General features: G+C 34.1%; 11 protein-coding genes and 2 non-coding genes across 18 annotated transcripts; 5 read left to right on the top strand and 8 right to left on the bottom strand.

The window, feature by feature from the left end:
* Positions 1-12,136: 12,136 nt before the first annotated feature.
* LOC115708138 (tetraspanin-6) lies at positions 12,137-14,621 on the top strand. Its single transcript, XM_030636337.2, has 2 exons — positions 12,137-13,142; positions 14,309-14,621. The coding sequence occupies exons 1-2, from the start codon at positions 12,334-12,336 to the stop codon at positions 14,346-14,348; spliced, it is 849 nt and encodes a 282-aa protein (XP_030492197.2). The 5' UTR covers positions 12,137-12,333; the 3' UTR covers positions 14,349-14,621.
* Positions 14,622-22,738: 8,117 nt separating this feature from the next.
* LOC115705816 (serine carboxypeptidase-like 27) lies at positions 22,739-26,118 on the bottom strand. The gene is made up of 9 exons (XM_030633256.2): positions 25,286-26,118; positions 25,114-25,209; positions 24,872-24,964; positions 24,687-24,772; positions 24,336-24,596; positions 24,034-24,161; positions 23,843-23,938; positions 23,405-23,510; positions 22,739-23,279 (listed from the first exon to the last, which is right to left on the bottom strand). Exons 1-9 carry the CDS (start codon positions 25,650-25,652, stop codon positions 23,139-23,141), a joined length of 1,374 nt encoding a protein of 457 aa, XP_030489116.1. The 5' UTR covers positions 25,653-26,118; the 3' UTR covers positions 22,739-23,138.
* Positions 26,119-56,908: 30,790 nt separating this feature from the next.
* LOC115705698 (protein LONG AFTER FAR-RED 3) lies at positions 56,909-70,709 on the top strand. Of its 2 annotated transcripts, none has more exons than XM_030633101.2 (15): positions 56,909-57,358; positions 57,431-57,532; positions 58,268-58,340; positions 59,016-59,122; positions 59,229-59,352; positions 60,040-60,234; positions 60,763-60,848; positions 61,288-61,395; positions 63,069-63,164; positions 63,234-63,332; positions 63,685-63,759; positions 64,135-64,266; positions 64,366-64,481; positions 69,916-70,143; positions 70,437-70,709. In XM_030633101.2, the coding sequence occupies exons 1-14, from the start codon at positions 57,119-57,121 to the stop codon at positions 70,091-70,093; spliced, it is 1,731 nt and encodes a 576-aa protein (XP_030488961.2). In that variant the 5' UTR covers positions 56,909-57,118; the 3' UTR covers positions 70,094-70,143; positions 70,437-70,709. The 2 variants fall into 2 exon arrangements, with proteins under 2 accessions (XP_030488961.2, XP_060964436.1); XM_061108453.1 differs by having other exon boundaries at positions 56,923-57,358; positions 69,916-70,151.
* Positions 70,710-71,004: 295 nt separating this feature from the next.
* LOC115708485 (U5 spliceosomal RNA) lies at positions 71,005-71,119 on the bottom strand. The gene has a single exon (XR_004009983.2). It is a non-coding gene; the product is annotated as a U5 spliceosomal RNA (small nuclear RNA).
* Positions 71,120-73,532: 2,413 nt separating this feature from the next.
* On the top strand, positions 73,533-74,374 carry LOC133033576 (uncharacterized). The gene is made up of 2 exons (XM_061108450.1): positions 73,533-73,686; positions 73,780-74,374. The coding sequence occupies exons 1-2, from the start codon at positions 73,552-73,554 to the stop codon at positions 74,194-74,196; spliced, it is 552 nt and encodes a 183-aa protein (XP_060964433.1). The 5' UTR covers positions 73,533-73,551; the 3' UTR covers positions 74,197-74,374.
* A 152-nt stretch (positions 74,375-74,526) lies between these two features.
* Positions 74,527-76,427, bottom strand: LOC133033577 (uncharacterized). Of its 2 annotated transcripts, XM_061108451.1 has the most exons (3): positions 75,831-76,427; positions 74,989-75,736; positions 74,527-74,888 (listed from the first exon to the last, which is right to left on the bottom strand). In XM_061108451.1, exons 2-3 carry the CDS (start codon positions 75,282-75,284, stop codon positions 74,693-74,695), a joined length of 492 nt encoding a protein of 163 aa, XP_060964434.1. In that variant the 5' UTR covers positions 75,285-75,736; positions 75,831-76,427; the 3' UTR covers positions 74,527-74,692. The 2 variants fall into 2 exon arrangements, with proteins under 2 accessions (XP_060964434.1, XP_060964435.1); XM_061108452.1 differs by having other exon boundaries at positions 74,527-75,736.
* Positions 76,428-80,845: 4,418 nt separating this feature from the next.
* Positions 80,846-84,572, bottom strand: LOC115706742 (mediator of RNA polymerase II transcription subunit 4). Of its 2 annotated transcripts, XM_030634472.2 has the most exons (3): positions 84,418-84,572; positions 81,751-83,093; positions 80,846-81,178 (listed from the first exon to the last, which is right to left on the bottom strand). In XM_030634472.2, exon 2 carries the CDS (start codon positions 82,992-82,994, stop codon positions 81,762-81,764), a length of 1,233 nt encoding a protein of 410 aa, XP_030490332.2. In that variant the 5' UTR covers positions 82,995-83,093; positions 84,418-84,572; the 3' UTR covers positions 80,846-81,178; positions 81,751-81,761. The 2 variants fall into 2 exon arrangements, with proteins under 2 accessions (XP_030490332.2, XP_030490331.2); XM_030634471.2 differs by lacking the exon at positions 80,846-81,178 and having other exon boundaries at positions 81,414-83,093.
* Positions 84,573-95,368: 10,796 nt separating this feature from the next.
* Positions 95,369-105,149, top strand: LOC115706726 (uncharacterized). 2 transcript variants are annotated; one of them, XM_030634447.2, is made up of 5 exons: positions 95,369-95,731; positions 95,820-96,160; positions 96,501-97,442; positions 99,178-100,362; positions 101,555-105,149. In XM_030634447.2, exons 2-5 carry the CDS (start codon positions 95,998-96,000, stop codon positions 104,803-104,805), a joined length of 5,541 nt encoding a protein of 1,846 aa, XP_030490307.2. In that variant the 5' UTR covers positions 95,369-95,731; positions 95,820-95,997; the 3' UTR covers positions 104,806-105,149. The 2 variants fall into 2 exon arrangements, with proteins under 2 accessions (XP_030490307.2, XP_030490308.2); XM_030634448.2 differs by having other exon boundaries at positions 95,373-95,731; positions 101,558-105,149.
* Positions 105,150-105,466: 317 nt separating this feature from the next.
* Positions 105,467-121,560, bottom strand: LOC115706746 (RNA pseudouridine synthase 5). 2 transcript variants are annotated; one of them, XM_030634480.2, is made up of 14 exons: positions 121,185-121,560; positions 120,995-121,052; positions 120,711-120,738; positions 120,580-120,626; positions 115,976-116,066; positions 115,668-115,833; positions 115,104-115,191; positions 114,903-114,987; positions 107,174-107,249; positions 106,956-107,023; positions 106,789-106,858; positions 106,352-106,430; positions 106,166-106,259; positions 105,467-105,870 (listed from the first exon to the last, which is right to left on the bottom strand). In XM_030634480.2, the coding sequence occupies exons 1-14, from the start codon at positions 121,294-121,296 to the stop codon at positions 105,805-105,807; spliced, it is 1,128 nt and encodes a 375-aa protein (XP_030490340.2). In that variant the 5' UTR covers positions 121,297-121,560; the 3' UTR covers positions 105,467-105,804. The 2 variants fall into 2 exon arrangements, with proteins under 2 accessions (XP_030490340.2, XP_030490341.1); XM_030634481.2 differs by lacking the exons at positions 120,580-120,626; positions 120,711-120,738; positions 120,995-121,052; positions 121,185-121,560 and adding an exon at positions 116,325-120,562.
* A 1,816-nt stretch (positions 121,561-123,376) lies between these two features.
* On the bottom strand, positions 123,377-126,446 carry LOC115706731 (heat shock protein 83). The gene is made up of 4 exons (XM_030634453.2): positions 126,104-126,446; positions 125,582-125,723; positions 125,205-125,485; positions 123,377-125,112 (listed from the first exon to the last, which is right to left on the bottom strand). Exons 1-4 carry the CDS (start codon positions 126,239-126,241, stop codon positions 123,559-123,561), a joined length of 2,115 nt encoding a protein of 704 aa, XP_030490313.1. The 5' UTR covers positions 126,242-126,446; the 3' UTR covers positions 123,377-123,558.
* Positions 126,447-130,211: 3,765 nt separating this feature from the next.
* On the bottom strand, positions 130,212-130,283 carry TRNAP-AGG (transfer RNA proline (anticodon AGG)). The gene has a single exon. It is a non-coding gene; the product is annotated as a tRNA-Pro (tRNA).
* A 44-nt stretch (positions 130,284-130,327) lies between these two features.
* LOC115706758 (uncharacterized) lies at positions 130,328-131,696 on the top strand. Its single transcript, XM_030634490.2, has 2 exons — positions 130,328-130,479; positions 130,771-131,696. The coding sequence occupies exons 1-2, from the start codon at positions 130,410-130,412 to the stop codon at positions 131,412-131,414; spliced, it is 714 nt and encodes a 237-aa protein (XP_030490350.1). The 5' UTR covers positions 130,328-130,409; the 3' UTR covers positions 131,415-131,696.
* A 367-nt stretch (positions 131,697-132,063) lies between these two features.
* LOC115706739 (elongation factor 1-alpha) lies at positions 132,064-135,019 on the bottom strand. The gene is made up of 3 exons (XM_030634467.2): positions 134,794-135,019; positions 133,369-133,843; positions 132,064-133,254 (listed from the first exon to the last, which is right to left on the bottom strand). The coding sequence occupies exons 2-3, from the start codon at positions 133,828-133,830 to the stop codon at positions 132,373-132,375; spliced, it is 1,344 nt and encodes a 447-aa protein (XP_030490327.1). The 5' UTR covers positions 133,831-133,843; positions 134,794-135,019; the 3' UTR covers positions 132,064-132,372.
* Positions 135,020-143,427: the final 8,408 nt, after the last annotated feature.

The following is a 143,427-nucleotide window of genomic DNA, read 5'->3' as shown; positions in this document are numbered from 1 at the left end:
GCCCCTTAAAACACTTAGCTACCTGTAAATGATGTTTAGTGATCTAAGAATTAGTCACTTAAACAAGAGCTCATCCATTTACTTCTATTTAGCTAAGCTCGAAGGGAATCATCACTTGACTTCTATACACCAGTAGAAGTTATAGATTCCATATTTATGTTCAGCACTCCCACTCAATCATACTATCATGTTCCCAAAATATACGTATCACCCTGACCCAAAAGTAGGCTTAACTAATAAATCAAAGAACATGAATAGTACTCCTGAGTTGAGCCTAAGCATATCAGGATTTAGATTCTTTTAATCTTAAGATCAACTACTGATATTGACTAGGAAAGATATGACGGTAAGTTTATAATATCTTAACTAAGTTGCAATATCGGTCCAGTCCAAGGTATACTCCATACATTCGAAACTAGTATACTTTACTAATGTCCTGGAAAGAACATAACACTTACTCTAAGTGTAAGTACACATCATCGCTGATTATCACATTAGTGTAAATCCAAAACACTGATGAAACAGGGACTTAGTCTTTTGATTCATATGATCACAATCACATTCCACTGTATTGACGATATTGTAATTGTGAATAAACATATGATCTGGACTTAACAGATTTTGTGTGTAAATGTAATAAACATATAAAACCATTAGCATGTAAAATTTATGCAAACATAAATCACTTCAAATTTCTTATATTGATAACTAATCAGATTGTAAAGGGTTTTATTTAGGGCACAAAACCCAACAAACTCCCACTTGCACTAACATAAAACAAACTGTTCAAATAAATCAATCTGATGTCTTGATCATCAGATCAAGTGTAGTATATTTGAATCCACCCAAACTTCTGGAAACTAGTTCATAAAATATTTATGAAACATCCTTTACTATATGCTCTACTCATCAAGGGATACTGAAATTCTTACTGTTTTAAAGTACATCTGAATAAACAGAAGACATATCTCTCATATTTTAAAATATGGAATTGAGATAATACAGTGTAGACTTTTCTTCAATAAAATAACTTTTTGGTAATTTCGAATTTACAAAGTTACTAATCTTCTCTGGTAGAGCTTGATTATTATAGAATAAATCCTCCACCCCCAGAGTAACCACCATCTCAAGATTCGAATGAGTTGGGGAAGATACAAGGATAACTGATATACAGTTCCTTAATATCTAACATATAGATCACTTTCATAAATCTTTCTTGAATATCTTCTAACGTTCCTTATTTGATTACATCTTAGATAGCTCCCACTCAATAGCAGATGTCTGGTTAAATAATACTTTTAACCTCTTTATTGTTTGGAGAGTTATCTAGTTGTGACTTATTGTATTAGTCTGAAACTTTAAGTTTCTTTTAAGACTAAATCATCAACATAGCAGACTAGTATTTGAAGTGAAAAATACTTTCCAGAGACTAAGTAATCAAAATTAAGATACCATAAAATGTTATGAGGATTAAGAATTCTTGGCTCAAGTCATTCGAATAGACTGAACTAGAATTCTTTTATCTTATTCTCATAATTCTGATAAGTTATACATATCCACATGAATGGTTAGATTTGCTTTTCAGTAGTGTTCTTAAGTTCCTATCACAAGTGTCAACCTAATGAAGATGGGTAAAGAATTTTAAAATTCTCCCACTCAATTAAGGTAGTGTGATACATTATCAAAGAACTTTTATAGGTATCTTTATTTACTACAATAGTAAAGTTAAATTGGAACATACAATCAAGATCAAGGATTTATACTGATAATAGCTAATTCATTATATTACTTCCATGTTTAAAGAAAATATGTGTTACATAGGGTATTGTGGATAAACTCCACCCCTAAGTATATAGAGATTATGATCCACCCCTAAAGGTTATAAAGATCATGATTCTTTAAGTGTTATAGAGATTATGTGGAGTTGAATACAATCCAGAGTTCATTAGATATAAAAGATAGTTGAACTGCATAGTTTTCTTAACTTTTCTCCACCCCTATCAGATCAAAAGATTCTTTTATTAAACAAATTCTTAATAATTGTATTAGAATTAACAATTATTAATAAACATAGAAATAATTTCTAGTGTTTATTTAATATAACTCTATGAAGAGTAGAATTTGTATCAATAATAAAAACACTTACACATACAAACATATAAATATAATGTGGTAATTGTGGTTTAAGATAAAGTAAATGAAGCTCAATCTCACAAATTGCAATTTGTTTGAAATAGAAAATAAAATATTAATAATAAAAAAAAATGTATTACAACAATATGAGAAAAAACAGGGATAAAAATCCCTAACTAAAATTCGAAATCTAAATTGTCTTTAAACTAAAATAATTAATTCAAAAATAGATAAATGAGCTTCATCTTCATCTTGGACGATCTTCACCCTTTGTCCAGCTTTCCGATCCAACTCATGAAGATAGCATCTGAGTTCAAGTAGCTTGGCCTATAAGAAGAAGAAACAAATAAACAAAGTTAGTCCAGAATCAATAATCCAATTGGATAACAATTCACTAAAACTCTTAAAGTTTATAGAAAGAAATACCTTGTTTCTTTGCAAGAAGTTTAGGACATTGAGGTTTCCAATGACCTTTCTCATTGCAGTAGAAACACTTTCCTTTGAGTGCATCACCAGAAGCAACAGCCTTTTTGTTTTTCATGGCTTTAGTACGCTTCTTGGTGTTTCTCCACTTCTTCTTAGGTTTGGGTTTAGAAGCAGAGGCAACATTTGCCTCAGGTTTGACCGTCCCATTACCATTCCCAGAATTTTGAGGCTTACTCCCTTTCTTCTTGGGGCCTCCAATCAAACTTTCATATGTCTGAAGGTCATTGACTAACTCATGAAAGTCTATGTCCTTTTTATTCATGACATAATTTGATGTATAGGGCAGAAATGATGGAGTCAGACTATTCAAGATAAGGCTTACTTGAGTAGTGTGATCCATTTCAGCACCATGATCCTGGGCTTTTTGGAAATAACTTGCCATGAGGAGAACATGATCACGCACGTTTTGATGGGGTTCTATCCGTGCATTGATGTATTTCTTAGTCGCGTCAAAGCAAGACTAAAGAGATGCCCTACCGAATAGCTCAGTTAACTTCGTCATAACTTCACCAGCCTTTTCGGTTTTAGAAAACCGAGTTTTAAGGGTGTCAACCATGCTGGAAAGCATGAAGTATAGAGCTTTGTCGTTAGCTTTCTGCCAATGCTCATACTTTTCTTTCACAGCTTTGGTTGCATTGTCCCCCGGCACTTCTAGAGACGGCTCAGTTAACACAAACAAGGCACTTTCTCCTATGAGAGCAATATTAATGTTCTCATTCCATTTTAGAAAGTTAGATCCATTTAGCTTATTTTCGGTCAAGAGTGATAACATGGAATTCATCATGGCTGCATTGTTGCATTGTCCCCCGGCACTTCTAGAGACGACTCAGTTAACACAAACAAGGCACTTTCTCCTATGAGAGCAATATTAATGTTCTCATTCCATTTTAGAAAGTTAGATCCATTTAGCTTATTTTCGGTCAAGAGTGATAACATGGAATTCATCATGGTTATATAGGATACTACAAAATAATAAATAGAAATTAATAATGGTTTAACACAAAATCCAATTCAGAAATTATAAGCACATAGGATGTAGGAATGATAAGAGAAAATACTAAAAGAAAAAATTAATCCTAAATAATTACCAAGGTTTTCAATAAACTGATATCAGTGTCCCGTTTAGGCGAGAGTCAAAGCTACCATCCATTGAATAGAGTTGTCAGCTCATCTAAAATGTTAAACATTCTAGCAACCTTTTATTCGATCAAGATTGGAATCCAGCGTTGTCCCGTTTAGGCGAGAGTCAAGGCTATTCTATCTTATGAGCTTCTACCATTGTTTCATATTTTGCAAGTCAAATATGGTCGCCACCATTAGGGTGATCCATACCATATAAAACACTTACAAAGCTACTTATCTTTCGAGATTAAACGGTGCGAACTTGCTAATGAACGTTCCTCCATTAGGGAGGATTACTCACTAAAAAAAACGCTATGTAAAACCAACAATAGAGATCGAATATCTTAATAATAATAAAGCTCATTATTTAAAATGTATTTTCTTTATTATTTATAATAAAATATATTCATTAAATACGAATTTAGAATTAAAACTCTAAATTAGAATTTAATTTAATATTTATAAAATTATACTTAGATGGTGATTGAAATAAATTGAATTATTTCCATCTTAGTAGTAATTTTGATATATAAATATTAAGAAAATTATTTAAGTTGTATTAATTTAAATTAATTTGCAACTTAAAATAAATTTTCATGAGAATATATTTATTGTATTTTGAAAAAGAAAGTATAAAAACTTTACTATTTTGAAATACTAAATAATAAATACTTAGAAAAAAAAAATACTTCAAGCAAAAATATCACCTATCTAGATTTTCCTTTGACTAATTAATTCAATTTCTAATAATATATTTTAATTCATTTATTTTAAATTAATCAATAAATGAAAAAAATCATTGATTTAAGTTGGTCCAAGAATTAATTAAAATAATTAATTAATTTACAACTTAATCTATTTTCCAAGATAAATTCAAAAACATCGAGCATAATTAAATGCAATTTCGAAATTGATTATAATAAACAAATATATATATTTTGAAAATTATTTAAATTTTAAGTTGAAAAAATAAATTTTAACTAAAAATAATTTTCTATTTAATTAAGTGTTATGAAAAAGAAATATTTAAGTATCATGATGAAAATCAACTTAGATATTTAATTTTCAATTTAATTAAATGTATTAAATTCAAGAAATAAATAATTAAGTGTAGAGAAGGCTTAATTATTAATCTCTAGTTTAATACTAGGAAAAAAATATACTTAAATTAAATTGTACCAAAATTAATTATTTAAATAATTAATTTCACAATGTATAATATTTTCCTATTTAATATTAGAAATAATAAGTAGTCTAGAAATAACTATCTAGAAAATATCTTATTTGACTAAGTATCTTTTCAACAAAAATTTGAAAAAGTATCTAATTTAAGTTGTTAGAGAAAAAATCTAGAACTTAAATATTTTCATATTTAAATTTAATTAAATATCAAAAATTAAGTTGTAACCACTTAATTTGAAAAATATTCCATTTTAAGTTTAAAACTAACTTAAAAAATATCTTAAGAATCTTTAATAACTAATGCCTAGAATTCCTCAACTTAATTTTAAATTTAAATAAAATATTCAAATTTAAGTTAGATATGAAAAATCAATTAATATAACTAATTTATAACTTAAATATGAATATTTAATTAAATAAGCTCCAGAAAGAATCTAGTTAGTTAAAATTCTTTATTTAATTAAATACAAGAAAAATACAAATAGTTTGTCTAGAAATAATATCTAAAACTAAGAGTGTTTTTCTTAAAATTAACTTTAAAATATTAAAATGAAAAAAAAAATCATATATTTTAAAAGTTAATTATGTTGCTAATCAATTTTATAAGGTTAAACTAATTTAATTAACCTAGCACAGTTATTCAAATCAGGCAAATGGGCCTTCACAATTAGGGTTGTTCATGTGAGGGGGAGCTGGGTTCAGTATGTCGTACCCACTTCTATTGGCCCCCAACTCTCACACAAGGCCCAAAAGAGAGGAATTTAACCTTAAAATAAATAACTGTTATTAATTGAATAGGTCCAAAAACTAAATGGACCTAAATAAAATCTATCATGGTGTGAGATTTTATTTAGCAACAACCTATATGCATCTATATAATAAAATAAACATATAGGCTCACAGAGGCACACATTTGGATGGATCCTATCATGTTGCTAGGTCATACACAGATGAAAGAAAATTGTAAAATTTACCTGTTACAAATTATTTACTTGACCAATTGAACCATGGGTTAAAATCAGATCATTGGATCTGTCAACAAGTTAACCATGTCTATTTGTAATCAAACAATAATAGGTTTTATAAAACTTACAAACAAGCTAAAACACATACTCTTGCAACAAGGTTAGCTCGATAGTTGGATGTAGGATTTATTTAATTTTATTTAATTTTAAATAATTAAATTTCGAGAAAAAAATAATTAAATAATAAAAAAAAATTATTTTCGAATTAAAAAATAATAAAAAATATATATTTTCGAAATTAATAAAATAATATTTAAAATTAAACCTATAATTTTGAAAAATTAGGTTTCAACTAACCTAAATATCATTTCAAAATTTGCTAACTACTTTTAAAAAATTAATGTTATTTTATAAATTAAATATTCAATAAAAATTAAAAAAGATAAATAAATATCTTTTTTCAGATTTTATGATTTAATTTAAATAAATAAAATAACAAAATTTAAAAGTTAGCAAAAAAATCTTATTTCTATTCAAAATATCATGATTATAGTTATCTTATTTTAAATTTAAATAAGGTCAAATTAAAAAAATATTTAATTTTAAAAAAAAAATAATATCTGACCATAAATTTAAAAATAAGATAAGATATAATCAAATTTAAAAATAAGATAGATAATTAAGCAAAAAAGTTAGATATTTACTATTTTCAAATTCAAATTACACTAATATCATGAATTAATTTTAAAAAAAATAATAATTAATTTAATTATGATATTTAGAATTGAAATAGGAATAGTAAATGTCTAAATACAAAACTACATAAAAAATCGGAAGTTAAATCCTAAAATAGCATGAAAAATCGAAGAAAAACGAAAAAAAAAAATGTGAGCTGTACGAACAGTATGTTGTGCATACTGCCCGCGCGCGCAGGAGGGAGTGCACTGCCGAGAAAACTCGGCGCAGGGGAGGAGCTGCAGCATTTACGCGCGCGGAGAAGGGGTTTCAGACACCCCTGTGCGTGTTGCTCAGACAAGATCTTGTCCGAACACGCGTATGACCGAGGATCACTCGGTTCCGCGCGCGCGTGGGTGAGTGCTTCATCTTGATATTTTTTTGAAACTTCAAAAAATCATAACTAATTCAAATTAAATCGAAATTGAGTTCTGTAAAAAAGTAAATTGCTTACTTTTTTCCATAATATCCAATAAAAATAATTCTAAAAACAGAATTTCAATTATTTTTCACGAAAATTCACAAACATCAATCAATCATCATATAACACACAACACAACATGAAACAATCCAAAACACAAACAATCATTTTAAAGTCCAAATTTCTTGCAAGCAAATCAATTACCATGGCTCTGAGGCCAGTTTTTGGAATATATTTTACTAGGATCTTAGATCTACTCACAAGTATGTTGTTTAACACCCTAAATATGAACTTTCTAAAACGGTAAATAAACACATTGGTTGCAGCGGAATAATGTCTCCTTCCACTCAGATCTCTAACCCTTGTATCCTTTCTGTCGCAGAGTATTATCAAGATCTGAGCCCGAATATCTTTCTCTTTGTGTGTGATCCTTCACAGTCTTCCAATCTATGATTGAGGTACCACTTGCTGTGTGTGGGCACTACTCTATCACTGAGGGTTTCGAAATTTATGAAGAAGAAAAGAGATAGAGGTTGGTTCGGCTATAGAGAGAGAGGGAAGGCTCAGTTTTCTGAAAAAGTAATTTTTCTGACAGAATGCTTAAAAACTTGTTATTTGACTGAGCCATCACTTTCTATTTATAGGCAACTACTAGGTTTAGGTTAGTAATTATTTGGCATTAAAATAATGAAAATATTAATTGGAAAAAGCTATCCAAGTGGCCGGCCATAAGTGTTAATGGGCCTTACTTGGATTTTGCAGTTTTCACAATTTTTATTTCTATTTTCTCAAAAACGCAAATTTTCCAATTCTAACATTTTAAATGCCAAAACTAATTATTTAATAACTAAAATAGATTATTAAATAATATTGTCATTTAATTTAATTATTAATTAGACATATAAAGTCTATTAATAAATAAATAAACCTAGAATCTCTTTTCTTTACAATTTCGCCCCTACTTAGTGAAAATTCACAAATTAGACATAGTCTAACTTTAGAATTATAAATGATTAATCACAAATCAATTATTGAGTCTTACAAGCAGTATAGTCTCAACTAGAATGGGGACCATGGATCTATATGCTGAGCTTTCAATAAGTGAACCGAATTTACTAGGTAAATCCCTACTTATTAATTCTCCGTTGAATCCACTCTTAGAACTTAGAATTGCACTCTCAGACTTATATAGAGCATATTATATGTTCCACGATATAGATATGCTATCTCATTTAACCATTGTTATAATCTTATTGTGATCAAAGATCCTCTATATAGATGATTTACATCGAGATGGGATAATTTTACCGTTCTCACCCCTCAACGTATTTTTCCCCTTAAAACACTTAGCTACCTGTAAATGATGTTTAGTGATCTAAGAATTAGTCACTTAAACAAGAGCTCATCCATTTACTTCTATTTAGCTAAGCTCGAAGGGAATCATCACTTGACTTCTATACACCAGTAGAAGTTATAGATTCCATATTTATGTTCAGCACTCCCACTCAATCATACTATCATGTTCCCAAAATATACGTATCACCCTGACCCAAAAGTAGGCTTAACTAATAAATCAAAGAGCATGAATAGTACTCCTGAGTTGAGCCTAAGCATATCAGGATTTAGATTCTTTTAATCTTAAGATCAACTACTGATATTGACTTGGAAAGATATGACGGTAAATTTATAATATCTTAACTAAGTTGCAATATCGGTCCAGTCCAATGTATACTCCATACATTCAAAACTAGTATACTTTACTAATGTCCTGGAAAGAACATAACACTTACTCTAAGTGTAAGTACACATCATCGCTGATAATCACATTAGTGTAAATCTAAAACACTGATGAAACAGGGACTTAGTCTTTTGATTCATATGATCACAATCACATTCCACTGTGTTGACGATACTGTAATTGTGAATAAACATATGCTCTGGACTTAACAGATTTTGTGTGTAAATGTAATAAACATATTAAACCATTAGCATGTAAAATTCATGCAAACATAAATCACTTCAAATTTCTTATATTGACAACTAATCAGATTGTAAAGGGTTTTATTTAAGGCACAAAACCCAACAAGAATCACATCGGATCATCAACAGGCACATTAAACACGTGCCACCCGTTCAGATACGGACGTGAGATGAGTAAAGTCTACACGCAACTTCAGAAGTCCCGTGCAGACTTGGGGGGGGGCAAATGTTATCCCATTTTTTGCACTAGGACGTTGTAACACATACTGGTGACACGTGGCTCCTATTTCCTACATCTGGCTGAAGAAGTATTCTGAACAGAGCTCAATATACATTTGCACAGATAGAGTCTGCCTGACCGAGCAGGGCAAGGGCAGATGACTCGAACAATGTATCACGACTTAGCAGTTTCAAGACTTACATCGTAAAGCACAAAAACAATCCCTACAATTAAGGGATCGCATCAAAGGGATATGGCAAGCTGTCCAAATCCCTCAATCTATGTATTCTAAATATGTAATGTGTGTTTTTACTAATTATAGATATTGTAAGCAAAAGGAAAACCTTCCCTCCTGTATTTAGCCCTATAAATAGTGATCCATCCTCACTGTAAAAGGGGTCGAAAGAATTACTTCAGAGAGATCTAAGAGTAAACACTCAGAGATTTCATTGTGAGAGCTTCAAGAGAGGAAACATTGTATTCTTTGTTCTTGAGTTAATACAATCTAAAGGGAGTAGGCTATTACTGAATTAAAGGGGCGAACCTCTTTAAAGTCTTTTGCTCTTTATTGTTTACCGGTTCTTACCTTATCTTAATTACATTTTTTATCGCTTATTAAGTGACTCATTGTCGTTGGCTAAAAGTGAGGTCAACAATAGGTTTGTAGTTATAAAATGTGCTTATGGAATAAAATGGATCACATTTAAAAAAAAAAAAAATCGGTTTGGATGTTTGAACCGACCAAACCGAGGTTCAAAACGGTCAGTTTTAAGATAGGTTCTGGATCGGTCAGTCGGTTTTCGGATTACACTAATCCAGACCGAAAACCGAATTCTAGATTTTCATATAGAAAAAAATCGACCAAACTGACCGATGCTCAGCCCTACCCAAAAGAGTATTTAGGGAAAAAAATTGAAGGTAAAAGTAGTGATTAGTGACCAGTCTCAAATCAACCTACTTCTGACTGTCCTTGGCATGTTAAAGTTCTATTTTGGAAAAGAGGGCTCATGTTCAACGACCTAAAGAACAATGCTTTCAGAGAATCTACCACTTTTACCACATTGAAATAGATATTGCTCCTATATATTTTGCTCTTGACAGCTCCATGCCTTTAATTCTCACTGAGGAGTCAAAAACTGTAGTAGTGCGACTGTATGAATAATTCGGAGAAAGAAAGAAAGCTAACAGTAACAGTTTATTGTCTTTTCTAGAAAGTCGTGAACAAATATTTTATAATTGCAGCTTGCTAATTATTTGTTACATTATTATTTATCGATCGAGGATCTGAAATTGATTGGAGAGAAATATAAGGAAAAGTAAGGAGAAATAATCTTGTAGTGGAGCAGTACGTACTAGAGACTATAATAAAGAATCAAAGGCATATATTAAACTAGTATATATATATATGATGGGATAAGGAAGAAGGCAAGACATATATTCTATTCGAGTGCCTAATCCATGGTTGGTCCTCCTAATAATGCTTCAAAAAGAAGCACGTAAAATGGGGTCCATATATAATCCAAAAGTGACTGACCCATCTGAAACGCATTTTGTAGTTCACCAAAAAAATATGCCTCTTGTTCCTTGCTTGCCTTGGACTATGAATAGGCAGCTGATGCTTAACCCTCTTTATTCTTAACTCTTAAGCAGTTTTCTTAATTAGTAGAATCAATAACATAAAACAGTGGGTCAAGGTGGTTAGGGCCTTGATGTATATCAAGTTCAAGTCAAGGTCCATGTTGGGTTTTTTTGTTACTATTTATGTATCTATATATGTGTATTGAATTTCTGTAGTTTATATAACATAAAACTGATCCTATAAGGTTATCATAAAAGCATTCTAATGGGGGTTGCTATTAGGGTGATCTTAGTTTTTTCAAGATTATAAATTTTAAGAATATAAATATTAAAAAAAATATCTTTTAAAATCATAAGTTACTTTCGACAATTATAGATGTTCGTCTCTTATGGAGATGCTCTAGTAAAATAATAGTTTGGCTCTAACTACATATCATACGTGGCATAATATATGATTAGTATATATTCTATAGCTAATTGTATTGGCATGAAGAATGTTATATAGCGTAAAAATCCCTACCAATAAATTTTTTTCAATCTCGTACTTCATTGATCAGTCTACTCAATTTCCACCATTGATAAATTCTTTCCTGATTGGAGCAATTTATTATAGTCCTAAGAAATTCAGACGTGAAGTTTTAACTTTAAGTGAGTATTGTTTTTTCTTACTATAGAATAAATGACATGTACACAGGTCAGGTCAGCTATTTATAAGATGAGAAAAGAAGGAACTCGGTTAATTAGGAGGACTTATCCTCATTGGTCCACGTGTCGTAATATCAGTATAGCTCTTTTTATTGAGCTAGATTTATTTCATGAGGACTAATAATTCAGTTCATCTTTCGCACCCATTTAAGTTCTTTTTAAAATTAAGTGACTAATTTCTGTAATCAATCTTTATCTAAAAATGAAATATAATTACATATGTCCATCAATTACAAAAAAAAAAAAAACAATAAAAATAATTTATTTTATACACGGGCAAAAATGCCTTCAGATTTTAATGGATATATAAAATAGTATTTGAATTCAGAATATGAGCTAATGATGATGAGTAATTTACAACTCTATCCATGAATGATGATCATTGCTTCCAGGTGATCCTATACTTAGCTCTATTACTCAAGTTTCTTTACTTTTACATATAGCTAGCTAGCCCACTCTATATAGTACTCCTTCCCTTTAGATACAAGTCAAAATGTCAAATATCTAATAAGGACATTTTAGTAAATTCCCAAAGTATATAATAAACTAATATTAGCTACCATATTTCCCAATAATAAAGTTCCTTAGCTAGCAAGAAATAATGACATGATACATAAAGTTGTATGGTATCATGATCATGACTAAAATAAAATAAAAAAGCTACCAAAAGGGATCAAGAGACATTTTGAATTTCCAAAGTGAACCCACATATTAATCTATAGAAAGCCTTCACAAGAATAAAAAGAGAGGCTCAAAGCAAAAGAGAAAGAAATTAAGCATCAAAGCAATAAGACTACATTAAAAAAATGTACCGGTTGAGCAACACAGTGATAGGGTTCTTGAACCTCTTCACTCTCTTGGCTTCCATACCTATCATCGGCGGAGGCCTATGGATGGCTCGAAGCAGCACCACCTGCGAGAGCTTCCTCCAAACCCCACTTCTTGTGATTGGCTTTGTTGTCCTCATAGTCTCTTTAGCAGGCTTCATAGGCGCATGTTTTCACGTGGCATGGGCCCTTTGGGTCTACCTAGTTGTCATGCTCTTCCTTATAGCCACACTCATGGGTCTCACCGTTTTCGGGTTTGTCGTCACCGGCCCTGGTGGCGGTGTCGAAGTCCCCGGTAGGGTATACAAAGAATACCATCTTGAAAAATACTCACCATGGTTAACCAACAGGATTAAGAATCCTAATTATTGGAGTACCATAAGGGGTTGTATTTTCAGCTCCAAAACTTGTGCCAAGCTTTCTATTTGGACCCCTTTAGATTATATGGAAAAAGATATGAGTCCTATACAATCGGGTTGTTGTAAACCTCCAACGGCATGTAACTATAACGTGATTGGAAGTAGTGCACAAGACCCAGATTGTTACCGTTGGAACAACGCACAGAATCTGTTGTGTTACGAGTGTGATTCTTGCAAGGCTGGAGTGTTGGAAGATATTAGGATCGACTGGCACAAGCTGTCAGTACTCAACATCGTCATGCTTGTCTTCCTAATCGCTATTTACTCCATTGGTTGCTGTGCTTTTCAGAACACCAAACGTGCTGAGACCGATTACCCTTACGGCGAAAACCACATGAAGAGGGTCCGCCCTCGTTGGGATTACTATTGGTACGTCCTAATAATTATCATCATTAACACTAATCCATCCAATTCTTTTTTTTTTAATGTTTTATCATTATTATATAAGTAATTTTTAATTACCGTATTCATAGGCTGGGTGTCCAAAATAAGATCCTAATAAATTATTTAGGATTTACTGAAAATATTTAAAGGTTGGACATATATTATCATCTAATTAACATATATCTATGTGCTATAAAAAAACATAATATGCCATAGAAACGTGTACAAGCTTAATCATTATTTATCCCCAGCTAATAGCTATAGTGCACTAATAATAGTACTTAAAGTGTGATTATAGTGCGAAACCCACTTATAAGTGACATCAATTTATTAATTAACTACCTTTAATGTACTTATTTTCTTTTCCACATAGTATATAAATATATATTGGGTCGGGCATGCTTTTTTGCCCACCATCATGATACAAAATTCAAATTTTTGCACATTAGGATCATGCTAAAAATTATTTACAACTCCAAACACATTTTTTGTCTTAAAGTTTATTTCATACGCAAGTAGAATAGACTAGTTTATAATATATTTTCAACAACATAAATTATTTAAAAAAAAAATTAAAAAAAAATTAATAGGTATATGTACACTATTATATTTACTTTTTATATTCTTTTTTTTAATTTATTTTCAATAATGCCTAGATTTTTTTAAATAATAAATATAAAATTAAGAAAAAAATACAAAAATATAATGGTAAACACAGAATTTATTTTTCTCTAAACAAAATTAACAAATTTATAATAATAGACTAAAGTTTACAATTTTGTTTACAAAATTATTATAAGCTGCTATACAAAAACAACACTGTAATATATATATATATAAATTTTGTTTTTTCAAGTCATTTGAAGTATATCAAATTTAAAAAAGAAAGCATATATATGTATTTATGATAAACCGAATAGTAATTAACTTTCGTTAATTATAAGGATCTATTTTGTTTTAGAATCTGAGCTGAGTTAAAGTGATCATTTTGAAAAGATAGACACATATATTCATGCTTGGTTGAACTGAAAAGGATCTCTTTTTTTTTTTTTCTCTCTCACATCTCAAAGTTAAATTTTTTTTTTTTTTTATGAAAGTTAAAATATTAGTTGTAATTGGCTAATTTATAATTTTTAAAAATTGGTTGTCAGGTGGAGATGGTGGCATGACAAAAGGCATCAGCTTTATTAGCCAACAGATAAGAATTGAGCTAAAAATATATCTTGAATCAATGTCTTTTTTTCCAGTTTACTTGATTGTCCCTTAGTGCTGTTTGAAAATGGGACAATTTCAGACCTGCTTTTCAGTCCAACCATGTTTATTACTTAGTGCTTAATTAATTAAGTTAAGGTCTGTCTCACACGCCCAACTTTTGTACACTTATTTATTTTCGTTTTTGTATAAAGATGTATTATTAGCTCTAATCAAAGATATTCAATATATACCTTTTTTAAAAAAAGAAAATTATCATTATTATTATTATTATTCTAGTACTTTATACGATCTTCTTTTTCATTTATTGGTTTTTTGTTACAATTGAACATGTGTGGTTAATTTAATTAAGAAAGGTAATTGTATAGGTCAAGTATGTTATGTATACCATATTAGCCACATGATGATGAACCCTATGAAGTTTTAGTATGGATAATATATTGTATTGGATTCGAGTGTAATATTATTGAGATTATATTAGTTTTCTTTTTTTAAATAAAAGACACAAAGATGGAGGTTTCTTCCATTTTAAGAAAATTTATAATCTATCTTAAGGGTATGCTTCAACATTAAAATTGCGACTAATATGAGAGAGAGATGTCCTAAAATATCTAGATAGTAAAATTTTAATATAAAAAAAAAAAATAACTCTCAATTCGTCCATCTGACCCTCAAAAGCTAAGACCAAATAAGATAGTGAATCTAAGAAGACCCATTCAACTGGTAGTCTCACGTCTGGAACCCAACACAAACCTACCAGTAGAGCAACTACTTCTGCGATTGGAGAACTGAAAAAAAATCTACACCAAAATAGTTTAAAATAATAAGTATGTTTTATTTACAACTCTTCAATCATTATAATATAATTTTAATAGAGTCAATAAGGGAAACCCCTTAGTTGGATTATTTACTAACTTTTATTGATAACATTTTGAATAATTTGCGGCAAAATCCTTTATATTTAATTTTTTCACACTTAATTCTCTTTTTTTTTTTTTTTGGCAAAAATTCTCTTATGTTTTAATTTTAATACACTTAACCCCTTAATAGAGTCACTAAGCCATTTAAACACTGCTCATTTTTTAGCATTGTTGGAATCACAATCAATTTCCGATGTAAATGTCTATTAATGTAGATACTGCAGGCTTTTACATTATAAGATGTAATAATAATTAGTAATGAATATTTTTTATATTATTATTATTATTAAAAAATAGCTTTGAAAAATTACTTAAATTAGTTATAAATCACTACCACATTGAATCATATTTCAACATTATATTAAAACCTATCCTTGAGTTATCTAATACAATCATAAAATGAGTAATTTGCGGCATAAATACTTAAGTTTTATGCCGAGTAGCCGATAAATACCTAAGTCCTATTTTTGGCGGTAAAAATACCTTCCGTCACTAGTGTGGAACTTCCGTAGGTACCTGGCCGTTATGTGCCAGGTTAGTGTCCACGTGTTATTCAGTGATTAGTCCACGTCATTTAATTTATATATTTTATTTAAAAAATTAATTTGAAAATTAAAAATAAAACAAAAATAATTTAAAATCAAAATAAAATAATAAATATTTAATATTCATATTTTAATTAAATTAAAATAAAATAAATTATTAATTAAAACCCAAAACCTAAAACTAACACATAAATCCAAAAGAAAATTGAAGGGTCAACCCTTTCATCGTCCTCTTCTTCTTCCTGCCATTCTTCTTCATGCCATTCTTCTTCTTGTCTAAAACTAACACATAAAACCAGTGTAATCTTGTCATCTCTATCCCATTTCTCTATCAAAAGCCCTAATTTATTTTCCCCATTTTGCATAAACATAAACATAAATTAAATACAAACCTAGAATTCACCAAAAAAAAAAAAATACAAACCTAGAAAATCTGAGAAAATCCCGTCCCTCCTTCTCTTCTGCGATTCAAGCCAGTGGTTCCTCATCGTCTTCAAACCAGGAGGTCATCGTCGTCGACCTGCGAACTAGGAGGTCATCGTCGTCGACCTGCTAACCAGGAGGTCATCGTCGTCGACCTGCGAACCAGGGGTGCGAACGAGGAGGTCATCGTCGTCGTCTTCTCTGTCTACTGGGAACAAGGGGTGCGAACCAGGGGTTCCTCGATGGTCTGTTGAGGACGGAGACGCTTGATTCAGTACATTAGTTTGACTAGGACGGAGCAATCGCACAAGAGGACAACATCGCTTGACAATTGCTTGAGTTCTCTCCACTCTCTCAGTCCCTCTCTTTCTCGATCGCACAAGGCTTTTAGGTATTTTTTTTTTACCTTTTTTATTTTCTTTTTCAAGATATGATAGATGAGGATTTTTGTGGGAGAAATTTATTGGGTTTTTTTTTCTTTTCAGTTTTGGGATATTTGAGTAGAGTTTTGTTTGTTGAATTTGTTAAATCAGTTTTCTTTTAGTGAGAATGTTTATGAGCTTTAATTGGGTGAATGATTTTGGGTGAGAATTTTTTTTGAGATTTTTGGTTGAAGACGATGGTGAGGGAGATGAAGAACACGATGGAGAAGACTATTTGAGGTTCTGGGTTTTGTTCTTTCCCGTGTTTCAATTTCTCATTTGAGTTTATTTTCTAATTCAAAGAAAAACAAATGGAAAAGAAATAAATGTTAAAAAATAAAAATGAATTATATTTAGTTTTTTTATTAATTTTTATAATTTTTAAACATTTAAATAATTATTTAAATAATAAATAAAAAAAATTAATGACATGGACCAATTAACGAGTGACACGTGGATCCTGACCTGACACTTAACGTCCAGGTACCTACGGAAGTTCCAGGACTCTAACAGAAGGTATTTTTACCGCCAAAAATAGGACTTAGGTATTTATCTGCTACTCGGCATAAAACTTAGGTATTTATGCCGCAAATTACTCTCATAAAATTAACATCACGTTAATTATTTTTTAAAACTATATAAAATCGTAAAATATGCTATATAAATCAAAAAAAAGTTCGTAAAATATTTATCCAGTTATATCAATATTTAAATTTATCGTCGTCAGAAAAGTCACTGGAGTTAGATGTCTCAGATATAAATTAAAATAGAACTGATTCTATAACATGATGAATAAAAAAATAACAGAGAATAACTCAAACAAATTATAATTAAGATAGAACTGGTTCTATAACATAATGAATAAAAATAAATAACACATAATAACTCAAACTAATTATAATTAAAAGCAAATAGGAATTCAATTCCTAAAATACTAGAACATAAATTAAAAAAAAAAAAAAAATCACAACAAAATACCTCATAACACATAATACCTCATAATTAAACAGGTTATATTTTAAAAAAAAAAATGTGGGGATCAATTCCAAAAAATACTAAGGCATAAGTATGAACATAACTGATTCCATAACAAAATTAAAAAAAACAAGTAATAACACATAATAACTCAAATATATATAAAGAAACCGGTTATATTTATCAACTAGTGAAAAGTTTGAGACAAAAAAAAATAAAGTAACCAAGATAACAACTTACACACACAAATCAGTTAAATAAAATAAATAAATCAAAAATTGGTTCCTTGAATTAACTAAATCAAAAATCTTTTCTCGAAATAACTAAATTAAAAACAAATTCCTTGAATTAATTAAATCAAAAACAAGTTTCTGAGATAAATAATTCAAGAACCATTTTTTAAAATGACTAAATTAAAAACCAGTTGAGATATAAATTAAAATAGAACCGGATCCACAATAAAATAACTAAAAAAAAAAACACACAATAACTCAAAAACTGATTGTAATTAAAAAAAAAAATGAGGGAATCCATTCCAACAACATTGAGTCATAAATTAAAGAGGGAATTCATATTTCCAACAACATTGAGTCATAAATCCATTCCACGAATAAAATTGTTTCTACTTGTAGGATTTCACTACTTTAACCCTACACCAACAAAGGATTAATATCAGTGTCAAAGGTCAGAAACGACCTTTACCTGTCTAATTTAATCTTAGACTAAAACGGCACCGTTTAGAGCACACGACACCAAATCTTGTGTCGTTCAAAGCTTTGGTTTTAAGACTCAGTAGAAGAGTCTAGAAACCCTAAACACCAAACACAACACACACACACAGCCTCTCTGATTCGAAACCCTAGCAGAGCAAGTTCTCTTTGAGAACTTGCTCGATTCCAAGCCAGAAACCCAGAATCAAACCCACACACACATAGATTTAGATTTAGTAAAATGAAAAAACAAGAGTGAGGGAGAGAAAACACTAGATTTGTTTCAGAGTTCACCCAAAAATTAGGGCTACGTCTCTGTCAAGCTCGTCTCAGAGATTAGCTTGATATCCACTATCGACAATGATGCAATACAATGATTTTGGAGCTTCCTGTCACAAAATCGATCAGGTAAGACTCGATTTTGGTGCTTTTACAAGTTTTTGTTTTCTCTCTTTCTGTTCTTTTTAATCTGAATCTAACTTTGTGTTCTTCTTGTGCATGTACTTCTCCTTGCTCGATAATCCTCACCACGAGAGTTTTACTCTCAGATCTGGACCAGTTCTCTCTGGATCTTGGATTTGGGAGCTCGAGGCTAGGGTATAACCTCCATCACTTCTCTCTTACTCTCTGTTCTGTGTTCTGAAGTAGATCTTAGTTTCTTCTCTTTGATTCATGTATTTATATTGTTGTAGAGTCGGTTGATCAAGGTCTTAGGAGTTAGTTACAATATCAGTTGTAACTAACTACTAAGTCTTGATCCACTAGAGGCGAAGCCACCCTAGGATTGAGTCCATTTACTTGAAACTGTTTTTGTATTTTGCTGATGTGGATATTTGTGTATAAGGGACTGGTTATAAGTGGAATTTACTCAACACTACTCCTAGAAGAAGCCTTAGAGTGAAAATATTTAGTGATTTTATCTCTAGCTTTAACCCAATTCACCCTGGACCGCTGCTTCCAAAAAACCTCCTCCTTATATAAAAGGGTATCTATCTGAGACTGAATTTCTTTAACCTTATTATTATTATTAACTGAGAAAGGAAAATTAGAGTAAATACTATCAAGTCTAGCCTGAAGCAAATTGATCTTATGCTTAAAATTATTTTATTATTACTCTAACTCCTAATAACATTGATACAAGAGGATTGTTTAGACAGAAAAGAGAGAAGAAAATCTTGAGAGCTATTAGAAGATCTTTTAGTCCAAGCTTTCCTAGCAACTGTAAAAAAAAATTAGGTTCAGCAAACCAAAATTTTCACACATAAATCTCTTTTTAGCAGCAGCCTTATGAAAACCATCTTTAAAAACCACTTTTAAAGTCCTATGATCCGAGCCAAAAAAAACCAAGGTGGAAAAGAGAAGCATCAGGAAAAACATGAAGCCAACTCTTATTAACAATGCACTCGTCAAGGCGCTCAAAAAGAGAGTTGTGCTTCTAAGTAAACTTATTTCCGATATAAGGTAAAGGAGTAAGATCATACTTAGCAATAAAACTTTAAAAATGAGTCATAGCATGCAAGGGAGGGTTAGTAGAACTAGATTTGTCATTTAGAGCAAGATAATCATTGAAATCACTAAAAATAAACCAAGGCATTAAAGGAGCAATATCAAAAATTCGGTTCAAAAGAGTCCAAGTATGAACTTTATCCGAAACATAAGAAGATCCATAATATGAAGAAATATGTCATTTTATATTATCATCCATAGTTACATAACACTCAATATGATTGGAGGAGTGATTATTAATATGTACATCCACAGCAGCAGACCAAAAAAGCAACAACCCCCCCCCCCCCCCCTAAACCACTTTTAGGTACTTCAAAAGCATTCTCAAAAGATAGCCTAGACTTAAAACTAAAACTAGAACCAGCTCCTAGCTTAGTTTCCATAACAAAAAGAAGACATAATTTATGCTGCTTCACAAAAAGGGAGAGATTTTGAAATGTCTGAGGACTCCACAAACCTCGAGCATTCTAGCTAATAAAACTCATTTTTCCAGGCGGGATTGCTCTACAACACTCACCGGTACAATTTGATCAAAATCATCAGTGGAGACCACCACTTCACTACCATTTGCACAAGCCTACTTAAGCATACTTTGAATTAAATTACCAATAGTGCCATCTTGTCAAGTGTAGGCTCTCTTAGTTCCAAAGACACCCTAAGAGGCCAAGGCCTACAAGGAAGGCCAGATGGGGAGGAAACGGGGAGCTGCACCCCTTTTCCTTTATCAACATGGACGATGACCGGAGGCTCATTCATGGTGACATGAGAAACGACACAAAGAATGCTTTAAAAACCACTAACAAGAGAGCGAGAACTAGCCATAACCTCCTGGGACACAACAGAGACTATACTAGAAGGTTGTCCTTCATCCCGAGTATGAGTCACCATAACTTCCTAAGAACTAACCAAGCCAGTAGTAGGAAGAAACTGGTTTACAACATCAGTAAGATCGTGATTTTGATGGTATGACCTCAGGTTCATCTCTTCAAAGGGGATGGAATTGGCCATATCAAACGGGTCTCGTTTGAAGAAAGACTTAGGAGGGGCCCTAATGTTATCCTTAAAAGGCAGCACAGGAGGAACACGACCCTCATCACAGTGTTTAAGGAAACGACCACAGTTAGAAAAAATATGATCAAATCTCCCGCAGAAATAACAATAATTTTGGAGACCCTCAAACTTAAAATTAAGCCACTTAGTCCTACCCAGCTTCCTAAAGAAAACATGCATGCCTCTACGAATAGGCTAGGTAATGTCGAATAACACACGAATTCGAAGGAAGGGACCCAAAATTTCAAGCAGAGTAACTTTATGAATTTCAACACCAACATCTTCAACAACAAACTCAGCAAGGTCAAAGGATCTAAAACCGAAAGGGATAGAATGCACTTGCATCCAAAAGGCAACAAACCTAAGTTGGTCAGGCTGAAGGATATCAAGACCTTCAGGATTAGCAAAGACCATTAAGCAGTGATCGAAATGCAAAGGTTGGCCCTCAATAACCCTACGCCTATCCCTGTCACACCCAAAATGTGCAAGAAAGAGCCTAGAATGATACTCAGAAAAGTTGATAGGGAATCGAACATTACAAGAAATGTCACTTTTACCAACACAGTTCGCTACTGCGCTGGTAAAAGTAATTTTACCAACGCATTTCGCAAACTGCGCTGGTAAAAGTTACTTTTACCAGTGCATTTCGCAAACTGCGCTGGCAAAGAGGTCAAAGTTTTACCAGCGTACATTTGCAGTGGCTAAAATCTAACTTTTACCAGCGCATTTACGTGCTGGGAAAAGTCATCTTTGCCAGCGCTTTTCATTTTATGCTGGCAAAAGTTCTAATACCAACATTGATTTGCCAACCCCCTTTTGCCAACACAGCACAAGTAAATTCTATTTTACCAGCGCAATACTAACTTTTGCCAGCACGAAAATGTACTGGCAAAAGTGACATTTCTTGTAGTGGAAGTGTCCAAGCTTCCCTCATGGCCTTATCTAACCAGTCGGGTTTAAGGACTTTCTGGGTAAAGATCTTAACAACTAGGTAGTAAGATTCAGAAGAGAGATTAGGCCCCGGAGAAACCCCATCAAAGTCATGAACCAAAACTTCCTCGTCATTGAGAGCTAAATGATGAGAAAGACTTTGGCTAGAACTCGCCATTAAAACAAGAGAAAAACTTTGAAAAACACACAAAGAAGAGCAAATAACAAAGAAAATAGGGGAAGAGAGAGCTACCAAACTAGGAAAATAATACACATATATATAGAAAAAAAACAGGGTACCTTCGTGAGGAGATCTTTTACGTACTATAAGAAGATACAAAGTCCATCACACTATCAACGCAAATCTGACATGAACCCTCGAGAGAAGTGATAATGATCACAAAAAACCCCCAAATTTCGCTATCGACGACGTGCACTAAAGAAGAAGATGGAAAGGGGGCAAACGTGAACCAAGCATTTTTTGAAGCATTAATAAATAGCCGCCAACTTCTTAAAGGAGGCATTAAAAACCTGGAGTTGTTAGTAATAATAACAAGAAAACAGTTAATAGATGAAAAAAAACTAAAATTTAAAATTCATGAAAAACATCACTAAGGATGAGAATAGCTTGAAGAAACCAAAAGAAAGGAAAAAACCTTAATAGAGCATCCTAGAGCATTCCAATAGCCCCTAAAATTATCTACTATGAACTTATCTTTTCTTTCTTTCTTGTTTCCTGTGTTTGAATGAAGTTCTCCAATTATCAAAGAAAAAAAATTAAAAAAAAAAAACTGTAGCAACGTGGAGTAGACTTTTGATATATATATATAATGCCATGTTGTTGGTGCTTATAACCAAATTTTACCACGAAAACACAAGAATTCAATCTTGAAATGAGAACATATGAATTGGAAATTTCTATTAAGAACATAAACAATTACAGTTTCACTTATTACAACAAAGACAAAATTTCTATTAAGATAGAATGATTCCCCTACAACCTTTTTACAGTACTAAATATAATAATAAAACAAAAAGAAATATACTCAAATTTGAGGTATCTATCTATATAACTAGTACTTCCTGCAGTTTCTTCATAGAAGTTATTCAGAAACAATTTGTAGAAGAATACTAATAAATGGCATTGCAATTGGGGTAGTGAAAATGGAGGAACACTCAAGGTGAATGCTTCTCTTATTTTGCTTTCTATTATAATCTATAAACAATTTTAAAATCTCTATATTTTTGAGCTTATTCATCAAGAATACTTGAATAAGTTGAATTGGATTTAACTTGGCATAGGCTTGTTCTCCAAAAATGATCTGAAAAGAATAAATGCATGACGAGGGCGATGTAGTGGAACCTCATGCCCTGCTCCAGTTATTGTAACAAATGTCAACCCTTTGTATACTTGGCTCCACCCACCAACCTATATATTACAGAAGATGAAGAACTTGGGTGAAGAAGATGAAAGAAAGAGTAATTTCCCAGTAACATATCTGTCATATATCATTGAATGTGAAAGCAAAAGCATATTGTTTATTGAGTACTAACCTTGCCATGATCATACCATGGGTGCCAATTGGTGACAGTTGGTAGCTTCAGTGCATCTATTGAGTATCTTGTTGCAGTTACTGGAACTACTGCATCAGTATCCCCACTGGAAAGTTACATGAGAAATCACATTTTAGATAAGCCAAATTTGATCAAAACAAAATAAGTAATAAACAAACCAAGATACATACATAAGTGACAACTACACAGTTTCACATGGTTTAACCAAGTAGAATTTATAGGTGGAATGGTTCAAATATTGACCTGAAGCAACTGAACTACCTGAAAGTCATGGTTTTGATTATATTTACTTAATATGAGTTTGTCACTGACCAATACTTAAGTTGCTCAATTACTGATCAAAATTATGAGTATCTATACAAATAGTCAAAAAGAGGAAAGTAAGGAAAGGTTAGAAGAAGAATTAGGTAAACATACCTGAATACCCATATTTTAAGACCAGCAGCTATGAGTTCTTTATAAATAGGAAGCATAGATAGGGGAGAATCTGTCCAGTAGTTTCCAACAATGTCACTGAAAAAAAAAATTAAAAAAAAAAAACTATCACACTGCTGTAGAATGTTAAAATTTTATATGATGCATCCAATATCTCAATTATGAAGACTTACCTGCAAGTTTTCCAAGGATAAGAAAGTCCAGTTACATTAGCATGAAGTGCCCTTTGAACTTCAGGAATATTGAAGTACACTTTTGAGTGCCTCTCGGTGCAGGGATCATAGGCTCTTGACATCCATGGCTGAGTTTGAAAAGAGTAAGAAAAAATCATTTATGTGTTATTTCTCACTAACAATAAGGTATATCAAATCAGACATTTGTTTCAAACTCCCAACATTACCAATGAAAAGGGTTCACAAGTTTATCTTTTTTCCATTTATTTTGTTGGCAAAAGAAACAAGTTATGAAAACTTACATAATGACCACGTAAGTTGCGGTTAAGGAATTCACTACTATTGCAAGGGCTGGTGAAAATGCTATATGGGTCTATGTTTCCTTGCTCCCTCTCAGCAATAACAAGAGCATTCATGCATTCCACAGAAGGATGTTGTGAGGACCCGAAATCACATTTCCTTCGCAACATTCGATAGGTAGAATCAGAGATCAAACCATGAGTCCACCAGTACTCAAATGTCCCAACATAGTCATGGTAGTCATCAGTCACAGCATTTCCCACCTGCCATAAATTGTGAAAAAACACAAATTACTTATTTAAATCATCAGTTTGCATCACCCCTAAAGTTCTTCTCAATCCTACATTTCTTACCATAAACCCTTTCAAATTGATCACTGGATTCTGTTTTCCCTTGTTTTTTTCGTAAATAATTTGAGACAATTGAGGAACATAATGACCTACAAAAGTAATGATTTAGATCTTCCTTCATTGCAATGGAAGTTTAGGAACCAAAAATGTTGAATGTAAAAAATTAGAGGTAAAGTAAATTTTAGTACCTGCATAACTTTCTCCAACAACATAGAAATCTCTGTGCTTGTACTGAGGAAACCTTTCAAACCAATGGAGAAGAAATATGTATGCATCCTCAGCTACAAACACAAACAACCCAGATGAGTAAAGCATCAAATGGAATCAAGATCAACTCAATTCTTTGAAGAATTAACAAAACAATACAAACAGCATATAGATCCACATATCAAGCTAACAAATTGAAACAAAACTGAGATCATTATTATACCTGTTCTCTGATCACCAGTGGTGTACAAATCTGATGTCGTATTGGAGTATGAAAAGCCAACACCAGCTGGAGACTCAAGAAACAACAAATTCGCCACTGCCCAGATAACAAAAACCAGTGAGAATTTAATTAATAATACAAAAGTGGCCATTTTTAAGGTCAGTCAACGTACCATTGTTCCAAGAATAAGGATTTATGAAAAGGGTCTTTCCATCAGGTCTGATATGCAAAGGTCCAATCTCCTCAGCTGCACCATAAGCAACAGAGGAGCAACCAGGACCACCATTGAGCCACAACACGAGTGGTCTTGACTCAGGTTTACGACTCGCTGGAGACTCTGTAAGCCAGTAAAATAATGCTCTCCCAGCTTTCTTGTTCACAGTCACATAGCCCGAGTACTGAGCAAAGTCCACGTTCTTTGGTTGTCCAGGCAACTCAGTGACCCTATCTTTCTCTTGATCTTGATATGAATCCGCAAAACAAGCTCCGACCAGAAGAGATAAAAGCCAAAAGAAAGAGAATAATAGATTGTGACCCATTGCTCAAAAAATTCCAAGTAGTCACAGAAGTCAGAAAGATTTTATAAACTAAAAAACAAGCGATACCCAGAAGCAGAAATCTCAAAACAAGTGTCTATGCTTGTTAAAAATACTATCTTCAAAACTACATAATGAGCATTAAGCCATAGAAGAGAGGGATGGGATATAGAGAGAGAGGGAGAGAAAGTGAGTGCGGCAAACATTACAACACATTTAAAGCATTTTCATTCTTAAACCCAATTAATGTGATTGAATGATTAGTTGTTGTGACAAGGTGTGAATGATTTGAAACCGTTGTTATATGTTTTTAATAAATGTTTTTCTTTCAATGTTATAATTAATAAAGCTCGAAAATCATGAAGGTATCATCTTTGTTGCGTTTTGGTCTCTCAACACAGCTGGGATGGGATGGGATACGCACATGGGTTTTGGGTTGAAATATCAAGCTTCTCAGCTGCTCGTTGTAGGAATTTGGCTTGGTGAAATCCCAAATTTACCCTACACCACTCAAGAAAAGAGTCAAAACGACAGGGACAAATCTGTCCCAGAAAAATCAATTTAAACCTCAGTCAACGACCAAAGAACCCTGGTCGTTTAGCCTACACGACAATGGAAACTTGTCGTTCTTCACTCACACGACAAATCGTTTAAACCAAACGATTTGTCGTTCTGGATTGAACAAAACTAAGTTCAATCAGAGCTAACCCTAGCTCATTTGCACCTTCGAACATTCGAGAGTTTCTCAAACTCTCTCTCTTTCTCTCTGCCTTCTCTCTGGTTCTCAAACCCTAGAACCAGAGATCCTTCTCGATCTATTGATCGATCTTACCCAGAAACCTTCCCAGAAACAACCCAACACACACACACACAAATATCAAACATAGATCATTTGGTTAGGGTTAGAAAAATAACACCAGAGATTATAGAGGTTCGCCCTAAATCAGGGGTACATCCTCTTTGAGCTCGCCTTGAAGATCGACCTCAGATCTTTCACTATGAAGCATGAATATTACAACAGGTAAGAAATCCAAGTCACAGATCGACTGGTATTTCTAGGTTTTTCTCTCTTGTGTTTTCTGTGTTTATTTCTCTCTTGTTTTTCTGGTTTCTCACACTAACACTTTTCTGTTTCTTGTGCATGTACTTGAAAAACATCTGGAGCTGAAGAACTTTTTCAGATCTGGTAACCTAGGGCTTTTTGCATCTGGTATATTTTCATTTCTTCTCTTCTGTTCCTTTTATAGTTGTAGTTCTAGGGTTGATCACAGAACTAGGAGTTAGTTACAACTTCGGTTGTAACTAACAACTAGTTCTTGATTCACTAGAGGCGAAGCCACCTAGGATCTGATGGTCTGTTGTATTCTGTTTGCTTTTATTTGTAATTTTCACTTCATCTGTAAAACTGTAATAATAAAGGTTACAGTGAGGTCTAATTTTAACAATTTCCACCTTAGATCTCATCTGTAATCTTTATTATCATAGTTCTTCGTCCTCAAGGGTCTTAGCTCATAGTGGTAGTGGTCATCCACCACTACCAACCCCTAACAAGTCCAAGCAGTGCTTGAACTTGGTTAAGGGTAGCACCTTAGTACCGATATCAGAAGGATTCTCTTCAGTGGGAACTTTCTCTATCTGTACAACCTTCTGTGTCACTTTATCTCGTATAAAGTGATACTTTATTTCCACATGTTTGGTTCTGTCATGAAAGACAGGATTCTTACACAAGTGGATACAACTTTGGCTGTCTGAATAGATTGTAGGTTCTTCATCTAGGAGTTTAAGTTCATCTAGTAGTCCTTTAAGCCAAATGGCTTCTTTAATAGCTTCTGTAACAGCTACATACTCAGATTCTGTTGTAGATAATGCTACAACAGGCTGCAGTTGTACTTTCCAGCTGATACAATTTCCCCATAGTGTAAAGAAATAGGCAGAGGTAGATTTTCTACTATCTCTGTCACCTGCATAGTCTGCATCACTGTACCCAGTGATCATTCTGTTGTTGTCCCTTCTTTTGTAGTTTAATCCCACTTCTGTAGATCCCAGTAAGTATCTTAGTAACCATTTCATAGCCTCCCAGTGTTGTTTACCTGGGTTAGCCATGTACTTACTTAGTACACTAATGGCATAGGCTAAATCAGGTCTGGTACTGACCATTAGGTACATCACTGATCCCACTGCACTAGAATAGGGCACTTCACTCATAGATTCTTTCTCTGCTGTAGTTTTAGGACATTGCTCCTTGCTTAGGTAGTACTGATTAGTCATAGGTTGCTTAGTTTGCTTTGCATTAGTCATAGAGAAATTCTCTAAGACTTTCTTAATGTAGTTTTTCTGATGTAGCCTTAGTGTCCCATGTTCCCTGTCCCTAGAGATGTTAATGCCTAGGATCTTAGCAGCCTTGCCTAAGTCCTTCATCTCAAACTCTTCCCTTAGCCAACCTTTCATTAGGTCAATCCTGGTTCTTTCCTTGCTCACAATGAGCATGTCATCTACATACAGCAGTAAGTAGATGACTTCATCAATCTTAGTGCCTTTGTAGTATAGACAGGTGTCATAATAGCTCCTAGAAAACCCTTTCTTGATCATGAACTCATCAAACCTTTTGTTCCATTGTCTTGGTGACTGTTTAAGTCCATACAGGGACTTAATCAGTTTGCAGACCAAGTCTTCCTTGCCTTTTTCCTCATATCCTTTAGGTTGTTGCATGTAGATTTCTTCCTCAAGTTCCCCATGTAGAAATGCAGTAGTTACATCCATTTGATCAACTTCTAGGTCAAATTGAGTAGCTATGGTAAGTATAATTCTGATGGTTTTATACTTAGCCACAGGTGAGAATATCTCATTAAAATCTATCCCTTCTTTCTGTGTAAATCCCTTAGCCACTAGTCTTGCCTTAAACTTCTTAGGATCTGTCTCAGTGAGTCCTTCTTTGTGTTTGAAAAGCCACTTGCATGAAACTATGCTCTTCCCTTTAGGTTTCTTCACTAGTATCCAGGTTTTGTTCTTTCTCAGAGATTCCATCTCTGTGTCCATTGCCTTGGACCATTTCTTGGCATCTTTATCAGTCATAGCTTCTTCATAGGACTTAGGTTCTGTCATTTCCACTCCCATAGCACAAAAGAACGCATAGGCTAGCACTTCTTCCCAAGCTGTGAAGCTGAATCTCTGTGTAGGTCTAGGAACTCTTCTAGTTCTGTCTCTGGTCAGTTGGTAATCTTGTATTGCCTCATTTTCTTGTATTTCTTCAGTAATAGGTTCCACCTGAATGTTGTCATCCTGAGCTTGGTCATTTCCTTCCAAGTTTTCATCTCCCTGAGTATTTTCCACCTGTTCTGGTTCCACCTGAACAGTATTAGGTTGAGTGCTCCTTGTTTGCATGTCCACAGATGTGCCTGCAGGGTTAGTGTCTAAAGTAGGACTAGATATAGCATTGTTATTAGTAATACAAGGAAATAAATCTTCCTTAAAAACAACATCCCTACTGTTTATAGCTTTAAAACCTTGTTTCTCTCTTACCCATAATCTGTAGCCTTTAGTACCTTCAGGATAGCCTAGGAACACACATTTTAGAGCTCTAGGCTCTAACTTACCAACACTCTGATGTGCATAGGCTGCACATCCAAATACTCTTAAGTTTGAGAGATCAGGAGGCTTACCTGACCAGATCTCCTCTGGTGTCTTGAATTCAATGGCACTGGATGGACTTCTGTTCACCAGGTAGGCTGCTGTTAACACAGCTTCTCCCCAAAATCCTTTAGTAAGCCCAGATTGCAATAATAGGCATCTGACCTTGTTCATCAAGGTCCTATTCATTCTCTCAGCTACCCCATTCTGTTGAGGAGTAATTCTCACAGTTCTGTGCCTTTGAATTCCAACAGAACCACAATACCTGTTAAATTCATCACTGCAAAACTCTAAGCCATTGTCAGTCCTTAGGGTTTTAACCCTTTGATTAGTTAAATTTTCCATTAGGGTTTTCCATTGTATGAATTTAGATAAAGCCTCATTTTTATGTTTAAGTAAAAATACCCAAACTTTTCTAGAATGGTCATCAACAATAGACATAAAATACACATTTCCACCATGTGTTGGAGTTTTCTCTGGTCCCCAAAGATCAGAGTGAACATACTCCAATATGTGCTTAGTTTTGTGAATACCAGTTTTAAACTTTAACCTATGATGCTTACCTAGGACACAGGATTCACAGAAATCCACTTTACTTACTCTGTCCTTACCCAGTAGCCTTTGATCACTCATGATCTGTAGGCCTTTCTCACTGATGTGCCCCAGCCTTCTGTGCCATAGGACTGCTTTTAGGTCTTACGGATTCTTTGGTGATCGCATTGTTGCAGTGAGTCACTGGTTCTCCATCTAAGTAGTATAACCCTTCATGTTTGTGTCCTTTGATTATTGTCATAGCACCCTTACTTAGCTTCATTGAACCTGCTTCAATTTTGCTAACAATACCCATGTCATCTAGAACACTTATAGAAATTAAATTTCTAGCAAGATTAGGTACATACCTTACACCAGTTAGGGTTCTGACAATCCCATCAAACATTTTAAAACTTACATTACCTGAACCTTCTATGTTGCAAGTGTTGTTATTTCCCAGAATTACTTTGCCACCATTAGAGTTTCTGTAATCAGTTAGGATTTCCCTAGAATTTGTCATGTGAAAAGTACACCCAGAATCCAAAATCCAGTCATCTTTGAAAGATGTAGATGCAACATAAACTTCACCACTATCATAGCCATCTGAGTAGTTTGCTTCTTGTTGCTTGTCATTTTGTTGCCTGTTTTGATCTGATCTTTCTGGAAACCTTCCACCTTTCTTGTTCTTGTATTTGTTGTTGTAGAAATAGCAGTCTTTCTTGTAGTGTCCAGGTTTTCCACAATAGAAACAACCTGTAGAATCACCAGAATCTCTTGATGGTGATCTATTCTTTCCTTTGTTTGAGTTTCTATGATGATGTGCACTATTACTTCTACCCCTGTTCTGGTAGGATTTCTTGTGAGATGGCCTTCCCCTGCTTAGGTTCATTTCACCATGTCCAGAATTGGATTTTTCACTCTTCATCTCTAAGTCTTTAGATTTTAGGGCAGAGATGACTTCATCAAGTGTGATTGAAGTCCTTCCATACTTGATTGCTGTCTTTACCTCTCTGTATGAATCAGGCAATGAATTCAAAATGATTATTGCCTGATTTTCATCACTTAGAGCTTCATTCTCTCCTGAGTTTGCCAATTCAATGTGCATTCTGAGAAACTCATCAAGATTCTGATCTAAGGTTTTAGTGTGACTCATCTTAAACCCAAAGATCCTTTCTTTTAGGTAGATCTTGTTAGTTAGGGACTTCTGTTGAAACTGCTCTTCAAGTTTCTTCCAGATTTTAGCTGGTGTTTCTTCTTTATCAACCAATCTGATAATAGCATCAGAAAGGTTGAAAATTATGATTCCAGTGGCTGTTTCCAACAGTTCTTCTTGTTGAATCTTTGAAGTGTTTTCTGGCCATTCAATAGGGTCTTCAAGAACCCTAAGTAGTTTCTGTTGAGCCAGCAGGGATCTGATCTTTCTCCTCCAGATCCTGTAATCACCAGATCCATCAAAACGATCAATGTCAACCTTGATATTGCTCATGTTAGGAAAATCAAAATTAAATTGAGTAGAGTTTAGAAAGATTTGTTTATTATCAGTTTGTGGAATTTCCACAGGTTTCCCACTGTCCACAACTTCTTGTTGTGTTTCTTCTTCTTCTCCCAGTCTTGATCACTTTCTTGAATCTTTCTTGAGTTGATTTAAGCTTGAACCAAAGCTCTGATACCACTGTAGGAATTTGGCTTGGTGAAATCCCAAATTTACCCTACACCACTCAAGAAAAGAGTCAAAACGACAGGGACAAATCTGTCCCAGAAAAATCAATTTAAACCTCAGTCAACGACCAAAGAACCCTGGTCGTTTAGCCTACACGACAATGGAAACTTGTCGTTCTTCACTCACACGACAAATCGTTTAAACCAAACGATTTGTCGTTCTGGATTGAACAAAACTAAGTTCAATCAGAGCTAACCCTAGCTCATTTGCACCTTCGAACATTCGAGAGTTTCTCAAACTCTCTCTCTTTCTCTCTGCCTTCTCTCTGGTTCTCAAACCCTAGAACCAGAGATCCTTCTCGATCTATTGATCGATCTTACCCAGAAACCTTCCCAGAAACAACCCAACACACACACACACAAATATCAAACATAGATCATTTGGTTAGGGTTAGAAAAATAACACCAGAGATTATAGAGGTTCGCCCTAAATCAGGGGTACATCCTCTTTGAGCTCGCCTTGAAGATCGACCTCAGATCTTTCACTATGAAGCATGAATATTACAACAGGTAAGAAATCCAAGTCACAGATCGACTGGTATTTCTAGGTTTTTCTCTCTTGTGTTTTCTGTGTTTATTTCTCTCTTGTTTTTCTGGTTTCTCACACTAACACTTTTCTGTTTCTTGTGCATGTACTTGAAAAACATCTGGAGCTGAAGAACTTTTTCAGATCTGGTAACCTAGGGCTTTTTGCATCTGGTATATTTTCATTTCTTCTCTTCTGTTCCTTTTATAGTTGTAGTTCTAGGGTTGATCACAGAACTAGGAGTTAGTTACAACTTCGGTTGTAACTAACAACTAGTTCTTGATTCACTAGAGGCGAAGCCACCTAGGATCTGATGGTCTGTTGTATTCTGTTTGCTTTTATTTGTAATTTTCACTTCATCTGTAAAACTGTAATAATAAAGGTTACAGTGAGGTCTAATTTTAACACTCGTCCTAACTAAGCCTCCTGCCATTAATAGAAAAATTAATATAAAATAACAAAAGACGAAAGAAGATAAAGTTTCAGAGCTTTTGAATAAACATGATTAAAGAAGCTAAAAGTAGAAGTCGGTGAGAGATAGGATAGTATTAATTAATTAGTGAATATGTAAGGCTGCAGACACCGCAGAGCCATTATTGGCCGTAAACTACTCTGTCTTTTAGTATGGTCAGGTCATTAATGACACAAATATAATAAGGGAAATTTGAGTTACAGTAGTACTCCCATCAGTGTCTCAACATTTACATAATTGTAAATACGGGTTCATTTGACACACCACTAAATCGGCACGAACTTAGGAGATTTGATTCATAAATATTGACAACTACCCCAAATTACAACTAGTTAAAAAAGTTCCAAAATTACAATTAGTTAAAAATGTTCTTATAATTTAATAAAGTTAAATTGCAGTATAAATACTTCATGTATATTTAATGTTACAATTTTCTTACACCGTTACTACTACTTCTATTATTAACTCATAAATATAGACACGTAGAGGACTCAAACACATTATATTTATTTATTTAATTTTAAAATTTAATATTCTTAATATAAAAAACTAAATATCACTTGTTTTAAAAAAAAATATAATAAATAAGAGAGATGCAATACTAAATTACCATAGTTGAGTTAACCAGTGTAATATATGGAACATGATTATCGAATTGAAGTGTCAATATCATGTGAAAATTGTTAATGAGAACAAGTTTTTTTTTTTTTGAAAAAGTAGCATTTAGTTTCTGATATTAAAAATATTAAGTTTTAAAATAAAATAAAAATAAATGTGATGCATCTGAACCTTTCACGTGTCTATATTTATGATTTAACAAAAGTGGTAGTAACTAGGAATGTCAATTTGGGCCATTTTCACTGGTCGGGTCGGGCCCCCGGCCCGAATTATTCGGGCTCTTATTGGGTTGATGGCCCGGCCCGGTACATATTATTTCGGGTCAGGCCCGGCCCGATTTCAAATATTAAAAAAAAAATTAAATCCCTAAAAAAAAATCCTAAATTCTAATTTCTTCTCACTTCTCACTAATTGATGATCACGGAGAGAAATCAAGAGATATTTGTAGTTTTGACTAACTTTGATGGAAGAATCTGAAGGTGGGCGAAGTGGGTTATTCTTTTTATTCTCATTTTTCTGAAAACTTTCCCTTTGATTTTGCATCATCAAGAAGAATTGATTTCAACTTTTGTGAGGTTCCTTAATGGGATTATATTCCATGAGATCTATGGTTTCCTCTAATTTGAGCTTTCTTTCTAAGTAGTATTTATATCTTGCTTGAGGTTCTTTCATTGTTTACGTCCACTGATGAGCTTTTTGATATTTTGATAGTTTTTTTTTCTGGGGAATGCTTGTTTCAAGTTTTGTGACCAATATTTTTGGTATAAAGAAAATGCTGTTTTTGATTCTGTACATGAGATTATTAGGGTGCACAAACGAATTTTTTGATGTAAATTGTTATTATTTTTGTCTATTATATATAATAAACTGATTTAAAAAATAAATAAATAAATAAAAAAAAAAAGGGTCGGGCTTGACCCGCTAGGCTAAAAGAATGAGTCGGGCCGGGCCAAAGTGATATCGGGCCGGGCCGGATTTGTGGCGGGTTGGGCCCGGCCCGGCCCGATTGACATTCTTAGTAGTAACGGTGTAAGAGAATTGTAACATTAGGTATTTTTACCTACAAAAATAAATATTAGGTATTTAAGTATATAAAATCTGAAACATTAAGTATTTATACCGTAATTTACTCATTTAATAATAATAATATATATTTATTAATAAATATTCAATTCTATAAAAATAATTGTATTGTAAAAAATAAATATAATTTACTGATTAATTCTTGTAAAAAAAATAGTAAGAAAGTAAAGTCCTAATTCAACTCGTATAAGAAAATAGATTAACCCATTTATAAAAAATGGACTGATCCGCGTAAAGCATGTCACAAAAATGTAGATTTATGAATGTATTGGGCTTACTCTTTAAAATTTTGTCACAGTATGACATGACCTTTATCTTTTGATAAGTCGGTTCAGCACGATACGAAAAAAATACTTAAAGACTAATTTCTATATTGTAAATTATTTTAAAATTTTCAAAAGTGAGAATTTTAAAAGATATGTTAAATGACTACAACGTATATGATTATTAAAAAATTAGACTAAAAAAAAAAATTGGATGTTAAAATAGTTTGGAGTGCATTAGTACACATTTTTTTGATGAGCATTGCTATGAGGCATTCATGGTGCTTAGCACCGTGGTAAAATGTGTCACTCTATAATTGGTTAACGATTTTCTATAATATTTATTAAAGTAAAATAAGTGATACCCAATATTAAATTATACCTCATAAGAATCAATAAGTAATCCCTAATATTTTTCTTTGTTGAGAGATGCGCTCCCTAAAATATAAATATATTAGTTAATATATATAAATATAAATATAGGCATATATACCTAGGAAAATTTTTATGGTGCACTAATACACTTTTTATCTATTTCGTCATTTATAAAAAAAAAATTTAATCTAATGTTCTTTATAGTTGTATGCGTTAAAACTATTCAAGACAACTTGTTTTAATATTATAAATTAGGGTAAATACCATTTTGGACCCTCTGTTTTACAAAAGTTACCAATTGAACCCTGTGTTTTGTTAAATGACAAAATGGACCATGTATTTTCTAAAATAGTACAAATATGACCCTAAATTAATTTTTTGTCAAAATAAAGTTTAATTATAATCCGATCTAAAAGTGCTATATGACAAAACTGTTTACATTTTTTGTATCTGTTCGTATTAAGCATTGTCTTCAAGTTGGTTGTATTAAAAAAAAGTTATCAAAAATTAAGCTCAGGGTCCTATTTGTACTATTTTAGAAAATACAGGGTCCATTTTGTCATTTAACAAAACACAGGGTCCAATCTGTAACTTTTGCAAAACACAGGGTCCAAAATAGTATTTACCCTATAAATTATTTTAAATTCTCAAAATTTAGTAGAATGTCTTAAATAACTAAACATACCTATCTATAAAAAATAAAAAAATAAAAAAACTTATATGCACTGCTGAAACAATAAAGGTGCGTATTGGAAAGCTATTATGTAATTAAAATTGAACATAATTCAGAATAATTATAAAGTTTAGTATATTTGTTTAACTAAATAATTAAAAAGTAATCATGTAATTAAAGGTAATTGAGGGTCTTATACTCCCTAATTTTTATGACCTCAATGAAAATTGGGTGTAACCATTTTTAAATAATTAATATTATTAAATTGTGTAATTATTAACTTATTTGTCAATTACACTAAATACTAATTATACAGTTGTAATTAGTAATATTATTAGTGCATCAAACTTTTTATACAGGTCAGAAATAGATTCGATAAAACGCTTATTGATAGCGAAATTTGATTTTCTATACTTAAAAAACCTTAATATTTTATTCTTAAACCAATACATTTCAAACTAAAAAATATATGATACTTTTATCTAAAACTCAAAAATACCCCTTTCATAACTCAGTCCCATTTTTCCCAACCCGCATATGTATCGGACCACCCCATCGGGCCCCATCGGACCCGTCAGACCCCCCATCGGACCCGTCGGACCCCCTTGCAAGCATCGGACCCCCCATCGGCCCTGTCGGACCCCCCCATCGGACCCTATCAGACCACAACCCAATTTTTTTTCCAACTCGCAAGCATCTGACCCCCCATCGGGGTGCCCATCGGACCCCATCGGGCCATCGTCTTCCCCAAACTGTAATTTTTCCAAATCCCAGATCTGAACTTAAAATCGAATCTAAATCTAACAAAACTCACGGTGCACACATAAACACATACATTATACATTATAACCCTAAAATCAATACCTATCAATACTCCAAAACATATATCACACAAAAAAAAAATGACAAAAAAAGGGGGCTAGCGGTGGGAGATCGGTTTTGGTTTGGGAGGAGGTCGGCGTTGTGGACGGTGGTGAGGGGGGTTTGGGTTGTGGTTCGGTTTGGGTTGTAGACGAGCAGAGAGAGAGAGAGAGAGAGAGAGAGAGAGAGAGAGAGAGAGAGAGAGAGAGAGAGAGAGAGATGGGGTTGTTGAACGATAAAAAAAAAAGGAATAAATAAATTTATTATTATTTCATTATTGGTTTTTGTTGCCCCTGATTTTGCCCAATATACGTGGACCAACCAAACAAGGACACGTAGATCAAGATATGTACTGTTAGAACTATTATTTTCTATAGTGACAAATTATGTCCAGTAGCATTCCAGTTGCGTCTGGGTCTCGTAGTGTTTTGTCTGGGGTTCGTACTGTTAGTGTTAGTCCACGTCAGCAAAGATATTTTAGGTTTTAATTGTTCAGATGGTAACAGCTGTCTATTTCGGGTTTCTTGGTTTAGCTGGGTATAAATACAATTTCTGGATATTTTGTTGAAAAACTTTTGATCGGAGATTTGGGATTATGTTTCTTTCGTCTTGTTTCTTCTGTATGTTTCATGGCAGGTCAGATCTTGGAGCTTGAGGATGTTCATCAATGGCGGAATGATGCGAATACGGAATTGCCGAGTTCAAAGCGAAGGGAGTTCGGTGTCATCTTCATCATCGGATCCGAAGGGATTTCGGGTTGAAGACATGTTGAAGAAGAGCTCGAATTGCGGCACGAGGATTGTGCATTAACAATCAGTGTTCTTGATTGTTGTTGGTAATTCATTACTAATTGCTGTTAAGGTTGTATTTGATTCCTTTAGAGAGAATTGGAAATTGTAATATGAACCTTTGAGAATTAGTGGATGAATTTACCCTGGTTCGGGGAACCCAAGCACTAGTCGGCTGAGATGTGTTCTCAGTGCAGATGAAGCTTGTAAAATTCTGGTGTTGAATCTTTGATTTTGTTCTTTTTATATTCAAGCTTAAATCAAGATAAAATCAATCTAAATATGAAAAAGATAGGTTAGACAAGAACTTGGGCTTACATTTGGTATCAGAGCCAGCTATTTCTGTTAGAAATATTGATCCTTAGGGTTCTTGCAAGATTCGTTATTCCGAAATTTATCGTTCCGCAATTCTTGATTTTTACGCATTTTTTCTTTCGCAACACCCAGTTGGAACTAACCCCCTCTCCAGACACGACTCTGGGAGTATACTGCTCTCTATCTTTGTTTTGTTTTTCCTTGTTAGTACAGGAATGGAGATGCTCAGAGAAGGAGGGTCCACATCACGACCCCCAATGCTGGAAGGTGCTGATTACCCATACTGGAAAACCAAAATGCGAGCATTCTTGAGGGCGGTGAATGAAAGAGTTTGGATGGCCATAGAAGATGGTTGGACATGCCCAACGATGATGGATAACGGTGTCACCAAACCAAAACCTACGAGCTTGTGGACTCCAGATGAGATGGAGAGGGCCAATTTTAATTCGAAGGCCATGCATGCTTTGTTTAATGCAGTGTCCACAAATCAATTGAAGGTCATTGCAAACTGTGAGATGGCCAAAGAGGCTTGGGAAAAACTACGAATTAAAAATGAAGGAACGGATGCTGTAAAGAAATCCCGTCTTCGTGCTTTGGCAAAAGCGTTTGAAGATTTATCAATGGAGGAAGAAGAAACGGTGGCTGAGTTCCATGCTAAATTGTGTGACATATCAAATGAATCTTATGCTTTGGGAAAGACTTATTCTAATGCAAAGCTGGTTCGTAAAGTCCTTGGAGTTCTACCTAGGAGATTTATGTCTAAAGTAACCTCCATTGAAGAAATGAGAAACGTGGAGGAACTGGATCTTGATGAACTGATTGGATCCTTGCAGAATTATGAAATGTCATTAACAAGATGGATGTGAACAAAGAAAAAGGGGACAACAATATTGCGTTCATTCACAAAGAAGAAAATAAGTCTATCCCAGATTTGTCTGCTGGTTTTTCAGATGAAGCTGTAGATTTGCTGACCAAGAACTATGCAAAATTCTTGAAAAAGAAGTACAAGAAACAGTGTTCTGAAGGTAAGGAAAATGCTTCCAAAAGAAATCCTCTTGGGAACTTCTGGCATGGTCAGCAACCCAGTGACAATAAGAGCATGGGCATTCAGTGTAGAGAATGTGATGGGTTCGGACACATTCAGGCCGAGTGTGCTAACACTCTCAAAAAGAAGAAAGCCCTTGTTGCCACCTGGAGCGATAGTGACGAAGAAAAAGACTCTATTGCAAGCAAAAGTTCTAATGAGGATAAACAGGTAGTGGCTTTCATGGCTCAAAGTCATCAGTCTGTTGAATCTGAGGATGATGGAGTCTCCACTGTGTCTGAAGTCGACAGTAATGGAAGACAAAATGCATATGAAGAGATGTTTGCTCAATGGGAATATATGACCAAGCAGATTATAGGTCTGAATAGTGCCAAGGAGCAGATAGAGTCTGAAAAAGTCAAGCTGGAGGACACTGTTAAGAATCTCAACAAACTTCTTGATGAGAAGGACAATGAGATCTACAAGCTTTCAGCTGAACTCATAAGAGCTAAACAGGCTTTAGAGTTTATCCCTCCAGGAACGGCTGCCATCAATCAAACTCTTCAACTTCAAAAACCTTATGGTGATCGAACCTCTATCGGATACAAGATGTTGTATAAGCAAGGAGATAACTTGGGGGTAGAAGAGTCCATTACACCAGTGATCAACCTAGACAAAAAGGATGACAATCAATCATCATTTTCCTCAACACCTCAGTCCTCAGACCCCACTAGAAAATTCCATGTTCCATCTGGACCTACCAAGGTGAAGTTAGAAGGAAGAAAAATTGCCCCGGAGAATATATCTCAGATGGAGAGATTCATCCCAGTGTGTCACTTCTGTAACAGGAGGGGTCATATTTGACCCAGATGCTATAAGCTGCAGAACTACTTGAAAGCTATGATCAATCGACCTATGAGTTTTCAAAAACCCAATAAAACTCGAAAGGAAGGATCTCAATGTGAGTGGAGATTGAGGGCTGATCGTGAATCGAATGTTGGGTTGGTAGCTCAAGTTTCACTGTCTGCATTTCTGGAAGGACAGTGGTACTTGGATAGTGGTTGCTCTCGACACATGACGGGCAACAAGAAATTGTTAGTCAATTACAAAGAAGCAAAGGAGGGAGTTGTCACTTTTGGTGATGGAAATAAGGGCCATATTATTGGAAAAGGAGACTTGGTGATGAGTAGAGCTGCACCTCTTACTGAAGTACTGTATGTGAAAGGACTCAAGGCAAATCTGATAAGCATCGGTCAACTTTGTGATGCAAATTACACTGTAAGTTTTTCTAAAACTCATTGTTTAGTTTCATTTGATGGGTGCTCAGTCTTAGCAGGGAAGAGATCTAGTGATGGTAGTTATTTGTTGGACAATGTTGTCCTATGTAATAGTGCATCATTGGATAAATCAGATATTGGAGACTTTACTGCTATTCCAAAAGTTTTAACCAAAAGAAATAAGAGTGTTAAATCATCACCTCGTCTTTCAAGAGCTCATTCACTATTATTAGTGCTATGGTATGGTCTTCTAAACCTTATATTGTTGAATCTTGGGTTTAAACAAAGAAATGATGATGTTTTTTTTCTAGTGTATGCTGGTTTTGAAAATGTTGTACATCGTACTCCCTTGCTTCAAAAGAAATATGATACACACATGATATGTTGTCTAGTGTTCCTCATTGCTTGTTTATGTGTCTTCATGTGTGATAATGATAGTTCCACAAACATTTCTCAAAATGCACGTTGACTCAAAATATATAGATAACGGATATTATTTTTTTAGAATTGGTTGAGTAAAAATACATTGGATAATCACATATTATTCTTGATGCTCTCTTGGATTTTTGTTTAATAAAGCCTTGAATTCTCATATTAATGTGTGCAACTTGGGAAGTTTTTTTTATGTGTTCTATCTGATTAATTCGTTGTGGTATATGATCATTATCTTTCTCTGTTTGTTCAGCTAAGCCTTGATTGCTATCATTTTTTTTTTCTATGAGGCACTTCATGTCCCATCTACAGGTTCTCCAGTTCTATCGAGGAAGCTCTAAATAGGTGAATTTTTCAGGATCTTTTGAACCTTTATTTTTCCCAGCTAAAAAGGCTACCTCTTTTAGATGCAATGGGAAGAGCTTTCTTTAGTCCATTTACTAATAAGTAGTATGCTCCTTCTATATTAGTATTTCTGATTAAAAGAGGACGGCTACATCTCTGAGGGAGAGTGAAAGCCGTAGCTGGTTGCAAAAGAAAGAGCCGGAGTGTCTAAAGATAAAAAAAAGGCAAAAAAAAAAAATGGGCAGCTTAATAAAAATTTTGAGAGAGTGAGCCAATGTTCTCACATGAGGTCACTTGCACACACTGAAGAAAAATCTTGGTTCAAAATCCTGTAAAAAATTCCTTGTTTATTGTCTTTCTCAAGTGTGTGAATATGTGGATTGGTAGAAGTTGTCTCATCTTTTTATTAAGTATGGCTCATTGTGAAGTTGAATGAATTTGTTCTTTGCTCAAATGATCATTGCTCACTTGTTAATTGAATAGGCCACTCATTGTGTTTCCTCTTTACAAGTTGAACATGTTAATTCTTGAGATATATCATTTGGCATGTTTTTTATTGAAATAAAAATAAATCTCATTTGTAGCATCATTCGTAATATTGTGGTGATCTGATTGTTTTGCTTAGTCAATCTCTCATTTTTTTTATATCTAATATCCATATGTTTTAGGTCATATTGTGAGATGGTTTGTCTTTCTTCTTTAATGTTGTAATAGATACTTTGGAATTTCTTTGCAATGAGGAGTCTATGTTGCATTTTCTGTCGCCATTCAGGGGGAGCTCGTTGATAAACTTCTTATTTTCTTAGGGGGACAATTTGACATGGATTATGCTCAATGAAGGGGGAGAAATACTTATCCTTTGTGTGTAAAGTGGTAGTGGTGCATTTGTTGTTTGGTTGTTTAAAGTGTTTGCTTTTCTGTTTGTTTAGACTCTGTTATATTTTGATGGTTGCTTTGTTTCGCACTGGTATTGTTGTCATTGACCATAATTTGTCAAGGGGGAGATTGTTAGAACTATTATTTTCTATAGTGACAAATTATGTCCAGTAGCATTCCAGTTGCGTCTGGGTCTCGTAGTGTTTTGTCTGGGGTTCGTACTGTTAGTGTTAGTCCACGTCAGCAAAGATATTTTAGGTTTTAATTGTTCAGATGGTAACAGCTATCTATTTCGGGTTTCTTGGTTTAGCTGGGTATAAATACGATTTCTGGGTATTTTGTTGAAAAACTTTTGATCGGAGATATGGGATTACGTTTCTTTCGTCTTGTTTCTTCTGTATGTTTCATGGCAGGTCAGATCTTGGAGCTTGAGGATGTTCATCAATGGCGGAATGATCTGAATCTGAAATTGCTGAGTTCAAACTGAAGGGAGTTCAGTGTCATCTTCATCATCAGATCTGAAGGGATTTCAGGTTGAAGACATGTTGAAGAAGAGCTCAGTTGCAGCACAAGGGATTGTGCATTAACAATCAGTGTTCTTGATTGTTGTTGGTAATTCATTACTAATTGCTGTTAAGGCTGTATTTGATTCCTTTAGAGAGAATTGGAAATTGTAATATGAACCTTTGAGAATTAGTGGATGAATTTACCCTGGTTCGGGGAACCCAAGCACTAGTCGGCTGAGATGTGTTCTCAGTGCAGATGAAGCTTGTAAAATTCTGGTGTTGAATCTTTGATTTTGTTCTTTTTATATTCAAGCTTAAATCAAGATAAAATCAATCTAAATATGAAAAAGATAGGTTAGACAAGAACTTGGGCTTACATGTACAATCCAAAAATATTTGCTAAGTCTTTATGCCGTAAGGTGGCTTCCAGGATGTAGCTCCCGGAGAAGGCATATGGAACCTCATATGCTCCCGGAAGCTCGAAGTAATGTCAAGGCACCTCCGCGAAGTGTCAAGTTTCTCCTGAGCAATCAAGTCGCATTTAATGCCGCATGGGAGGAAGCATGTTGGGACTGCTATACGCAATAAAGTCTGACGACACAACCCCCAACCAGCAGCTACAAAGTAATGATCATTTAAGTCTAGCGACGGCTACACTGTGAAAAGTCACATCAGTCAAAAGACAATAAGGACATTCCACATAAAAGCCCTACAACACCTAGGGATTTGACCATGCATTACTCATGGTATATTCATTGGGAATGCCCAACTTTATGGATACTTACAGATACGTTTGTGAGGACAATTCTGGGGATCACCCCACCAAAAACACTATAAATACCCCCTCAAAGCTCATTAAATGGGATCGAGAATCTTGGGCTGCATAAGAGCAAGTAGAGTAAATACTCACCAAGAACATTCTCTGTATTTAGAAGGGTGAAACACTCACCAAATACATTCTCTGTATTAAATACATCCATAAATAACAAAGACTCGTGGACTAAGGCTCATTAACGCCCCAACCACGTAAAAATCCTTCTCTAATTTTCTTACAACTCTATAACTTTATAATATTTTATTAGTTGCCGAAAACCTCGGTCAATATTTTGGTGCTTTCATTGAGAGCTGAAGAAAGCTACTGTAAACGAACACTTGACTTCACAAACATGGTGGAGACTAGAAGTACTCGTCAGCCTCGCCCACTAGAAGATGCTCAAGACCCAAATGAGGAAAATGTAGCCTTAAGAGCAGCTGAGGGTTCTGGGGAAGAAGAAGGAATTCCAGATGATGACTACGAGGGAAACCTCGATGAGTATGCCTACGACGAAGGTAGTTACTCAGAGTTGGTGCTTCTCATGCAAAAAGCTATCGATCACGAAGCCGAGATCGAAGCTCAGAAAGCACAAAACCAAAAAATACAAGAAGTGATGATGGCCATGCAAAAAGCCATGGAGGCGGTTGGCATTCACGTGCATCCCAAGGCAATGACTGCTGGACTTGGAAAGGAACCAGAGACGTCCTCGCCTAGTTCCCAACAGCAGAAGTCTAGGGAGCGTAGTCCTATAAGGTACCCTGTGTTGGAAATTATTTTACTAGGATCTTAGATCTACTCACAAGTATGTTGATTAACACCCTAAATATGAACTTTCTAAAACGATGAAATAAACACATATAAAGTTTAAGAAACCTTATATTGGGTGCAGCGGAATATAATGACTCCTTCCGTTCAGATATCTAGCCCTTGATTCCTTTCTGTAGCAGAGCATTATCAATATCTGAACCTGGATCTCTTTCTCTGAATCTTTGATGCTGAAACCTCCTTCTTGCTGAAAGTCTTTCTTCACGATCTTCCTCACTATGATTGAGGTATCACTTGCTGTGTGTGGGCACTACTCATACACTAAGAATTTCAAAATTCAAGAGGGAAGAGAAAGAAGAAGTGCCAGCTAAAGATAGGGAGAGAGAAAGGCTCAGGTTTTTCTCTGAAGGAAAAATAGAAAATTTAAGTGTAATTTTCCTGAAGCCTTCACTATCTATTTATAGCATTCCACTAGGGTTAGGCTTGAATTATTTGGCATTAAAATAATGAAAATATCAGTTTAAATTGCCTACAAAAGTGGCTGGCCATGCTTAGTGGATTTGGGCCTCACTTTTTGCAATTTTGCAGTTTTACCTTTTCTGCATCTGATTTTCTCAAAAACGCCAATTTTCTAATTCAACCATTTAAATGCCAATTCTAACTATTTAATAACTATAAATAATTATTAAATAATATTGTCATTTATCATATTTATTAATTGAACCATACAAAGTATCATAATTAACAAATATGCCCCTAAAACTCTTTCTTTACAATTTCGCCCTTACTTAGTGAAAAATTCACAAATAGACATAGTCTAATTTGAGAATTATAATTGATTAATCAAAACTAATTATATGAGTCTTACAAGCAATATTATCTCAACTAGTGCGGGGACCATGGGTCTATATAACCGAGCTTCCAATAAGTAGATCAAGAATTTATTACTAAAATTCACTAACTTATTAATTCTTCGTTGAATCCACGGATAGAACTTAGAATTGCACTCTCAGTATATAGAATGCTCTATATGTTCCACCATATAGACACATCATTAGTTATCCATTGTTATAATCCTAATGTGATCAATGATCCTCTATATGAATGATCTACACTGTAAAGGGATTAAATTACCGTTACACCCTACAATGTATTTTATCCTTAAAACACTTGACCCCGTATAAATGATATTTCAGCTTATGTGAAATGAGTACTCCACCATTTATGTTCGTTTGGTCAAGCTCGAAGGAGATCATCCTTTGCTTACTATTCGCCAGATAGAAGCTATAGATTCCATGTTTATGCTAGCGCTCCCACTCAATTGCACTACCGTGTTCCCAAAATGTACGTATCACCCTGACCTAAAAGTAGGCTTAACTAACAAATCAAAGAACACGAATAGCCTCTCGAGATTGAGCCTAATCATATCAGGATTAAGATCATTTGATCTAGGATCAACTAGGCGATATTGACTTGAATAGATATTACGGTAAGTTTAATAAATCTAAGTCAAAGTTCAATATCGGTCCCTTCCGATGCATACTCCATGCATCCAACCTGAGCTTTACTTTAACCAATGCTCTGGAAAGAACATAGCACTTCTCCAAATGCAAGTAAACTCTGTTGTAGATTATCCTGAATCTACCTCACCTGAAAGTGAAAAAGAGGTAGATGAAATAACCTTGCAAGATATGCGGCGGAAAATTTTTGCAAAGAAGGAAAAAGAAGCGAAATAGCTTGAAAAAGCTAAACAAGACCTTCAAAAGCCTTCATCTTCGGCCAACCAAGAATCCGCCAATGACAATCGAAGATGTAAAAGCACTGGTGAAGATGAGATGACGCGAGCAAAATATGATATATTGGCTCATCTAAAGCGCATCCCTGCTCTTTTAAGCGTTTATGATGCACTCCAAATGTCTTCTGAGCATAGAAATGCACTTGTTGTCGCATTGACAAGTCCTGAATTTTATACGGAGAAAATAGAGCCAATGAAACTTACATCACTTGAGACGCATACCTCTTGTATAACATGCATAACTTTGGATGATAAAGATCGTCAGTTGGGAGCTGCCTTACATAATCGACCTCTGTACGTGATGGGTATGGTTGTTGATAATCGCGTGAGCCGCATCATGTTGGATTGTGGATCGGCTGTGAATGTACTCCCCTTAAAAACCTTGAGAGATGTTGGTTTACACCCACGTCAATTGTCTCCATCATCATTGACTATTCAAGGTTTTAACCAAGCTGGAGAAAAAGTAAGGGGAAGTATCACACTAAAAATTGAAATAGGCGAGTTAAATTCTGAAGCCTTATTTCATGTCATCGATTCAGATACATCCTACAGCGTGTTGTTAGGGCGACCATGGCTTCATGAATATGGAGTCATTCCTTCAACACTCCACCAATGCTTTAAGTTTTGCAAGGAAGGCAAAGTCAAAAGTGTCAATGCAGACCCAAATCCCTTTTACAGGGAACAAGTGAATTATGCCGATGCAAAATTTTACAAGCCAGCTAATGTCACCATTTTGAAAGGGAAACCTGTGGAGAGCAAACGTCACGAAAACTCAGTCGTACAAAACTCTTCACAGATTAAGCGACTATCCCTTGTGAAATCTCCCCAGCCCAAAGAGGAGAACTTGAAAGTATCTAACCAAAAACGAACCTTTAAGTATATCCCTAAAAGTCAACGAGGAGTAGGGCAAAAAGCTTTGACACCGATCGAAGATTCGATGACAGCCCTGATGACAAGCTTTACTTTACCACTAAGGAAAATCGATCAGTCACTACCCAAGGGTAAAATGCAAATTTCAGTTTCCTTTGGTAAAGACAGCAAGAAAAATAAAAGAGTCATTACTCTCAATAAAACGTCCTCCACTTCTGTAACTCCGAAAACCTTCAAAACAATGAAGAAAAATGTTCATTTCAAGAAGCAAAAAGGAGTCACAATCCATCAAAATAGTGATTGTTTAAAAGCTTCTTTTGAACCAGACGAGTTAACAGAGGAGGAACAAAAAATGTTTCACAGCGACGATGTTCCTACACCTTCCCCGCGGGTCTCAGTATTTGATAGACTTGAACCAAGCACATCCACCCCACGAGTGTCAGCATTCGAAAGGCTTGTTTTCCCAAGTGCTTCACAGTCAAAGGGAACCAAAAAGCAATAACAGTGGGTGCCAAAGCAGAAGAGATCTTTGAGAATTACTATTAAGGGGCATGAAACACAAGAAGATGGAGAAAATTTTGCTCAAGTCAATTACCTCTCTTTTGAAGAAAGCTTGACCGTAGAAGATGAAGGCTCAAGCTCAAACCCTTCAGAAGATTTTATAGACATCTTTCAACCAGCACCTCAGGAATTCAAAGATGGAGGACAAGCAACTGTGGATGACTTAATAGAGATCAACCTCGGAACCGAGGATGATCCAAAGCCTGTGTTTGTCAGTGCTTTATTATCTGAAGAAGAGTTACCACAGTACACACAAGTCCTTCACGAGAACAAAGATGTATTTGCCTGGTTATACCGAGACATGTCAGGGTTGAACCGAAAGGTTGTTGTGCACAGGTTGGCAGTATCAAAAGACGCTACCCCTGTTAAACAATCTCAAAGAAGGATTCGACCAGAATTACTTCCCAAAGTCGAGGCAGAAATTGACAAGTTAAGAGACTGCCGGTTTATTCAGGAAGTTCAGTATCCTACTTGGCTTGCAAACATCGTCATTGTGATGAAGAAAAATGGGCAACTCCGCATATGCGTGGATTACTGAGATCTTAATTGGGCTTGCCCAAAAGATGAATTCCCACTCCCCATCACTGAGTTATTGATAGATGCTACCACTGGTTTTGATGATTTATCATTCATGGATGGATAATCTGGGTACAACCAAATCAAAATGGCACACGAGGATGAAGAGCTCACTGCTTTTCGGACACCAAAAGGCATATTTTGTTATACAGTTATGTCATTTGGCCTCAAGAATGCAGAGGCAACCTACCAAAGAGCAATGACCACAATTTTTGAAGACATGATGCACAATACTATCGAATGATATGTCGACGATCTAGTGGTCAAAACAAAAGAAAGGACAAATCATCTTGATGATTTAAATCGAGTCTTTGACAGACTCAGGCAACACAATCTCAAGATAAATCCTTTAAAATGTGCATTCGGGGTAACATCAGGAAGGTTCCTCGGGTTTATCGTCAAACATCGAGGAATTGAAATCGACCCTGCAAAAATCAAAGCAATTTTGGAAATGCCTCCCCTACGTAACTTACGTCAATTACGTGGACTACAAGGAAGACTTGCATATATCCGAAGGTTCATCTCAAACTTGTCCGGTAGATGTCAACCTTTTTCAAGATTGATGCAGAAAAATGTCCCATTCATTTGGGATGAAGCATGCCAAAATGCTTTTGAAAGCATTAAGAAGTACCTGTTGCACCCACCAGTGTTGAGAGCTCCAATCTTAGGAAAGCCATTGATATTATATATCACTTCACTCGACCGCTCCTTGGGAGCCATGCTGGCACAAAACAATGAGGGAAAAGAAGTTGCTCTTTACTGCCTAAGTAGAACTTTAGTAGGGGTAGAACAAAACTACCCTCCAATCGAGAAAGTGTGTCTGGCTTTAATCTTTGCCGTCACAAAACTATGACACTATTTGCTCTCACATCCTGTGACTTTAGTATCAAAAGCTGACCCGCTAAGATATATCCTATCCAAGCCCGTGTTGTCTGGATGACTCGCCAAATGGTCCATGATGTTGTCAGAATTTGAAATCAACTTTGTCCCGCAAAAAGCAATAAAAGGACAAGCTTTGGCTGATTTTCTGGCAGCACACCCAATTTCAGATGATATGGAGTTGCGAGAGGATCTTCCAGATGAAGAAGTCTTCGCAATTGATACTTCATCGTGGCAATTATATTTTGATGGGGCAGCAAGAAGTAGTGGGGCAGGTGCGGGAATTATCTTTGTGACACCGTCAGGAGGCCTGATACCTTACTCTTTCCATATTCTAGCTATATGCACAAATAATGTAGCAGAATATGAAGCATTAGTTATCGGCCTCGAAGTTGCACTCGAAATGAAAATACAATCATTGGAGGTATTTGGCGATTCTCTTTTGGTTATTAAACAAATAAGTGGTGAATTTGCGGTCAAGCATGAGAATTTAGTCCCTTATCATGAAAAGGTTAAATATTTGCTTGGCCAATTTCAAGATATAACTCTAAATCACATCCCCAGATCAAAAAATGGTAAAGCTGATGCATTGGCTAATTTAGCTGCATCACTAACACTTCCTGAAGAAAGGGATATCCAAATTACCATAGTGGAACGCCATGTATTATCCCAATCTACGGAAAGAGTTGAAGAAGAAAATACAGTCAACTTGATAACTTTCCTGGATAATGCAAATGAAAATGACTGGCGTCAGCCAATCAAAGACTACATCCAAAAAGGAGTCTTGCCAAAAGACTTGAAGAAAAGAGTGGATGTAAGAATAAGAGCGCCTCAATTTGTGTTCTTTAATGACACATTGTACAAGCGTTCATTCGATGGGATATTATTGAGATGCCTCTCGATAGAAGAAGCAGCACATGCACTTCAAGAGACTCATGCCGGTACAAGTGGTGGCCATCAAGCCGGCCCAAAATTGTCGGCTCAATTAAAGCGGTTGGGTTACTATTGGCCTACTATGATTCAAGATGCAATTAATTTTGCTAAATGTTGTAAGTCATGCCAATTACATGGAGATTTCATCCACCAACCGCCTCAACCACTCCATCCTTCTATACTGCATGGCCTTTCGAAACATGGGGAATGGACGTCATTGGTCCTTTTACGCCACCATCTTCCAAAGCCCATAAGTATATTTTGGCCATCACAGATTACTTCTCTAAATGGGCTGAAGCCATACCACTAAAAGAAGTACGGGCAGAAGATGTCGCTGATTTTATAAGGACTCACGTAATTTACCGATACGGGATTCCTTCAAAAATTATCTCCGACAATGCCCTTTATTTCAAGTGTAAGGCAATGGTCAAGTTGATGAATAAGTACAAATTCAAGCACAGTTTCTCGGCTAGTTACAACCCGTCTTCAAATGGTCAAGCAGAAGCATTTAACAAAGTGTTATGCAAAATCATGAAGAAGACAGCGACAAAGAATAAGAGGGATTGGCATGAACGCCTCCTAGAAGCTTTGTGGGCATATAGAACCACTGTGAGGACTGCGACTGGCTGCACACCTTATAACTTGGTGTTTGGGTCTGAGGCAGTGTTACCTTTGGAGGTTCAAATAGCTTCACTAAGGATTGCTACTCAACTAACAGACCCAGATGAAAATGTGCAAGTCCGTCTAGCCGAGCTTGAAGCATTAGATGAAAAGCGGCTTGCTATTCAACAAAAGCTCGAAATTTATCAAGCCCAGGTAGCTGGGGCATTCAATAAGAAAATTAAATTTCGATCTTTTTCGGTGGGAGATTTAGTGCTTACTGTGAAACGACCAATTGTCATAACTAGAAGGATGAAAGGCAAATTTGAGGCAAAATGGGAAGGACCTTATGTTGTTACTAAGGTCTTCCTAAGAGGAGCATATGAACTTTCAAATTCAGAAGACCGACGCGTTTATCCGTGTATTAATGGGAAGTTCATCAAAAAGTTCTACACTTAAACAAAAAGGTATTTACCCATGATGTAGACAGCGCACTTAAAAAAAAACGAGTGTGCAATGAAGTACGTAAGGCTTGATCCCACTCCGGGTACGTAGGCAATCTAGTTTATAACTAGGCCCAGCCACACAAAATAAAAAAATTATCTCCTCAAAAAAAAAAATTGTAAAGAACTACGAACGGCTTGATCCCTTAAAAGGGTACGTAGGCAATCTGAACAAAAATTGGATGCAGCCACAAAATAAAAAATATATATTATTTATTCCTCCTAACAAAGGAGTCAAAATTTTAAAAGGTCTAAATGACAAAATACTATTAGTCCTCAAGGCTAATAAACAAAAAAAAGGCTAACAAAGACTAAAACTAAAACTAAAGCTAAAAAGTTTTAGAAGCAAAGTTGTAAGATCTTCAGTCCATCTGGAGAAATAAAGTCAAAGCGTCGAGTCTCCTCTGGATTTCTTCTTCTCGAATCTTGAGTGTTGCTTTCGCTCTCTCAGCTTCATGGAATTTTTCTACACTAGCTTGGTCCTTTGACCGACTTATCTCCTCAGCGAGATGTTGTTGCTCCTTCAAGGAATCTTTGAGACTAGAAAGGTCTACCTCAAACGATGCTTTATCGGCTTCGAACTCAGCTCGTCGTTGTTGTATGGCTAGTTCCGCTGCAATAATCTCTGCTTCCTTTGCTTTAAAATCTTCAAAATCCTTTGTCTTGTTAGTGACAGGTATGGACAAATGATCTATAGTTGCCAAATTATCCTTATCACGACGAAGAAGATCCATGATAAGAGATTCATCAAGACTAAGGGCATTCTCAACAACTTGAGCAGAAGCGATAGACTTTTCTTGGGCCTTGAGAAAATCATTGACAGAGTCAGTGAACCATGCAACCTCTGCTAAACCACATTTATAATGCCCGCAAAGGGTACTCAACACGTCGAGTTGCATACTCACGTCAGCACGATGTTTTGAAATGTCTGATGTGGTCAAAGGAGAAGATGACAAATGAAAAATGTCTTTCATGCATTCAATCACAAACCTTTTGGTATGCTCATTCAAGTTTGAGTTGGTGATTGTTGAAGCTGACACTGTCAACACTGGGTCCGGTCGAGGAATAAGCAAATTTGAAGGAACAACTGATGATGGAATACCCGTCTTTGCTGAGACAATCGGTTCTGGTGGAAGGGTTGGCTCTGCAGGCAATGCCTCACTGTCAAATCCTTTGTTAACATAATCATCAGACCCATCAAAGTCGATAAGTTGTTCATCCCTAGAGCTAGAAGCTCCAAAGCAAGTATCAGATGGTGGCATTTCTGAACTCTGAGTTAGTGGGAAGAAGACATCTTCAATACGACTAGACTCGTCATGCTTCGCACGTTTCTTTTGTTTGAAATGTGGGACTAAGGAATGGACATTTTCTGATCCAATGTCTGACTCAGTATCAGCATAGTTGGCGCCAGTAAATTCATTATGTTGGGGAGGACATCTCTCAAAAACTTATTCAGGGTTGGAGTAAAGTAAGCGAATGTCTTTGATTACATAATTTGACTCCTCTTCTTTGAATGGTTGCTTGGACAATGTTGAATGAATGGCCTTCACAGATCTCCCCAAGTATGGAATGCAACTCCTCACCCACCAACGACAGTACCACCACGTGCATTGACCCATACGGAGAGTCCTAGGAATGTGAAAGTGGATGCCAGTATTTCTCCTTAATATTAAAACCCAAGCTTTAGCGACTTCGCTTATTCCACACTGCCTCCTCCTAGGAATACTCAGACAAATCTGTTAGGATAATAAGGTTCTAAATATGCATCGTTACCCACTCTTACGGGTAGCAAAGAAGAACGCATAGAAATCAGTAACTCAAATTTCTCATCAAATAAATCTTCATTATCCAGAAAGTCTAGATCTTTTTCCATGGGAAATGAATATGGCCAATGCATAACATAATCCTCTCCCCTTAAAATATGTCTAGCCCCATTCATGCTTCAACGTTCAGCAGGGATCCCGCCATACTTACTTAAATGAGGAAGATCCATAAGATCCCAACCACTATAGAGATGGCGAAAATGCTCGGCTAACCAACCTATCACATAATGCATAGGTAAGAAGGCTTGACCTCGCCCCTGGCCATGTATGGCTGAATCATACAAAGCTCGATAAATGTATCCCAAAACAGAGGGTGCAAGTGAAACTTTGTGTCCGTGGGCCATCATTGAAGCCATATAAAAAGTTTCAGGTCTAATGTTGGAGCCCTCAGTAGGAAAAACAAAACGACTTAGCCATAAAGACAGAAAGGCTGCAAGACTACCCTCTTTTGAAATGTTCAATGGAATAGAGTGAAGATTAACTTTTGATTTACCTTTCCTTTGGTCATCTTCTCCTATGGCCTCACAAGTCGAGTTTTGTCTCACACCTTGAAACATCTTTTTCCCTCTATAGAAAAATTCTATCCACTGCTCCCAAGATACATTTATATCATTTGATTTGATACAAACTTTGACACTCTTCAAATAGTTATAAATTTGAGTGTGGAACCTTCAAAGCTCTGTAGTAGTAGAATGATATGGAGTACCACCAACCAATTTTTTGTTAAGAGGTATGAACTCTTCATAAGGAATTCCTAAAATAGGTAACCCTCCAATAACCTTCAAGTCATACAGAGATATTCCCATCTCACCGCTGCTATGATGAAATGTGTTAGACAGAGGACCCCAGAGTTCAGAAAAAGCTCGCCATACAGATCTCTCATAGTTGAATGGATATCTTGATATATAAACAGCTCCATAAATTCTAGCATGATTCAAAGTATCTCGATTTGTGCGCAAAATAAGGTCTGTCCATTCGATAAGATATGTCGCAAATACAGCATGTCCATGAAAGAAAAAATTGTTATTGGCCTTTTTCTCTGCTAAAACACGATGAAGGCTTTGATAAAAGTCCACAGTGACTTGGTAATCCATATCAGCATCCTGTTTATTGTCAATATCCCCAAGAACTTTAGCTTGGAAATTGGGACCAAAGCCTCGAGCGTGCTGGACAACATTATCATCAAGTGAAGAATGATATTGTAAGTCACCTGAGATTACATCTTCAATCTTACACAAAGAAACAGGATCTTGATGATCATTGGATGCTTTTACTTCATTCAATGAAATGGAGCGCCGATAAGATGGTCCAATCTCTATTTCTCTTCCTAAATTGTTCGGAGCTCGTTGAGAGCTAAGTCCCCTAAAATTAGACATACTGCACAAAAAAAAGTAGGTCAGACAAAATAAAATACAAAATTCTCAAGCAAGATGTGTGTACATAAATGACACGCACTTGCTTGAGGGGGCATCTGTTGAACGATAAAAAAAAAAAAAAGAGGAATAAATAAATTTATTATTATTTCATTATTGGTTTTAAAATAATAATAATAATAATAAAATAATAAATATCAGTCAAATAGAGAGAAAATAGGATCTCAACTCCCCACTCCCCTATTTTTACTCATCCTTTACGTTACAGGATAAAAAAAATAATAATTTTATTAGAAAAAATAGGGTCTACAAATAGGAGAAGTTGAGAACAGAATAGGGATCGATACTTTGAAAAAAAAAATCTGAGAAGGAGAGAAAAGAAACACAGAAAAAAAAATTACGATACTTTTCTACCAACAATCAAAAAGCTTCAAGGGTAAGTGATCAGGGAACACTCTCATTCCTATTTCTTTTTTTCTTTTGATGTTTATTTTGCTCCTCTCTTGTTCTTTTTTTTATTTCTTTCTTCATTTATGGAATGCCCTCATTCCATAAATGAAATTGGATGCCCTCATTCCACACAAAAATTGGATGCCCTCATTCCACCAAAAAATTGGATGCTCTCATCCATGGAATACTCTTATTCCACTAAATTTAAATTTATGGAATGCCCTCATCCATGGAATGCCCTCATTCCTAAATGAAAAAGATGCTCTCATCCAAGAATGTACTCATCCATAAAGTTATTGTCAAACTTATTTATGGTAAAAGTATATTTTAATTGAAAAAAAAGTAAATTGACATTGTTTATATCTTACTGGTGCTCTAAAATCGTTTTTTTTTTCGCGATTAAATCAAACCTCTGGAGTCGTGGGTTTAAGGGCAGTTTAAGCGCCTGAAACAAAAAAAAAAAGAAGATAAAATTGAATTCTATATATATATATACATATATTGGTGCAAGACCTTAAAGTTTCGTGATTATGTATTATATATTTAAAAAAAGAAAAATGAAAGGAAAAAAGTCAAGTCGTATATGGTTTATGTATATATAGCAAAAAAATTTATCTTATTTTTGACTCAAGCACAGATGCAATTGTGCCCACACCTCGTAAATATACATATATATATTCTTTCTCACTAACTCTAAACGTTTGACAATTGACAGAGACAAAGTATATATAATAAATATGTCTATACTATAACTATATATATGTGCGAATGAGGCTTGATAAAAAAAAAACAAAAAAAATATATATATATATATAGAGCACATGTGCATGGTCAGTGAAACAGGGTTTCATATATACCCATAGTCAGTAAAGGAAAATATATATATATATATGCACTCTTATGTATATGTAAGCAAAAAAAATAAAAACTTACTGTAGTGAAGAAAATAGTCACTATTATGTGTATATATGTTATGTCGTATGATATATAAAGATAAATGGGTATATATAATACATTGCCGGTTGTATAATTCAATTTAAAATAGGAATTGAATTATAAAATAAATATCCTAGATACTATCTTTAATTTAAATTTAAATTTAAGATAGTATATGATAAAAGATAAATTGTTATTCCCTAAATTTTGGAATAAATAATTAAATATCAGTCAAATAATAAGATTGCAAAACTAAATTTCATCACAAAAAAAGTGGTAAAATTCTAAAGTTTATAAAAGATAATAAAAAGATCCCAAACTCAATTTATCACCAAAAAGTGGTAAATTTCTAAATCCATACAAAATGGCACAAAATTCCAAATGAGCTCACTAAAGTCAACCAATTAAGAGCAGCTCCAAGGAGACTGCAAAAAGCTTGTATGCAGTGTATATATCTTCCAATGAGGCTGCATTTTTTTTTAATTTTTTATTATTTAATTAATATTTATATATATTTATATTATTGTATTTGTAAAATGAAGAATTATTTTTTGAGAAATTTTACAATGCACAGTTTTAAAAGTAATGTACGAATCTACTCTTATTTGTTTCGGCATCCGATATACTTTTTTAGTTTATTTTTTTTTATATAGTAGTGTATATTATAGTTATTTAAAACATCCTGTAAAATTTAAAAAAAAATTAAAAAAATTAATACGCCGAAGATAATGCACTGTTTTAAAAGTGGCACAATGATATACTTCTACCTGTTTCGGCATTCGGGAGACTTGTTTAGTCTTTTTTTTATGTTCGTGTACATTATAGTTATTTAATACATCCGGCAAAATTTTGAAAATTTTAAAAAAATATATCACGCCGAAAAATAAAATTCAAATTTTTTGTCGTGTCTCTTTTATTTAAATAATTAGTTAAATATAACAATTGTGGTAATTTTTGTTAATTAATATGATATTAATTTATTTTTTTATTTTATTAAAAAATTAATATAATAATAGAAATATTTTTTTTGGTGTAATTTTTGGTGTTGTGGTTGGAGTAGAAATATTTTTTGACGCTAAATTTGGTGATAGTGTAACACTAAATTTAGTGTTTCTTTGAAGATGCTCTAAAGAGGTCATTCACCTCACCAAATTTTAAAGAGGTCATTAACCTCACAAAAATCCAAAAATGGTAATTTTACCTAAAAAATTAATAAGTGCACTAAAATTCAAAGCCATAACAAATTAAATGGCATTCAAAAAAAAAGGAGAGGTCATTTACCTCATAAAAAAATTAAATTCGAAACTACGTTTGACTTAATTCCTATAAAAGGATACGTAGGCAACTTAGTTGCTAAGACTAAGTGCAGTTCCCGATACCGCAAAATGGTATAAAACACAACTCTGAAAATTCCATAAAAGGTCATACACTTAGGAATTTTTCCAAATTCTCAAAATAGCACAGGATTCCTGAAAGTGGTCATCTACCGGAATCCTTATATCCAAATTCTAAAATACCGTATTCTGAACTACAAGTGACTTGATCCTTCACAAAGAAGGTATGTAGGCAGCTCGGTTAATGAAATGGACTTAGTTCGGCTGCAATTCTAAATTTACCCCAAATTTCCCAAATTTATTTTAATTATTTGATGTCATTGTAATTGGAATCAAAGGGTATTTCCTTTAAATAAAAGGATTGTAATTAAGAGATTATTTTTATAATCTTGGATGGGTCGAACTTAAATTAATAAACTCTTATGCTATAAATTCAGCATAGGTGAAATTTTGTTTTGCATTTATTTTTAATATTCTAAATGTGAATTTTTTGCTTAACAAGAGTTGAGTTATGATAGGGGCATTTTTGGGTTTTAGATAAAAGTGTCATATATTTTTTATTTAAGAATAAAATATTAAAGTTTTTTAAGAATAGAAAATCAAATTTCCCTATTGGTACCAATAGTACTAAATAAGCCATATTTCAAAAAATTAGTACATTAAATTATATAAAACTCATAATTTAATTTAACCAATAACAACCTACCTAAACCTTTTAGCATTTCTCATTATTTAGTTATATTTATACAACTACAAGTTTGATTAGGAAAATGCCACCAAGATCAAATTGCAAACTGCCACCAAAATCTTCATTTAACCATATAGACTCATACAAGGAAAACCAGGAACAAGAGAGAAAGTAATAAAATATATTTTGAAGCAAGAAGAACATTGTGTAGTGTAGTGTAGTGTAGCTAAGTTAAGGATTAGCAAAATCCCAACCCAAATGAAGAACCCTTATTACTCCTTTATTTGGGTTTCGGCCTCCCTTGCAATCCTCCTCCTAGCTCTTTCTCTATCTTACTTCTCCAAATCTCAATGGACCTCCTCTCCCATGCCCATCACCGCCGATTTCATTCTCACCAATGCCCTCATATTCACCAGCGACGATACCATTCCTTTCGCTGATTCCATGGCTATCCGCCGCGGAACACTTCTCCGAGTTGGCAACTACTCCTCTCTAAAGGTTACTATATTGATTCTGAATTAGAATGTTAATTAATTACATAGAAATGTACTAATTTCTATGTATTTATAGGCGGTGGTGGGTTCTGGTACAAAAGAGTTGAATCTAAATGGAAAAATTGTGGTGCCTGGGTTTATTGATTCCCACGTGCACTTAATCTCGGGTGGACTACAGGTTACCTTTCCTCAACCTCCATTTCTTAGTTGAATTCTATTCCAAACTCTGTGCATATATATATTTATACATTATGCCTTCTATCTTAAAGTTCTCTTACTGTGTGGTTTCAAATTTCAATTACTGTTTTTTTTGGACAAACAGTTGATATTGCTTGTCATGAACTTTAGTTGACATTCTTTTCCAGATGGAGTGACATCTAGTGTGATTACTTTTTGTTTAGATTCTTGTCGGTCAGAGTTTACGAATTTTCTCCATTCTATGTTAGTTTGGATGTTAAATTCACTAGGTGCTCCTCTGCAGTATTCGGTGGTATTGTATTGGACTGTATATATTAAATTAGATTATATCATACTTTTATATAATATTACGTAAATTTAAAATATTATTTATTTAGATACTCATAAAAGTCAATATCATATATAGTTTTACATAAAATACTATTCAATATAATACTATACAATATAATACGGCGTACTAGACGAACCCTAATTGTTTACTTGGTTAAGCATATATGTTTGAAAGTGTTGAAAAATATGGGTATTTATTTTTCAGATTCTACAATACCAAAATAATGGTTAATTGTCTGGATTGTTGTTACAAAGCTTCAATTTTATGTGATTTTGATAAATTGCTAAATGTCGTCATGTAACAATTAATATTTATATATATTTAATGGGGCAAATGTAAGAATTAATATTTGATTTTACTATATATACGGTTTTTTGAATGCAGTTGATGCAATTACAATTCCGAGGTGTAAATAAAAAGGACGAGTTTGTGAGGAGAATCGCAGAATCAGTACAAAGTAAGTTCAATTCAGTTTTGGTGGTTGCCTATTGCTTTGGATTGAAGTTTGTACTATAGAATGACATTTGTGTGTGGAAAGTCAACTTCTTATGTCATTAATTTATGTTAATTAAGATTGTAGTCAACTCATGTTCGAGTTGTTTGTTGATCATTTTAATCTTACAATTTTGATGATTATCGTTGTTGAGGTCTCATTTTTGAAACTAAATCTTAAGCTGTGAGAGTTCTAGAATATGGACAGCAGCCATTCTGGCTATATTTTGAGCTATTTGGCTAGAAAGAAATATAGTAGGATTTTGAAGTCATTGATAACAAAGTTGACGTCCTTTGGGAAAAGGTTAAAGTCTGGACTGCAACATGGATCTACAAGACAAAAAGCTTTGAGGATCTATCTTTTCATGACTTGACTAGGGAATGGGGTTCTATTTTATATTAGTGCCTTGCTAATGGGGATTTAGACTAAGCCTAAATATATCAGGGTTTGAGCTTATTCTGTATTTATGTTTTTAATTTTTTATGTTTATCATGTTACCACGGCTTCCCTCCGCCATAAGTGAGGCTCCCTAATAAATTTGGGAGAAGGTGAGTCTATAAAACAAGTGACCTTTTGTCTCTTTTTCAAAAAAAAATCTTAAGCTGTGAATTACTTATAATTTTAGCAAAAATATTTCAGATAGAAAACCAGGTTCCTGGATTTTAGGTGGCGGTTGGAACAATGATCTATGGGGAGGAGATTTGCCAACTGCTTCTTGGATTGATGATATTACTCCAAATAATCCTGTATGCCATAATATATTATAAATTCTGTATTTGATAAGAGACATATTTTGGGCTCTAATGTTATTTAAACTAGCACACTATATTATCATGATATCTGAATGTGCAGGTTTGGTTACCAAGAACTGATGGTCATATGGGCTTGGCAAATTCAGTAGCACTAAAGTTGGCTGGGATTAATAATTCATCAAAAGATCCAGATGGCGGAACCATTATGAGAACTGCGTCTGGAGGTAATTTAACTTAATTCATGCCTTAAAATGCTTCTCCCCCTCCTTTTAAGAAACTACACATAAAATCCTTTCTGTTACTATGTCCTATTGATAATCTCCACAAAAAAAGATCTATGGAACTTCTTTGTTCTACAACAAACTAAGTTTAGCTTCCTAATCCAATTGTTCTGAAGCTAGGAAATCACTTTTCAAATCCTGGTTTGTTATCCACTACCTTGTACTTGCAGTCTAGGTTGTATGTCTAGATGAGTGGCCATCATTTTTATTAATGTACCTTTTCCTTTCCTATAAAGGAAGTGTCACTTTGAAATTTGACTAACAAATTACTTGAACTTAAAACTTATGTTCGCTGCTGCTCTTTCTACAACAAACACAATTATGCACATCAGTAACATGGTGTGACAACATGAGTGCTAGTGCACCAGCTGCAAATCCTGTTTATCATGCAAGAATGAAACATATTGAGTTAGACATCCATTTTGTTTGTGATACAGTACTTAAAACCAAGTTGATGTTCAATATGATCAGTTAGTTAATTGCCTCACCAAAGGGCTTACAAATTCTAGATTGAGGTTTCTTGTTGACAAACTCCTTCACCACAATGACTCATCCACCCCCCTTTTATTTACTCCCTTCTACCATATTCCACTAATCTTGGGGTCTTAACACATTGTTAACGTTATGCAGTACCTACTGGATTGTTGATTGATTCTGCTATGAAACTTGTTGTGTCCTATGTTCCTGAGCTTTCTATTGATCAAAGAAGGGAAGCTTTGCAAAGAGCCAGTAGTCTTGCCTTGATGAAGGGGGTTACAACTGTTGTTGATTTTGGAAGATATTTTCCTGGAACCTCTGTGGATCGTCCATGGGAAGATTTGTCAGGTTTTCTTTTTTACTAAGGATTTAGATAAGTTTGAGATATCTTAATTTGAAAAATGTAAACAACCGCAATTACTTAAGTAGCTAACTTCCTAACTCTTTTCAACAAATTGTATTGCTTAATTGTTTCATGTATCCTTTTCAAGTGTTTTCAATCTCCTAGTGTGCGTGTGATAGAATTATTTGAATTTTCTAATGAGACTAAAATATATTACGGTGAGGGGATTTATTGGGTTGTCTGTAGAATTAATTTTTCAATATGCTCTCTAATTACTTGACTAGATCATATGATTAAATTTATCCAATAACCTTCACTGATGAGACTAAAATATATTATGGTGAGGGGATTAATTGGGTTGTTTGTAGAATTAATTTTCAATCTCTCTCTAATTACTTGACTAGATCATATGATAAAATTTATCCAATGACCTTTGAGTTTAGGTTTCTATTATCTTTGATTACAGTTCAACAAAGTGACAGTGCCTCTTGAACTATCATTGAGTAAGTATTATTTTTCATTGATTTCCACAGATGTTTATCAGTGGGCTGATTCTTCCGGGAAGATGAGGATCAGAGTTTGCTTATTTTTTCCATTAGAAACTTGGTCACGTTTACGTGTATGTTATACAGTGCTCCTATAGCTGATGTGGTTTTGTTTACTTGATTGTGCTTTAATTTTATTTCATCAAATAATAAATGTTCAGATTCCTTGTTACCATATTTATACTTTTTTCTTTTATTTTCCTGTTCACTCATTCATCAAATTAGATACTAAATAATAATGATGTGATGAAAGAGTGTTTCTTGGACAAAAAATGTTTGAATACTAGAAACAACATGTATATCATGTAAAATTAATGGGTTTTCCTGTCATATATGAGATGAATCTCCTTCACTATGATGATGTGGGGGAAAATGTTTAATCCTTCTTCTAGTACTAGTTAAGATTCTGTTGTTTTTTCATTTTCATCCAGTGCATGTTGAGGGCTTTTATGGTTTTCTATACGTCAGGCTTTTATTTTTCTTTTGCTTGATGTTGTTGCTTTTCACTTTCAGGATGTTGTTAACAAAGTTGGGCATTCTATAAGCAAATGGATTTACTTGGGTGGTGTTAAAGCTTTTGCTGATGGTTCTTTAGGCTCTAATAGTGCCATGTTTTACGAGGTAGGAACAATAATACTTTGGCATTAATTAACCTTTAATAAACGTATCTGTTCATACATTGGCTATGGGCGGACCCACAGTAGAAGTGAGGGAGGTGACTGGCCTTTCTGAAAAAAAAAATAAGGAAAAAAATGTGTATATTAGTTACTTACAACAAATATTTATAATTAAAAGTGATATTTATTAACAAAATATTAACTTTGCTTTAGTGGTAGAGCATATTTGTTTTTTAATATTTATAGTTTACTTACAGAATGGTTCTAGGAATTGAACCCCTACTAATAAGACATATATTTAGTAATCATTGAAGCCAAACTTTTTGTTGTTATATTTTTACTTAAAAAAATATTTAATAAAAGCAAGTTTATTTCAATTTTAACATATTTCTTTACACATTGTATTATGTAAAAAACAAATTACGTCCCCCTTTTATACCAAAAAAAAAAGGTTAATTAAGATTTTTACTCCCCAAACTTTGACATATACCAAATCACGCCTTCTGAACTTTTAAGGTCGTTAAAAATACCCCTGAACTATTGAGATTGTTGGATTTAAGGACTTTTGTCCAATTTTAGTAAAAAAAATTAACGTGGATGAAAGTTCAGGAGGCATGATTTAGTACTTGTAAAAGCTCGAGGAGCATGATTTGGTAGATATCAAAATCTGGGGAGCATAGTTTAGTACATAAACAATTACTGAAATAGTAAAATTGAATGAAATTAGACAAAAGTCCTTAAATCTAACAATCTCAATAGTTCAGGGGGAACTTTTAACGGCCAGAAAAGTTCAGGGGGCGTGATTTGGTACATGTTAAAGTTTAGGAGGCAAAAATCTTAATTAGCCAAAAAGAAATAGTACAACACCCCCCCCACAACAAAAAAAAAAACATATATTTTGGGTCTACCACTATACTTGGTACTTGGCCTATCACTTCGTTTAGGCCATATTTGGTAGGAAGGAGTCAGAGTAAGATAGATGGGGAGTTTAGAAAGGATAAAGAGTAGGAGGGATGGAGATGATATTTTCTAAACTATTATTTCGTTGTGAATAATACAATATACACATGTATAAAGTTGTCCTTAAAAGATACAATAAATTACAGATTTTAATGTCAAATAATCTTAATTAACAACTCTCCTAGGATAAAATAAAATCAGTAATTAAATCTGCTATTTTATAATTTTAAAGAATCATTCCTGAAAATAAGAAACTTCCTAAAATTATTTATTTTCTCCAACATAGGCATTTACAGTATGTTTGATACAAAGGAAAGAAAATAGGGGAGAAAGAAATGTAGGAGATATAGAAAAGTAGAAGGATAGAAATGAGTATATTTCCAACCAAGAAAGTTAATTTATTTTAAAACTGCAATATTATCATTAAATTATTATTATAAATATTGTTGTGTGTATATATTTTAGTCTTTCACTTTTATTTGTTTGTGTGAAACATTTCTGAGGAAAAGAATTTTTAGGTCCCACAATGTTTTTTCACTTTTCTCTCCACTTTTCCTTCTTATCACACAACTCATTTTTCTCATTACTTTTTACTTTTCTCTCCTGGATTGTTGTCAGCTCTTGCAGTTCTCACTTCCAAGTCCAAACTGCTTATAAAATATTTTTTTAATCATCTCATCAAATATGTCATTGAAGACTGCATTTTGACTTTTGTAGCCATATGTCGAGGAGCCTCAAAATTACGGTTTACCAGTTGCAGATTATGAAAAGCTGTTCAACATGACTTTAGCTGCTGATAACCATATGCTACAGGTCCGTTCTTTTGTAGTTTTATTAAAACTGCCTCAGTAAAAATTATTACAGCAATGGCACTTCTTTCAGGTTGCCATTCATGCTATTGGTGATAGAACAAATGACATGATCCTCGATATGTATGCATCTGTTATTTCTAAAAATGGAATAAGAGATCGAAGATTCCGGGTAAGATTAAGATCTATATTCTAGAATAGGTAGAAAATGTGATATAATTCGTCAATTAAGGAAGGACATATATACTCTTCCTCAATTAGGCATAATATTACAAACAGGAAAGTAGGAGCTAATCAAATTAAATCTACCGCTGTAAATCCAGATTTATAGGAACAAAACAAAATCTTTAAATTTACAAAATACAACAAATTCAGGTAACAATCACACCAAACTTTGTCTAATTTAATCAAGATTCTCACCAGTTACCATAATTTGAAGCTCCAAGTACCAATTAAGTATTGCAAGGTTTTAATATTGATATTTATTTAAACTCTATTTTTACGTGATTAGATCTAATTTTCAGATTGAGCATGCCCAGCATCTTGCACCTGGGACTGCAGACCGGTTTGGTGAACTGGGGATTATTGCTTCAGTGCAGGTTTTTCATCACAGCTTTAGTGTAATATTTAAGCACTACATGGGATAATTTAGTCTTATAACTGATCCCTTATTCATAATCATAAATTCTAATACTGGCAAGACAAAGATTATTGTTTTATTCATTTTTATGTAAATAGGTTGCTGAAAATTTTAAGCTTATTACAGGGAGATATATCCATGTATCTCATGTGATTCCATAATACTTTTTTCTTCAGGAGACTTTACACAGGATGAATTCCTTTGTACTTCTATGATTGCTTCACCATGGTGTAGAATTAGTTGAATTAGTAAATACATTATGTTTGTTGAACCATCTTTTAAAATATTCTTTTTTATTAATATCTTGAGGTAATTTTATGTAAAATGTTGACAGCCAGATCACCTATTGGATGATTTTGAATCTGCCACAAAAAAGCTTGGATTTGATAGGGCTCAAAAGGGTTCTTATTTGTTTGGTTCACTTCTAAGTGGCAATGCTACGCTAGCATTTGGTTCAGATTGGCCTGTAAGTCTATTTATCTAATGCTTAGGGCTTTTGCAGCTTCTATCTTTGTCTGAATATTCTTTGTATAGTTGATTGATACATCAAAATAATTTGTCTTAGGTTGCAAACATAAATCCTTTAGGCGGTGTCAGGACTGCAATGACTAGAAAATCTCCTGCATGGGAAAATGCGTGGAATCCCTATGAAAGTATTTCGGTGCATGATGCATTAAAGGCGTAAGTTAAATCAAAATGTTTGTTCTTTTTCATCTTCTCTCTTATGTTAGGACAATGGAACATAGAAAATTTAATTTGAGTGGTAGTAACAATCTTGAATAATGATTATGGTAAAATAACTCAACTAGTGTTGCATTAATGTAATGAATACTTTTATTTTTCTTTTAGTCCTTCCTTTCCATTGTTTGCCACCCACCTTAGCTAGCTACGAGATGTTTAATGCAAGTTATCATTTCAATATGATTTGTAACAATTTTCTTGAATTGTTTGATACATTGTAATTTTGTTAGTGCTCTTAATTTCTTAAAGGTCTCTCATTAAATAGGTAGAATAAGATAATATTGGATTGTATTTCGGAAAAGAAATTTTAGAAAAAGTGAGCTGATCATTTACAAACAATAAATTATGAAGAAAATATTCAAAATCATAAACTTTTATCTCATATTATATAAAAAGAAGAGAGATTGGGGGGAATGATTCATCATCAGATATCAGATGGGTAATTGTTAATTTTTATAATATGCTCTCCAATAATATTACCATAACATTCAGTGAAAATTATTGAATCCAAGATGCTAAATCCAAATTCCCCAAGAAGGCATGCGTGATCAGCTTTTCTCTTCCATGGCGAAGAAGAAAAGAGTGATTTGAAAGTCGGTAACTAAGTTGAATCTAGCGGATCCCCCTTCAATCCAAGAAGATTTGAAGAACGCTGAGGACAGTGGCTCAGAAGGATTGGATTTGATTGCGCAAATTCTGCAATCAGGTGATATTCTCAAGATTGACCCAGAATTAGCGTAGGGAAGTTGCGATGAGAAGGAAGTTAGGGATGCGAAGATGAGTTTGACAGGGTAGGTCGAACGAGAGGATTTCCAATTGAACTCTCAACAACAATGGAAGCAATTCATGGAAGGTAAGTCTTCAGTCTGAGAATCTAAGTTGGTTTATACAGAACCTATCTTGAAAGATGGGATTAAAATAGCACAAGTTGATGTGGATGAGGTTCAAGAACAAGCTGCTAACTGGAACTCAGGTTTTGTTTGTATGGTTTTAGGGGCTAACCTCCCAACCACGGTGTTCAAAGAATTTATTAAATGCAAATGGGGGAATCTTGGAATTACACAGATTGTGCATATGAACGGTGGCTATACCATTGTTAAATTTAATGATGTAGCAAATCGAGATCTTGTCTTGGAGGAAGGAGTGATGCGATTGAAAACCAATAATTGTGCGACTCATTAAATCGGTTTTGTTATGGATTCGATTACATGATCTTAGGCTTCATTATTGGGGTAACAAGTGCCTCAACGCAATAGCGAGTACGATTGGTAAACCTATATTGGCTGACAAGGTTACTAGGGAGAGAACAATTGTTAGATTTACAAGGGTTCTAGTGGAGATGGATATAACAGATGAACCTCCGCAAGTTATTCATTTTCTGAATGAACATGGTCAACTTGTTGGGCAAGGGGTTGATTATGAGTGGCTTCCAGTGAGATGTAAAGCTTGTCATGACTATGGCCATATAATGGCAGACTGTAGGAAAGATCAAAAGCCTCCCGTAGGCAAGAAATTGGTAGGGAAACCTGTTGGCAAATTGATTTTGAATGAAGTAAAAGGAAAGAAAGAGGAAGAGGATAGTATCATTGAGTGTGCTCCTGAACTTAAAGTTGCAGAGCAAGAAAAGGAGCAGGCTCCTACAGTAGAGAGGTTGACAGAGAATACTATTACTGCTGTGGTTATGAAGCAGCCAAACAGTGTAACTATTGGGGAAGAAGGGATTTGAGTAAAGTAGGGCGTGAAGATTGGCAAACCCCAAAAAGGGCAATTCAAACTAGAAAGATGGGTAACTTGAATACAGGTAAACCTCGTCATTCTAATACTTTTGAGGTTTTGCATTCTCAACAGGGAGGTGAGCAAAATGAGAATGTTAGTGTTTTATCTTCTCATGGATAGCAGCAATATTCTAAGTTGGAATGTGAGAGGCCTCAATAGTAATAAAAAGCAAGAGGTTGTGGTTGATTTGTGTAGAATAAGGAAAATTGGTATAGGAGCTTTACTTGAGACTAAAATGAGGGGTAATAAAGTGATTGAATCTACGTCTTCTAACTTCATTGTCTGGAATCACTTTACTAGTCCAGTTATTGAAAGTCGAATTTTATTTGTTTGGAGGAATAAGTTCGTTAAAGTTTTTGTCTTGGATGAATCTAATTAGTTTGTTCATTGCTCGGTAAGGATGATTTGTCATAATAAGGAGTTTTGTGCCACATTTGTTTATGGCTCAAACTCTTTAGAAGAAAGAAATGATCTTTGGAACGGTTTGGCTCGGCTCCAATTCACTGTCAAACCTTGGGTTATCATTGGGGATTTCAATGCAGTTTTTGAGTTTGGTGATAGATGTGGGGGTAATCGGGTCACTAACACAAAACTTGAGGATGCTTCAAACTTGACAACTTTAAGGATGGCTGATTCTTTACACAAAACAGGATCGTTTTTCACTTGGTCGAACCACCAAGATGCTAAAGACAAAATTTACTCAAGAATTGACCATGTCTTTAGAAATGAAGAGTGGTTAGATTTATTTCCTAGCTCCTCAGCTAATAGAGTTGGGAAACTGTTTCTGATCAATGTTCTTGTGTGGTTTCCTCTTCCGTGGTCCATGGAATTGGTGTCAAACCATTCAGATTTTTCAATTTTTGGACAGAGCATAAAGATTTCAAGCAGTTGGTAATGGAGAGTTGGAGAAAACCAGTTAGTGGTTCAGGTCTTAAAGCTTTTCATCTTAAATGTTTGAGGCCGAAACATCTTTTAAGGAAGTTTAATAAGAAGACCAGATGTGGAAATTAATTTTGAAAAGGCCAAAAAGGAGTACCAAGTAGCTAAGATGGCGGCTCAAGCTAAACCAGAGGACTTGGCTCTCTTAGAGGAAGAAAAGAAGGCTGCTATAAATCATAGTGAAAAAGAGAAGTTGTTGCACAACTTCTTAATTCAAAGGAGCAAAGCCAATTGGCTAAGAAAAAGGTGATGACAACAATGCCTTCTTTTATGCTTGTATTAAGAAAAGGAGAGAAGAAAATAGAATAACTAGTTTCCTAAATGATGATGGACAGCTTGTTAAAGATTATGCAGAAGTGGTTAAGCATTTTGTGAGCCATTTTAAGAGCTTTAAGGGAAGCGACAACTAAACTTCTGCTTGCATGGACTTTCAAGATTTGGAAGGTAACTCTTTAACTCAAGCTTCTGAAACCATTTACTAGGAAGAAGATCAAGAAAGCTCTGCTTAGCATCCCTAGCACTAAAAGTTCGGGTCCAGATGGTTTTGGTTCCAAATTCAATAAAACAATGTGGCCTGAACCAGAGGAAAAGCTCTGTTTGGCTATCCTCAGCTTCTTTAAATCTGGAGACATCTCTAAAGATTTCAATGAGACAACCATTACTTTGATCCCCAAGATAGAAAATTCGTCCAAAGTTATTGACTATCGGTCGATTGCTTGTGGTACCACAGTTTATAAATGCATTTCAAGGCTGATTTGTATGCGTCTTGCTGAGATTCTCCCTTTCTTGGTAAACCAAAATCAAGGAGCCTTTGTTCAAAATAGAACAATTCTTATCTTTCAAGACTTGATAAAGAACTATGGAAGTATTATGTTGCATCTCGGTGTGTCATCAAAATTGATCTGAGCAAGGCTTATGACACGGTGAATTGAGATTTTTCAGAAGCTTGGTTGAACCATCTTTGCTTCCCATCTCGGTTTGTGAAGTGGATAATGCTATGTATTAGAGGTACCACTTACAACTTGATGTTAAATGGTAGATTGCAAGACAGTTTCGAAGGAAAAAAAAGTCTTCGGCAAGAGGACCCGATGTCTTCGCTATTGTTTGTTTGGTTATGGAGTTCTTAACTAGAAGATTATTACAAGAAGCTCAAGTCGGTACGTTTCGGTATCACCCTCTTTGCAAAAGCCTCAATTTAATCAATCTTAGCTTTACGAATGATTTGATTTTGTTTAGCAAAGTTACTTTGGCAGCAGGAAGGCATCTCAAGATTTCCTTGGAGGATTTTTGTAAGTTCACAAGGCTCATTGTCAATCTCTCTCAATTCCAAAATTTTTTTTGGAGGAGTTGAGGCCGGGGAAAGAGAAAATTGCCCAAGAGATTGGGTTAGAAGAGGGCTATTTTCCTCTTAAGTACTTGGGAGTCCCAATGAGACCAACAAAATGGCGTATGGAAGATTGTGGGGTAATTTTAGCCAAAATCAAGAAAAGACTTTATACATGGGCTACAAGACACCTATCTTATGCTGGTAGGATGCAATTGATCCAAACTATCTTCTTGGGATTAAGAAATTATTGGATGAATATATTCATCCTTCCACATAGTATTGTCAAGGAAATTGAGAAGCATCGCAGATTCTTTTTATGGGGCCAAAGCGGAAACAAAAGCGAAGTTCATAGAGCTTAGTGGGATAAAAATTGTAATCCTAAGTATGGTGGCCTTGGTTTTAAAGATGGTACCAAATGGAATTGAGCTATTCTAGCTAAATTTATTTGGTCCATAATGGAAAAACATAATGTCTTGTGGGTTAAATGGGTTAATACGATTTATCTGAAGGGAGTAGACCTGTACTTACAATCTGTCTCAAGATACCAGTTGGTACTGGTGGAAATTATGTAATTTGAGACAGGTTTTCGATGCAAAACAGGTGCAGAAAGCAGGATCTTCAGGTAAATTCAAAGCTTAACAGCTTTACAACAGCCTGTTGAGGTGTGATCTGGTTCTGAATTCAAGAGCTGTTTGGTGCTGATTAAGTCTGCCCCAGCACAGATTTATTTTTTGGCAAGCTGTCAACAGGCAGCTGCTCACGAGGAATCTTCTCTCCCGTCTCTGCATTACTGCCGTTAACAGTGAGTGCCTGGTGTCTGGTTTAAGCCCTGAAAGTCACAGTCACCTTTTCTTTGAATGCTCGTTCTTGGTTCTTGTTGTGAGTGAAGTGTTTAGCTGGCTTGGTTTCAAAGCTTTGCCATTACAGTTTGCAAATTGGCTGAATGTGATCTCGATCAAGACAGGGAGAATCAAGGATGATATTACTTATGCTACTCTTGCTGCATCAATCTATTGTCTTTGGTTAAACAGAAACAATTGTTTTCATAAGGGATATTCTTATACAATTTTACATGTAACTAATGAAATTCAAAAAGTTATAAAGTGTCATTTGTATAGTCTGTAAACTCAACACTTGTAATTATAGAATGCTTAATAGGCTGTTGGACTGATCTGGTGTCCGGGTTTGTAGCTGTTTGAGCCGTTTAGCTTCTGGTTGTTTCTTTTGCTTGTGGCTTTTTGCCCGTTTGATTAATGAAAATGCTATTTCCAAATCAAAAATCATTTTTCTGTGGTATTAATTTACTCGTGTCTTTTTAACAACTATTGGCAGGCACACCATTTCGGCTGCTCGAGCATGCTTTCTTGACAAAGATATTGGATCTTTATCGCCGGGTAAACTTGCAGATTTCGTTGTTCTTTCAACTGACTCGTGGGATGAGTTTGCTTCAGTAGGATCTGCATCGGTTGAGGCAACTTATGTTGCTGGAATACAGGTCTATCCCTCATAGACATTTTTATCTTCAAGGTGAAGTATGCTGCTGGTACAGAGAAGAGGGAGGTATATATGTATGTACTGTAGTTATTATAAGTAAATATATGTGCACACACAATTTACATTAATGCATTACACACAAAGTGATTTTAATATAGCTGGACTATCTTAAATAAATATGATTAGTTGAAAAAACTTCACACATATTGTTTAATATTTCCATATAAGTTGTGTGTACATATCATTGCTCATTTCTTATATATATACCAAACATGACGTTAATTTTTCTTTGTTGCTATATGTTATTAGTCCTACTATAATTTTGTCTTAGTAAATCAAGATATTTTGTTAAATTGCAGGAGAAGAAGGTGAAGTTGATGATCATCAATGTTGTGCTATATATATATTAGTGGAAAAGCAATTTACTTGCTCTTTGTAACTTTTATTAGTATATCAAAATATTTTGGAAAGTACACAATTCCCTCTTTATGCTTTTGTTTTGTAATTGTAATCATATCATACTCTTAAAAACTATCGAGTGACCATATATGCTTTAATCAGTGAAAAGTTTATCATATTGAGAGCTATCTGGTGCTAGTTCCATTATGCTATTAAAAAATATTGCTTGATTAGATTGAAATGGCGTTTCTGAGTTCAGAACTAAGGAACTGAGGTCATTCATTTCTGAGTAAGAAAATGAAGCTAATATGGTAATTTCTTAGTTCTTCTCTTCTCTCCAGTCTAGCTTTCAGGAACAACCTTCTTTTTCTAAATGCTAATATGGGTCACTTTTTATTGGCTGGTGCTCTTTGGGAGAGAATGGTCTGTCTGTTGAAAACCTGTAACACTTGTTTCTTGTCTGATCCAATAATATCATCCCTGTTTTTTCTCTTTTATTATCTCCCGAGTATATCAGTTTTTTCTTTTGGACTTTCCGAAGAAAATCCTTCAAAAATTGGCGTATGCCACTATATGCGGCGAGCACACGGTATTCTTTAGCAAAAGGCGAAAGAATAGTTCGCTTTGTGCTCACCGCGTGGCTGGGTGAGTATATCAGTTTTCTTGTCTCTTTTGAGACTATTTTGCAAATACACTATCATTTTTTAATCTCTTGATGATGACATTAACTTAAAAAGATTTGTAATTGTAAATTGTCTTTCATTTCTATCTTCTATGTTTTGATACATTGAGTTCATCAGTAACTTTCATTGCAAAGTTATTGTCACTTGCAATTTTCTCTTATCAAAAAGAAGTGAATAAGAGCCTGAAGCAAAGCAAGAGCTTACGGGAATTCTTGAAGAGCAATGATGAGCTGATGAGCTTAGAAAGATTAAAATACCCAAAGGCAACAGTATGAGTTAGTAGTTCCATCATTAGGTTTACCAAAAACTGTTTTTATCCATAATAAGTTATGCATTTAAAAACTCCTATAAAAGAAGATGAAAATTGTTTTTAATTTATTAATGAACTTGTAGAGTCACAAATAACTAAAAATAAATAGAATTTGTTCTTCACGAAATATGATCATGGTAGAATTTTGTCCCGTAACTATGTTTTTTTTTTTTTTTTTTTTTGCAAATATTCCCCCTGACTCAACTAAAAAAATTGCTATAAATATTCCCTTTTTTTTGTTAGATTCTACTTATTTTTCAAAATAATTTGTTGATGTATCACTAACATGACATTAATTTGTTAAAATTTAAGAGTCCTGACAAAAATAATTGTATAAATACTAAATAGCACTAATGAATAATTATGAGAATGTATGTATTCTTAAAACTAATTTTGCATGTTTAATATAAATAAATTAAATTTTAGGTTCTATAATTGTTGAATAGATTAGAACCTCATACAACAACTATACATAATATAAATTATTTTAAAAGAAAAAATGAGCATAATCTAACGGAAGGGAGATATATATTAATAATAATTTTGATTATTTAATATTTTAAAGAGATTTTTTCTAATATAAACTAAAAATGTATCAAATTTACATTTATGACCCTAAAAAAGGAAATAAACAAAAATAGAAACTAAAAAGTTGTTAATTACAAGAATGCCGGCAAAGGAAAACGGAAACTCCATCTTCTTCGTGACCCAGCCGCAACCTTGTTCGTGACCCACCGATCCAACCCCAACAACCCAATCTCAACCATCTTTCTTCCAAAACCAGCAAAATCAAATTCAATTCAAAATGTAGCACTCCTAGGAAACAAGCTGAATCCCGAAAATCCAAAATCAAAAACGAAAAGGAAAAAAAAAAACCAGGAAACCTCCATTGATGTACCAAAAAAACTCAAAAACAACAATCATTGAACAAAGAAATCGCGATCAGAGGAGAAGAACCGAGTAGAAGGAGAGCTGGAAATCAAAGAAACTCACCCATGATTGAATCAGAAGGAGAATTGAAGGTAAACAAATTTTTTAATGAACGTGAAAAAAAATTTTAGTGTAGATGAATAGAAATTTGATATTAATTGATGAAAACCGGATTAAATTGAAATAATAATGAAATATTGATGAATCTGAGAAAAAAACAACAACGGTTTGCATGAAAATAAACATTAAGGCATATAAATAGTTGCTACAGTGTTTTATTCTGAAACTGTTGTTTACAAGTTTTTTGAGTTGTTATTTCGTTGAGTACATGTTGTTTGAAACAAACCTGTTTGATTAAAATTCAGGAACATTAATAGACATAGAGAAAGATGATGATGACAGTTTCAAATATGCATTTGTTGCATTGAATGCTGCTATAAAAGGTTGGCCAAACTGCAAACCAATCATCGTGGTAGACGGTACATTCCTAAAGGCCGCGTATGGAGGCACGTTGCTCACTGCCAACACACAAGATGCAGAATCTAAAATTTTTCCACTAGCATACTGCATAGTTGATTCTGAAAACGATAAATCGTGGGAGTGGTTCTTAAAAAAAATAAGAGAAGCATTCGGGGTTCGAGAATGTCAATGCCTAATATCAGACAGACATGAAAGCATCATCAAAGCAACTAGGAAAGTGTTCCCTGAAATAACACATGGCTACTGCATCTTCCACCTCTTGTCGAACCTCAAAACAAAATTCAAGAAAAATGCAAAGCATTTCAGAGTGCCATTCTTTGCAGCTGCAAAAGCTTACACAGAAATGGAGTTTGAATTCCATATGAGGGAGCTAGACAACTTGGATAAGCGCATAAGACCGTACCTGGAGAAAATTGGCCATGAAAAATGGTCAAGGTATCATTCAGAAAACAACAGGTGAAAACTAATAAGAAGGATAAAATTAATGATATGTTCACCTATTTATAGCGTTGTATTTGCGTTGTTTTTGCGTTGCGTTTGAGTTTTTTTCCAAAAGTAGAACTATGACAGAAACTGTCCAAATTGTAGGTACTCTACCATGACATCAAACATAGCTGAGGCACTGAACTCAGCAAATTTAGCAAATAAAGGGAAACACCAGTGACAACATTAATGGAGTGCTTGAGGGCACAAATGCAAGAGTGGACATACAATAATAGAAAGGAGGCACAAAAATGCACAACAAGGCTGACACCATCATCTGAGAAAAAACTCATAGGGAACTATGTACAGTCATTGCGACTAACAGTAAGTTCAGATTATCGTTCGCATAAAGTAAAATTAAAACAGTTGTGTTTGCATAGTTTTTTGGTTGTTTTAAAGTTGGTTTAAAACTTGCAGGTGAAACCAGCAAACCAGAACCTGTTTGAGGTGATAGATGAAGACAGAACAAGAATAGTAAACTTGAAGGAGAAGACGTGCACATGCAATAGATTTCAAAAAGATGAAATGCCATGTAACCATGCAGTCGCCGTCATGAAGGACTTGAACATAAACACATACAACTACTGTGCACAATACTACACATCAAAAGCATGGCTGCAAACATATGAAGAAACAGTATACCCAGTTGGAAACGTAAGAGAATGGGAACTTCCAGATTTTTTTGAAGAAATCATAGTGTTGCCTCCAAAGGAGAGAATCAAGTCTGGAAGGCCGAGGAAAAGAAGAATGGCAGCAGCTTGGGAAACAAAGAAACAAAACAAGTGTGGACAAAAGGGACATAACAAAAAGACCTGCAGAAGAATTACAGCATAGAAGTGGAAACAACTACACATCAACCAAAAAACAACTATATTAAAACATTTAGAAAACACATACTGCATATTACGATTGGTTGTTACATACATTTTTTTATTGTGATTTTTTATGTGGAGAGATATTGATAATAGGGAATTGGTATTATTATCATTAATATACAAAAGAACATCAAATATTATAGTTAAATAATTAAATAAGTGGAAGAAGGTTGAAATTAATAAGAAGGAAAAATAAACTACATAAAGTGATTACAAATGCAATTTAATTGTTTGTCAGATGGTTGTAATAAGGTTGTTAATAGTATGCTGTCATGACTAAGAGTAAATATAAAGATTAAAAATCCAAAAATATGAACAAATTAAAAACCAATTCCAATTAAGAAAAAAACATGACAGAAACAACAACTTGTCTATGATTATGAACATAATCTGGTAATAGAAAAACAAAAGCTACATAAAAAAAAGTAGTATTTCCAACAACAACCAATAGATAACTAAGACAAATTCTTCTTTGGACCCTTCGGAGGAGCCTCATCTTCACTATCAATAAATTCCACTTCTTTCATGCGAGCGTACTTATAGAACAACACAGCAAGCCTATCACGGTGTTTCTCAACATCAAATATGGGAGGAATCGGTTTCATATCAATAAAGTATTCGGCGAACGATGCAACGAAACAACCACAGTCACTGCAAAACAACCAAAAAACAACAGCAGAAAAACTTAGAAAAGGACAATAACATTGCAAATTTTAAAAACATTTGAAAATAAAAAATAAAAACAACTTACTTCGAGGTTTGTTGAGGCAAACCATCAACCTTAACAACTTCGAAAGGGTCTAAACAAACCGGTTTGTTTTCCTTTTTGAACTCATCAAACAAAGCAAAAAAGTGGGGCAACAACACCGCAAATGGCTGACAAGCTTTGATAGCAGCACTATCTTTCATAGCAGTCGACAAGGAGTTGTACATGTACACACGCCTTTCCTCAATATTCAATCGACCAAGAATCCAATGTGATTCAGTCTCCATATGGATGATAAAGAAAACATGATCGCACAAATGCCAAGGGGAACCACATAACATTTTTCTACCTCTTATATAATCAGCAATGGCATGCTGGGCAGTTATCAAAGAAAGATTTTTTTTCTGTGCAATAAATTTTTCATACAAAGCATGAATGGTTTTGAAGAATAAGCAATCGGTGGTTGTGAACTTAACCTTTGGCTCCTTTGCATACTTTCCTTTTTTACGTAGATAGTAAAAAATGATGTCCAGATGCTGAACAATAAAAAATGAGAAATGTTGGAAAATCAGAAAATGAATTATATTTCAACAACTAAAAAACAACCAACAAACAACATGAATAAAACTATAGACTGAAATTTTTGAAAAAAATCAAAAGAAAATTAGTCAAACATTGGCCAGGATATGCAAGCTTGTGGAACCACATCTTGGTTGCAACATCTTCCACGCCAAAACGAAAAGGGGGAACAATCTTATCCTTACCCTTCAAGTAAACCTTCTCCTTATCATGCCTAACATTTTTAAAAAAAAAAGTGAAACATAAATAGTAAAGTAAAAAACAAAAAATACAAAAACACAACAAAAATGCTGAAAATAAACACTTACGGATCTTTCTTCGATCGGCGTCCTTCACCAAGCCACAAGTCAAAATCAATCTCGTCTTTATGTTCTACATCTTCACCAATCTTATCATCGAGAGGACACAACCCAGCCACATACTTAACAACTCCATAACCAGAACCATCTTTAGAACTAGAAATGGAAGAGTCATACTCCATAAACGGAGACGTCAGCGCTATGGGTTTCTTAGATTTCCTCTTGTCAACAAGAGGAGTTTCTTCAACGGGAATTGGGTCATCTTCAAGTTCAATGTTATAATCAACATTGAGACCTGTTGCACCCATCTAATATATTTTTTCCAGAAAAATTAAAGAAAATAGACAGTGTTAAACACAAAAAGTATGAAGAAACTAAAAAACAACCCAAAAAAAAAAAATATACCTCAAAACAAACAAGACGACGATCCGTAACCTCAACATTTTCAGAAACTGTAATCTGTTTACAAGGATCACCACCAATTCCATCTGAAGACATCTGTTTATATATGGTATTAAAAAGGAATTAGAGCATGGTTAAAAAATAACAACCTTTACACAACCAAAAAACAACACAAAAGCAACATTACCATAAGCTCAACTGCTTTTACCCGGATCGAACAGTAGCCTCAACATCTATTTGAGTAGGGCCGTCATTGAAATCAACGAAATTCTTGATACAGAAAATAAAGGAAAAAGAAAATGGAAAAAAGTGAAGTTATTTTTTGTGAAATACTTCAACAACTAAAAAAAAACTACATAACAAAATAAAAACAACAAGTAAAATAATAAGACCAACAATAAATTCCGAACAACATAATCTACAAACACAAATTTACATAAATAACATAATAAATACAAATAAATAGTCTGAAAATAGTTGCAAATTTCTGAAAAATAAAACATAACAAGAGACATAACAATAACATAGAATTACAAGAGCACTACCTAAAACGGACTTACAACAAAATAAACCACACAAAGTAACTAAAACCTAGTTACATTGTCTACTTATCTACCTTCTCCTCACTATCAGTGGCATCATCATCACTGCCATTATCATTTTTTTCTTTTGAGTCAGAATCTTCATCGGCTTGATCATCCTTCTCTTCACCTTCACTACCCTCCCCTTCGTCATCACCCATAACATTCTCTTCTTCATTTTCATCAGTTTCTTCAGATTCATTTAAATCAAAATCTGCTTCATCACCACCTCCATCATCATCATTGGAAGAGTCACTGCCTTTTTCCTATATTGAAAGTACAAATTAAATTAGTATAAAACAACTTAAAAAAAACCGAAAAACAACTATTGAAAAACTAAATACCTTGGCATAGGAATCGGCAAAAACGATGAGAAAGCGTATGCATTGAAGCCATCCGAGCACCAAAAGAAACAACCGTGCGTACACAAACTCTTTCAACTCAACCAAATCGATGAAATCTTCGTTGGGAAGTATGCAACGAATCGATCTTGACCTCCAACCCATGAAATTTCTCGAAAAGGCCTCAAGCTTGACGAAATGTCACTGCGAGCAACGGTTGGCTCTTCGGGGACGGGAAGACTCTTGTAAGAGTTGAAGTCGGTGTCGAACTTGAAGCTCGGTTTCAAAGCTTTGAACTCACCAGTAGTGGGCCTCATATTTGAAAGTTGCAAACTCGATCAAAAAACACCAAAATTAAAATTTCAATTATGAAGATTAATAATAATGAAAAACAACACAAAAACAACTACTGAAAAACCAAATTACAACAAACAGATATACCTTATCTTTGGAAACATCAAAGATAGTAGTCTTCAAAACTTTGAAAGTAGGTTGACTATTGCATGTCCAACGAGTGATCCTTGGAATACGAGAGCTTTCCTTTTGGCGGTACTTACCTTTCATGTGCCTGACACTCGTAGAACCAAACTTGAAGAACATGAGGACAACCAATCAAAGTGTAAAAAACACTCGGCCTCTTTCCCGAACTCTTTGCCTTCCTAACCCCCTCGGCCAAACTATCAAGCTTACCACTTCCAATGAGGAAATAGTCAATTCAAAAGAACTCGGCCCCGAAGCAAATTCATTGTACCTCCCACTATGCAACATCTAAAATAGACTTGGGTACATTTTTATGCTTAGTGCCCAGCAAGAACCCTCCACGAAATACAAAGCGCCAGCTTCACGGCATCCTCATCGGAATCACCCCACCTCTTGGTGGTAAAACATTCCTAACGTGATTCCTTAGTGATAGAGGACGAAGTTGGCCAATATCTTTCACAAAGACTATTAACCTCTTGCTTAAAATCTAAGACACTACAGTCACCTTCACGGTCCCAACCCGATAATCAATGCAAATTCCTCAATGCTAAACCTAAGCCTAACAACGCGTATCATAACCCACAACTCGGCATCATTAGGTTCTTTGAACCTCTCGAGCAACAACCCATGAAACACTTGGGGTTGAACTTTAAAATCGGGAAGGTTAAGGAAATGACCAAAACGGAGTTTTTGAAAAGATTTCAAAATTTGTACATACGAAAGACAAGATTTAATGTTCTCTATCACTGGAAAGTAAGCGATGGAAAAGGCTTTAGCAATGAGCAATTCTTGGTCATAAATATAATCCCATTCCTGTAGCAATATAAACAAAATAAATCAGGACAAAAACAAAAAAAACTAAAAAAAAAAAATAGAAAACAAATAATAAAAATAATATTTTTTTTTAAAAAAAAAGACACCTTAGGGGGATTTTTCTTTGGTAGGTCAAATCCTTCAACCTTCACTGAGGTCCTAGCATGGACCTGCAACAAAAAAGAAAAACAAAAGCAACAAATCTTAGATCTGATAACAATGAATATATAAAAATGTAGTAACCAAATTACAGCCAATAAAAAACCTAAAAACAACGTTTTCCTAAACCCTTACAGTATGATAAATGTAATAGATAAACAACTTTCAAAAAAATAAAAACAACACTGTACAAACTCGTTGTTATGAAATTTCGAAAATGGTAGTCGATAATAGTAGTGTGACAAACAACCGAGAAAAAACTGACAATAAACATATACAAAACTAAAGAATAAACTGAAAGATCTTGTTGCAATTGAAATTAGTAAAATGCTTCTCAATACCAATAGTGTGTAAAACAACCGAAAACAAATTCACAAAAAACATATAACCAACCAATGGGAAAAGCAATTCAAAGCTTGTGACAAAAAACGAATTGAGCTAGGTTTTTTTCAACAACCAAACAACAAGCGGAATAAAAAAAACAAAACAACATCAACCACAATACATGACAGAAATACATAAAGAACACCAAAAAAACATAAAAACATCCTAATAAACACCTAAACCAGTGACCTAAAAGCTCATGTAAAAAATTAACACAATAAAATGAAACCAAGCAAATTTAAATTACCTTTGATTCAACTTTGGGCTTTTGGTCCTCACCATGCACTTCATCCTCAAAATCGAATGCGAGAAACTAGAACAAAGAATGGGGAAAACTTTAAATCATCAAATGTAACACCGAAATAAAACAACCAGAAAAAAACTGAAGAAAAATTTAAAAACAACAAAGAGAAACTTACATCGCGTGCAGAGACTTGGAAATTTTGCTCTCTTAGTCTTAGGAGCATCTACTTTAACGGGAAGGGCTCTTTTCTTAGAGGCGAATGTCTGCGGAACATCGGCCACTTTAAATTTTTAGCAATTTTTTTTAACCCCATTTTAGGTTCGACTTTGGAAGTAACAGCTGGAGCCTTCTTCGATTTTTTAGAAACTTTCTTCGCCGGAGATGGTGATTTCGAACCACTTCTAGTGGTTGCCATTTATATAGAGAAAAAATAGAGGAGGATGACAATGTAGGTTGAGGAAAACGTGGGTGAGGGCTTGGAGAAGGTGATCGTGGGAAGAAAAAATTGGTTAGGGCTTGATAATGGTGATCGTGGGAAGCTCGGTTTGAAGAGTGGCTGAATCAGGTAGATGAAAAATTCAAAAAAAAAAAAAAAAAAAAGAAAGGATTTATGAGGTGGCGTGCGTGTACGTGTGTAAGGAAGAAGGGAAAAGGTAAAATTGTAATTATTAAACTTTTTGAAAAGTAAAATTGAAAAATGTAAAAGTTAAAAATGTTTAAAAAACCGTGTAAGGATAAAAATGTAAAAAAGGTGTCAATTTTGACATGAGGTGTAAAAATCTCTATTTTAAATAATTTATTTTACATAAATTAATTTGAGAATTTTTTCAAGATTATTCTATTTTGCTATTGTTCATTACTTTTAAAGGTTTTGGTGTGATAAGGAAAACTAGAAAATTGGATGATGGCATGAATTAAAATATGGAACTTATTCATGTGCTAAATATATGAAATGCATTTCAAGTACAAGACCAAAACCATCAACTAAAACTGGTTACAAATGAATATGGTTGTTAATGTGGATGTAGATGATCATTATACTGAAAATTATTTTGGATTATAATCACACACTAAGTCTAAGTCCTTCAAAAGCACGATTCTTAAGATGTAACAAAGAGTTGAGTTGGTATGTAAAAAAAACACTTGAATTGAATGATCAAGCTATAATTCCATTGAGTAAGACTTTTAATTAATTTGTTGTTGAAGCTAAAGGTTGTGAGAATTTGTCTGAGAAAGATTGTAGAAAATATAATTGCACGCAAGAAAGTTGTTGAAGCTATTTGTAGCTAGCTATATTGTTCGAATGCTGAATAAGAATTCAATTTTTTTTTTTACAAAATAGAGTTTGATTATGAAAGTGAATTAAAAACATATTTTGGGTTGGGAAATGGCAACATATGAATCATTTAGTGATGTTATGACATTTGATAATACATATCTCACAAATAAATATATAATATGTTTCGACTGGTGATCAAATAAGTAGGTACTCAAACCGTTCTTTTTGTTCGAATAAATCATCATGGACAATCAATATTGCTTGGTTGTGGATTATTGTCTCATGAAAATATAAACATATGTTCGGTTATTCAAAGCATGGTTAGAATGCATGAAAGAGGGTTTCCCAAAAATGCCATAATAATTTATTAATGTCAAGCTATAAAGGGAGCAATTGCAAATGCATGCCCTACCCAAAAAACACACTATCAGTCTACCACTTTGTAAATTTATGATTTAGGCTTATTTCAAGCTCATTATCGAAGTCAAACTACATAACAACAAAGTCAAATAAGTGACCTAGAACCTATTTCAAACTACCAAACTCAGTTCACATTGAAGTCCCTTTGGCCGGCACTACACCGGTGCTCTAAAGACTTTACAATCTACTTTCCATTTGTTGTGTGCAGGTTGTCGGTACCCACTTTCGATTGATTCAATTGTCGATTCGTACGTCTACAATTGATATGATTAATTGAAAATATAAAATTAAACCTTGCCACACACCTAAAAGAACTTCAAAATTAAAATATAACTAAACAAAATGTATCCAAATTTTGCTTTTAAAATTAATAATTAGCCACCAATCCAAGTAAGGGTCAATGGTAACTGCCACTTTCTTGGATAACAAATAAGTTAGATATGTAAATTGCATTTACCAACAACATATTATACCAGGCATAGTCCCAAATTGATATTTAAACTTTGTTTAGATTGATTTAATTCTATAAGATAATAAATTTATAGTCATTACAGTTGGTTCTTCTCCGTTTACAAAGTAACAAACTTTCTGGGTAACAAAATGGAAAAAAAGAAACACAAGTTAGCTGATAAGTTCTTATGTGTTTTCACTAAATGATCAATGAATGACACAATTAGACAAAATTCAAAGTCCAACATTCTTTGCTCTCAATCCTAATCTTCCCTTACCTTAGATATTTTTCCAAAGAGAGTAAACAATGTTTTGTGTTAAAAGAAAAAAGCAACCTCATTATGATATAGATATATAAACAGAAAAAGTTTAGTACCTATTAGAGCTCTAATCATCATCGGAGGAGCTTCCATCATCACTGCTATAATCACTGCTGTCATCATCTTGGTCAAGGATATCAAGCTGAACATGACGAACTTGTATTGGTTCGGGTTGCTTAGGACGGAATCGTTGCTCCCCAGCTCTAGGAACAGGAAGGGATGGCAAGGAGGGCAAAGGCACCGGGTCTCCAGGCTTCCATCCAGGTGGAGGCAAGGGCAACTCACTTGGCAGTTCAACAGGCATTCCTGGTTTCCATCCTGATGGAACAGTGATGTTTGGATGAAGCAGACCTTGAATTGCAGCCAAATTGGAAAGTGGGTTGGGTTCTGCTGGCAACGGAGCTGCAGGCTCAATCATAGGCTCGAAAGCCTTCTCCTCACTCTCTACCATCTTAGGCAAGCCAACATCCAAAGATGCGAAATTGTATAGTTGAGAGGCTCGCATTTGTCCTTCCTGGGGTGCTGGTGGTAATGCGCCAGAAAGGTTTCCTTGACCAGCGCCAAATTCAGGCGGTGCAAATGTTGTATAGCTTATTCGATGAGCATAGGACAAGATATCTGATAAATTCAACTGTGATGCAACAGTGGTATTGGTGGTCGCATGAGAAGAATCATCATCATCTTCTTCTTCCTCATCTATAGTGTCATCAACCAATTTTAATCTCTTGGGACGGCGATAATCAGAGTAATCATCAACAAGAATGTCAAGAACACGCTCGGCCTCTTTCACTTTATTAGCAAAGGAAAGTAGCATAGAGTCCTTAAATTGGATTTCTCGTGCAACTTTATTCTTAGCATCTTGGAGATCAAGAATCTCTTGGAGCTGAGCAACAGCCTCAAAGAGTTGGGTCTGGTAAGCAGTGAATAGTGTAAGGATTTCCTTAGTGGAAGAAGGAAAAGAGTCTGGCGAGTGGGAAGAGGAAGAGGATTGAGGGTGGGGCTGGGAAGAAAGGAAGGTGGGGAGGGCGCCACGAAACGCAGTGAGCCAAAGAGAACGATTTGGAGAAACTTCAAATAGTTTGGAGGCAAGAGAAGCCATTTGGATGAGAAGGGATTGAGCTCTAGGGAGTGGAGGAAGAAGAGAGAGAAGGGTGGAAGAGGTGGTTGTGGTGGCTGAGGAATTTGAGGACACATGGTGGGACGGAGGTATCTTTGGGGGAGTGGGATTAGGAAGAGAGGGTGAATTAGGATTGGTAAGGCCAAGCCTCGCAGGGGATTGTACAATTTGGTGTTGAAGCATTTTTCTTTTACCTGTTTGGCTGCTCAGAATTTGAGACTGCCGTGGTGGCGTCAACCATAGAAGATCAACTTCTTTCTTAAGTTATTATTACCAGGTAACCTGCACCATATCTTAAAGCTTAGTCTTTTTTCACAATATTTTTATATAACACAAAAACACGCATTTTGATATATAGCCTTCCAAAACTCAACATTGTTTTTCTTTTTTTTTTATATTATTATTATTAGTTCCAAAATACTAGAGAAAAACTTCTTCAATGTTTACTAAAAGAAAAACGTAACATAAAAAAGTATGTTATTAAATCAAATGAGCACTAAGATAAATTACCAAGTAAATTTTAAAATCAGTAACCAAGCAAGAACTGCAATATCAAAACTCAAATACCACATTCAATAATAACAATGCAGATTTACAAGGACTCAATTTTGAAAGCTATCAATAACGAGAAAGAAAAGGAGAGAGAAGAGTAATAAGCAATGACACATGAGCTAACCACAAAATTATCATACTTATAAACCAAGCAAACAGTGCTCAACACTTCAAATTTCACACTGCCCGAAAAGGCTTTTACAAACAAGTCTATAGCCTACTGAAACGGGCAACATACATGTTAGAATATGGGATAATGTGAATGGGGTTCCATCTCAAAATCAATTAGCAATGAGAGGAGTAGCCCATTCCTTTTATGCATTCTATTATCTTTCCGCACATTAGCGATGTGAGACTATCTAACAACTATCTAACAATAGAAATGTGCATTGCCTGAAATTGTAGGTACCTACGGAAAGGACTCGATTCTTGTCAATTGGTTAGAATCTGAAATAAGTTTCAGCATAACAAAAATTATAAAAACTCCCTTACATAGTTAGTTTATAGAATTAAAATATGACTACAGCATAAAACAATCAAATCAGTTATATTAGTTTCAAAATGACATAACCACAAACGAATGCTCTTCTTCTGAGCTATTTTTCACAAGGTTATAGTCTCATCCTAACTCCTATATACAAAATGCCTATCTAATTATGACAACCCTGACACCATTAAAAAGAAGGAAAGAAATTGGAAAACAGCTAAATAAATCGTATCCCTGTAAAAAAAAAAAAAGACCTAGAATGCCAATGTAGAACAGAGGGAATCACTTGAGAAAAATCAAACAACCATATGAAGTTTCAATCGGGCTTCTCTGGATTTAAGTAGAGAACTCAATTTGGATCACAGCTTAACAGAATCAAATCAGAATATTAGCATATTTCGAAACCACTAACTTATGTTCTTCTTCTTCTTCTTCTAAACTAATTTTCAGAACAAAACACAGGTTGATTTAACTGCTTTTAACACTGTACACAAACCATAGAAGCAAACATAAACAGAGAGAAATCAAAGAAAAAAAAGCTCTGTAAAAATAAATGAAAGGGCGTACCTGTGAGGGCAATAATTGGTTTGGGGGTAATGAAGGCATACAGAATTCCTCCTCTCGGATCAGTAGCAAACGAGGTTAGATAGAGTACCCGCTGAAGAGAGAGAGAGAGAGAGAGAGAGAGAGTCGTTGAAGTTTGCTGACTTTGATTGGGTTGGGCTTCTAATATTGGGCTTGGGCTTCTTGTAAATTTTCATCGGGTTTGTTTGAGGAAATTACGGTATACCCACTTTATTTCTTTATTTTACTTTAGGATATTTTTTTTTAGAATAAAAACTGTTATATATTAGATGATCCAATAAAATACAATAGTTCAAAGAGGAGGTCTTACCCCCAACTAAACACAATCTGTGTCTACCGAAAGAACATACTTAACAAGCTTATGTGCATAAGTATTAGCAAATTTAAGAGTATGAGAGATCTGCACTCCTGGAAAATGTCACAAGATTACAAATATATTTATTGGAATATTTTTCAACTTATCCCACTAAGTTTCTCTTATCCAAACATTGCTAAGAAAAAAAAAAAACCTAGGAAATTTACTAACTAAAAGTGTACTTTGCTTTTAGTAAAAATTACACTAAATATGATTTTTTATAATTTTTTTATAAAATATGTCACTTTTAAGTTTAGTTATTATACATTTTGTAGCATATTTTGAGTTTTAGTTTTTTTTTATGGTATTTATAATGCCAGATTTGTAGCTTGATTTTAAAAGCTATGACTTATAAATAAAACAACTCAAAAACAATCATAAAACAACTTAATAATTAACATAGAAACAACTATAAAACAACAAAAATATAGCTACAAAGTAACAGAAAAATAACATAATATTGATCTAATTACAATAAGCAAAATAATATCAATTATTCAATATGTTTTTGTATTAAGAATTTTTTGTACTATTACATTATTTTTTTCCATGAAATTTATTGCTACAATTTTATTCTTTCAACCTTTTCTTTTTCTCTTTTCATTTTTGAGTTAGTGATAGTTAAAAAACAACTATAAACTGAAAAACAACTAAAAAAATAGCATAAAAATAACAAAATAAATGCACATATATCTTATTAATTTCTCATAACTCCACCATAGATTTAAAATTGCACTCATAATTATATAGAATGTTCTATATATTCCAAATATAGATACACTATTCATTATCAATTATTTTAATCCAAATAATCAATGACCCTCTATTGATGATCTACATCGAGTAGGGATAATTTTACTGATCTACCCTTCAGTGTTTTTTATCCTTAAAATACTTAAGCTCCTTGTAAATAATGATATTTCTATAAACTAACATAATTACTGAAATGAGTACTCCACCATTTAATCTCGTTTAGCCAAGTTCGAAGAAAATCATCATTTCACTTCTATGTATATATAGAAGCTATAGATTTTATATTCATGATTAGTAATTTCACTCAATTGTACTATCATGTTCTCAAGATGTAAGTATTTGGAAGATCCATTTGGTCAACTTTAACGAACAAGTCAAAGAACATAAATAATACACTTGAACCAGAACCTAACCATCTCAGGATTAGGATCATTGCTCTAATATCAACTAAGTTATATCTACTTAGAGAAGACATTACATGTAATATCTCAATAAGTCTAATGGTAAATAATTAGGGTTTATATTTACATTATGAGTTAATCAGGTAATAAGTGGGATTATGATCCTACTAATCTATTTCAGCATAAAATTTAAATTTTGCTATAAGTGAGTAAATAAGCGTAATTTATAAATTACGAAGATTTATATAGCATGTGTGAATGTAATATGAGCTATATGTGAAATAAAAATATTTTCAGATCTGTCGACCCTAAAGATCTCATAAGTGGATAAATAAGCATAATTTGTTAATTACGGAGATTTATTTGAAATACGTGGATATAAATGAGTTATTTGTGAAATAAAAATATTTTAAGGTTCGGCAACCCTGAAGATCTGATTGGAGGCCAAAAATATCGCAACAGTTTTAGTTAACAATATTGATTGAATTGTTGAGATAAGTTGATTTTAGAAATACCGAGGTATTTTGGGGTACTCGAAATTCGCCAAATATTCTAGAAGTACGAGCATATTATTTTTTAGGGTTTTGGTTTGGGCACCAAACCCAACAACTTGCACTTGCAGCTTGTTCTGAATCATGAAGTTTTCTTAACCTCATGCATATCCTGCAACTCAACAACGAAGTATTAGCGTGTACGCAATATGCTCACCATATTACACCACAGAATATTGAAGGAGTACATATGAAGGTACAATTATGCCAGTTTGTGATGAGAATGATTGGGGATTGCCTAATGACATAAAGAACATGTCAATTGGAGTGCCTGTTGAGAAGCAACCAGTAGGGCAACCCAAGAAACAAAATGTTGGAAGAATTAAGTCAAATCAAATTGCTTGTAATGGTGAAAGGATTGTGATAAAATGAACTTGTAGCATGTGTCATGGCAAGGTGCGCAATAGAAAGCCTTGCACCTATAGAGGTTAAACATTATTGTTGAATTTTAGTAAATCGTATTATTATGTATTGTACTGTTACATATTCTTGTTGAACTCTTGTTGGACTTTGTTGAACATTATTATTTGTGGCATGAGTAGGTTTTCATCAACTTACTGCAACATTTTCCTCTAAAAAATGGCTTGCCTGATGTTGGCTAGATGCTTGCCCAATGTCATGATAAAAATCAATACCACTATCGGGCTAGCATTGGACCAGCATCAGGCCAACCATTGTATTATTATTGTTTTTATAGTTTATATTAGTTTTGTTTAAAAAAAAATAGTGAACATAGTTCAAATGAAATTCTTTTGACAATGACTGCTTGTGTTTAATGCTTGCCTTTACTTTGATTCTTATGCATGGTCTTCTAAAAAATAATTGTGTTGATGATAAAATATTTGATCGTGTGATGGATACGATTTTAGAAAAATAATAGATTCTCATGATTTGTGTGATTAACTCGTGATTAATTATTGCCAAAACTTGATTTTTTTTGCACGAAAGTTGAATCATCATATTTGCTAATGCTTGGAAAGATGAATGCATGTTCGATCGTTAATATTTAATCTCAACCACTTTAAAACTTGTTTGATAAGTGTTTGAGGCAAAATTAATAAATTACACATGATTTTGAGATATGATATAGATAATTTTCTTAGATTGATTGAATTTTTCAAGCCTATCCTATTTTGTAAATTCCCTAGAAATATTAATTTTTTTTTTCTTTTTAACCTTATACATGAACCTTTTGAGCCTTCAAAATAATCCCTTGTTCTTTTTTATTTTTCACACTATAGTATATTGATGTATTATGTTCGTAAATGTGCGAGAGTTATGTTAAGGAAAAAATATTCATGGTTATGTATAAGTGGTGATGAGAAAAGAAATTACTAATCCCTTAGAATGAATGTTTGTAAATTGTAAGTATTTCATTAAAAAGAAATTCTATGAGAAATATATAAATATTTGCAACAATTTAAATGTGTGGGGAATAATAAGCTTTATGGAAAAAAAAAAAAGATACAATAATAAATTATTGAGGGGAGTGATTGAGGAATACAAATGAGAATTATTTGAGGGAATATTATATATGTATGATATAGTATGATTTGAGCCTAAATTAACCTTCTATTATACTTTTCACCATAACCTTACATTATAAGCTTTATAAAGTCCCATTGATATTTAGATTGTGTGTATTTACATTAGTATAAAATAATTCGATAATTAGGTTTTGGAATGAATTTTCATTCAAATATACATTTATTTTGAGATAAATATTGATTGTCGACATGCATGAATTGATTTAAATATTAGTAGTATGATGAGTTGATTGATCACACACTCGTATAAGAATAGAGTTTAAAAAATGATTATCGTGAGTTGAAATTTAAATGATTGAAAAGTTTAAATTTTCTTAGAATTATAAGTAGATAGATAATTTTTAAAACTAAAATTACTTTTCATAAAGACCAATTTGCTTAAGCATCATACATTTTATCATTAACTTACTCGATGATGAGCAAGAGTCAAGTGTAAGAGAATTTGATAAGTCGATATTTTGTCTTATAAATATGGCTAATTTATGTATTAATATTTTTAAATTGATTATTTAAATTATTGATTAGTGTGATTATAATTTGTTAGGCTCTTTTAAAGACTAATCATGCATTTGGAGTCATTTGGAAGGATTTTAGTACATTATTGTGGAAAATAATAGAGGCCGGCGAGCTCAATTTGACAAAATAGAATGTAATTGTGATTTTTGACAACCTTGGAAGCAAAATTGAACTTGGAGCTAAACATAAAAGTTGTAGATCTCGTTCTTAACTTTTCGAAACATCACGAATCGTCCAATTTTGAGTTGCTAATCTCTTAAATTTTCAATTATGATTATACTTTTGATTATAGTTGTGATCACGGAGTAATTTTTTTTTTTTAGTTAAAGGTTTTTTCAAAACCATGAAACATAAATTTTTGATTGTTAATAATGAATGTTATTCTTGATTTCTCTCCTATTAAATCGTTTATTTTACTATTTAAATGATATGAATATTGTGAATTATTGTTAGGTGTACAAGGTGTACAACTAATTGAGATTTTATATTGTTTTATTATTATTTTAGAATTACTTCTCATCTAATAGTTTAAGATTCTAAGTAGAATGATAATTTGCAATTAATTGTAATGTCAAATGTATTATTGATTGTGATGAAAAATATAACCTAGGTTAAATGAATTATATGCTTCATTAATTTGTTTTTAGATTAACTTATCTCCGTAGAAATTAATGTTTTTCATGAGTTAAATAAATTGCATGTTTCGTGGATCTATTCCTTAGTAAGCGCTTCGCCTTGATTCATTATAATAGGAAAATTGAGAAAATTGACTACTTCAATATCTTTTGTGGGGTTAATAGTTTAATTGAGAAATCAAAATAATTTTTATTATTATTAATCTTGAATGATTGTTGAGGGTGAAGATTGATTCAAAGTCTGCAACTTGATGAAGATCGACGGTTCGGGCTGGGAGGAAGACATTCTTAGTGATTTACTGCTACCTCGTGATAGATTGTTGGTGCAGTCTATCCCTGTTCTATCTCGACCAACGATGGATACCTTAAATTGGTCGTTTGATCTTTCTGGGTTGTATTCAGTGAAGAGTGCTTATAAACTTCTGCATCAACTTAATGGTGAGTTTGGGTTGGATGTTTCAACTGAAGACAGGTTTTGGAAGAAGCTTTGGAAGCTAGAAATCCCACCGAAAATGAAAAATATGTTATGGCGTGCAGCGAAAAGTTGTCTCCCAACAATGACCCAGCTGCAATCGAAAAGAGTACATGTGAATTCCACTTGTCTGGTCTGCAATATGGCTCCAGAAACCATTGAACATGCTCTTTTATTTTGTCCAGTTGCAGCAGCTGTGTGGGATCGGGTAGGTATTGGCACGATATTGCAGCAGGAGTTCTCTTTTTTGGGTTGGTGCATGTATCATTTTGAAATACTTGATTTGGATAATGCAAACTTGCTGGTGGCTTTGTGCTGGGCAATCTGGAATGCTAGGAATGATAAAGTTTGGCAAGATAAGGTTATGGGGATCGAAGGCATCGTTGCACAAACTACCTTAGCCAATGGCGTGTTGCTCAGATTTCAAACAATGAGCTGTTGTTCACCGGGTTCATTCCGGGGGATGGGGCTGAGCAATGGAGTGCTCCAAGTGTTAATAGTATTAAGGTGAATGTTGATGCGACTGTATTTAATGATTCTTCTACCTATGGAGTTGGTTTTGTGGCGAGAGATTCCAGTGGTTTCTTTGTTGAAGGCGGTACAAAGTTGTTTCATGGCACGATTTCTCCGGTGGTGGCCGAAGCAATTGGAGTCCAGGAGGCATTGAGTTGGATCAAGGATCATTCATGGCTTCATGTGACTTTAGCAACGAATTGCCTTTCAGTTGTTCAAGCTGTCCGTAGCTCTATGGTTATGATTTCTTTATTTGGCAAAGTTGTTAGTGATTGTAGGAATTTGTTAAGTTCTTTGCGTAATGTTTTTTTTTTTTTTTGTAAAACAATCAGCAAATGTAGTGGTTCATTCCTTTGCGAGAGCCTCTATATCTCACCCTGATCGCCTGTTCAACTTGGACACTGTTCCAATTGAATTGTTGCCTAATTTGGTAACGGAGATTTTTCGTTTAATAAAATGACTTTCAATTTTAAAAAAAAAAATCTTTATTTATTTTTTAGTTTATTGTTTAATCTTTATATTTAAAAACTCTCTTTTTAATTCTTGTTCTTAATTTTTAAATAATAAATTGATAATAGTTTTTATGGGATTAACCTGTATTTACCGTTATACTAAAATAATTGGTAATATAAAAATAAAAATAATTATTAATTTTTTTTGTGTTAACGACACACATCAATCATCTTAAGCGGAGATGTGTGGTGGTCATGGTGGCTTTTCAAATGAGAAAAGATATTTTATGGTTTAATGAAATATTGACTCATTCTAAGTTCTAACAATATTGATACACTTAAGTTTAGTGTATAAATTTCTCCTAATATATGCATAGAAATTTAAGTGATTTTGTAGCTAATATCCCTTACCAATAAATATAATGTCATGCACGTAGAGAACTAGAAATACAATTATATTCTCTTTGCTGTATTTGTATACACAAACTTCATTCACATAATGGTAGAAGCTATATATTTTAAGTGTGTTACCAAAGTGATATTCCATTACCTCTTCATTCACTTTGAAAAAAAAACACTAAAGTAAAGGCATCCTAAATGTGTCTTAGCGAAATTCCCAATTATATTTTTGCAAACTTATTAGAAAGACTAATTAGGATTTTCTTCCCGAACTTTGACATGTACTAAATTATACCTCTGAACTTTTTTGGCCGTTAAAAATTCCCCCGAACTATTGAGATTGTTATATTTAAAGACTTTTGTCTAATTTTAGTAAAAAAAAAATCTAACATGGATAAAAATTTAAGGGACATGATTTAGTACATATCAAAGTTTGAGGGACATGATTTGATAGATATCAAAGTTTGGGAAGCATGATTTAGTACATAAACAATCACTGAAACAGTAAAATTGAATGAAATTAGATAAAAGTCATTAAATCTAATAATCTCAATAGTTCAGGAATTTCTAACGGTTAAAAAAATTCAAGGGGCATAAATTAATACATGTTAAAGTTCAGGAGAAAAAAATACTATTTAACCTATTAAAAGTGAAGGGAAGTCAAACCACACCAACTCAACATAACAACATAGGCCTAATGAGCCTTTTCACAGCGGCCCACGCATGCGTGGTCATTCATTCTAGTCTCAAAACTTTAAGCGCGTACATGCCACTGTCTTTGAATGTTTACTTCTCCAAACCAGGGGCATTTTCGGGATTCAAAATCACTACACTACACAAGCGGGGCCAAAGCGAAAAACAATAAAAAGGAAAAGTTGATTGATGCTGCTGAATACTTCTTAAATTAAAATAAATAAATAAATAAAAGTTGCAAAACAAATTATACTAAAATAAAAAAGCCAGAAAATAATAAATTAATTGTCATTAATTTTTAAATTTTTAAAAAATAGAAAATATAAGGTGCTACTACTATCTATTTTAGCATGTACAAAAGTTTTGTAGTCCAATTTTTTTTTGTCTCGTTTATGTTATATTTATTTAATTACAAAAAAATTAGTATTCAAATAATATATTTTACTAATGGGTAAATAGTGACATAAGTATTCAAAGTTATGTTTGTAAGTGGCATAAACTCAATGTTTATTTTTAGTGCCAATGTTTATAAAAATGTAATTTTTCCCTAATTTTATCAGTACAGACTCTGTTATTATCTTAAACAGGGCATATATAAAGCTCAAATTTTAGATCATTGGGTCTAGATAGAAATATGTAGTATTAGTTACTTCCAAATGTTCTTTTAATAAATTTAAAACAGAGTCTGTACTGACGAAACTGGAAGAAAATTACAGTTTTACAAACACTGGGTACTTATGCCGCTAAAAATAAACATTGGGTTTATGCCACTTACAAACTTAAAACATTGGATACTTATGCCGCTATTTACCCTTTACTAAAAAAAAAATATTTGGTAAACAATTAAAAAAAGCTACAGTAAAGCTAATATAATTTAACTTTAAGAAAAAACTATTTTGATTAAAAGACTATAATAAATTATTTTTTACTAAAAATTTATTTAATTATTTATTATATATTACAAAAAATAAAAATATTTTTTTTGAAAGAAAAAATATTTAAATTTCTATTTTTTTTTTGTTTTTTAAAAAATATTTTATATTTATACTTTTATTATAAACAAACAATATCAACTTATATTTCTTATAAACTATAATTTTTCTTTTACAAGTCATAAAAATATAATTTAAAAATTATTAAATTTTTTTTTTTATCAAATGCATATAAATTTATACTATAGAATATAAAATTATATAAAAAATAAAATTTTATATATATTTGTGATTATAATGAACTAGATTAAAATTTTATCATTATTATAATAGAATCTTAACAACTCGCAACACTTTAAAATTTATAATTTACCAAACACTCAACTGAGCTCAGCTTTTTTATACAGTTCTGCTACAACTAATTTTCCCCACAACACAGCTACAACTGTTTTTTCTCACAGCACAACTACAACTGTGCCAAACTTATTCATAATATATTTCAAATACTAAAATAATGTGCATTTCTTTTAAAGGGTATAATAGATAAGTTTTAAAAAATATATAGGAAAATTTTATTTACACCCAAAATTTTTGAAAGACACTCAATTTTAATAATTTTTTATTTTATATAAAATTTATATCTTCAATTATACTAATTTTTTTTAACTTTTTTTTTAATTCATATTCTTAAAAAATATACCTATCAAATAAAAATAAATTATATTTTAAATATTATGATAAAAAAATGAAATAAAAAATTATATGAAATTTTCTTAGAAAAAAATAAAACTATATGTATACACGAGTTAGAAGAAATTATAAAAATGAAATTAAAATAAGTATTGAAATTAACATAAAATAATGTGAGGAAAAAAATTAAAAAAAATATTTAGAGTAAATTTTAAAATTTATTTAAGTTTATATTTTTTTTTGGGCTTTTTTATTTTTACACTTCAAAACAGTTTTTTATTTTTTTTTATTTTTACGGAATTCTAACTAGTTTAGAAACCCAAACTGTAAATTTGAAAAAAAAAGTTAAAAAAATCAATATATTAATATAAAGGAAAGCACAAAGAGTGTCTATGTGTCCTCTTATAATTTTTTCTTTCCATTTTTCCTATTTCTTAACACATTTTCCTATTTTGTTTTAAAACCAAATCATATGTGCAAACTAAAAGTCCCACATTGTTTAAAGATTGTTTAAGTTTAATATCTGTAGGTTATAAATAATATTCTTACTACGTTATTTTTCTTTGTCTAATTTTTTTTTTTTATGGGTGATTGATGAACTTAATGTTGCCCAATAAGTTGCATTTTTTTTAAGTGAATGCAAAATACATTTTTGTATTTTTCAATCTTTTTCAAGTTTCAAATGATTATAAAAAAATTAATTTAATTATTTTTTATATTAAAAATTATTTTCTTATAATTCTTTATTTTTATTTCAATAATTAAAACTATATTGATTTATTAATATATAATATTTATTAGAATAATAAGACACTTTAAATATATTTTTTTTTATATATACCTCCATATGAGACTATTGTAAATGTTAAACTTTTAAGTTATACATAATTTTCATCAAATATGTGAGTGATAGATATTATTTATTTACACATATTTTTACATTTTTCAATTTTTGCAAAATATTTAAAATAAAAAAAATTAGTTTTTAACAAATAAATCAATATCTATATCTATATATATCAATATATTAATATAAAGGAAAGCACAAAGAGTGTCTATGTGTCCTCTTATAATTTTTTCTTTCCATTTTTCCTATTTTTTAACACATTTTCCTATTTTGTTTAGGTTTAATATCTGTAGGTTATAAATGATATTCTTACTACGTTACTTTCCTTTGTCTAAAATTTTTTTTTATGGGTGATTGATGAACTTAATGTTGCCCAATAAGTTGCAATTTTTTTTAAAGTGAATGCAAAATACATTTTTGTATTTTTCATTCTTTTTCAAGTTTCAAATGATTATAAAAAAATTAATTTAATTATTTTTTATATTAAAAATTATTTTCTTATAATTCTTTATTTTAATTTTATTTCAATAATTAAAACTATATTGATTTATTAATATATAATATTTATTAGAATAATAAGACACTTTAAATATATATTTTTTATATATACCTCCGTATGAGACTATTGTAAATGTTAAACTTTTAAGTTATATATATTTTTCATCAAATATATGTGAGTGATAGATATTATTTATTTACACATATTTTTACATTTTTCAATTTTTGCAAAATATTTAAAATAAAAAAAAATTAGTTTTTAACAAATAAATCAATATCTATATCTATATATATAAATATAAAAGAAAGCACTAAAGAAAATGAGGTAACATTTGTCACAAAATAAATCGATAATATTTGTCACAAAATTTTTACTTTTCTATATATTTTAAAATAGTAAACTATATTTTTAGTTTAAACACTATATTAGTTTGTTTATAATATACACGTTAAAATGTTATATTTTAAATTATATCACTTAATATAAATACAATATTTATATATAAAAATTATAAAAGTTAGGCAACACCGCGCGAAGCGCGGCTTACTTCCCTAGTAATATATAAAGTAATTCTCCTATTTTTTTAAATTTTAATAATGTCTTGTATTTATCACAAAAATGGGGTGCAAATAGAACTTCTCAAATATATATTTGTTTGTATTAATTAATTCACGGACGTAAAAGCGCATTGAAATAAAGATTAATGGAGAAGTTGAGATCCGATATCAATCTCTGTCTAGGTGCTTCTTTTCCCTTATCGGCTCACGTTCTCACTTTCTCGCTCCCACAGGAAATTTTCCCACCAAGCCAAGAAAAAGAGAACCGAACCAAAATTTATTTTTTTTATTTTTATTTTAATTTTAATTTTACAATACACAGAGAGAGAGAGAAGAAGGCGACGAAGAAGAAGAAGAAGAAGAAGAAGAAAGAAGATGGTCTGGTCTAAGAAGATAACGATAGCAAACCCTAGGAATTAGAATAACTTATGGCCGCAGCGGCGCTTTTCTTGGTTTGATTTCTGGGACGATTGTTGCCGCTTAGGTTTGTCCTCGTATTCTTTGTGCTTCGTGTTTTGAGATTTTATTTTTCTGGTTGTGGTTTGGTTTGAAAACCTTGAAATTCCTTTTAGGTTGGGGACTTTTTATTGTCATTCTCTGATTGGCGGTGGTTTCGAGCTCCAGATTAAGGCACCAGGAGGCTGATTAGGGCTGTGGCAGAGGTGTTGGTTGTTGTTTGGTGCGAGTTAAGTGGTAGGGTTTTTGGAATAGGAGGGGGCCGGGGTTTCCCATGCGATTGTGTTGGTTTTCATGCCGCCTGAACCACTGCCTTGGGATCGGAAGGACTTCTTCAGGGAGAGGAAGCAGGAGAGGTCGGAGTCCCTAGGGTCTGTCGCCAGATGGAGGGACTCTTCACATCATGGCTCGCGAGAGCTCAATCGATGGGGATCGACCGATTTTCGCAGACCATTAGGTAAGTATGGTTAAAACGCGATGGTTCTCTTGTTTTATTTTTTATTCCGTTTCTCAATTTTTCTCACCTTACTCCAGCAACGAAGGAGGGAGTTAGGCAGGCCCGTGAACTAGTTTTTGTGCAATTCCTCCATCTGTTTATAATTTGGGACATCGGTCCCTGTGTCATCCGTTCTTAAGAATTATCGTCTGTGTTCATTATTTTATGGGTATTTCTTAGATCTGGAGTTTTCATTTACTTTGTGTAAAGATCTGAGAGAGGCGATTTTGTTGCCTTTGGCTTCCTTGCAATTTCCTATGGTGATATGTAATTAATAATTTATTTCTGAATATTTGTGAAGGTCACGGTAAGCAAGGTGGTTGGCGATTTTTTTCTGAGGTGCCTGGCCATGGGTATGCATCTCGGTCCAGTGAGAAGGTTCTAGAAGATGATGGCTTCCGGCCTTCTAATTCTCGCGGAGAAGGGAAATATGGCAGAAGTAGTCGGGAAAATAGAGGCTCCTATAATCAAAGAGAATGGAGAGGTCACACCTGGGAAACAAATAATGGGTTTCCAAGCACACCTGGAAGAGTGCATGACGTGAACAATGGATTTCCAAGCACACCTGGAAGAGTGCATGACGTGAACAATGGGTTTCCAAGCACACCTGGAAGAGTGCATGACATGAACAATGAACAGAAATCACGAGAAGATTTGCCACCATATTCACCTTATTCGAATGGTAGCTTTGGAAACACATGGGATCAGGCTCAGTTTAAGGACCAGCATGAGAAGGCAGGTGGTTCCATGGGGTTGGGCACAGCTCAGAGATGTGATAGGAAGCATTCTATGGGCATAAATGATTGGAAGCCTATGAAGTGGACAAGATCTGGAAGCTTATCTTCAAGAGGTTCAGGTTTCAGCCACTTGAGTTGCTCTAAGACTACTGGGGCTGTTGATTCAATTGACACAAAGGTTGAATCGCAGATGAAAAATGCAACTCCAGTTCAGTCTCCTTCAGCAGATGCTAACGCATGTGTGGCATCTTCTGCACCATCAGAGGAGATGACTTCCAGGAAGAAGCCACGCCTTGGATGGGGTGAGGGATTGGCCAAGTATGAGAAAAAGAAAGTTGAAGTCCCTGAAGTCACCTTTAACAGAGATGGAGTATTTGCTGTAAGCAATGCAGAACCTTCTCATTCTCTCAGTTCAAGCCTGATTGATAAAAGCCCTAGAGTGACGAGTTTTTCAGATTGTGCATCTCCTGCAACCCCATCGTCTGTTGCTTGCAGTTCTTCCCCAGGTATGTTGAGGATTTTTATAAAATATCTTCACAATCTATTATCTTCTACCTATTATTATTATTATTATTATTATTATTATTATTATTATTATTAATAATTGATTTCTGTAACTAAAACATTAGTTGGTTGAGGATTTGGATTGGAATTCAGAAGATCTTTAAGCTTTAGTATCCTAGAAGTATCATTTATTCCTATCTTATTAAGTTTAGCATTTATTCTTCTCTTATCCTAGAAGTATAATTTATTCCTATATCATTAATCTTATGGTCTGAGGTAGTGTTGCTTTGTGTCTATAAAGTTAGGTAATTCCCTAATTTTAGAAGGATGTCAATCTGTTATGGAATTTTGTAGTTTTTCTCATTGTATCAGTAGCTGGTTGGGATCAAAAGGTTCTGAAAGACTGGAAACTCATTTATAAAAAAAAAATATTTTGGTGCTGAAATAACATGTATCTTAGAGCATCTTCATTAGTGTGCCAAATTTGGGATACTTTGCTACAATGTCGTCATTCTAGAAAATACTTGCTCCAAGGGTGTGTCAACAATTTTGTTAAATTTTTTATATGCTAAAAGTTGGACCAAATTTGGCACACAATGTAGCTTGATACAATTTTGCATCATTATAAATGCTAAACATTTTCATTTACTTTTATGATATTTTATTAATTTATTATTGTCTTTTGCTAGCTATTAGCATTAAATGCTATGTTTTTTACGGTAACTCTTTTGGAATTATTTTTAGCTGTCAACAATAAAATATAAAGAAAAATTATGATTTTTTTATATCTTTAATAAATATTAAATGAACATTCATGAAAGATTGAAATATTTATTATTGCATCAGCTTTTACAATTTTGCATTGGAGTGTAGTGCTAAAATTGTACCAAATACATCACATATTGACTTTTGGTGCCAAATATATTTACATTCCCGTAGCAGATGGTCTTAAGGGACTCAATTAATAGTGATTTCGCAAAACTATTTTTTTTTAAAATCTGAATGTTGAGTTGTGCCAGTGTCTTGTGATGCTCATATTGAAGTAGAAGTGCAGTGAAAATACTTGGTATGCGATTAGGTATATTCTCTCCCCCAAGAGAAGTAGACTTTTTCTTGTGTGTAGAAATACATTCCTGTTTTTTATATTAGGTCTGATTTCCTATTGTACTCTCTCAATGTCGCTATCAAATTAAGTCCTATGCACTTATATTTCTAGAGTACTCACTCATGTGGAAGAACTTTAAAATATTTTTCATGTGGAAGAACTCTAAAATATTTTTCATGTGGAAGAACTCTAAAATATTTTTCTTGGCAATACATAAAAGTATTTTCTTTGCTATATACAATTTGAAATTGTTAAACCCTTGTAAACTTGTCTGATAGGTACCTTCTAAAGTTATCTTTTACCGTTTTTTCATAAATGTGTCCTTTATCATTTGTAGATGCCATTTAAATTAGAATCTCTTCCCCATTTTTTAATTGATGCATGTTTTAACAGGTTTATTTTGAATTTTGGCTCGTATTTTGGTATCTAAATTTTTTAATTGGCTGTTTGATGGGATCTTATTTTTGGAGACTCGAATTATTTAATTTTTGTTCTTGAATAATCTTGTGAATTTTGTTTTGTTTTATCACCTGCTGACAGCGGTCTGTTCTTACTTTTAAGGAGTCTTTTATTATTATTTTGATGTGTATGTATATGATTTTTTAATATTCAATTTTATCACTTTGTGACAGGTGTGGAAGAGAAATCATTTGGCAAGGCAGTGAGTATTGATAATGATGGTAGTAACTTATGTGGCTCACCTGGTCCTGTGTCTCTTAATCATGGTCCTGTGTCTCTTAATCATTCAGAAGGATTCTCGTTTAACTTGGAAAAAATGGATTCAAACTCAATATCAACATTGGGCTCGTCACTAGTTGAGTTACTACAGTCAGATTATCCAAGTTCAGTGGACTCAACTTATGTGAGGTCTACTGCAATTAATAAGTTGCTGATATGGAAGGCTGAAATTTCAAAGACCTTGGAGGTGACAGAAACAGAAATTGATTCACTTGAAAATGAACTCAAATCATTGAAATCCATCACTATCGGTAGCTCTCCATCAGTTTCTTGTTCTTTGCCTGCAGAGGACCGTTTAATATCTTCTGAAGAAGAAGTTATTACCCATCTTGTCCCACGTCCTGCTCTGTTGCAAATTAGATCCACTGATGATGCAGTTGCGGAAGAGTTACCAATCAGCAATAGTGATAAGGAAGAAGCTTGTGCAAATGTGAAGGCTGAGGATGTTGATAGTCCTGGAACTGTGACTTCGAAGTTTGTTGAGCCATTATCTTTGGCTAAAGCTGTATCTTCTTCGGATTTGTTGAATCATGCTACTGGGAATTCGGATGGCATTCCATTGACCAACCAAGATGTGCAACACTCAGTGCCTGGTTCAGGAGGAGAGGAAACTGTTCCAGATACTTATGAGGATTGTAGTATGCTAACTGAGGGTGAAATAACTGCACCTATAATTGATACTTTGGGCTCATGTACTGACGGAGAAGTTAAATTACAGAGTGTCATTTTGTCGTCAAATAAAGAGTTAGCGAAGGGAGCTCATGATGTATTTAATAAGCTATTGCCTCAAAATGAATTTAGCCTGGATAGTTCTGAAGGTCTCAATGCCTCATCTCAGCAGGATTATACACTAGTTAAGGAGAAATTTCTGATGAGGAAGCAGTTTAAAAGGTTTAAGGAGAGAGTTATAACCTTGAAATTCAGAGCGTTCCAAAGCTTGTGGAAGGAAGACATGCGTTTGCTATCTATAAGGAAACACCGTGCAAAATCTCAGAAAAAGCTTGAATTAAGCTTACGGTCAGTGCATAATGGTTATCAAAAGCATCGATCTTCTATCCGTTCTCGTTTTTCTTCACCAGGTGACCAGCCTTCTTTCGTTTTGAACTGGCTATTATGATGCATTTATAATTGAAACAATTTCGTGACCCTTGTGAGTATACTAAGAGCTGTGGATTCATTTTAGTCAGCTCTTGTATTATGGGCTTATTTTTCGTTTTATTTAATTTTTATGTTTGGTTTATTCTCTCTTTATTGTAGTGTAATGTAGTTTAGTTTAAACAGTAGTCAGGAGGGAATTCTTTTTTTCCCCAATAGAAATAAGAAAAAACATTAGAACTTAGATTCAGTGGTACTATGGAGGTATTGAGATTAAATTGGGAAGTGGAGGAGAAAGTACATTATGTATTAGGGTTAAGTGGAAAGAACTGTGATATTTCTTATTGCTAGTCTGTTCTCCTATGAAAAGCTGTGTACTTCGTTCATTAGTTCATTCTACTTTAAAGGATATTTATTCTGACAGCTGAGTGTGAGGAGTTTACTTGAGCTAAAAATAAAACGCCATGGTAACACCATCAAACAGGAATTATTTACAAAGAATGCCACAAGAACGGAGTTTTGGATTTTTATTATCTGATTATAATAACTACACAAAATATATCATTTTTTTAAAACATAAAAGATATCATTATCACCATTGAATCTTGGTGTGGACAAAGTAATCTGTATAAGAAAGTATATAATGCCAACGAACTATAGTCTGACCAGAAAGCAGGATTTTGGATGTGGCCTATTAAGATAGAAGTAAAAGAAGATGTTGGCCATAATAGTAGTGATATGGCGAAATTTAAATTTAGGACTGAATTAGATTTGTTTTTTTTTTTTTTTGTTGGTTGTGATATTATGCCACTCAGGTCTGTTTGGATAGTGGGATTGAATTAATTAACATAATAGAAAAGAAATATAAAAAAAATGAAAGGAGGTTATTTAGTTTGGATTATTTTTCAATATTCTTATTTGTTTCATAACAAATCAATAGATCAAAATTATCTGATCCTACTCTCAAAATGTGACAATAGTGTATGCTAAATCATTAATGGTGAAACATATGTTTTTTTTTAGGTATGAGCTTTATTGTTTAATTTAAAGGTGAAAGATACTTTTGAGCACATTTTATGTTAGTCTAGAGAATGTAGGTCCATATACATTATGGTATCTTTTTTTTTTATCCTTTCCACTCATTCTAATCCTAAACAACTTGAATTTTTCTTACAGCAGGAAACTTAAGTTTGGTCCCTACAGCAGAAGTTGTTAATTTTACAAGCAAGTTGCTGCTGGATTCTCAGGTCAAGCTTCATAGAAACAACTTGAAGATGCCTGCTCTGATTTTGGACGAAAGGGAGAAGATTGTGTCAAGGTTTATTTCTAATAATGGCTTAGTTGAAGATCCCTGTGTTGTTGAGAAGGAGAGGGCTATGATTAATCCCTGGACCCCTGAAGAAAAAGAGATCTTCATGGATAAGCTAGCATCTTGTGGGAAGGATTTTAAAAAAATAGCCTCTTTTCTTGATCACAAGACAACCGCTGACTGTGTTGAGTTCTACTACAAAAACCACAAATCTGATTCTTTTGAGAAAAAGAAGAAATTGGACTGTGGTAAGCAGGTCAAGTCCTTGGCTAATGCTACATACTTGAAGCTAAACAAAAAGTGGAATCGCGAGATGAATGCTGCTTCCCTTGATATTCTGGATGTGGCTTCAGTGATGGCGGCTAATGCTGATGATTGCATGAGAAATCAGAAGGCATGCTCTGGAAGGTTGATTTTTGGAGGGTTGAGTGAATCTAAAGCATCACGGGGTGATTATGGTACTGATGAAAGATCATCTAGCATTGATATCGTTGGGAATGATAGAGAGACATTTGCTGCTGATATTCTGGCTGGTTTATGTGGATCCCTATCATCAGAGGCGATGAGTTCTTGTATTACAAGTTCTGTTGATCCTGTGGAGGGCTACAGGGAGTGGAGGTCTCAGAAAGTTGATTCTGTAGTTAGACGTCCTTTAACACCTGATGTTACACAATATGTTGATGACGGGACTTGTTCTGATGAGAGTTGTGGGGAAATGGATCCAACTGACTGGACAGATGAGGAAAAAGCTATCTTTGTCCAGGCAGTTACATCATATGGTAGGGATTTTGCCAAGATCTCTCAGTGTGTTAGATCGAGGTCCCGGGATCAGTGCAAAGTTTTCTTTAGTAAGGCTAGGAAGTGCCTTGGACTTGATCTGATACATCCTGGACCAGAAAATGAAAGAACGTTTACAGGTGATGATGCTAATGGAAGTGGAAGTGGCTCTGAAAATGTCTGTGCTCGAGAAATGGGGTCAGGTATTTGCAGTGATAAGTCAGGTTCTAAAATGGATGAGGACTTGCCATTGTCTGCTGTGAAGATGAAGAATGATGAAACTGACCCAGCTGAGAACTTTACTTCACTAACTGCGCAGAGCAGGTCAGAGGGGAAAAATGAAAGGGAGCAACTAAACAGTAAAAGAAATATAGACGCTTCAGAATCTCAGCTGTCTGATTCATGTCCAACTCAGAGTAGGCCCAATGTAGTATCTGATGGCGATAGTAAAAGAAACATTGACGTACAGAGCAGGTTAGAGGAAAAAAATGGAAGGGAACAACTAAGCAGTAAAAGAAACATTGGCGCTTCAGAAACTCAGGAGAGTAGGCCTAATGTAGTGTCTGATGGCGATAGTAAAAGAAACATCGATGCTTCAGAATCTCAGGAGAGTAGGCCCAATGTAGTGTCTGATGGTGATAGTACTATCACACAAGGTGTTGGCGAAGCAAAGGTTATTCCTATCCAAGAAACACTCCCTGTGTTGTCCAGTATAGACACAGGAAGAGATGATGGGGATGAACAAGGGACTTCTGTTGCAGAATTGGAATCTGTTAGTGAGGGAAATGAAAATGATAAGCTATTCAATACAGAATCTGTGGTTGGGAAGAAGCCTGTAGATGAAGTATCTTCTGATGAACTTGCGAACCTAATGGACAGGCTAGATGAGAAGTGCAATGCAAGTACTAGTGGGCAAAGCGGCTTAGACTCTGTGGTACAGGATTCAAATTCAACTGGCAATGCTTCCCACATGACTTCTGATAGAAACTCCTGTTCGGGATTCAGTCTGAACCCGGACTATCAGCGTCAAGTTTCTATAGAGTTGAATTCCAAGGAAAAGTCTTGTGTAATCCCATTGGCTCAAGAGATTCCTCTTGTCTCTGCAAATTCTATATCGCTGAACTCTGGTGCTATTCGGTGTGAGAAAAATGGTAATGAAGATAAAATGTCATCATCACTGGATTTTCAGGAGAGCAGAGATGTGTGTCATATATCTGTTTGTAAAGATGAATCTAATGCCCATGTAACAGGTCTTCCTATATTAACCGATGCTCAATCCTCCCAGGTTCTGAGGGCCTGTCCAGTACGAATGAATGTTAAAGTAGAGGTGAATGGGGATGTCAGGTGCAGAAATTCCTCTGAAGTTCAAGGCCTTTCCAGCTCAGAAACAAGTAGCAATGCTTCTTTATTGCAAAATTGCTATCTACAAAGGTGCAGCAATGTGAATCCTTCTTGTTCAACGACTCAGTTTCCACTCATGTCTCAAAATACAGAACAAGCAAGTGATCGTCGAAAATCTCGTTCGCAGAGTTTGTCGGATTCAGAAAAGCCAAGTAGGATCGGTGGTGATGTGAAATTGTTTGGTAAGATACTTACTGCTCCATCTTTGCCAAAGGCGGATTCCAATTACCGGGATAATGAAGAAAACGAAGGGAGTAACAACCATAAGTTGAGCAACCAGTCTAACATGAAGTTCGCGAACCTCCACAATTCAGATGGAAATTCTACCCTCTTAAATTTTGATCATAAAAATTATTTGGGTATTGAGAATGTTCAAATGAGGAATTACTCTTATTGGGATGGAAACAGATTGCAAGCCACATTTCCATCTGTGCCGGATTCTGCGATTTTGCTAGCCAAGTATCCTGCTGCCTTCAGTAATTTCTCTGCTCCCTCATCTACAATGGAGCAGCAGTCATTGCAGTCAGTTGTCAATAGTAATGAGCTCGATGTGAACGGCGTGTCTGCTTATCCGACCAGGGAGATTAGTAACAGCAAGGGAATGGTTGATTATCAGGTGTACCGGAGCCGAGAGGCTGCTAAAGTGCAGCCATTTACTGTAGATGTGAATCAGAGACAAGACATGTTCTCTGAGGTGCAAAGACGGAATGGAATTGAAACTATTTCCAGCTTTCAGCACCAAGGAAGAGGGATGGTTGGAATAAATGTCTTGGGGAGGGGAGGTATTGTTGTCGGTGGAGGATGCACCACGGGTGTGACGGATCCTGTGGTTGCGCTTAAAAGACACTTTGCAAAAACTGAGCAGCAATATGGGGGCCAGAGTAGCAGCATTATCAGAGAGGATGAATCTTGGAGAGGGAATGGGGACATGAGCAGGTAGTAGATGTTATGTTATGCCTTTTAGATGAATGGGGTCTCCCGAACGCGGGCGGCCCTTTCGAGCGGCAAATTCTTTTCATTGCCGCCCGTTGTATTATAGTTTTTGTATTGGTCAACAATGAAATGATAGGGGGGCAATAGAGGGGTTTATTTTAAGTTCGTCTTTTTGGTAAAGTAATCTTGTTAGATGCGCTTGTAATATTCCAGCAGCTTTGTATTTGTATTTGATATAAAAAAAATACAGAAAATAATTCGTTAAAAGTTAGTAGTGGGGGGGTAGTAGGAGGTTATTTGATTTTGACTTCTTTTTACATCTCATTAATTTATTTCCTCAAGTTCTCTCTCTCTTCCCTTTACAATTATGGTTTTGATTTTAATGACTTCTGCTTCTTTTTTGTCTTTTACCTGAAAAGCCAAACTCTCTCTCTCTCTCTCTCTCTCACTATTATTAACTTACATGCTTGTCTAGGCAATTCTTTCAACACCAAAAATATGCATTTTCTGAAATGTGGTGGTTTTCGTGCAATGGTGATTTTAAAGTGAAGTTAGTGGTCATAGCAATTGACAAATAAAGCTTTGTAGACATAGGATCTGGTGGTCGATTTCAATACAAATTAAAGTTGATACCTGCCAATTTGCAAAAAAGAAAAAGCGAAAAGGAGAAGGGAAAAGCTTTCATCTATTTCATAACCGAAATAAAATCAAGTAGAAGAGAATATATTACTTTTCTCCTTTTTGTTTTGTTCTTCCATCACTTGTAGTAAACTAAAACCAAGCAAAGTGTATGGAAGATACTTTTAACAATTGTTTTATAATTTTTTTTTCTTGGAGGATATTATACTTTAAATGCAGGAGGAGCAAAAGGAGACGATACACCTATACGACTCAATACAGTAATGAAACATTACGCATCAGCACAAGCACATGCTCACCTGCATGTTTTATCAAACGCAAAGATAAAACAAAAAGTCTTGTAATCTTTCTAACTGCTAACTCATGCCTATCTTTCTTGCACTTCTTTCCGTGTCCGAAGGTTGGGTGGAAGAGGCGCTGAGATTATGATCACCTGCTTCATTCCATTAAAAGAACAAAAAAAATATCTTACAAGAACGATACATCGATGAGGCTTCATTTGTTTATTTAAGTTTATATGAAAAAAATAATTAAACCGAATAATCTGACAGTATATTCATTAGAAGGACCAATCGCAGAGAACCCCAAAGCAAAATGAGAAAATAAAAGCAACTGGAGGAATCTCAAGAAAAATGTACACTAATTGAGAGAAGTATAATAAACAAAGAACTGCTTGTGTGCATTCTAAACTAGTAGCAGTTAATTTTTGAATGCTTAATCCTGCTTACCTCATTGGTGGTTGGATGAGATAGTGTAACTTTATGAGCATGTAAGCTGTAGCCACAGTCCCCAGGAACAGGTTTCGTAGGTCTCAGAAACCCTCTGTACACAAATATTGATAGAAAATAAAATGAAACAACTTTTTTTCAAAAAGAGATTCTATCCATTATAGGCAAGGGAAATCATAAACACACCCATCTAATGCGAAATTTTCATCCAGATATTCAGAATCTGAGCGCTGAGGTCCACCACCAACAACATAAAGAGGGTCACCTTCAAAAAGACAAAAAAAGTAATACAGAGTTCATGTCTAGTTGTAGCATAAAAGATTGCTTGGGCTACTTCTAATTAGCATTGCTCTCTAGAAGAGGTATTCATTATCACTTATTTGCATTGTCTAAAACAGCTAACCGGAATTTTTTTAAAGTAATTGATTAAAAATATTATAAATTTCTTTTGAGTTACAGAGAAGATACTAATTATTGGGTTTTATGCCAGAAACTTTAGCATGGGGGGGTCATGTTGGCCTGGCTTCAACTAACTAATGCAACCAACTTGTTTTCTCTCTGACTTCTAAAATTTTCAGACTCACTAAACAATACTCAAAACATGCACATCTAAAAATGTTTACCTAGTAGAGGGTGTCCAATGAAAGCAAGATGAATACGAATTTGGTGAGGTCTTCCGGACTGAATCTCAACCTGTTAGATATGTCAACAAGATATACGAATGAGAAATCGATAAAACATAAGAAAGAAGTTAAAGCACATTATGAGTAATATGACCAATGTAATCCACCTGGACCAACGTGCAATTTTTTTCTGTGTCTCTCTCTAGGACTTCAACTTTGCTAAGCGCTGGTTTTCCTGGATCAGTTAAAAAATAATGGAAGATAAAATATTTGGATGAAAACCCAAGTTTCATCATAAGAGGTGTGAGAGAGCACATGTAAAACTTTATCAGCAAAAATTGTGTTTAAGGAGTTTCTTTTCTAATCACAAATTTAGCAAACAAACCTGAGGGAGAGGCAACATACAACCCTTTCGCCACACCAGGATACTGCACAATTCCAATCGGTTGACTGACATTCACCTGAAGCACTTTTTAGTTAAACAAGCTCTCTATATAAAATGATGTCATAAACTGTTTTTCATTTATTTTTAAGAAAACACATAATGTATCCAAATCAACAAGTAAAACCATGTGTTAAGAAAACAATCACACTGGATAGATATTTAGATGACAGAAAAAATGCATTAAAGTTTAACAAAATAGTGTCTGAATAGGACAAGAAGTTATTCTGGTGACTGGTTTGAGAGACCTTGCCTTATGAAAGAAGGTAGGGGGAAAATAACAGCTTTCTTATATTTTAACATTTTAAATTTAATCCCACATCCTATACAAGATGAGTACCAAATCACACTTTTACCTAATTGGCAGGGTTCTTTTAGGGTCACTGCAATGCTTATTCTCCTTTATTAACCGGTGGCCCTTCCTAGAGTGGCAGGTAAAGGACAATTTTTTGAGAGGTTTAGAGAGGAATAGGAATTTCTGAATTTTATGAAGGAAAGACCGTACAGCCTCAAGAACCACAACATTAGGATGGATAATCCATGATTCCAACGAGTAAATGCTTTTTTTTAAAAAAAGAAATTAGAGAGAGAGTTTGTGTAACAAATCAATCTAATAATAATTTCACATTATTCCCATGCTCCCTCTTAAGCTAGGTGGAGAATATCAAGCATTCCTTGCAACTTAGTTCTTCAATATTAGTCCCCGGAAAAGTTATAGCAAGCACATCCGCTACATGAGGTATTGTAGAAGTGTAAACCAGTTCTAACAGAGCACTTTCAATCTTCTCACAGATGAAGTGGCCATCTATATCAATGAGTGGTCCCTGTCATGATGAACATTATCATGATTCTTTCCTATATATACTCGTGGAAGCTTGGTTGTTACCACGCATCTTGGTAGGCTTTTCCATCATCACTCTTAGCTCATTAGGTAGGCTTCTAATCACATTCCTTCACAAATGCCAAGAAAAAAAGCTCTAAATTTAGCTGCTGATGGTGTCCTTGAAACAACACACGATCTTATTTATTTATTTTTTTGAAAAAGAGACAGAGGTCAAGTGAAACCTCCCACGTATATTAGGGAACCTCGCAGCGGAGGAATAACTTGGTAACAGTTTTATTGTAAAGAGCAGTAATCTTAGATAAGTAATACCTAGTAATTCTCAGATAAAACCTTAGCTTGAAAAACGTAGGCTAAATCGAAGAAATCTTGTTGCAGAATGCAACTCCATTCTCTAGTGAGATCCTGGAAGGACAGACCCTCAAAACCTTTGGTCCTATAGACACAAGTAGCAACCCAGAATTTGACCTTTTCCCACACCTCCTCTGTACTTTTTGCTGATTTTTCAAAATTCTCACATTTCTTTCTAACCATACAGCCCAGAACATAGCTAATATGGCTGTCGTCCAAAGCCTGGAAGCCCTCATATCTCCCTTTAGCTTGCAAAGTAACATCTGTCAACAGGTTTGGGCATGCACCACAGTACACCAAACTCTCTGATCAACCTGCTGATTCTGGTCCATAGTGTCTGGCTAAACACACACTCTAATAATAAATGGGAAGAGGTTTCTCGACTGTTCTTACAGCAAATGCACCAGCCCAGTGGTAATAATTTGCAAGGCCTCCTCTTTTGCATCAATTCATGGACATTTAGTTTGCCTAAAGCAAGAAGCCAGCCGAAAACTTTGATTTTTGAAGGAGCGCAATTTTTCCACAGCATTTTAGCCTACCCTTCCTCTAACCTCATGTGGCCCAGAAACAAGCTCTTGGAAGGCTGATTTGCAAGAAAAAGTGCCACTGGATTCTGGTATCCAAATTCCAGATTCTTGAATCTTCCAGCATTCCAACCACTGGCTTGTGCTCAAGTAACTGAGGCAAACCCAGAAAGTTTGTTACTTCTGTGTCTTGCAAGTTCCTTCTGAAATGAAGGTTCCAACCGAAGTTAAACATTGATGCTCCTATATCCTCGATCGCCATTTCTTTGACCCTTGTGTTCCTTGCAGTAGATTACTCTTGCCAAATCCGGGAAAAAGGTCTAGCATTTCCTCTCCTACCCATATGTCCTCTCAAAATCCAAGTAGCTGGTTCTTATTCATGTTCACTTTCATCCGTGAACGATCACAAAATGCTTGTATAATATCCAGTGATCCTCGGATTGAGCTAATGTCTTCTACAAAGAATACTGTATCATCTGCAAATTGGAGGTGGCTCATACAAAGTTTGTTCTTCCTAACACAAAATCCTTCAAAGGAACCCAATTCAGTAGACTTATCAACCATCATCCTCAGTACAAGTTCCTTCATTGCAAGTTTTCTTTACAAGTGTTCCTTTACTTGTGTTAGAGAATTAGCTGTATATTAGGTGTAAAAGAATTAGGGTAACTTGTATTTAGTAGTTTCCTATTTTGTTGGTAGTTTCCTATTTCCTAGTCTCCTAGCATTGTATATAAATATGTACTATTCTATGAAATACACAGATAATTCGATTCACTATTTTCTACATGGTATCAGAGCATTGTGATTCAAAATTCGAAATTCGAAATTGGGGTTCTGAAAAAAAAAAAAAAAAAAAAAAAAAAAAATAAAAAATTAGGGTTTGAGTTTAGGGTTGTTTTTTCGAAAACCCTATTTGGAGTGACCATTTTTTCTCACCGCCCACATAGGAAGACTGCCCAGCCGCCGGACTGCAAAACCCAAAAGTCCGGCGTCTAGATTCACCGCGCGTGGGGCCCACGCGCCGTCGTCCGCCGCTGCCAACCTTCCCACGCGCCGGCGCGTGAGGGCGCGTCCGGCGTCTTCTCCGGTGTCGGTCGACGCCCGTCCCACTCCTGCTCCTTTCTCGTCCTCCTTGCTTCGGTTTTCGGCGGTTCTTCGCATTTTGTGGTTTGATACTTTTGTCTTCTTTGTGTTTGGGTATCTATTCCTTTGAGTTTGTTCTCTTCCTTTTTCTGTCAATTTTTTTTTTGGTTTCGAGATTATGGCAGAGATAAAATCAGATTCGAAGTCAATCGTTGTTTCTGATGTGGTTCCCGTGATGTCTAAAATCACGGACCATAAGTTGATTGGTTCGAATTATTTGGAATGGAGTAAGACGATTCGACTGTATTTGAGGAGTATTGACAAAGATGATCACTTGACTGACGATCCTCCTGAAGAAACAAACTATTCAAGGAAAATATGGCTCCGTGAGGATGCTCGCTTGTTCCTTCAAATTCGAAATTCTATCGATAATGAGGTAATTAGTTTGATTAATCATTGTGAATTGGTTAAAGAACTAATGGGTTACTTGGAGTTTCTGTATTCTGGCAAAGACAACATCTCTCGCATATATGATGTTTGCAAAGCTTTTTATCGCGCGGAAAAACAAGATAAGTCTCTTATGAATTATTTTATGGCTTTCAAGAAAACATATGAAGAACTTAATGTGCTATTACCCTTTAGTCCTGATGTAAAAGTTCAACAGCGCCAACGAGAACAGATGGCTATTATGAGTTTTCTTGCAGGACTCTCATCTGAATTTGACTCTGTAAAGTCACAAGTTCTCTCTGGTTCTGATGTCTCCTCTTTACAAGATGTGTTTACTCGTGTTCTTCGCACAGAGACTACCTCTTCAACTCCTCTTAATAGCGCCTTGGTGAGTCGTAATAATTCTGCACCAGAAAGAAACTCTACTCCAAGTGGATTTAAAGGAGGTAATTCACAAGGACCTGATAATCGCACACCAAATTCTGGGAGCATCATGTGCAATTATTGTAAGAAACCAGGCCACACCAAGTTTGAGTGTAGGAAGTTACAATTTAAGAATCGACAACAACACTCTGCCAATATTGCAAGCACTAGTGATGCATCTGACAAATCGGTCCTTATTTCTGCTGATGAATTTGCCAAGTTCTCAAGGTATCGTGAAACACTTAAGTCTTCATCTTCTTCTCGTCATCGCGATTGCCGATTCGGGTAACTCTAATGCATGCCTTCTTTCCAAATCCTCGAAATGGGTCATTGATTCTGGTGCCAAAGATCATATGACAGGTAATTCCCGTCTCTTTTCCACTTTTCGCCTCACGGTCCCACTTCGTTGTCACCTTAGCCGATGGGTCAACGGCGTACCGTTCTTGGATCTGGCACTATTATTCCTACACCTATGCTATCTTTATCATCAGTCTTACATTTACTCGATTTGTCCTTTAATTTGCTTTCTCGTTAGTCAACTCACTCGTAATCTAAATTGTTGCATCTCATTCTTTCCCCGATCATTGTTTGTTTCAGGATCTTATGACGAAGAAGATTATTGGTAAAGGACATGAATCTGGTGGCTTGTATGTTCTTGACCCACTTCCGCCAACCTCTATTGCTTGTTCGAGTGTTGCTTCCGCTTTTGAGGCTCATTGTCGTTTAGGTCATCCATCCCTTCCTTTGCTCAAGAAACTGTGTCCCCAATATAGTAGTTTATCTTCGTTAGAATGTGAGTCATGTCAGTTTGCCAAACATCATCGTGTTAGTTTGAGTCCACGTGTCAATAAACGTGCTAGTGTTCCTTTTGAGTTAGTTCATTCGATGTTCGGGGTCCTTCTCCTATTTTGTCTCAACTCGGATTCGGGTATTTTGTTACTTTTGTGGATGATTATACTCGTTTAACTTGGTTATATTTAATGAAAAATCGTTCGAGTTGTTTTCTATATTCGTGCTTTTTGTGGCCGAGATTCAAACTCAATTTAATGTATCTATTCGTACTTTGAGAAGTGATAATGCCAAAGAGTACATGTCCGCTCAATTTCAATCTTATATGACCTCTAATGGCATGCTTCATGAAACTTCTTGTGTTGATACGGCACCTCGAATGGTGTTGCGGAACGTAAAAACAGACATCTTCTTGAAACTGCACGTGCTCTCTTGTTTCAAATGAAAGTCCCTAAACCTTTTTGGGCCGATGCAGTTTCCACGGCATGCTTTCTTATTAATCGCATGCCCTCTTCTGTTCTTAATGGTGAAATTCCATTTAAAATTCTTTTTCCTAATAAGTCATTATTTCCGCTGCTCCGCGAGTATTTGGTAGTGTTTGTTTTGCTCGCGATGTCCGTCCATCCGTCACCAAATTAGACTCCTAAGGCACTAAAGTGTGTCTTTCTTGGTTATTCTCGTCTTCGAAAGGGTATAGGTGTTACTGTCCTGATCTCAACAAATATCTTGTTTCTATTGATGTTACTTTTATAGAAAATACACCTTATTTTTCATCTTCCACTACTTCTACTAGTCAGGGGGAGGATGATGATTTGTTGGTTTATTCTGTCACATCCTATGCGCCTGCTCCATGTTCTGGCGGGTCTCTTGTTCCTTCACCTGCCTCGGTCGTCACCCCCACAATGTCTACACCTCCACCACCTCTACCACCTCCACCACTCCCTCGGCCTCCTATAGTGTACACTGTGCGCCCCCTCCTCCACCTCTGTTTCATGTCCCGCACCTGCATCTTCGTCATCGTATCCGGACATCTCAGATGATCTACCCATTGCACTACGTAAAGGTAAACGTCAATGTACTTTTCCTATTACTTCTTTTGTGTCTTATAATCATCTCTCCTCTTCTTCTTGTTCTTTTATTGCTTCTCGATTCTATCACTATTCCTAAAACTCGTTCGAGAAGCGATGTCTCATCCTGGTTGGCTTGCTGCAATGATAGAAGAGCTGAATGCTTTGGTTGCGAATGGTACTTGGGTCTTGGTTGATTTACCTTCCGGAAAACAGGCCATCGGGTGTAAATGGGTGTTCACGGTTAAATTCAATCCAGACGGCACAGTTGCTCGCTTAAAGGCCCGTCTTGTTGCCAAGGGTTATGCTCAAACCTATGGAGTGACTATTGTGATACTTTTTCTCCTATTGCTAAACTCACATCTGTTCGACTGTTCATTTCATGGCAAACCTACTCATCATTGGCCTTTGCATCGCTTGATATTAAAAATGCTTTTCTTCATGGAGATCTTGAGGAAGAAGTATATATGGAGCAACCTCCTGGGTTTGTTGCTCGTGGGGAGTTAGTGGCGAGTTTGTCATCTTCGCAAATCTTTATATGGATTGAAACAAAGCCCTCGTGCTTGGTTTGGTAAATTTAGTCGATCGTTGAGAAGTTTGGTTTGTTGAAAAGTAAGTCGATCATTCGTGTTTTATAAAAGATCAACTCGTTGGTATCATTTTGTTAGTGGTGTATGTTGATGACATCGTTATTACCGGAAATGATGCGAAGGCATCTCATCCCTTAAGTCTTTCATTCACACCCAGTTTAACACGAAAGATTTAGGGGAACTCAAGTATTTCTTGGGGATTGAAGTTATTCGGAGTAAACAAGGTATTTTTCTGTCTCAAAGAAAGTATGTACTTGATTTGCTAACTGAGATAGGGAAATTGGGATCAAAACCTTGCAATGCTCCAATGAATCCAGCTGTGCATCTTACACGTGATGGGAAACCATTTGAAGATCCTGAGAAATATCGCAGGTTAGTTGGAAAGTTGAATTATTTAACTGTGACTCGTCCAGATATTGCATTTCCAGTTAGTGTTATCAGTCAGTTCATGTCTTCCCCAACAATTCATCATTGGGCAGCATTAGAACAAATTTTATGTTACTTAAAAGGAGCACCAGGACGAGGTATAGTTTACAAGGATCATGGACATACCCGTATTGAGTGTTTTTCTCGATGCGTATCAAGTGTGCTCCAAGGTAGATAGACGATCCACTTCAGGATATTGTGTATTTGTTGGTGGCAATCTGGTCTCTTGGAAGAGTAAGAAACAAAATGTTGTATCTAGATCCAGTGCTGAATCAGAATATAGAGCTATGGCCCAGTCCGTGTCTGAGGTAATATGGATTTATCAGCTTTTGACTGAATTCGGGTTTAAGACTTCTATTCCAGCAAAATTATGGTGTGATAATCAAGCTGCTCTTCATATTGCCTCGAATCCCGTATTCCACGAGCGAACTAAGCACATTGAGATCGATTGTCATTTTGTTCGTGAGAAAATTCAACAAGGTCTGATCTCCACAGGATATGTGAAAACCGGAGAACTAGGAGATATTTTTACAAAAGCTTTGAATGGGGTGCGGATTGACTATCTTTGTAACAAGCTGGGCATGATTAACATCTATGCTCCAGCTTGAGGGGGAGTGTTAGAGAATTAGCTGTATATTAGGTGTAAAAGAATTAAGGTAACTTGTATTTAGTAGTTTCCTATTTTGTTGGTAGTTTCCTATTTCCTAGTCTCCTAGCATTGTATATAAATATGTACTATTCTATGAAATACACAGATAATTCGATTCACTATTTTCTACAACTTGAAAGAAGGAAAAACTAGACAGGAAAAGCTATTTTCTAGGCTCTATGGATGGAAGAAAAATAGAATCTTTGAACATGTAGAAAGAAATGTTTAGACTGCATTTGTGAAAAGATCATACATTGGATAGCTTATGGTGAAATAATGTCAGTATTTCAAAAATGTCTCATTCCCTGATTGTCAGTTTATAACGACTTGTAATGTCTAATGTTTCTTGTTTTTTCAGCTTTTAGTGTGTGTTTCCACTCACTATTATTATGTTCAATACAAGTATAAGGTTTTATTTTTAAAAAGAAATACAGAACAGAGAGTACAGTGGAGGGAAGATGTGCTGCTGCATCGTTCATTACCTTGTCATCACAAACTATCCCAGTTACCAGGGCCCGATAAATCTTTAAGATTTTCCTCGATATACCAAGCTCCGAATTGGCTTTACTGTATTCAATATCTCTCAGTGAAAATTTAATTTCAAAATTTCAATTGTAATATAAAATTGAAAAAAAAAAGAAAGAAAAAAAGAAAAGAAGAAATAGCTAACTCATTTCCCTGACCTGATGCCACCAAGATGGGATGTTCCATCAGCAAAATATGTCGCAAGCTTAGTCTTGGCAATCTTTGTCTTTGCACATAGTAATAATCCTAGAACCAGATCAAGTTAGCAAGCATAAAAGAAATACTCAAGCTGAAAACTGGGACTCATATCAAATATGGAGCAGCTAAAGGCATATGCAAGCTAGAACCATCAACCATCTTAAATATAATTACTTCAACTTCATCTTCATTTTTCTAGTTAGAAACATGAAACCTATACAGAAATAGTTGATTTAAAAAATTATTCTCGTACAGTAGTAAATAAAAAATAAATAAATAAAGAACACAGGTGAAAATATGAAAACTTCAATTCTATTCACTTCCCACCATTTCCATGCATATCAACTAAGGTAATAGGTAGGCATAATGGCATTGGTTGTTAGTTTGTTTGAATCACATATTTAAATGAAAAATGAGTTTCAGGCGTCCCATATGGACATCCCTTTCCTACCTACTCAAGCTAAGAACATTGATTAAACGAAGAATTTCATCATTCTGTAAAGCAGAAAAGCTTATAAGCAGACCTGATGTGCCCCTTCCAAGTCGATGGACAGGAGTAGGATGCGGTTTATTGCACCTTAGAGAAGAGCTCAGCTTAGCGGCCCACCAAAGGAGCTGTGTCAGAACTGTGCGTTGCTGGAAAAGACCTCCTGGTAATACTTGCAGCCCAGATGGTTTATTTAAAGCTATCTGTATACATAATTCGTTGCTTAGTTCAAAGAGAAACATACATGAAAAAACGTCAAGGAAAAAGCCATATAAATATATTACGAGATAAAAGCAATTGAAAATTTCTGAAAATGAAATGTCCAAGTACAGAATATCAGCATACCATATCATCATCTTCATATAGGATCTCAAGCAAATGCGGGGCATCAGGCTCCTTCCATGGAAGTCTATGATAGACCAGTTCCGAACCAATTCTAATTTGTTTATGACATTAGGAACACCATAAAATTTTCATAACTACATTTTTTCTTTACTAAGGATGTGAAAGTGGTGTATTATTTAATGTAGAAAAAACAGTTTATATTAGGAATGAATCATCTTGTAAAGGTGAAATATAGCATTTTAGGAAAGAGATCATTTTCCTCTTTATTCTTTGATTTGTTTCCTTGTATAGACTCTTCTAATCTTTATATACACGTTTAGTGTATAGAATTCAATATCAGAAGATATACCTTTGCCATTTTTGACTTGGTATTAAAGCCAGCCGCCTCCTAACTGTAACTCTAATCGTTTTCTTCTCCTTCTTCACCATGTATGATGCCTCAAATGAATCTACCACTGTTCCAGCCAAAACCATTCCTTTTGACTATCATTATGTCCAAATCACCACCATTCATTTGAATGGTGATAACTTCCTCAGATGTTCACAATCGGTATAGATGTACATGTGCGGTCGTGGAAAAATGGGGTACTTGACAGGTGAGAAGAAGACGCCAGCAGAGGATGATTCGACATGCGAGACCTGGGATGCTAAGAATTCAATGGTGATGGTGTGACTTGTGAATTCCTTGGAGGAAGAGATCAGTTCTAACTATATGTGCTACCCTACAGGAAAGGATCTTTAGGAGAATGTTGTTTAGATGTATTTTGATTTGAAGAACCAATCTCAAATGTTTGAGTTGCATCTCAAATTGGGTGAGCTACGATAAGGGGAAGAATCTGTTACAAAATATTTTAATTCTCTAAAAACTTGGCAGGACCTTGAGCTCTTTGACACATTTGAATGGCAGTTAGATAAGGATGGAAAACACCACAAAAGAACTATTGAGAAGACAAAGTTCTTGGCTGAACTCAATGTGGAGTTTGATGAGGTGAGGGCGAGAATAATTGGTCGACAACCTTTACCTTCAATTGGTGAGGTGATCTCGAAGGTCAAAAGAGAGGAGTCTTGAATTGAAGGAGTGTTATGTTGGGAAAAAAGGTTCTTGGAACTGTTGTGGAAGGCTCGACTTTGGCTATTGTGGGAGGAGGTTATGGCAGAAACACCAATTATTCACCCAAATTTGGTGAGAAGCCTCGCGTGCAGTGTGGCTTCTGCAATAAACCTCGTCATACCAGTGAGACTTGCTGGAAAATCCATAGGAAACCAGCCAGTTGGAAAAGCAAAGCTAAGGATCAGGAATGGCCATGCCAACTGCTAATGAAGTTTAAACCAATCCATGGAGCAACTGGATCATCTTCATGCACTGCTGAAAACTACCTCGACCTCATCTGGTATTCCTACTGCTTCTATGGCACATACAAGTAATGAAATAAATGCTCTACATTGTCTTCTAAAAAATTATACTACTTGGATCATAGATTCCGGAGATCATATGACCTATTCTTCTAAATTGTTTAACTCTTATATACCCTATCCAGGTAGTAAAAAAGTTAAGCTAGCAGATGGTAATTTCTCGTCTATTGCAGGAAGAGGTTTAATTAAAAATTCTGAGGGGATAGATCTTAAATTTGTTCTCCATGTTCCTCAACTTTCCTGTAATCTCTTGTCTGTTAGCAAATTATCTCAAGATTCTAATTGTTATGCAATTTTTTATGAATCTCATTACCTTTTTCAGGACCAGAGTTCCAGGAAGACAATTGAAAGTGCTGGGATGATTAATGATCTCTACTATTTTGAAGATAAGAATTCCAATAATAAAATTGCTCAAGGGTTTAGTAGTATTAGTTCTCTTTCTGTTCATGATCAATTAAAGGTTTGACATTATAGACTTGGCCATCCTAGTTTTTATTATTTAAAACATTTGTTTCCAGTACTATTTAAGAAATTGAATCCTCTATCTTTTCAATGTGATAGTTGTTTATTGGCGAAAATCTTATGCTAAAAATTCTTATCAATCTTCCAAACCGTTTTATTTGTTTCATAGTGATGTTTGGGGACCTTTAAGAGTTACTACAAATTCTGGAAAAAAAAATGATTTGTTACTTTTATAAACGACCATACTCGCCTTTGTCGAGTTTATTTAATGCGTGAGAAGTCTAAAGTTGAATAATTTTTTTCAAATTGTTTTAGAATGATTGAAAACCAATTTGAGACTTAGGAAGTTGTTAAATTACCAAATGAGAAGAAAAAAAATAGGTTGTAAATGGGTGTTCACTATAAAGATCAAGGCTGATGGTAGTATTGAAAGGTACAAAGCTAGACTCATGGCGAAGGTTTCACTTAAACCTATGGGATAAGACTATCAAGAGACGTTTGCTCTCGTTGCAAAAATTAATTGTATTCGGTTGTTGTTGTCATTAGCAATCAATTCCAATTGGCCATTACATCAGCTTGATGTGAAGAATGCATCTCTCAATGGAGAACTTGAAGAAGAAGAAGTATATGTGAGTCCTCCACCAGGTTTCGAAAGCACTTTGGCTTTGGCAATGTTTGTAAGCTGAAAAAATCATTGTACGGTCTCCAACAGTCCCCTAGAGCTTGGTTTGAACGATTTGGTAAGGTACTAAAGCTTCATGGGTACATACAAAGTCAAGTCAATCACACTATGTTTTACAAACACTCAACAGAAGGAAAGGTAGCCATTCTTATAGTATATGTTGATGACATTGTACTAACTGGTGATGATTCTCATGAATTAGAGAGACTAAAAGAGAAGCTTTGTGAAAAATTTGAAATCAAAGATTTGGGCGTTCTAAAATACTTTCTTGGAATGGAATCCGCTCAATCCAAGGCTGGTACTTTTGTAAGTCAGCGTAAGTATATTCAGGATTTACTAAGTGAGATAGGTATGTTAAGTTGCAATCCTGTTGAAACTCCTATTAAACCCAACATTAAATTACACAACCAACATAATTAGTTAATGTGAAGGATCAGGAGCGTTACCAAAGATTGGTTGGAAGACTTATCTATTTAACTCACACTTGTCCCAATATAACATTTTCTGTGAGTATGGTTAGTCAATTTATGCATTCGCCATGTTCAGAACACTTTGATGTTGTCTACAGATTTCTATAGATATCTCAAAGGGACACCAGTAAGAGACCTCTTATTTGAGGCACGTGGACATTTGAAAATTAAAGCCTATACTGATGTTGCTTGGGCTGAAAGCATAATTTTGTAGGTGGTAATTTGGTCACATGGCACAACAAGAAGCAAAATGTTGTAACAAGAAGTAGTGCTAAAGCTGAGTTCAAGGTTGTGGCTCATGGCATGTGTGAAACTTTGTGGATAAGAAGATTACCTCAAGAACTAAAGTCATTACAAGTATCACCTATGAATTCATACTGCGATAATAAAGTTGCGATTGTAATTGCTCACAATCTGATGCTTCATGACCGTACTAACTGTTGAAGTGGACAAACACTTCATTAAAGAAAAAATTGAACAAGGCTTGGTGTGCATGTCTATATTCCAACCAGTGAACAAGTACAAAATATCTTCACAAAGGGACTCTACAAAAATATAGTTTGATTTTCTTAACGGCAAACTAGCTATGGAAGATATTTTTAGACCAGCTTAAGGGGAGTGTAAAAAAATCAGTATTTATTAGGAATGAATCTTGTAAAGCTGTAATATAGATTTTTAGGAAAGAGATCATTTTCCTCTTTATTCTTTGATTTGTTTCTTTTTGTATAGACTCTTGAAATCTTTATATACATGTTTAATGTATAGAATTCAATATCAGAAAATATACCTTGGCCATTTTTGACTTCTATAAGAAGTAGACCATTTGCCTAAGATTAGCTCAAAGCAAAGTAGGTCAAACATTCCAAAACAAATCATGAAAGTGACCCAAAGAAGAGTTTTTTTTGGGTCAAAAGCCCAAAGAATAAATGAACTGAGCATATTTACAAACTCAACTAGAGACACAGATCCTCTATCTGTTTATTTGTCCATCTAATAAATTGCTCACTAAATCATATTTTTTTTAAAACGTAATAATTGTTATCAAATTGTAATATAAGAATATACATTTAAATAGACAGAATCAGACAACAAAATTGTACAGAATTTTCTTTCTTTCTACAGCTATTTCATAAATCTCTCTAATGATTAAATAAGGAAGCAATAAAACTTGATTGTGGTAATTGGAGAGCTCAAAACTTCTGCCTTTTCTATGGCTCTTTGTTTTTTTATGCATCACAGAAAATGTTTGATTTGATGCATAAAAACTGGATTAATCAGCCTATGCTAAACTTCTAAACTACTTGAATTGAAATCTTGGGATTCTCCACTAGGCAATATCACAGACATTTTAACACTTAACTAGAATAAGATTATCATGGTCTTGCTAATCCTGTTTTTTTCTTCTTCGTGTTACTTCATCTATTTCAGCAGTATCTTTATAATATTATATAATTATATCCATTAAGTCAAAATTTGTTTATTTGTATATATACCAATAAGTTCTGTCCAAGCCTCAAAATTAACAAACGAAAGAACAATTGTGAGATGACACATAAGAGTAATTTCTATCAAAGAACCTGAGATTTGTGCTGGCATCTCTAACAACTTCACCATCAATTGTTATCTGCAGATTAAAGGAGCTGAGAATTACCTTAAATGCGGATTTGAACACTAAAAAAAACACTTTCCAATTTTTCAATTATCGAACCTGTCCATTCTGAATTCGCTGCAACCAACTGTTTGTTATTAGTAATTAGTTCAACATGAACAATTGAAAACAAAGAAAATGCACAAAAAAAAAAAGTAAGTAAGAAAAAACATAGTAAACGTGCATAAGGATATCGTATAAATATATATATATATACTTCACAAAAAGGATTTTCATATACTTAGTTCATCTTCTCCAGTGAAATTTTTTGGAGGAGGCAAACAGATCATATTTTCTGAGCAACCAAACAGACAGCTGTACGAATCGGAGCAGTGAAGACTTACCCTTGAAGAGGAGCAGAATTCTTGTATTTCTTGGAGTAGAACTGGATCAATGTCAACTCTGTAATTTAAAACAACCAAGAGACAACAAAATTCACTTTCCTTAGTTTCCATTTTCATCTACATTTCTCGACAACCAAACAAATATGTATATATATTATGTATTTATAAATGAACAAAAATGAAACAATACCTGAATCGGTGGCGCGAACGACATCATTGTAGAATAAACCGTCGTTAAGATCGGGCCAAGGTAAACCGAATGTTAATGGCGGAGCAAGAGATCCTTGGGAAGGGTTAGACATAGGACCTCTGCATAAGGTGGTACGGAATAATCTAAAACGCAAGTAAAACTCCCTTCCCTCTTTCCTTTTCTTCTTTCAGAAAATTGTTAGAATTAAAATGGTGTCTGATACATAAGTATAATATGTTATATATATTAATGTTTACATAATGTGTGATTCCATCCCAAAAAGTCTTTTACCGAGTTGTTTTTTTTTTTCTTTTTGTCTTTCAGTGTTATTTATTTTAACCAATTAATTGAAAATTCACAGCTTATTGTTGTTTAGTGTGCTAATAACTTTTTTACTTTATCTATTTATCCTGATAAAAATTTCAGAAAATATATCAGCATACCATATCATCATCTATATATAGGATCTCAATCAAATGTGGGGCAACAAGCTCCTTCCATGGAATGGAAGTCTATGATAGGCCAGTTCTGAACTAATTCTATTTTTTTGTTGGTGACATTAGAAACACCATAAAATTCCCAGTTAAGGATTCCAAAACAAATCATGAAAGTATCCCAAAGAAAAGGTTTTTTTCGGGTCAGAAGTAGGGATGCACACGGGACGGGGAGTGTCATCCCCCTCCCCGCCCCGTTTAACATTCGGGACCAAAATTTAATTCCCGTTCCCGCCTTATTCCCTATTTAGACGGGGAATCCCCGCCCTATTAAGGGCGGGTCTCCGCGGGGTCATCCCCATCCCCATGGGGAAAATGTGCATCCCTAGTCAGAAGACTAAAGAATAATTGAACTGAGCATATTTACAAAGGGAACAACTAGAGGCACAGATCCTCTGTTTGTATGATTGTATCTTTGTTCATCTAATAAACTGCCCATTAAATGATATTTAATATATAAATTTTAATTATATTTATGCTGTTTATTTTTATTTTTATTAAGGAGAAATTTTATTTTACAGTAGAACCTCTATTCAAGAATACACTTGGGACCAAATAAATTATATTCTAATTGAGAGATTATAACTAAATAGAGTTACACTAGAAAAAAAATTAAAAAACCAAAAAATATCAACATAACTATAATAACAATAAATAATCATTAATACTATATCATAATAGAAATATTTTAGAATAAATATAATATTCATACATGTATTATAATTTAAAATAAAATTATTAATTTTACATAAATAAATTTACAAAATACATGTATATATTTTATTAAGACGTAATTATTCTTATATAGAGGTATACTTTGGTAATACGGGACTTAAAAAATGTATAACTAATTACAATTTAGAGGTTATTCTTATTTATAACTGGCCCAAATTGGGACTTATTTTTTATAACAAATTAGAGGTTATTCTTGAATAGAGTATTCTTAAATAGGAGGTTCTACTGTATATATAAGTCGAAATTGATATCTAAATATAAGTGCATTTCTCTCTCTCTCTCTCAATTAACCTATCTCCTATATAATAGCATATGCCCCTATCTTACCCAAACCTTAGCTGCACTAATATGCCCGTGATGCTAATATAATCTTTATTATATGCAAGAAAAGGTCTTCGAAAACCAATCATCAACAGCCATTGGAATTTGACTTGGACTACACATGAAATCATAAAAAGGTTTTGATTGAGATCTTAGGATTCTCCACTAGGCAATGTCACAGAATAAAAGGTTTGATTGCCTCTCTATACTACACATTTAACTAGAATAAAATTATCATTATCTTGCTAATCCTGTTTTTTCCTTCTTCATTTTACTTCATCTATTTCAGCAGTATCCTTATATTATATCCAGTAAATCTAAATTTGTCTGTATTTATACAAGAACAATTATGAGACAGACACGTAAGAGTAATTTCTATCAAAGAACCTGAGACTTGTATCGACAGAAATTACCTTAAATGTGGATTTGAACACTAAAAAACACTTGAATCTGAGGCCCGTCGTTAAGATCGGTCAAAGGTAAACCGAATGCTAATAAGGTTGTACGGAATAATCTAAAAGCTGGAAAAACTCCCTCTTTTGTTTCTTCTTTCAGAAAAAATGTTGGATTAAAAATCGCCACTGATACGTGTATTCACTAGACTTATCCATCAGCGTTTCATAATTTGGAGTGTGATCGATCTTGAAAACAGAATAATGCCTTTGTATTAATAACAAAATTAGGTAATCACAAAGGGATACAAACAGACATACACATTAGACCCCTAAAGAAAAGTAAAAGCAAAAAACACACACCGAAATTCCCATAACTAGACACTTAACATTGACCCATGACTCGTAACTCAAAATTTACTGACAGGCTATTCAGTCGACTTCCTCCATTTTGCTCTCCTCGTTTCCATCCTCCTCCAATGGTGGCATCTCAACTTCATCACCCTCCACTTCTTCCTCATCAATGCTCAGACCAAGCTTCAGCATTCTATGGATTCTTGCAGCAAATGTGTTCGGATCGTCGAGGCTGAAACCAGATGTTAGCAGAGCAGTCTCGAAGAGTAGGAGCACCAAGTCCTTCACAGACTTGTCATTCTTATCAGCCTCGGCCCTCTTTCTCAGCTCCTCCATGATACCATTGTCGGGGTTAATCTCCATTGTTTTCTTGCTCGACATGTAAGAGCTCATGCTGCTATCCCTTAAAGCCTGAGCCTTCATGATTCTTTCCATGTTGGCTGTCCAACCATATTCACCTGTCACCAAACAACAAGGTGAATCCACAATCCTGTCTGATACAACAACTTTCTCCACCTTGTCACCCAAAATGTCCTTGATTGTTTTGCAAAGGTTCTCAAAAGATTTCTTCTTCTCCTCCCTTTTCTTCTTCTCTTCCTCAGTTTCGTCATCCAATTTAAGCCCCTCCTTTGTCGCTGACACAAGCTTTTTTCCATCATATTCCTTCAATTGCCCAACTGCATACTCATCGATGGCATCAACCATGTAGAGAACCTCATAACCTCTCTTCTTAAGTCTCTCCAAGAATGGTGAATTCTCCACCGCTTTCTTGCTTTCACCAGTGATGTAGAAGATATCTTTCTGCCCTTCCTTCATCCTTGTGACGTAGTCCTTCAAGCTCGTCATCTCATCTCCACTCTTAGTTGAGTGGTACCTTAGCAAATCAGCCAGCTTAGCCCTGTTCTGACTGTCCTCATGGATACCCAACTTAAGGTTCTTCGAAAAAGCATCGTAGAACTTGGCATAGTCCTCTTTGTTCTCAGCAATCTCATTAAACATCTCAATACATTTCTTAACAAGGTTCTTTCTTATCACCTTGAGAATCTTGTTTTGTTGAAGCATTTCACGGGAGATGTTGAGAGGCAGATCGTCGGAGTCAACAACGCCCTTAATGAATCCAAGGTACTCGGGAATGAGCTCTTCACAGTTGTCCATGATGAACACTCTGCGGACATAAAGCTTGATGTTGTTCATCTTCTTCCTGGTGTCAAAAAGATCAAAAGGCGCTCTCTTGGGGACAAAAAGGATGGCCTTGAATTCAAGCTGCCCTTCAACGGAGAAGTGCTTAACGGCAAGATGGTCCTCCCAATCATTGGTGATGCTCTTGTAAAACGATGCATACTCATCCTTAGTGATTTCCTCAGGCTTTCTCAACCAAATTGGTTTCTGCTTATTGATGAGTTGCCACTCATGGCTAACCTCCTTAACTTTCTTCTTCTTTTTCGTATCCTTCTCTTTCTCTTCGTCAACTTCCTCAATATCACCCTCCTCCTCTTTCTTCGTTCCTTCATCCTCATCATCGCTAATCTCCTTCTCGGTGGTCTTCTCAGTCCAAAGGTAAATTGGATAGCTGATGAATTCCGAATGCTTCTTCACGAGGTCCTTAATTCTCCTCTCTTCCAAGTACTCTAACTGGAATAAGACAAACGACAATTTGGTTATATACTCCGTATAACATTGAACCAATTCAACAATCCAATAAATAGCAAATCAACAAATCTTACCTGATCTTCCTTAAGGAAGAGAGTGATTTTGGTTCCTCTGCCCAACTGCTCACCGTCCACATCCCTGGTAACAGTGAAAGAGCCACCAGCCTGAGACTCCCAAATGTATTGCTCGTCGTCATTGTGCTTGGTTGTCACAATGACTTTCTCAGCAACCAGGTAAGCCGAGTAAAACCCAACACCAAATTGTCCGATCATGCTCACGTCAGCCCCGGCTTGCAATGCCTCCATGAATTCTTTAGTCCCAGACCTTGCAATAGTTCCCAAATTGTTCACCAAATCTGAAAAGACACCAACAGACATGGTTAGATAACAATTTACCAAAAAAAAAAAATTCCAATAAATCGTTCCTCAAAACAGAGAGTGTGGTTACATACCAGCTTTCGTCATCCCAATACCACTGTCAATAATAGAAAGGGTCTTGTTTGCCTTATCAGGAACAAGCCTAATGAATAGTTCAGGCTGCGCATCAAGCTTGCTCTTATCTGTTAAGCCCTCAAACCTGATCTTGTCCAATGCCTATAAAATCAAAATGAACACTTCAATATCTGTTCGAGTTATCTAATCCAAATTACACAGATAGCTTCCATACACATTATATGTAAGTACATATATACACACATTTACAAACTTCAGTTCTAATTTTAAGCACAAATTTCTAATTAAATAACCCAATCTCAGTCACAGTTTGTTCATCTGATAAATAACTCACAATCATCTAACATACAAACATAGCTCTAATTTAAAATCAAACAATTCACATTTTAAATACATAAGTGCATGTAAATTAGAATCAAAGTCATATACATAAATGTATATGCGAGTGTGCGTGTGCGTGTGATTATAGATAAACAAACAAATATCAGAGCATCAGTAATAGAAAGAGAGAGAAGACGTACATCAGAGGAGTTGCTAATGAGCTCTCTCAGGAAAATCTCCTTATTGCTGTAGAAAGTGTTGATGATAAGGCTGAGAAGTTGGTTAATCTCAGCCTGGAATGCAAAGGTCTCTACGTCTCCCATCTGAACGTCCGCCATTGATTGATTCTGATTAACCTTCTTGAAATCTTAAGTAAAACACAGAAAATATTGGAAATGGAGAAAACGAGAATCAAAGTTTAGAGAGATGATTGCTTTTTCAGTTTTGAAAATTCTTCTGAATGTGAGAGAAGGGTAAAGATGAGGATTTATATAGTGGAATGAGAGAGGTGGGTTTATAAGAGAAAGAAGTTCTAGAGTGTTCGTCTCATTTCTAGGGGAATTCTAGAATTAAGTAGTTACGTTCAGATCAATTTGTATTTTCCCAGTATTTCTGTTTTTCGCGGTTCTAGACTCATCTTCTCTCATGCCACGCTGGCTTGATCGCCTTTTTTTTTTTAATTAGAAATAATTGAAAATATATATTACATTTAGAATATTATAACTTTTTTTTAAAAAAAAAATAAAAATTGAAAAAGATAATATAAATATTATTAATGTAAACATTTTAGGAAAATTCTACAATACACCCCCTTAAAATAAATATATTGATGCACTCCTATCTGTTTTAGCATCCGAAATAATTTTTTAGTTAATTTTTTTTCTCATGGTCATGTACGTTATAGTTATTTAAGAAATCCTGCAAAATTTTAAGAAATTTAGAAAAGTTTAACACGCCGAAAACTATGTTTAAACAGTGTGTTGCACGCGTGACTATTTTATTTTATACGCGTGTAAAATAGACTGTTTGAACATTGTTTTCTATATTGTAAATTATTCCGATTTTTTTAAAATTTTGTAGGATATCTTAAATAGCTATAACGTACATGAATATTAAAAAAAAATTAGACTAAAAAATTCTTCTGGATGCTGAAACAAGTTAAAGGTGCATCAGTACATCCCTTTTAAGGGGGTGCATTGTAGAATCACCCAACATTTTATATTTAAGAAAAAAATGTAGTTAGACTTTATTAAATTTCAAACTCAGGACATTTTCTTTTAATAGTGTTTGTGTAATTTTTTTTATTTTATTTATTTGTTTATACTAAGTAATATAGTCATTTTTTACGCAGTTAAATAATAATTTTTTAATATTATAATAAAAAAATAATTTAATAATTTAATAAATAATAGTTTACAAATTATTTTAAAATATAATAGCACTACATAATAACATTTAATTATATATTATTTTAATAATTTTATTTATTATATATTATCGATGATCATATTAATTTTTATTCGTATTGAGAGAGTCTCACATTTTATAAACTCTAACTTTTATATTCTAAGTATTTGTATGAAATTAAGAATATATAGAGTTTAGTAAGTAATAGAAAAAAAATGTGAGTTATGATTTTTAAAATTATGTGATATTTGAAAAAAAAAAATTAGCCAATAAAAAAAATCGTGTGGTTTAACTTTTAAGAAAAATAGTGATTTTAGAGGTGATATTTGGGTTTAAAAAAAAAGTAAAAAAAAAATGTGTGAGTTATCATATTTGAAAAGAAAATAGCTAATAAAGAAAAAGAAGAAAAATAATTTGGTTTCCAAAAAAAATTAGAGAGCTTTTTTAAATTATGTGATATTTGGATTTTCTTTAAAAAAAAAAAAAGTTAAAAATGTTGTACAATACATATAAGTAATAAATTGAAGAAAAAAAAAAATGAAAATAGATTTGGAGTTATCATTTTAAAAAAATAAAATAAAAAAATTGAGAAAATTAAGGAAAAAATAAAAAATTATATATTTTATATTAGGGGTGTACATTTTCGTAAATCGCCCAACTCGAATAACTTGCCCAAACCAAATCGACAAAATCGATAAAAAATACAAAGCGACATAACTCGACAAAATTCTAAACTGCCCAATCAGTTAATTGGGCAGGTTGAAAATTGATCCAAACCGTCCAATTAAACCGCCCAACCCGATTTTTACTTTTATTTTTAATTTTATATAGATTATATAATATATAATATATATTAAAAAAAAAAGTCCCAAATCCTAAAATTCTTTCTCAGCCTCTCAAAAAAATTCTTTCTCACATATATTGTGTATTTATGTGGTTAATTTTTATTTTAGTTGAAACTTAAAACAAAAAAAACCCTCTTATTTCGGTTTGGGCGGGTTAACCCGACCAAACCGCCCAAATCGTCGGTCGGGTTAAGATTTTTTTTTTTTTTTAATTGGGTAGGTTGTATGTAGAATTTTACAAACTAATCTTTACGTTGGGTTAGAAAATATGTAGTATAAACTGACTAAACCGATCGATGTACAGCCCTATTTTATATAATCAATATTTATGAAGCTAATGTTGATTGTTCAAAAAAAAAATATTTATAAAGCTAATAAAAAATTAAAAAAAAAATAAGAGAATTAAGGAGAGAATAAATAATATTAATTAAATAGATTTTAGAGCGCCATGTCACCGAAAAAAATAAATAAAAGATTATATTTTATATAATTAATATTTATGAAGTTAATAAAAAAAATTTAAAATGTATATTTTTTTTATTGATATGTATTTTTTTAAATAAAAAAATTAGAATAATAATTTTTTTGAATTGTATATAAATATTTATAAATTTATTAAAAAAAAATGAGAAAATATAAAATAAAATCAATAGATGTATTTTAAATGATTTTACTCTAATAAAAAACTAAAAAGTGAGAGAATTAAAGAGATAATAAAAAAAAAATAAAAAGTATATATTTTATAATTAATTTTTATGAAGCTAATAAAAAGCAAATATGTATGCGGTACGTCTAGTTGATGTCTGAATACAAGTTTTGACCAATTTGCACTAAGACGACTCCAGAATTAAACCCTAGTTGAGGATGCCAACTTGGGCACCAAGTGAAACCTTATGTGCCCAAGTTGGCTTCTGGGTTGCAAATTTGTGTAATTTTAGCTCTCGGGCGCTGAATTAGGTTACTTCATGTCTCCATGGTACAAAATACTGAAAAATAGTGGGTTGAATTCAAGTTATTGAAGTTTGAACTTCTATCTCAGAGTTCCCAAAGTCAACCTGGGTGCAGGGCTAGGGACCCCTCCTAGGTCGACCTACTATGACTCGGGACTACTCAACTCCGAGATGTCATCTTTCTTGCCAAATGTCAAATATTGATATCCACATCATCATGGCTACTCTTGGTATAAACATATGTATATACGTGTACATATGTATATACATAATTGTTTATGAAATATTTCTATTTAAATAATTAAATAAATTCCAATTATTTGATTATTTAATTAAAATTAATAAAAGATAAGATAAATGGTTTAAATTATTTTGTAAATAGAAAATGTGCTCCTAACTATATGGTGGTAGATTATGGGGGATGATGTGAAATTCTTAAAGCTACATCGATGAATAATAAAAAAAAAGTTCTCCTCGAGAGAGATTGTTCTTAGTGTAGTTTATTTATTTTATTTCAAAAGATAATTTTAAAAATATTGAATATTTACTCGATTTTTATTTAATATTTGATTAATTGTTTGTTAATAGTTAGTAAACGATATTTCCTAAAAGTTATTTTTTTAAGTTATATAGGACACGATACTTAATTATAGCAATATCAATATGACACTGAAAAAAATGTTAGACAACAGTAATGCTTTTCAGCAATTCTCACATAAATTTTTCTTTGAGCATTGATATTGGGCACCAGTGGTGCCCAACACCTTCTATAGGTGTCAGTCTATAATACAAATAATATATACCACTAAGGAGAGTTCTAGGCACCAATAGTGCACTTTAACAATTCTCTTTGTCATTGCCACGTGGGCAAAATTAAGAGCTGGACAGACGACATCTTAAAATGTAAACAGAATAGTACTTTGGAGAGTTTTCCCACCAAAATATGAGGTTGGATGATTTTTTGCAAGTAAATTGATAGTTAAAGGGGTTTTGCCGCAAATTACTCTTTTTTTTTAGTAGTGTGCAAAACCCACATATTTATGAAGAAGCAACAAAAAAAGGGTAATAAGAAGTTAAAGGATAATAGAAAAGGAAAAGAAGAAAAAGGGGCATTCCGAGAATTGAACTCGGGACCTCTCGCACCCTAAGCGAGAATCATACCACTAGACCAAATGCCCAGATTGAAACCTTTTCTATTTTCTGGTTATATATTCAATAATTTAGGGGATGACAAACCTCACTCACCTCTAAAACCCTGGCACACGACCAAACACAAGAGAAGAAGACAGTGAAAATATTCGAAAATGGGAAGAGCGGCTCTCTTTCATCTTCTGAGATCACAGTCCAAGACCCTTCGTTCATCCTCCTACTCAGGTTTCTTCCTATTATTTACTATTCATCACTCTCTCTGGGGCTGTGATTCTCTGAATTAATTTTTGTTCAGTTCAATCTTTGGTCTATCTTTTCTGTTCAAATTTTCAATCCAGGTTTTAGTTTCATGATGATGATGATAAGTACTAACTCATCGCTATTGGAAATTTCTTTTTGTTTTTTTTTTCTTTAATTTTCATTTTTGGAAATGGTTTATTTATGTGACTTAGGTTTGTGCCAAATTATCTGAAATCTGAAAATATAACGCAACTAACTTGGTTACTCTTGTACCAGGGATTCATCTTTACAGGTCGGTTCCAAATCGATTGAACAGTGAGGCAACTTTGAGTCCCTGTATCCAGATCAATGGTTTCCAGAAAAGATGGGCTTCACGAGCCACTACAGCTGAAGACAATGGAAAGCTCAGTATTGGCCCAAGAAAAGTAGCAGAAGATGGGGAAAATGAAAAAGACTCTGGGATTGTCTACTATGGACCAATTTCTTCGACCATAAAGAAAGTAAAGCTTTTATCACTTTCAACATGCTGTCTCTCTGTATCATTAGGTCCAGTTGTGACATTCATGACATCACCTGATATGAATGTGATCCTCAAGGGTGCAGTGGCTTCATCAGTCATATTCCTCAGTGCTACTACCACTGCAGCCCTTCACTGGTTTGTGAGTCCTTATGTTCACAAGCTGAGATGGAGGCCTGGTTCTGATACATTTGAGGTGGAGATGTTGTCTTGGTTAGCAACTTACATTCCCAAGACTATTAAGTTTTCTGATATTCGTCTTCCCGAGACAAATCGGCCATTTGTGACGTTTAAGGCCAATGGGAACTTCTATTTTGTTGATGCAGATCACTGTCATAACAAGGCCTTGTTAGCAAGATTGACTCCAAAAGCAAATCCGGAGACTGGATTCAAAAATTTGTGATTTATGATGTTGATGAATGAGGAATATTTATGTTATTCTATCACATCATAAATAGAGATTTTGGCATTTTGAGATTTATAAGACTGCATACCTTAAGTATAGGCTGTTTAGTTAATGGTCATTAAGAAACAAAATAATTTTGGTTGTGAGATTTTTCCTCAACACTGAACTACACTTTTTCTTTTCTTGCAATTACAATTCTTTCTTTTGTGGCTTTCTATTATGTAATTTCCCGGTTTATGACTTGAATTGTGCACTATTCATTCATTTCATTTGGGATCACTCTTCTATATTTTACTTGATCTTTAATTTTTACTCTTTCCAATTTTTATTTCTCAAAGTGGAGGGCCTAATGTCTACCCCTCAGATCCACCAAAGCAATTATGCAGAAGTGAAATAAGTCCTTTTTTTATTTCTATGGAATGGTAATGAAACTTTGGTTAAGGCAATTATACAGCAAGGAATGCATGGCCACTAAAATTCAGAGCTTGTCATGGGCATAGCAGGCTTAGTAAGATCATTGTTTCAGATTAAATAAAAAAAACCTTAGCAAGATCATTGGCTATGGTGTGTTAATATATCTCATTTTTCAAGTTCTTTTTCAAATTTGCAACTTTAATTTATAAATACAGTATATAAAGAAAAATAGTTGAAAAACTTAAAACATGCATCAATTATGATCATCCGGCAGCATAGGACAAAGACTAACACCGTTGCTGCTAAACAAAATTCAACCAATTGACAAGATTTGAAAGAAAAAAATGACAATAGCTGAAAAGACAGAAAAACCGTGCCACCGTCTATCGAGCACCCAGTTCTGAGAACGGCTGCATGACGACGATGGTAGAAACTTTTTATATGAAGCGAAACAGACATCTAAGACTCCATTGGAAAAACAAGTAAAAAGAACCCATCGGCAAATACTGCCTTTGATTTCAGTAATGTTGAACTGCACGATTCACTTCTTCTTGGCAGCGGATTTGGTAACCTTGGCCCCTGAAGGATCCTTCTTCTCCACACTCTTTATGACTCCAACGGCCACAGTTTGTCGCATGTCCCTGACAGCGAAACGGCCAAGTGGGGGGTACTCTGAGAAAGTTTCTACCACCATAGGCTTAGTAGGAAGCATTTTAACAAACCCAGCATCACCATTCTTCAAAAACTTGGGCTCCTTCTCAATCTCCTTACCAGACCGTCTGTCAATCTTGGTTAGGATCTCAGAAAACTTAACGGCAATGTGACTGGTATGACAATCAAGAACAGGGGCGTAACCATTGCCAATTTGGCCAGGATGGTTCATGATGATAACTTGAGAGGTGAAGTTAGCTGCCTCCCTCGCAGGATCATCCTTAGAGTTTGAGGCGACAAAACCTCTCTTGAGATCCTTGACAGCAACATTCTTCACGTTAAATCCGACATTGTCACCAGGACCAGCCTCCTGAAGTGCCTCATGGTGCATTTCAACAGACTTGACTTCAGTGGTCAGTCCAGTGGGACCAAAAGTTACAACCATTCCAGGCTTGATGACACCAGTCTCCACACGTCCAACGGGCACAGTTCCAATGCCTCCAATCTTGTAAACATCCTGAAGAGGGAGACGAAGAGGTTTGTCTGTGGGTCTCTTAGGCTCTAGGATCTGGTCAAGAGCTTCAAGAAGAGTCGGGCCCTTGTACCAGTCAAGGTTGGTGGATCTCTCAATCATGTTATCACCCTCAAACCCAGAGATGGGAATAAATGCAATTTTATCTGGGTTGTAACCAACCTTCTTCAGGTAGGAAGAAACTTCCTTCACGATTTCATCATACCTTGCCTTTGAGTACTTCGGGGTGGTGGCATCCATCTGCAAAGGTAACAATAAAGCAAATTAATAACAGCATTTCCAGATATACAAGCACAATGATAACAAAAAATATATATGTAATACAAAAACTTATTTATAAAGAGTATTAACTACCTTGTTGCAGCAACAAATCATTTGCTTAACACCAAGAGTGAAGGCGAGAAGAGCATGCTCACGAGTCTGCCCATCCTTGGAAATACCAGCCTCAAAACCACCAGTTGTGGAGTCAATAATGAGCACAGCACAATCAGCCTGTGAAGTTCCTGTAATCATGTTCTTGATGAAATCACGATGTCCAGGAGCATCAATCACAGTACAGTAGTACTTGGTGGTCTCAAACTTCCAGAGAGCAATGTCAATGGTAATACCACGCTCTCGCTCCGCCTTAAGTTTGTCAAGCACCCAGGCATACTTGAATGATCTCTTGTTCATCTCAGCAGCCTCCTTCTCAAACCTTTCAATCACACGCTTATCAATTCCTCCAAGCTTGTAGATCAAATGACCAGTTGTGGTTGATTTCCCAGAATCGACATGACCAATGACGACAATGTTAATATGGAGCTTCTCCTTCCCCATGATGTAATTTTATCTGGTACGCAAACAATTAAAGATGTCCGAAAACAAGAATGAGAAAGCTATTTCCAAAATCTGAAATATTACTACAAGCGTAAGCATAGGAATACTGTCGAAAATGATTCTGATCAGGATGATTCTCATAATGAAAGGACAATACAGGAGAAAACCTAGTATCAAGAAATTTGTTAAGGGTGTATAGTGTACAAGTTACCTCAATTATCCGTGGATTGTTATGTTTTATCATATTATATAATAACAATATCATAATTCCAAAAAAAAAAAAATTGAATAGAATGCGAACTACATATCATCAAGTAACGAAAATTCCTATATCTTACCTATATAAATATATGCCTATCTAACAGAATTTCTTATGGAATATTTTTAAGAATTCAGTATAGTTTACATGTCAAATACTAACAACAATGCTAAAGAGATGAAAATGAATGAACCATAATTGTTCACAACTTCTCTAAACAGGTTATCAATTGGTAGCTATTCAATGAAGTATTGTCCATTTTGGTTCAAAACTTCTCTAAACAGGTTATTAATATTCAATGAAGCATTGCCTATTTTGCTTCTTCTATTAATATATGTAGGAACAAATACAAATGGGATTACCATGAAAGAAACAGAAAAATTTTATTTGAACCAAAACCCGAAAATTATGAAAGTTTCTTAGGCCCTGGCCCTCACGTTTCAAATGAAAAAAGATTGAAAACAAAACCTCCAATGATTATTAACATATATTCATACTATAACGTTTCAAATGGTAGTAATATACACAATTTGCAAATCTTAGAACTACAAAACATGATAAACTAATTATGACAATGGAGAAATCTATACAAAACAGAGAGAACCACTTGAGAAAATTCAAACAAGCAGAAAAAGTTTCAATCGTCCTATCTTTATTTGAATCCTCATTAGCAGCCTCAAAACCGTAATGATTACAGAACTTACCTGTATTTAATCGTCTATCTGTGAAACAAAATTCCTCCTCTCCGATCTCCAATATCCGATCAGTCAGTGACAGAACCGAAGAAAGCAAAGAAGCTATGCAATGACTTTAGATGAAACCCTAACAAATGTGACTTCGTTTTATAATTGAGCTTAACTAATACATACTACCAACATTTTTCTTTATTTTCTATTATTATTATCACAACTAATTTACATAATATTAGCTACAATGGACATGTATTAGGTGATTTTTCGGTAATACTTTTCTTTTTTAATTTTTTAATAATAAAAATAAAAATAGAATTTTTATTTTTAAAAATTTTAGCAATCTATAACCGTTTTTGTTGTTTAATTTTAAAAACAAAAAATAAAAATATATTCTTTAAATTTTATTTTTATTTTTATTTTTTATTTTATTTAAGTCGGATTTGGGGTCGAGTCCTGATACGGGTCTGGGGGTTGAGTCTAGGGCTAGGTCCGGGTCCGCGATCCAAGTTTGGGACCAATTTCAGGGTCTGAGTCTGGGCCGGGTCTAGGATCCTGGGTGTGGGTCTGGGGCTAGGGCTGGGTTGGGTCTAAGGTCCAAGTTTTGACCGGGTTTGAAGTCTAAGTCTGGGTTTGAGGACTAGGGCCGAGTTTAGGGTCCGGGGTCCAGGGTTTAAGGCTAGGTCTGGGGTTCGGGGCTGGGTCCAGAGTCTGAGGCCAGGTCTGGGGCCGTATTCGGGGTTCGGGGCCGAGGTCCAAGGCCGGACCGGGTCCTAGATCCAGGGCTAAGGTCGGGTCCCGGGTCCGTAGTACAAGGCTAGGGCCGGGGCTGGGCCTGAATTTGAGGTTCGGGGTGCGGGGCTGGGTCCAAGTTTGGGTTTGGGGTCAAGGTCCGAGTCTGGGTCTGGGTGCGAGGTCGGGTTTGGGTCTAGGTCCGAGATCTAGGTCTGGGTGTGGGGCCGAGTCCAGGTCTGAGGTCGGGGTCCAAGTCTGGATTTAGACCTGATCGGAGTCCAATATATATTAAGAAAAAAAATTGTTTGAAAAAATAAATAAAAGTGATTTTTTTTTTCAAAATTTTGGTTCTCAATTAAAAAATTAAAAAGTAAAAACAATTTCAAAAATATGATTTTTAAAAGTATTTTCAACTTTTTAATTAAAAAACTGAAAATTAATTAAAAAAATGTTACAATTTTAAAGAACATTTTGTTTCGTGCTTTTGAAATATATATATATATACTAGCAAAAAACTACGTGCGATGCACGTATACTAAATTTTATGCTAGGTTTTTTCTATGTTATTTGAAAGCGAGATTATTATTGAATACTGAATGCAATATATTAGTGTTTAAGAAAGCTTAATGATTTAAATATGTTCTTAAGTTAATCCAAAAATAAACTAAAAATTGATGTTCCAATACTTAAAGAAACATTACTTAAATGGGGGTAAGATAAAAAAAAAAAAAAAATTAAAAATCAATCTCTAAATTGTTGATAATTAAAGATAGCATTAGTCTAAAAATTGTAGATAAGAAAACTAATGATAGTCATTGGTGGATTTCAATCTTCATTTTCTTTGATAGAGATAATAGTGTAATTTTTGTATTTTGCACTTTTCATTTTAGCCGGGTCCGCATATATCTGGATTATCTATTTTTTCTTTGATAAATTGAATATGGTAATGTCGACAAAGCGGCGGTATTCCTGCAAACAGTGATGTATTTTCATTTAATATGATTAGACATGGTGTGCATAATTTATTTAATTAAAAAATCAACTTATGAAAGGCATGTAAAACTATTTAATTTTTTAAAAACTACACCTCTGCAGTATATTTCATTAGTTGGGCATCATTACATGAAAATATTTTTTCCACAATATCTGCGAACATGACAGCAGATAGGCTCTTTGTATTGTCATTAAGTTCAACATATGCTATAGCACTGTAAAATGAATAATAAGATTGTTAGTATATGCTATACCTTTATACAACTCAGACCGAATATGTTGTTGCTCATTTCTGTAATAGTTTAATCTTGATGTCTCAATCTTGACATACATATCTACGACATATTGTTGTAGCAGTCGTCCTGAGAGTAGCAAAATTGATCGTGCATCTTCTCTTATTTGTAACTTGAAGCAATAATATTCGCGACACGAAACTACTACTTCCTTTTTTTGTCGATTTGATACTACAAGAGTTGAGTGAGAAGGAAGTGTTACTAAATATGGTGTGCATAGTGAATAAAACATTGATGAGATTTAAAATTTTACAATCTAACCTCGTTCTTCAGCGACAAGTAATTCTTCTGCAGTGGTTGACTGTTGAGGATCTATTGTTGGGCTACGAACATTGGATCTGGTTGTGTGTCCTCCAATTCGTTTTATGTGTTGATGGCAACCAGAATCTCCGTGAGAAAATAAAATTGGATATTGTAATGGATCGTAACAGTCGTAGTAATATTGAACTTTATGTTTTCCACCATAATGATTATACACAAAAATGTCACGCCCTCCTTGTTGATACCCTTCATCATCTTTCACCCAAATTTCTGCAACTTGTGAGGATGTAGGAGCATTGAATACACACTGATCTAGCCCAGCATCTTCTCTTACTTGAATTATTTGTGTTTCCAAATCTGGCAAATCTCCAATTGAACGAAAGAATATAGAATACGGATCTATTCGAAGGATATTCATAAGTTGAGTTGTAATAGATGGATCCAGTCAGCATTTTGAATCATTAAGTCGGTGCTCCAATTCATTCTCTTTGTCGTAAAAATATAGTTGCAGATTAGAGGGACGTCCATCAGATGGTAGTAAATTATTGATTGTGTGATAGATTTGCCCTTGGCTTCGGAAAGTATATATTCCTTTATTCCTTCGACACATCGATTTGTCGTAAGTAACTCCCATTGATGTAAAAGAACATTTATTGTTGTAAGTTCGAATGTATGTTCGAAAATGTGTAGATTTTTCGCTACTGGAAGTAAACAATTGATAAATTTCATTCGGTACATCGTTTGTTGCGAGATAAATTTTTCCATCGGCACAACAAAAGCATGTTGTTTCATGAATGAAACGCTTTGCTTTGCAATGTTTGCATTGAGGGACGGATGGTAGAGAAAATGCTTCAAATGGCACATCTTTTAGCAATTGACGAAATCGAGGTGAGGAATAAAGATGGAGACCTTTTTTATTGTAACAAAATAATTAGGTATCAAATTCCAACTCACATAACATATTGATTTTAATTATAAATTGAGAGTGTCCCTTACCGCCACGAGGTCTTATTACTCTTTTATTGTAGGTTGGTCCCCTAGCAAATTCATTTGGGTTATGATTATATATATTAATTTTTATCAAAAACAACATCCAAAATAATCATATGGAGTTTCATCACGTGAAGGAAGTAGCAGAGTTTTGAAGAAAAAAAATATCGGTCAAATGCAAACCTGATTGAAATTGACATTGCTCGAAGATGATGAATTTACAAATAAATTAGTTTCACAATCGACATTGGTAGAAACATTATCTCCACAAGAAGATTCATCTTCATTTATGGTTGTGTGAGTGGAATCATTTCACAGTCTTTTTGTTTGTTGTTGACTTGACGTTGCCGTATTCTCAACAATATATGTGTGAAGATCAATATGACTGGGATTACTACTTACACTAATCGGATTGATCTTAAATGCTTTTTGTTTAGCATATCTCTCTCTTTATTTTTTACATATTGCTTTCTTTTTTTCGATTGGTAAATCTTTATATGGAATCCGCTTTGAAGGTTCTCTGTCACGATCTTGTAAAATTAAATTATGAACATTAATTTCATATGTATTAGTTTCTCTTAAACAAAACACATTTTTAAGTTTTAGGTATTTTGTGTATGACATCTTACCATGTGTCATTATGCTAATGCAGAAAATATTGTAAGAATCCAATCTACACAAGTAAAAAAAGATGGTGTAATAAAGTAATTGCAGACATTAAATTTAAATAATAATAATTCAGAAAATCCATACTTACATGAAACGGTTAGATCAAAAAAGAAAAACTCTATATGATTAAATATAGTATAGAGTTTTATTTTTGACAATATTCATTATATTTGAATATAACATTTGGACAATATTCATTATTCACAATGAATTGTTACAACTACTTTCTTTTATATTTTCTTTTAATTTACAATCAATCAACTGTTTTTGAAATTTAATAGAAACAATAGAAATGAAATTGATAATAATAATAATATAGGATAAGAACGAAATATGAGAGAGATGCATGATGAAGATATATTCTTCTTAAAAGAAACAAATGAAGAAGCGATGAATATTAACATTAAAATTTCATATTTATCTTTATTCAAAAAAAAAAATATGATATTAAAGTGATATTAAAGTGATGAATATTAACATTACTTGGGAGAATAAGCAGAGAGAAAAATCTGGAGAAGAAGAGAAGTGGTGTAACGGCCAACAAAAAAAATTAGAGGGTATATGATTCTGTTATATATATTAGGGTATATGATTCTGTTATATATATTGGAATGAAAAATTAGAGAGAAGAGATGAGATATAAATGAGTTTTGGGTTGATGACATATATTATTATTCTCAGCAAGCTCTGATATAAATTAGAATAAGAATGTCCAAATTATAATAGGAAAAGGAATACATAGATATCTAATTTTTAAATTCTTTACGGCGAACTAAATAATAAATAAAAAAATAAAAAAAAATAAAAGCTAAATAACAAAAAAAAATAATAAATAAAAAAAAGGATAAAAAATAAAACAAAAACTAAATAACAAAAAAAAAATAATAAATAAAAAAGATAAATAAAATAATAACATGTCCTGCTCTATGAATGAAAGGTGATGATTTTTCCCCTGACCCAAGATCATCAAAAGTCTTGATTTTTCCCCTTTGGAGCTGCAAGGGATGACCCAATTACAGTCCCCCGGAACAGAATAGTAGCCGCGGGATCATCACTTGATTTTATATACTGTTTGATTTTATCACCATTAATCTGACCAACCATGGTCGCTGGTATAAGATGAGAATCAGCTATGAGCTCTTCACCACTGTCTTCTGTATTAGCTAACACCAAAGCAAGACCACCTGCGAGCTTAACAGCACTACCTTTTTCCACTCTTGCGTTACCGCCACGGTCGCAAACGACAATCTTTTCGGCGACTTTAGAGGCAATGAGAGACCCAGAATAGCAGTACCTATTCCCTGCGTCACCGGCGTAGATCAACGAAAGCTTTGCATCGGCAGCCAAAGGCTCTCCTGCGTACAGAGACACGCCGATTAATATTCTACCGTCACCCAAAATGACATCGGCCAATATCCAAGGAGCGATGTTGGTGGCAGTGGAAGGGTTGAGACCGGAGTTTCCAGCGGAGCAGGAAACCAAGACGCCGTGTTGGGATGCCTCGAATTATAATATCTTAAAAATGATAACTAAAACGAACTTATTTATAAAGACTAAAATGTCAAATTGATGTAACATCAACATAGACAAATTAATTCTTCAGTTCAAACATCTTTAAACTTCACAAAATGGCAAGACATATTGCCATACTCTTGCTCCTCTAACTTAATATATTGGTACTATTTACAGATTTACATAAAAGAATTGATCTTTATTTTCTTTACAGACATTTTTCCAAACAATTCATATATGAAAAATAAACCAAAAATAAAAACATTGACATGAGAAGAAAATTGCGATAAAACAAAATTCACTTTGCAGTAGTACAATCAAAGCAAACAGAAGTTCTATTCTGATTTCGTCACAAGATTAAGTTACATACAATAATTTATTTTAAGCCGATAAATAAACAGAACATTTTGCAAGAGCTACTTACCTATATCGCTTTACAGCTGGAGTTTTATTCCCCTGTATCCAAACTTTGAGCAAATATTCATAAAAGCTGCAAACAATATCTTTTGTCAATAAAAACAAAGAGGTACTGCACATGTTAGCAAATTCAGTACAGAGAAGTTTATTAGATAAAGGGATCTGAATGAAAATTATGAAAAATTAATGAAATAATTGCAGTACCTGTCTCCCATAGCACCAAAGGTTATTGTAGAGTACGCAGTTGTACCTCTATGTGGGTCAAGATCGATGGGAACTGAAGCAAACCATCAGCTGGGAATATTTTTTTATTTGTGTTATAACATTCTCAACCTAGAAAAGTAACATGGACATAATTCAGCTCACTACAATCGCTTGGTCCATGGCTGTTAAGATATCCGAATCCAAACATCCCAATTTTTCGAAACATGTGGGCAGTGCAAATTTTGATGGTATAAGCGAATATTTAATATCAGTTCAAATATTAATAGGATTTGTTTTATTATTATTTTATTATATATAAATAATATTTTATTATTTTATTAAATAAAAATAAAAAATCCTCATAAATTTTTTATAAACTAAGAATTTCAGTTATATAGGCACACTTTATATAGAATAGATATTAGGTTAATATTACGTGCAATGCACGTATAGTATTTAGTTATATTCTTAGTTTTTATTTTGGTTAGATATAATTTTAGTTGTATAATTATTTTTTTTTATAATGATTCAATAAACAACATTATTTTTTATTAAGAAGCCTTTAATTTAATTACTATTTATAAAAAAAAAAAAAAAAAAAACATAACAATACTCAAAATTTATTGTTAATTATATTTTAGTTTAAATGTAATTTTTTTTTTACGAGAAAATTACAATTTCATTAGATAGACAAATCGTCTGAAATAATTGTTTGAAAAGCAGCAGGGAAAAGCCCCCCATTATAGCTACGACGAGCAAAAGAACAAGTAATAGTCGCCAAACAATAAGCGACCATGTTCGCAGATCGTTTAATAAAAACACACGAAATATTATTTATGTCAAAAACTAGGAAACGACAATCAGAAATAATTAAACCCAAAGGAGAGACCATATGAGTTGAACGATGAAGAGCATTAATAACTCTTGTAATCTGACTCAACCACAACATGTTTGAACCCTTGTTGTTTGATCCAACTTAGTGCTTCCTTCAAACCAATTGCCTCAATGACAACTGGTTGAACTCGGCCAAACATCTACTTTGAAGACTGAAATAACACACTACCAAGACCAAGCGGGTTGGGATCTACCAGTGATGTATTTTGTAACTCTTATTTTGCTGCTTAGGTCGGTTCGTGAAATGAACTTGTAATATTTTGTGAAAATATTTACGGGATCCCGAAACATGTATCTTTTGGTTGTAAAGTTTAAAGTTGTTACAAGTTTAATTTTTATTATGTTTCAAATAAAGTTTAAATTTTTCGCGCTTATCCTTTTAGTAATCCTAGATTAGGGGATTATGGTTTCATAATCGGTTAGCGTAGCGTGCCTAATTATTAGGGCATTACACTCATCAACCAAATAATCCTTTGTTTATTAATTTCATGATTACTCCACTATAAATATAGAATTACACTATTAGTAATTATAAAATTATATTTACTGAGTTTAACTGCAGTGTCCATTGATATAATCATTTTCAGTGATTAGCCCTCCATGTGTTGGTTCATAATTAGTTTTGGTCAAAATATTATTTTACCTTTCTAATTACTTCTTTATCCTTTAGTGCCATTTTTTTGAGTAAAAGATGATTGTTTATTCAAATACTTTCAGCAAGTACAATAGAGATCAAATCATCAGGAGCATCATGCTCACTAATAGTACAATCTGACAAAAAATAAGACCCTCTAGCCACACAATGAGCAGTCTTATTTGCAGACCGTTTAACAAAATATAAAGACACATTAAGGAAGACAACAAAACACGACAATCATGAACAAGTATCCCAAACTCAGATGGCATCTGAATGTTGCTTTTGATTGCTTGAACCACCATCAGCATCACTTAAAGGGAACCAACATTCAATCCGTTAGGAAAGTCAGGATTCTATAATTGTACATCATATTCCCAACCATCCATATTAATAGCTTCCCAAAACAAAAGCTGTAAGAATTATTTTTTCTGAGAAACTTTAACGAGCGAATCAAAGAAACTAATAACATGAACATGAGTTAATGATAACTTAGGATTTAGGCCTATCTACCATTGATCGTGTTATGATATGAATTAGATTTTTATGATAACGACATGTTAATAAGGACAACTTTATTCATATCAGTCCTTGTTAGGAGTGTTCGCGGTGTGGGTGGTGCGGTTTTTGACCATTTTTTCAAACCAACCCGCACATGCGGTTTTTCCAATTTCTCAAACCGCACCTGCACCGCGAAACTAAAAAACTGCACCGCGAAAAATGATGCAGTGCGGTTTTTGTGGTTTTTGCGGTTTGGACTATCACTAATAATTAAACTATCACAAATACAACAAAGCTTGAGCAACACTTGTTAAAAATACCATAAGGCTTGAAAATAAATATGAAAAAAAAAATAAGTTTCAATAATACAATAATTAATGGGCTTTGGGTTGGACATTCACATATTGGACCTAACTAAATATAAAAATTGGTATTTTTATAATGTGCAGTGCGGTGCGGTTTGAACCGCATATTAACAATTCAAAACCGCACCGCACCGCGCGGTTTAGGAAAAATTCAAACCGCGACCGCAAAGAATTTCAAACC

The sequence above is a fragment of the Cannabis sativa genome, chromosome 1, assembly GCF_029168945.1.
Source record: "Cannabis sativa cultivar Pink pepper isolate KNU-18-1 chromosome 1, ASM2916894v1, whole genome shotgun sequence".
In the NCBI taxonomy this organism is placed as follows: domain Eukaryota; kingdom Viridiplantae; phylum Streptophyta; class Magnoliopsida; order Rosales; family Cannabaceae; genus Cannabis; species Cannabis sativa.
The sequence above is the reverse complement of the archived record's forward strand: the minus strand, read 5'-3'. Positions and strand labels throughout refer to the sequence as shown.

Bases quoted from the DNA above. Each gene is read 5' to 3' on its own strand.
- LOC115708138 (XM_030636337.2), top strand. From the start codon at position 12,334: ATGTACCGGTTGAGCAACACAGTGATAGGGTTCTTGAACCTCTTCACT. The intron at 13,143-14,308 runs GTACGTCCTAAT...ATTGGTTGTCAG, and splicing joins CCTCGTTGGGATTACTATTG to GTGGAGATGGTGGCATGACA.
- LOC115705816 (XM_030633256.2), bottom strand. From the start codon at position 25,652: ATGGGTCACAATCTATTATTCTCTTTCTTTTGGCTTTTATCTCTTCTG. The intron at 24,773-24,871 runs GTACTAAAATTT...TTACTTTTGTAG, and splicing joins TGTTGGAGAAAGTTATGCAG to GTCATTATGTTCCTCAATTG. The intron at 24,597-24,686 runs GTAAGAAATGTA...AATTTATGGCAG, and splicing joins TCAATTTGAAAGGGTTTATG to GTGGGAAATGCTGTGACTGA.
- LOC115705698 (XM_030633101.2), top strand. From the start codon at position 57,119: ATGAAGAACCCTTATTACTCCTTTATTTGGGTTTCGGCCTCCCTTGCA. The intron at 63,760-64,134 runs GTTTTTCATCAC...AAATGTTGACAG, and splicing joins GGATTATTGCTTCAGTGCAG to CCAGATCACCTATTGGATGA. The intron at 64,482-69,915 runs GTAAGTTAAATC...AACTATTGGCAG, and splicing joins GTGCATGATGCATTAAAGGC to GCACACCATTTCGGCTGCTC.
- LOC133033576 (XM_061108450.1), top strand. From the start codon at position 73,552: ATGGAGTGCTTGAGGGCACAAATGCAAGAGTGGACATACAATAATAGA. The intron at 73,687-73,779 runs GTAAGTTCAGAT...TAAAACTTGCAG, and splicing joins TACAGTCATTGCGACTAACA to GTGAAACCAGCAAACCAGAA.
- LOC133033577 (XM_061108451.1), bottom strand. From the start codon at position 75,284: ATGTTATGTGGTTCCCCTTGGCATTTGTGCGATCATGTTTTCTTTATC. The intron at 74,889-74,988 runs GTAAGTTGTTTT...GTTGTTTTGCAG, and splicing joins TTGCCTCAACAAACCTCGAA to TGACTGTGGTTGTTTCGTTG.
- LOC115706742 (XM_030634472.2), bottom strand. From the start codon at position 82,994: ATGCTTCAACACCAAATTGTACAATCCCCTGCGAGGCTTGGCCTTACC.
- LOC115706726 (XM_030634447.2), top strand. From the start codon at position 95,998: ATGCCGCCTGAACCACTGCCTTGGGATCGGAAGGACTTCTTCAGGGAG. The intron at 97,443-99,177 runs GTATGTTGAGGA...ACTTTGTGACAG, and splicing joins TGCTTGCAGTTCTTCCCCAG to GTGTGGAAGAGAAATCATTT. The intron at 100,363-101,554 runs GTGACCAGCCTT...TTTTTCTTACAG, and splicing joins TTCTCGTTTTTCTTCACCAG to CAGGAAACTTAAGTTTGGTC.
- LOC115706746 (XM_030634480.2), bottom strand. From the start codon at position 121,296: ATGTCTAACCCTTCCCAAGGATCTCTTGCTCCGCCATTAACATTCGGT. The intron at 114,988-115,103 runs GTCAGGGAAATG...TATTGAATACAG, and splicing joins TCCCATCTTGGTGGCATCAG to TAAAGCCAATTCGGAGCTTG. The intron at 107,024-107,173 runs GTTTGTTTGCTA...TAACTGATCCAG, and splicing joins GTATGTTGCCTCTCCCTCAG to GAAAACCAGCGCTTAGCAAA.
- LOC115706731 (XM_030634453.2), bottom strand. From the start codon at position 126,241: ATGGCGGACGTTCAGATGGGAGACGTAGAGACCTTTGCATTCCAGGCT. The intron at 125,724-126,103 runs GTACGTCTTCTC...TTGATTTTATAG, and splicing joins TCATTAGCAACTCCTCTGAT to GCATTGGACAAGATCAGGTT. The intron at 125,113-125,204 runs GTAAGATTTGTT...GTCTTATTCCAG, and splicing joins TCTTCCTTAAGGAAGATCAG to TTAGAGTACTTGGAAGAGAG.
- LOC115706758 (XM_030634490.2), top strand. From the start codon at position 130,410: ATGGGAAGAGCGGCTCTCTTTCATCTTCTGAGATCACAGTCCAAGACC. The intron at 130,480-130,770 runs GTTTCTTCCTAT...CTCTTGTACCAG, and splicing joins TCGTTCATCCTCCTACTCAG to GGATTCATCTTTACAGGTCG.
- LOC115706739 (XM_030634467.2), bottom strand. From the start codon at position 133,830: ATGGGGAAGGAGAAGCTCCATATTAACATTGTCGTCATTGGTCATGTC. The intron at 133,255-133,368 runs GTAGTTAATACT...TTACCTTTGCAG, and splicing joins TGATTTGTTGCTGCAACAAG to ATGGATGCCACCACCCCGAA.